This window comes from Melanostigma gelatinosum, assembly GCF_949748355.1.
Source record: "Melanostigma gelatinosum genome assembly, chromosome: 22".
Lineage (NCBI taxonomy): Eukaryota > Metazoa > Chordata > Actinopteri > Perciformes > Zoarcidae > Melanostigma > Melanostigma gelatinosum.
The window spans coordinates 3251556-3392241 of record NC_136655.1 but is presented as its reverse complement, the minus strand read 5'-3'; the positions used below and the strand labels follow the sequence as shown (position 1 = coordinate 3392241).

Sequence of the window (140686 nt, the reverse complement as noted above, 5' to 3'; positions counted from 1 at the left end):
TTGCTGTCTGAATGTTAAGTAGAGAGACGAGCTCGTATCAAACTCAGAATCTCTTTTAACAGAATCTGTGCAGAGACGACGCAGCAGGTGAATTCATATTTCTCTGCTCCACTTCAGACGCCACCATGACCTTCCTTCACAATTGTGCTTTTGAATGGAATATCTTAACAGCTGTTGGATTGGTTTGACATTTGGTCGACATTTCTGTCCCCCTCAGGATGGAATGTAATCACTATGGCTCTAGTTTTTGCGGTGTGTTCAAGTGCAACCTTTTGGCGAATACACAGGCGATGTGAAGGCAACGCAACAAGCAGCCTTTTTTTTTGCCGCTAGCTCTTCGATGTTGCAAATACCTGCAAAATGTAAGACTTTCCCGTCGGCCTCAGCTGTACTGAGCAAATGTTAGAATGCCAACACGCTGACCTAAGATGGTGAACATTGTAAACATTATGCAGTGTGTTGGTAGCGTGTTAGCATGGTGACATTAACATTTACAGCCTCACAGAGCTGCTGGTTGTAGACTATATACATACATATGTATGTGTGTATATATATATATATATATATATATAGTGTGATTCTTACCTTTGACGAAGGCCGAACACTGGACCGTCTGTCTGCCCAGCTGCAGCTGCAGACCCGTCACTGAGCTGCTCCCACCACATGGTGAACCGTCCTGAACGGGAACCAGTCTAAGAACACACAGACGTAATATTTCATTTCATTTTATACTCTAGCTGTCTCCCACAAACAGATTTTTTCATTATGTGGCACTATGAGCTTTCTATTAAAATGTCAATCAAAAGTTTGTGCTTTTGGGATTTTATTAACATTTTGGGGACGAACAGAACACCAATATTAGAAGCCTTTACTTTTCTTTGATTTAAGCTCATTTGACCTTAATATGAGAACAAAATGTCACAAGCCAGTGCACAGACTCTGATCTGAAGACTGAGCTTCATTTGGCATTTAAATATCTTTCCTCAAAGATGAAGGTGCTGTCTGGTCTTTTAAGTATCTGGATAAAAAGCTGCCTTAAGAGCTTATAATGATCATGACTAAATCCCTCCTAAAAGCTTATATCTTTAGCCAATTATTTAAATGTTCCTTCTATTCTGATTCCTGTTATCTACAGACCTTTTTTTTATTGATTTTACTTTTTTAAAAATTCAGCATAAAAACAGATTTTCCATCAATGTTCGGTGTTTGCTTTTGGTGGATATTACTGTCAAAGACGGCAGGTACGCTGTACGTGTGGTGAGTGTGTTTGCGGTTAAGAGCAGCGGTCTTCTCACCCCAGCCTCTGGCAGCAGGAGCTGGAGACGTGGTTATGTTGGCTGCCGGTGTTGATGGATGCCTTGACTTCACTCTCGCAGCACTGCGGGGAAGACGGAGGGAGGATTGTTAGTGTCACAGTGTGATTTTTCCACTTCCGTTTGGCACCGCAGCACGCGAGGAAACAACCAGTCAGTCACATGAACACAACTCTGGGGAGCCTCTGAAACCCACTCATCTCTTTTTCTTTTGAACTAATCCGTTCTGCTCCCACTACGCTTGTGAAGCTGCCAAACTGAAAAACAAACTCCAAGTCGACTGTGAATCCAACAAAACAAATCTCCCATTGGTGGCGTGTTTCCAAGCAAGCCCTTGTTTTTGTGGAAGGTTTGCTTCAAAGGTTTGGTTCAAATGTGATTTGGTGTTTGTAACTTGATATCTATTGATTCTGTGTTTGACTCTTAGATCACTATTTGTCCGTTAGATGCTGCAGGCGTTTGGTCCAACAGTTCATCATCAAGTTAAATATAAACCAACAAGGACATTCTGTGTCCACCAGTACGGATCAGAGATCAAGAGTTGTATTATTAGCTGATGTGTTAACTTCATGTTGCTGACTCTGTATCCCGAATAGATGCCGATTGTTCAGTTTGTTGAGTGCACTTTGATTTTTCAGACTTAATGATCTCAAAAGCATCACCAGAGCATGAAATATTAACCAAGTGAGTCATATGTGCATTTAACTCATTAGTCCAAGCAAACAGCTCCACGCTGACGCACGATTCATTTACAAACTATAAACACTGTAAAACATTAAAACATTGGCCATTGAAATATATGAATGAAAAACAATAAATACAATTCTCTTTAAGTCATAAACAGTTGCCTTATATTAAGAGATTTAATCACATCTTCTGTGGTTTTTACTGTTCAGCACCTGATTCCTGACAATGTGTCTGTAAATCTTTCTCTCTCCATCATCAATCAATAACTTCTGCACTTGACCTGAGGATAATCCCCCCCCCCCCCCCCCCCCCTTGGAAATAGACATGGTCAGTTGAGCCTTGTGTTGATCCCTCGCTCTCTGCACAGACTGAACTCAGCCTCCTTTATCCTCGCCGGCTTATCAGCAGGCCCACAAACCTGCTCTTTTGTCTCAGTCCCATCCTACAGTTTAAAAATAGCTGCCGAATGAGTAACGGAGGAACACTTTGCATTTAATAAGTTGATGATGAAACCGAGTGAAGCACAATGAGTAATAGGGGGGGGGGGGGGAAACGCTGAATCTACAAGAACAGTCTGAAGTGGACGACTAAAATAAAGCTGTATACTTTTAACATCAAAGAGAACAGCAGCTGTTTGATCAATGTCTTGATTTCTTTCGAAGGATACAATGGGCTCCGTCCTTGGTGTCATTCCTTGCTGCAATTATTGCTCATCAGAATCCAAAATGTTAAAATATTAGCTCTTTAGCCCCTGGATGTGGGCTAAGTGTTGCATATTGGCACCATATATATCCAGTGTCTTATGTGAGCAAGTGGGGAGATCATGCGTCAGCTTGGTCATGCATCGATTCCTTTGCTCACTAGTGTGCAATGTTCTCAACCACTGATGTGTACATATTGCTGTGCTGTCATCTTTACTGGAATTGCAAATTCTACATAAAACCAGGCCAACCCTGATTCCGTTGTTATTAAAAGGGATTTAGCAAGCAACACTAAGGTAAAAGCAGAGGTTTGTGGCCATAAATTAAGCTTTATGTGGGACTGCCACTGCATCAGTGCTAGTGGGCCTAAGCGAGAGGGCTGCACACATTTTAATGTCAATTTACACATTTTTTCCAGTTTTTTCTCCTGAGATCCACACAGTTGGACTCTCAGTCGCCATGACTTAGCACTCTATTGTTCTGCTCCATCCAGACAACCACTGGATCCTGCCAAGCTTTTCATGGTTTGTAACGGGAGATTAAACAAAGAGTGGGCTTTAAGGGATGAGTCACGGGAGCAGAATGGTGCCGTCTTTGTATCGCCTCTCGTTTACCTTGCATTGAACAACCAGAGCTGTGAGGAGGGTCGAGCTCTTCTCCGCCATCTGTCTGGCTCCGGCTTCGCTGCTGTCGTCCTCCTCGTCCGACCGTAGGCTCCTCTCGCTTTCCTCCAGAGACTCCCTCTCCTCCGTGGAGTCGTCGGCGGTGCTCTCGCTCCTCTCCTCGGCGTCGGCGGCTCCGTCCTTGTAGTCGGCCAGCGGGGAGCGATTCCTGCCGTTGGCGTCCCGGGCCTCCCCCCGCAGCCGCGTGATGTTTCCCTCCATTAGACGGCGCTGGACGATGCTGTGAGGTTGCTAGAGGGGGAGACACCAGAGAAAATGGCAGATGGAAGGATTTTTTATATACAAGCACAAAAAAATGACGCTTTCAACGAACTTAATAAAATCATGGAAAGGATTTCCACACGATTAAAATGCTTTCTTGAAGCAAAAAGCAATTATGTTGGTCCAATATAATTTACTTGGGCCGGAGCAACGTAATTTATTGGGGTTAGTCCAACCTATTTTACTTAATAGGTACTTAATAGGATTAAATTAATTAATTTGGGTTGGTCCAACTTAATTGACTATTGTATTTTTTACTAATGTAGAATAAGTCAAACCAACCCGATTAAATTGAGTTGGACACAACCCAAGTAAATGCGTTGAACCAACCCTAATAAATTAAGTTGATCCGACTCAAGTACTTTAAATTGGATCAACATAATTGTTTTATACTTAAAGAAAGCATTTTAATCATGTGGAAATCCTTTCCATGATTTTATTAAGTTCGTTGAAAGCGTCGTTTTTTTTAGTGTAGCAACAAGTGGAAATGGAATACGAGTCCAGTTTTACAACAAAACGGATCTGAACAATCCATGTTTTTATGATGGCTGGTACTGATGTTTTATAGAAATTCTTTGAGGATGCTTGTGCAAAAAATTCTAAAGAATTGAAGGTTACAGGTTCTCAAATGTGAGACTTTGCTGCACTTCTTCAGGTTACTGTAAATCGAATATCTTTGGGTATTGAACTGTTGGTCGGACAAAACAAGACATTTAAAGACGTCACCTTGGAGTCTGAGGAACTGGGATGGATAGTTCTCACTTTGTTCTGATGTTATAGACCGCAGGATTAACCGATTAACAAAATAATCAGCAGATGAATCAATAATACAGATAATTAGTAGCTGAGCCCTAGATATACGCTGAGTGAAAAGTCTAGACACTAAAAGTCACATCCAATCCAGGATAAAAGATTATCTGTAAATTCAGAAACATGAGAACGTGCTTCTCCAACAGCACTGATGAAGCTTATTTGTGCACATTTGTGCAGGCTCAGATCAAATCAGTTCCCATACAAACAGATGGTAGAATGAATCTAATCTGCATCATATAGGTGAACTACACTGACTGCTGTTGTTTTTATGTCAAGAGAAATACTGGCTTCATTTGTTCATGAGGTCTGGAGTAGCGCTTTAATTGGAGCATTAGAAGATTTCTCTCTAACTGAGTACCTTCCTGTTGCTCAACACTGCCAGTTTCTAAGAAATGCAGCTACACTTAATGAAGTTAGGAATTAAGGTGTCGGACAAATAAAGGACTGGTTCCTACTCTGCAGCTGCTGTGAGGTTGTGAGGTACAATGTGTGTTGTAGTTTCATTGCAAAGCTGCAACACAAGGGTTTAAGTTTTCTGCCTCCATTTCCAAAATCCTCTCACCATTAATGGTAAATACATTTCCCTTCCCACAGAAAGAGCTGTGAAAGAGATCCTTTGTGTGTATCAATTACTAATACATTGTAATGCAAATGACTGATCATGAATGATTCTTCCACGTGATTTTCACCGCCAATTACTGCATATGCATGCTATGCAGACTTCTGATTTATATATTATTCAAATTTGAGCTCTGGCATTGAGCGTAAATACAGCTTTCAGACTTGGGAACCTCCATAAACACACAAAAACATTGGTAACACTTAAGATTACGTCCCGCAACATGCAGCGTAATTCTTCCCAATTTACGAGAGTCCACCATCTTTGTTTGCTGGTGAAGTGAGTTAGTTCTTTCTGTCGGGGTCATACAGTAGCTGTTGTCTGTAGTTTTGGCGTTAGATCTGCTCGCTACCAGGAATTCTCTTTGGATGATTCATGCAGAAACACATTTTTAAGCCAAAAGGCATCACACTGTAGCAAGCGGAGACCATTTTCACTGTGGATGCGCAGGTGGGCTGAAGATTGAAGCCAGCGTAGCATCGGCTGTGTCATTTCAGATCCTCCTCCTCCTCCTCCTCCTCCTCCTCCTCCTCCTCCTCCTCCTCACAAAATAACACGCTGAGATTTAAATTGCTAACTTTAGCTTCAGCGGGGGAAAGAAATGGCCTTCCAAACTACCTGAAATACGGGTCACATTATCATGTCATGAAAGCCAATTACTACTACTTTCAGGTCATCAGTGTCAGCAGACAATACATAAATGACAGAAACAAAAATACAGACAAAACAAGACAGAAAAAACAAATTATAACACAGAAATACACACAAAATAATCCAAATGTGCATAGTAGTAATGGCAAATGGCAAATGTTTATTTAATATTTATAACATATATTACTACATAATAATATGGAAAATATATTGTCTATATTGTTATATTCCTATATTGTAACTTCTGCACAATGTTATGTCTTATGCATGGAAATAGAATATTTTATTTCTATGGTCTCATCTCTTTTCCTTTTATGCATTTTGCAGCATCATTGTTGCAGACAACGTGAGTTTACTTTTCATTTCTGAAGTGAAGAGGACGTTTTGAGAAGTCCGATTTCATGGAAACTCGTCCCCCGGACCAAAGCGTTGCAACGACTGGCTGAATAACCGCCTCACCAGCCAACATCGGCATCTGTAGAGCCATAAAGTCACCGTTGTGAGTATCTTGGTCGAATGCCAGTCTCAGAAAGGACTTCCCCATCTGTCGACCCGTTGTTCTCACTATGCTGTGTCTGTCACACAGCCTTGAATTTCTACGACCTCCCTCCATCTCTCTCCTCTTTCCGCGACACGTTTACAGAAATTGGTTCACTTCACAAACGTCCAATTGTCAAAGACAAAGACAAAGACAACCTTCTTTTGTCTGTGAGGGAACTCCAGCAGCAGCTGTGATTGTTTGGCTCTGACCCGTATGACGATATTATAAGTTGAGATAAAATAAGGATGGAAAAGATTCTCTCCCCTGGTTTTTTTTCCCACATTACTGGTCATTATTTAACATTTCTGCTCAACATGCGCATAGCAAGGCTCGATTCTGCCGGTAAAGTATTCCTGACTGGAATTTAAATCAAGGACGATTTCATGGGTGGGCAAGCAGCAAGGAGAAGGAGAAATATGGAACAAAAAAGAAGAAAAGGCATCGAGCCCCGAGAGACCGAGGCGATGCAACCTTAACATGGCTGTGATAATGATCTCTGAGGGATGCCTGGCTTTAATACAACACCTCTACAGATCGTGGAGAAGTCATTTTTGACTGTCTGCCAGGTCGAAGAGAACTGATTCATTTTGGGAAAAAAATCAAACGCTGTCAATCCACTCTCTTCCTGTCCAAGCTGGAAAACAACACTTCAAACTAGTGATCACCACCGTGTCCATTTCGTCCATTCCTTCCTCTCCGAGCTCCAGCTGTGGCCCAGCTCTTTTATCTCTCCTCATCACATCTCTCCTCTTTGCATCCCTCATCTTTAGATCTCTCCTCTTTAGCTCTCTCCTCTTTGTTCGTATTACCTTACCACACATCTCTCCTCTTCCCTCTCCCTCTCCTCGTATCACTTCTCATCTCCTCTTTTATCTTTTTCATTGTAATTATTGGAAATCAAAACAAACCCCGGGCGTAACATAAAAACAATTGTAAAAGCAATCTTCTCTGCAGGAGCTCTTCACATTGAGCTCGTTGACGCATGAACTAATCAAATTCAATCAGCAGCTCCTCTGTAGACTCGATTGTTGTTTTGTTGTTGTGTTCTCGCCATCGGCCTCTTCCTCGTCCTCTCTGGCAAAATCACACATTTATTAACAGCAATTATCCTCTTATGCAAATTAGGGAAGAAACAGCTTATTAAAGAGGGAACAATGACAGATTAAGGTTTATATATATTTGCTAGTGGGTGAGTCAGCAAACGCGTGGAAAATATTATTTTAAGGTAATTCATTGTTAAGTCCGGTGGCATAGAGAAGCATGAGAAGTAGGGAAATTATGTCAAGACCTGACGGTTTGGAGAAGAAGGGGGAGGGAGAGTTTGCTCTCATGAGACTTCAAAGATTGAATCTGATAGACACAATGAACACGATGTGATTTCATTTCAATGGTGGGCGTCTGTTTCGTTGCTGCCCAGACTGCTCTGGAGTCAGATCGAGAGCAAATCACAACATCGAGCTGCTTGCAGTGTTGCCTCATAGCGATCTTTCACCTCACAGGCTGCAGGTTTGTCTGTTTTTTGATGGAGTGCAGAGGTTTTTGAACTGTAGGGCAGGAGAGAGGAAGAGACGTGAGGCAAAAATACTGTGAGAGAGTAAAATGGAGGCAATTAAGGTACTTTAAAACCCGTAGCGTCTAATTGCCGCAATTTATGTCATAACTCAGTCAAATCTGAACACACGGACACAATACACATATTTTGATCTCCGATTCCCATCACAAAGAAACATCTAAAAGTCTCCTCACTCCAGAACTTCAAAGTATTCTTCCATATTAAAAGTGATTGTTGTCTTTAAATCCGTGGCTACAATGGAAAGAGTTTATCTACACGATGCAACCTGCTGTGTGCGCTTCATAGACAGTGAATTGTTTTATTGTTGAAGCATGCTGAGGTGAAATTGGCATCACGAGGTGTAATCTGTCTGTCCATTTTTCTCAGCACGCAGAGGGATTTTGGACGATATTTTGAATGTTTCACAGATATTGCGGCACCCATCGTTTATCACGTTTAACAGATAATTAATGGCATTGATTTGATAATGAGGCCACCAGAGAGCTCCCTTCTCTTTGCTGAAACATCTTCTGTTGAGTATGAGTTCAGGATTAATCCCTGTATGCATGTGAGAAGCGGATATTGATGAATGTTGCTGGCTTTTCGTTGGAAAACACATGAAAAATGCTTTTTGTAAGATATCGCACAAAGCGTTGTGTGAGGATACATTGAACCAGGATGCTAGTGTGCGTGTGAAAAGCTCTGAGAGACACTGTGTTCCTCTGTGCCTGTTGCTGATGCTGCTGATGTGCGCCCTGTGGTGACCCCTGAACACTAACCAGTCCAAACCAGTCCTCAAGATAACTGTTAATGTCTGACGCCAGCATCCTCCTCCTCCTCCTCCTCCTCTGGCTCTCTTTCCAAGTTTCTTTTTCTCTGCATTTATCCCTCTGTGAGTCAGATTAGAGGCTCATTGTCATGGACTAATTATCTGAGTGCAACAGGCAGCTGTCTCTCTCTCTCTCTCGCCCTCTCTCATTCTGATAGAGGTCCCCAGCGGCTGACTTCCTGTTGCACCGTCCAGGAGGCTCCAGCAGCTTCACATCTGCTGCCTCTCTGCCTCCCCCAGTTCTCTCTCTCTCTCTCTCTCTCTCTCTCTCTCTCTCTCTCTCTCTCTCTCTCTCTCTCTCTCTCTCTCTCTCTAAATCCTGCACGAAAAACAATTTTCATCTAAAAACCCCAGTAAATAAAAAGTAATTAATCAGTGAAATAAAACAGATGTGGTCACCAATTAGCGCTGCGATTTTTCAATTCGTTTTGGTCCCATTTGGGCATTTGCTGTAACGCTGAACGATTAGTTCATGAATCTATTTTTATTGTCAATAAATGGTTCATTCATTGCTCAGTGTCTATAACACGTGTATTCTGATGTTTTTATCTTACTACATTCAGTTGGTGAATTGATTGGTCCATCGTGAAGCATCCTTGTTTGTCACCTCTCTAATACATGTTCGTTAAAGCTACGGGCAGAAGTGGGTTAGCTTAGCTTAGCTTAGCACAACGACCGGCCTCTGTCTAAAGAAGAAGGAAATCCAGCGACTAGCTGCCGAGACGAGTTTAGCAAGGAAGCAAAAAGGCGTATTTCCTAAAATGTCAAACTGTTCCTTTTTTTATCGTAATATTAGTACGGTAACTATTTTGAGTCTTGATTTAACAAAATGGCGATTTTTGGAACAATAACTTCATAAATAATCCCAATGAAGTGGTTAATCGATTACTGATTCAACAGAAAGATCATTTATCAAGCTTCAGAATGTTTTTCCCTGATCTTTTTCTACATTGAACATCTTTCGTTTGTACCAAACAAGCTATTTGAAGACATCATTTTGGAGTCATTGTCATTCTTTTTTTCAATTTTATAGACTAAATGAATAGTTGATCATCAAAAATGTATCTATATCTAAAATAATCATCAGTTGCAGACTTAGTCAGCCATCTTTCTTCCACCACCACATCCAGATGTATTTTGTTAATGTGAATTATTATTTTCTGTGGATTTCTGGGAATTCTGGACTTTTCCCTTCAAATATATTCATTAAAAACACCAATATTACATTTGAATCCACTTTTGAGGGCGAGGTGTCGTTAACCAGCACCAACAAATGCACAGCACCTCTTCTTCCTCCTCTCTGTCTCGGTGTCGTGGGTCCTCTCCTCTGTTGTTGGGGTTGTTTTGTCGTTTTAGTTTTCTCGGGTATTTTTAGTCTTTCTACACAGCACTGAGGGAGCAGCTGAGGAAGTGTTGCCGCCCATCCACAGCTCCAGATGACACACAGGGAGACAGCTTTACCCTAACCTCTCTCCAGCCCACCTAATTGTCCCCGAGCTAATAATACAGCCTGCACCCGATTCTAGCATTGTGTGTTTTGGAGGGAGCAGGAAACTCCCCAGAGCCCGGCGCTCACACCGAGTGACATTGTCGTGTTTGCTTTTCACTTTCAAGTGCTACTTTGTCTTCTGGGGAAAATAAACAATCGAGTTTGTAAAGTGAATCTGGATGAAAATAAAAAGCTGGTTTATCTATATTTAAGAAATGGGTTTTTTGGAACATAATGGACAAAATGTTGAGTAAATCAGGACTTAAGTTGTATTTGATGCTCTTAAATGTGCCGACGTTTGACACGTGACCCAGTTCTGTAGCTTTTGATCATCCTCAGAAAGCACCTGGAGACTGCAATCTCTCAATTAGACAGGCTTTCACTCTCACACACACACACGCACGCACGCACGCACACACACACACACACACACACACACAGTCTTCCGACTCACTCATCTGTAAGAGAGCAACATGAGCAAACGGACAACTGAGCTGCAGGAGAAGAAGAAAGAGGCTTCAGTCGGTGTTTGCAGCACAATTCGACTTCAACTTCAGTGTACGAATTAGCTGATTTAATTTCATGAAAGAATAGTTTTAGTATTTTGGGAAAGACGCTTATTTGGTTTCTTGCAGACTGTGACATCTCAAAGGTAACCAGCAGCTGCTTAGCTTAGCTTAGCATAAAGACTGGAAACAGGGGGAAACAGCTAGCCTGGCTCTGTTCAAAGGAAGGGAAATCTGCCTGCCAGCACCTCTAAAGCGCACTAATTATCATGTTGTCTGTTTAATCTGTGGGTGTTAGAGGGATTAGTGGTAAATGAGAAAATGTTTGTGGGATTTTCGATTGTTTTCTTGTTGTTTGGAGTTCGTCATTTCGGTAACCTCAATGACCTTTCATCAAGAGCAGCCTGTCAAATAATTTAATTAGTTTGAGTTTCACTGAAGAAGGCTTTTATGACCTCAACAAGACAATGAATACTTAAAATGTTTGGTATTAAATCGGAAAAAATATATTTTTTTGATTTTTTTAAGTTGGAGGCTTCAACGTAGAAATGAAAGACATCCGATTGGGGTATTTTTTGACAGTGATCATTCCTCTTTTACGTTTATCGTCCTCATTTTGGCGCAGAGTAAATGTCGAGAGTGTACAGTAGCACACCGTGAGATTACGCAGTGGTTACACAACAACTCATGCTGAGCTCAGGTGTTGATGTAAGGCTCTGATGTTTCCGACCCAATAACCCAAACACACACGCAGATCTCATTCCCTCCAGTTCACTCTTCTTACATTTCACACCCGTGTACCAAAGCCCTACATTGTGTTACGTAACACGTCCCCAGTAAACCGTGCTTCCTCCATGACCCCCCATCTCCTGCCGTCTCTCTCCTTCCCCTCCATCGCTCTGCGTTAGAGCGCTGGATTTTGCCCTTTTCATGCTCACTGCTCCACTTGCTTTGCAGCACAACATGGCCGGAGTGATGCTGCTGCTGCTGCTGCCGCTGAGAGTGAGAGGACCTCGGGCTAAACGGCAGCAAAACAAATTCACTCTTACATAACAGGCTCTGCTGCTGAATTACACACTGGACAGGCCAGCGAGCAGAAATTAAGAGGAAGGAAGACGAGGTTACAGCCAGTGTTTGTGTCTGGCACAGGAACCGAAAACAATCCACCATCTTTGCTGATTCTGTTGCAGCGCACCATTCTTTTGAATTCAAAGAATAGCTTTATTTTGGGTTTCTTGCAGAGAGTAAGATGAGTAGATTGATGCCACGCTCACATTTCTGTCTTTAAACTTGTATTCTCTCTAATGGCCATCAGGGGGCGACTCTTCTGGCTCTTCAACAGTAATTAGACTTTAAAAAAATACTGTAATATAACTGGAAAATGGGAAAAATAACAGATTTGTAGTCAAACGTCCTCCAGACAAACAAACGTATCCGCTTCATCCCGATGATCTCATTTTTGTCGGTGAGGGTTCGGCCACCTCAGGAACACATCATGCTTTCTTTTCGTTTGGTGTCTATTCAGAGCCTGAAAGATGTCGCTGGCTGTCTGCAGCGGAGACACACAGACGCTCTGTGTGTCCCAAGTTCCCAAAGCTGGACTTCATCATCTCGTTAGATGACATGCACATCGCGCTGAGCTTCCCGTGGCCACAGCTGCCCCACAAATTGTGTTTTAGATAACGAGTGAGATGAGCTTCATTCCGTCTTCAAGGAGAAGATAATTGGTATTATGATAAGAGTGTTCGGGGCCTGCAGGTTGAGTCACAGGCTGCCAGTAGATGAGTTCAACATTACGCTCCTTCAATCTAATAGAGTTTTGGGGACTATTATCTTGTCTTGGATTATTCTTTTCCTTTTATCTTTAATAGTGTTTCGATGTGCAGTTTTGGTTTGAGATGAAGCCAAAACATTATAACTTTTGTAATGTCGTTTGTGTGCAGTTTCATTCTTCATCTAACTGCTTCTTTTAATGGACGGAATATAATTCAGGCTGCAACTAACCTGTTATTCTCTTGATCAAACAATTTATCCTTTTTCCACCAATATTTGCACGTATATGCAGGTTTGTTTTAACCCTTTCTGGTGTGGCACTGGAAACAGGGTTAGTTAACAGTAAAATGTTTCAGTGTTTACTTCTTCTTTCACATCTGTTACTTATTCAGTCTCTCTTTCAAACTCAACAAACCAGAGTTTGTGATTGTTGGAACAGTGGAAAGACTAAAAACCGACAGCTTTGAGTTTTATTTAGTTTCTGTCGTGTCCTTCGATGATCAGCAAAGTAACTTCACCGTTAAAGTGATTGCTGTCTGACTGGAGTCTGGTGGCTCTGAGGAGAGCGTATTAATTGTATGTTTTGTACGTTATTGAATTATAATATTTGTCCGATTCAACGCTGGTCACATGGCATCGCACCAGAAAAGATTAGCATGTCCACCCGGTTGTCATGTGACCATCAATGCAGATTACTGCAGAGTCGTTTGTCCTGGGAATAAATGCTGATTGTAACATTTCCCAATAAAGACAAAAGCCAGATTTCAGTGTCAGTGGGCTTTTTTGTCCGGTGGGAAAAGAGCTTTAGATTAATCCCCTCGGGACCATGAACATTTGTGCCAATTTTCAAGGCAATCCGTCCAAAAGTAAAGATATATTTTAGTCTGGATAAATGCCAATAATATAGCTGAAATAACATCAACTTCTTATTGGCACACTTGCCGTTTTAAATGATAGGCTACCTCTGGAACACGGGGTCAATAAAGGAAGGAAGGAAGAGGGTGAAAACATATCTGTCATGAGATTACAAAAACATGTGACTCAGTGAAAGAAGAGGAGGAAGACGGTAGAATATTTTTTTTCCAGCAGAAAATGTTGGTATTAAAAGCTGGCAGGCGCACATGCATGTGATATTCACAGAGCACTGCTGGTGCTGCTTCACGGTGCCAGCGTGATTGTGTCGAGGCTCTTGGAGAGCTCTGGGGGATCTGGGAAGCTGTGAAATCAGAACTGTGTCAGAGGAGAGCTGGAGTGATAAATTGTTGAGATTATCACAGGGAGTACCTCCAGAGTTTAGATGTATAACGACATCTTTCTATCTGAGAGGTCTGCACTGTGCACGTTGCACCGTGCACCGTTACATGCTTTGACTTGACGTTTCCTTCCTCTTTGCAAAGTGCAAGACCCTGAATCTTTCATGACCCTTTACAAGTCTGCACTTGATGACTTGCAGTCGATGAAGTAGTGAATTTGTGCAGGAAATGGTGGTCATACATAAGAGTCAAACAGCAGCCGTCTCCTCTAAAGCTAATTTTCGGCAGAGTAGTCAATAATGAAAATAAGGGTTAGTTCTCTCGGCTCTCCACCGATAAAAAGGTTGTTTGAAGCCTTTTGTGGCTCCAGGCGGAGGTGAGTGGAATCTGATGAATTGACTCAAGTGATGTCACTTGAGTCAGTGTTGGTTTGGTCTGAAGACTAGAAGTTTGAAAATGTAAAAAAAATAATAAATCTGTTGGTGTGGAGTTAGAAAGACTAATTTCTGCTCGAGGCTACATTAGCCGCTACTAGCATAACGCGCCTGACTGAACTGTTGGCAGTCAAGTTGCATTGTGGGTAATGTAGGTGCCAGGTTTTAACAGGGAAGAAGAATGTATGAAATACATTTTGTAACCATGGCTTTGTATCTGCGTCTTTCAGAAGTGGCAACCGAAGTCTATCGAGAACAAATAAAGCTTCAGAGCTTATTTTGCAGCTTTTTGTTCACATCTTTCTCGTTTTTTACTCACTTTTAACTTATGTACTGACAGTCCCTGTAAATCTGCAACACTTTACAATCACATAAACACCTCCACCGTTTTCTACATCCCAAATACAATGTAACCTTTAAGTTGTTAATGTCTGTAAGACAGTATTATCACCCAGACCGTTTGTCCGGAGCGTGATCCATGAACCCCAAATTGCATGTGGTCAGTAAGGTCAGCTGGTTCAGTCAGCATCAATGTAGACTTGCTATTCCAGTCCTTGCTGATTGGTTTGGGATGGACCCTCGACGTGGACGCCCAAATGGAGTAGAAGTGAGCAGGGAGAGGGTTTAGGGGCTGGATTGGAATTTGGCTGATATCTCTGATCTGACATCTATTTTTTAGACTCTCCACCATTGTCACAGGAGTGCAATGCTAAATGAGTAAAGGACTGTTCTTAAATATGACATGCACAGATACCATCAAATGTTGACATCTACTTCCACTCTCACTCTAAGCACACATGCTCTCAACATCACGTAAATCACGACCCGATCGCCTCAAGCGCTGGCTTAGATTCTCTAAAAGTCCACTCACCAAGTCCTTCGACGTGCCCAGTCTCTTGAGCCCGTCCAGGGGCAGGAGGTCAGCCGAGTCCTTGTGTGAGAACTGGGTGGCCTGCTTCAGACGCCTCTGCTGGTGCAGGATGGCTTTATCCCGGATGGCTAGATCGCCTTTCTTCGCCTCGCTCATGGTCTCGGCACTCGGGTCTTTTTTCTGGTGCTGAAGCACAGAAGCACTTGAGACTGTAACCTCTCTGCAGCAAGACAGCAAGAGACAGAGTGGTTGTCCGCGTGCAGAGGATGAGAAACCCCCAGACAGCTTCTTTTTCTTTCTTTTTTAAGCTGTTCTTTTTAAGGCACAGAACAAACCTGCAGTTGTTGCCTCTTCCACCCTGTCTCTGCCCTCTCTGAAATGTTCTTCCCTCTGGGCTCGCTGTGCTGCCTCTTCCTCTCTGTGTGCGGTCCTCGGCTTGTCTCAGCAGCTTTAGGAGCTATTATCCTGTCCTGGATGCTCCTCTGATGTAGACGTGCATCTTCCTCACAGTGTCAAGATCTGTTCTGTCTGTGACAGAGGCTGTGGTGTAGGTCTGACTGAGAGTGTGTTATTTCCCCTCCCCTCAGTGCCGTCTGTCCTTGGATCTCTCTCTCTCTCTCTCTCTCTCTCCTCTTCTCTCTCTCTCTGAGCCCTCCTCTTTCTGTCACAGATGCATGCTCACCTCCCAATACAGAGCATATTTTCTCACTTGGCTCTCAGCTACAGACTGTATGCAGTATATAGAACATATCTGCTATAGAGCCACTGGCATACTGTCATCTATGCAGCTACAATATAAGAGCAGATCCTGTGCACAGTTTGCATATAGTCCTCTGAGCAGTGGAGGTGTGAGAGACATCTCTGTGCTGTGACCCCGCTCAGAGGATCAATCACTGATGCCCACGATTGATTTCCTCTCTGCCTCCCGAGTGGCAGCCGCTGTGAATTAGAGAAACCCAATTTTCAACCATCCATCAGTCTTTTCACACCAACAAAAGCTAAAAATATCAAATCCATCTGCGTTCGTGACCTCTGGACGATGACACATATTTGAAACGGCGATGATTCCGCCTACAGGTGCAGGGTTTCATGTGATGCCATCAACTTTGATTTTACTGTTTCATAGCAAATGCACGTTGATGCTAAAATGTAAGACACTTTTTTTAAATACATGCTTGTTATTTGAAGGAGAGATTCCTTGTGAAGGAGAAGTGGGAAACACTGTGTGCCTGCTGACATATTTATTTAGAAAGCTTGTGCTGCCCTCTGCTGGTCGCCTCTTCTCTGGATTTCTTTTGAGTCAATAAATCAATAAAGTTTTATTCATATAGCACCTTTTAAACAAAATAAATGCAATTTAAAGTGTTTTAGAAATGATTGACAAGAAAACCAGACAGAAAAAGAGAAAAGGGGAAGAGACAAATGCAAAGACTTTATTATTATATTACTGTAGTTTCAGATCCTCTGGAATTCTGTAAAAGCAACGTCACCAAATGTCACCAGATGTTTTCTTTAGCCTGAGATGCATCAGTATTCAGACACACTGAAGTCATAGAGGGACTCATGAAGCCTTTTTTGGAGATGTGATGTTGGTATCAAGTGTTTTGATGCGAACCCTGTTATGAATATTCCAGAGGGAGAAATACATTCAGGCATGTTTGACTTTGCTCATGTGGGATGGTATTTTCCAGTGTTTATGAAGTTTTGAGGACTGAGGACAGTTTTATATTACTGTAAAATATTTGGGTTTTGGTTGGTCACACAAAACATACAATCTTAAAAAGTCATCATGGACTCTGGGACATTGTGATGGACGAACCGTTACAGACAAAAACAGAGAATGCAGTAATGACGCATTATAAAACAGGACAAATAGCAAAACAGACCCCTGAACATCATCTTTATTGTCATCATGACCTAAATTCCCAAACAGATAAAAGTAATGCAGAGAGAATCTGAAATCCACTGAATCAAACATTGAAAGTGCTGCATTTACATGAAACTTCAGGATTTCAGAAATAGATTTTTGCTTTGAGGCTCATTAGTCTGCACACCCCCGTTCTTTAATCAAGGAACTGATTAGGACCTCCGGGAACACAGAACCTGCTTCAGCAGAGAGAACACAAGGAATTCAAAAACAGCCGTTTTGGTCAGTTGCTGGCAATGTAACGAAGTCTTGCATTTTGTGCTTTTTTCTTTTTGTACCACGTTCCATTAACTGAGGTTGCAGAAGGCACATCGTTCATTTCATGGAATTGCGCTTTAAGCTTAGCGTATCTCTGGATAAATAAGACAAAGTGTACACGCAACACCTTGAGCTCCCTCTGAGCCACTTCTCCTCACAAACCACAACTCGCAAGGAATCTTTTGTACCCATAGAACCGGCAGTGTAAAACCAAAGCCATTGTTCGTGATTATCTGCTATGTTCAGTTCATAAAGACAGGAAATGTGTTTTGGTTTCAGAGATATTTTAAGGTTTGTAGTGAACTGTGGATAAACGGGTACGCCAATGCCATATGTGGAGTGTAAACATTGTGGCCCATAGATTTAAAGCTTGCTGTTATGTAGCCCCAGCTTGGTTGAGTGTCATTTTTAAACACTGACGGTCAAATTATATCCACTGTGACTTTAATGTTTAATACACGAGAGGCACAAACTGGGGCTGTTCTGATGCTGTTGACCTATGGGCCAATGGCGCTTCGTCACTCTTCATACTTGTCATTGTAGCTTTTGTATTTGCATCCACAGCAGTATGTACAATGTAGTGCGCTTTTCTTTTCTTTTTGTCGAGGCACAAAGGTCACAGGGCGGTCCACCTGGCAACCGGACGCTGCTCCCACTCACGCCACAAAGCCCCATTGTGTGCGAGAACAAGCGAGCCACACACTGGCCTGTAGTAACGCCGCATGGCTTCCACCAGCTTTGAGTCTTTCCCATCAGCACTCTGGATCACAGCACGTTGGGGAGGTAAAGCGAACAGAGCAGCATGTTCTGACCCAGAGCCGGGAAGCGCCTGAAGGCCTCCCAGGCGTCAGAGAAGATGTTGTACTTGAGGAAGACGCGGTGCTCCAGGCTGGTGGGCAAGCTGACGTCCCGGCTCATGATGTAGATGCCGTCGTTGTGCAGCGTGCACGTCAGGTTCAGGCCCGACTTGGACGTGTTCTCCTTCAGCTGGACCCACTCGCCCGTGGAGACGTTGTAGGACTGCACCGTCAGCACGTCCTCCGTCTGGCTGGGACGCCGCTGCCGCTGGCCAAACTCCAGCTCGTGGGTGTAGCCGCCCACCAGGTAGATGGTGTCCTCCACGGAGAGCATCTGCTGCTTGCGGATGTGCGCCGAACATGTCCGAAACACCGTCCAGCTGTCGGAGGTGGGGCAGTAACGGAGGACACTTGTGTTCCTGTCTGTCAGACACAAAAAAGAAACACGTAAAAAACTCAAAGACGTGAACCATTAACAGCAACAACACTCATCCCGACCAAATAAGCAACACCGTAGCATCAAAGCACTTTAACCTCATGCAGACTTTCCACAGTATGCAGGACACAAGTGGCCATCATTGGTTTGTATTGTTTGTAGCACTGTGTGTGATAGTGTGACTGTATACTGATTTGAGTTCACCCCTTGCAGTGTATCCACCCATGACGTAGATCATCCCCTTGCATTCGCAGGCAGAGAACTCAGCCAGTGGGTCGGGCATGGAGGACACACAGGTCCACCAGTCCTGCTCGGTGCTGTAACACTCCACTGTTCCCAGACTCTGGCCTCCCACAGCGTACATCTTCCCTTGCACTGCCAGCAGCTTGAAGTTGGACCTGAAGGAGAGGATGCAGTAAGTGAAAACGTGACAGCACATAACGAGATATTTGAGAGGAATCGTTATACCTCTTCTGGTTGAGAGGAGCCACCTGGTTCCACTCGTTCCTACAGGGGTTGTAGCAGTGCACCGCAGAGATCTCCTGGCTGGTCATCCTGTAGCCACCGACTATGAACAGGTAGTTATCGAGGACAGCTGAGCCGTATCCTCTGACGTTGATCATATCTGGAGGCAGGTTGTTCGCGAGCGGTTTCCAGCGCTGCTCCACCTCTCCGTACCTCAGCATGGACCAGGGTTCATCCCGATCGGGCATGTCCAGGGAGAGACACGTGAAGTCTCCGATGGCCACCAGGGTGGCGGTGCCTTTCATGCGCATCTCCCGGACTTGCTCCCTGACAGCGGAGGGGAGGCTGCTGAACTCCGGCCGCTTCAGCATGGGATGATAGTAGCAGCTCATGTACTTGAGACACGCGTGGCGCAGATCGTGAGTCCCGTAGACTTCAGAGAGGCTGTACAGCTCCACGCAGTTGTCCAGGCGGATCTCCGAGGTGAGGAGCTTGAGGATGGAGGTGACCTGCAAGAAGGAGGCGGTCTCAATCAGGTCCTCCAGAGTCTCGTTGACAACCTGGACCTTGGAGGTGTTGATGAACTCCAGGACCAGCTCCAGACCGGGCACGCTGAGCCCCTGCAGCTGCACCGAGTCCTCCGTGGACTCCCTCATCCCGGAGCTGTACAGTGCACGGAAGTAGTCGCTCTTCTCTATCAACTTATTTTTATTCACCTCGTAGATCTTGTCATCCATGACGATGGCAATAATCTGCTCAGATGACATGGCGAAGCGTGTTGTTGTTTTTTATTCCAGGTCTTTTTTGCTTGCCCTGGCCTTTGTCAGCCTCCTCAGCGAGTCACTGTTTACATTTCACCTTTCGAGGGAGCCCTGTGACCGGTCTATATATGGTAATGTTCAGCCCATAGATAGCCATGGAGCAACTTTCGTTAGCCGTGGAAGCTAACGAGCTACTTCTACAGAGATCGGCTGCCAGATAAAACTAGCCAGAAGTACATTTTCCTCGGATTAGCATTCTTCGACAGTCCGGTAAAAAGTCGCCCCATTATCTAAAGACGATAGTTAAATACTGTAGTTTATTTCTGACACTGGCAGTAACCTCTCTCATTGCATTTTATTAGACTTTTGCGGGGCAGTGTTGAGCTGTCAAATCTTAACTGTTTTGATTCTGCGCTGCATTTCACGTCACTTCCGCTTTTTACACTTCTTCGTGGGGATATTTTTTGGTAGAGCTGTTGTGTGCTGTTATGTGCTGCTGCCATCTGCTGGTGAATGGACGAATAGCTCCACATCGTAAAAAAACGTCATTAGACAACAAAATAAAAACACAGAGCATGGGACATCATCCTCTAAAAGAAAAATCCATCGTGTAAAAGAAAAATATAAATATAAAGAAATAAAATCAAACTCGCATAAAAAAATAAACGTTAGCATAACATATTTTCAAATTCAACAAACAGAAATTGAAGTTGTGACATGTAGATTTGGTTATTGCGTAATGTTTTACACCTTATATAAATACATATAATAAAAACATTGAATACACTCACTCATCTTGACTTTTTCCATTTCCTTAAATATTGAATATTGAACACTGAATGTGGATTTATACTTATTGCGATGCACAAATCATCATGAAACAACATGGTCTTGCAAAATGTTAGCGTTAATCTCAAGCTCGTTATAATAAGGTCAACAGCCAGCAGGCCTCTTGTCTACCTCCAGCTGTCAATCAAGATAACGTGCGTTGTCACATTCTGTCGTCACCGTCTGAAGGTTTATCTGAGAGAGAAGTGAAGAGACCAATAATCCACCAGGCTGAGACAGACGGCGGAGCCTTCAAAATAAAAGCATACAGCTTGATATTCTTTTTAAAATGATGCTCTAAGATTCGACAGCTTCACTAGTATCAATGGTTTAGATCTGTGATGAAACATAAAGGAGCTGTTAACCCGCAGATAGTTTTATTTTCCACTTTAGTGACGTCTAATAATGTAGTTTATGTGGAGAAATGCTGTAAACATTCTTAGCCTATGTACTAGAAATGTGTAAGTGTATGCAGACGCAGGTGAAAATGAGCGCGAAACATATTACAATACATCAAATGGTAACATTCATGTTTACTGTTAGACGGTCTCTTAGAAATTATATAAACAAGTTAAAAATGTTGTCACCTTTCTTCAACAATGATGAGGCTACAACTTGCAAAAGCCTGCAGAATAAAAAATAAAGTCAAAGATAATAAATTACAATAATAGGACATTACAAAACTAATAACAGTACTACATTAGCCTATTGTACTCCCACATCGTTTCGTTCTTCACATCTTTATTCCCACTCTTTATTCTAAGGATCACAGACACAGGCGTTTTAATTTGAAAGTCTGCACCAGAAGTACTATTTTGTTCACACTGTGTGTCTTGATGGTAGTGAGTGCGCATCAATGACAGGGACACCAACACACAAACACTCGCCGCTCGGCCTGTTTCATGTTTCTGGCTCCAGTCAGCGGACAGCCGGCTGTTTGTGATCTGAGCTGAGGATGCGGGAGCAGGCGTGGGCCTCCCGGTTCCCCCGCTGCCTGGTGCTCATCATCACCGCTCTCACATCGTGCGTGTCCTCCGACCTGCGGCCGTGCCGTGAGGTGAGCGCTTTAACCGTTATTACTGTTATCTCCTCATATTCTGATGCTACTTTAAAACACAAGTGTTTTTAGGAGGCCAAACCTTTCTTATGTTTAATCATTATTGTCATCTTTTAATTGCTATTGTTTGTCCCATTTTAATGCAGTCATCAAATCAGGAAAATGGCCATGAATGCAGAATTTAACAACCACATTACATCCAAAAGGCTTCCATCCTAATGCACAATTAAAATTAGCCTACAAGTCGTTTTCCATCTTTATATATTGACTCAATCGTAATTTGGATCTTTGCAAGAGCACACGGTCCTCTGCACGCAGCTGATCGGCTTAAACAATGCGGTTCATGTTGATAAACACTCCACACCGAGAGGACGCTTGTTCTGCTGGCTTTCCATCCCTCCTCAGTGCAGCCTCCTGCCGGCCAGCCCGGACCAGGATCACCCGCTGATGGGGAAAGAGAACCGGGGCTTTTGTTGTCCATCTTTTTCATTTAGCCCAGAGGCAAAATGAGGATGTTACAGGATGTGGATGTTAAAAAACACAATTTATGTAAAAAACTCATTTACATTTTTTAAAGAAACATCCACATCTTTACACTGTTTATGTTAAAAACTAATTTGTAGCTTAACATTTTTTAAATAAATTCGTCCACATGTTTACACAATTTATGTAAAAAGTAATTTATATCTTACATGTAACATGTTGTTAGCTTAGCTTAGCATAAAGCTCCCAGCTACCCGAACATGAAGTTTTCAACCTAAACTTTGTATGAATGTCACAAACAGCATTTTATGTGTTAGTTATTGAGCTTTAGGTGGATTTTGTTGATTTAGTTGGTTGTATTGGTTATTAATCTTCATATGCAAAATAACTAAATTCATCAAATAAATGTACAAGCTGCTAACACACCGTACAGATTCATACAGATATGTAAAGACAAATTAAAATGTACAATAGACCCGTAGTGTAAACAATAAACAAGTGTAAAGAGACTCTATTCAGTTGAATTCGGTCTCCTAGTGAGTTTGTACAGTGATGGTCTAATTTCCAGGTATTTCTTTGTTTTATAGATGTTTTTTTAATAGAGATGCTTTTGTCATCAAACATTCAATACAAAAATATCAGCAGACCAAAAAGATTAGATCTACAAATCCCAAAACCTCCAGTCCTACAATCTCCTGACTCAGAGGATGGCGCCTGTCATGGCGTCGAATTGTATCCCTCCGCTCTCGCTTCTTCTCATCAGTCTCTTTTTGAGAGGTGATTAGTCATTCGCAAGAGCTCAGGCTTATCTGTGCGTCTGCAAACCATCTCTGATGAATTCCCCCCGTTCCCACACAGCGTCGGTTCATTCCTGTGATTGCTCCAGTGTCATTAGCTGATACAGATGTCAGTGATCTGCTGCAGCCGGCATGCCCTGCTCCGCACAATCGGAGGATTCGTCTGCCTGGTTGAAAAGCAGGTTTCGGGGGGAGGAGGAGGTGGAGAACTGCCAGAGCGAGGCTTTGGACACGGGGGAAGTCGTATTAAAGGCGCAAAGCAAACCCTTCTTACGGGTTTTACGGCCTTAATTCTGCAAGAATTGCATAATTTAGAAACCTGATTTAAAGTCAGAAAAGTGCATGACATTGAATATCAATATTAAAGCTGTCCTGTGTTATACAGCCACAAAATAGTCCACATCTAAATACCACTATGGCTGTAAATATGATATCAAATAACAATAATAATTTCAGACCTGGTTTCAGTCTTTACGCTAAACTAAGCTAAGCTAACCAGCTGCTGGCTTTTTCCTCAAAATCATAATAAAATATGTGTGACAGGTGCGCCTGAGGGGTGCTGTACCTGAACTAAACTCCTGCACACTTTCTTTTTTACTCCTGTTTTTCATATTTATTTAATACAATGTTTTGATCTAGATTAAGATTGTTTCGACCAAAATATTGTATGAAATCATCAAATAAAGGAGGAATAAGTGAAACAGTGTGCAGGAGTTTTATTCTTTATTTTATTCTGAAATACTTTTCGAAAGGGAAGTGATTCAATAAGTTAAAAGACAATAAATTAGCCGAGATAATATGATATAGAATATAAAATAAATGTTCAAAGGTAATTTGAGGAAAGCATGTTTATAACCTGTAATGTATTAAGTTTACTAGATTTAAGAACAATAAAAACACACTCTGTTCTCATCTTTAGCTCTGGTTTATGTGGAGATTTAAAGCACCTCATTGAGCTGCTTTGGACAAAATGTTCCTCGAAGCGGATGTTCAATCAGTTTGAATAATGAGCATAATGTCACAACCAGCAGTCCTTGGAAAGAAGCGACTCTACAGATAACTGCTGTCCTGCTCCTAATGGACCATTAGTGTTCGAGCGGCTCGGTTTCCCTGGCGATCGGGGTCAGCCACCACTTTTACCCTTGAAACCAGCTTTTGTTTACGTATGAAATCAGCTTCATGCCTGCGTGACTGAATTCACTGCGCAGATTGAAGATGCTTTGAACTAACGCTAACATCTGCATGCTAGGATTCTCACAATGACAATGCCAACATACCGACGTTCAGCAAGTAGCCTTTTATAGGATGCGTAGAAACTTTGTCTTGACCGGTGTCACGTTTCTACCAAAATATCGTTTGTAAAAATAGAAGACATGAATATGTGCACCAAATGTAATTGTAATCCGTCCAACAGTTGTTAAGAGGTTTTACTCAAAATCACAAATGAGAACCTCACTGTGGTGCAAGAGGGAAATCAGAAGACTTCTATCTTCAGGGGACAATGAATGTCTGTGCAAAATGTAATGCGAACCTATTGAATTGCTGCTGAGATATTTCAGTGTGGAAGTGATCCAGTGGATGGCGTATTGATCCTTGTGTGTTCTGCAGACCGACTACTACTACCAGTACACAGAGTGTGACAGCACAGGCTCACGATGGAGGGTCGCCATCCCTCTCAGTCCAAGCTCCTGCTCAGACCTTCCACCTCCAACCAGAGGAACAGACTGCTGTAAGTACTGTGTGTGTGTGTGTGTGTATTCACATGTCAATATCATCCTCTTTCCTCTCACCGTCTCACAGCTTTCTCCTGTCCGGCCGGGAAGTTTCTCGAGATGAGCACGCAGCAGTGCACGCCGTGCGTGGCCGGCTCTTATTCGCTGGGCAGCGGCCTCCGTTTTGACCAATGGGACGCCGTCCCTGCAGGCTTCACCAGCCTGGCCAGCTTCTTGGACCCCGGGCCAAACGGAGAGGACCTTCAGACGTGCAACAGGTGACGCAGACTCCCACAAGCACGACCGTTCCCACTTGAGTGTACAGCCGTTGAGTGTTTGTTATCCGTGATGCAGCTCATCGTGGACACCACAGGGAGTGTATCTGGAGTCGAACCGCGACGAGTGTACAGTGGCGTTGGTTTACGCCGTCCATCTGGAGAAAAAGGGCTCCGTCGCCTTCACCTACCAGTACCCCGACAACAACATCTTCTTTGAGTTCTATGTAAGCACCTCTAACTGATTCCTACAGTATCATATATATTCTGATGTTCATTTGCCAACATATCGAGGTAATGGCTTCCTAAGTAGTGTTTTCACACTATTCTTAGATAGAGGACATTTTTAAATGATAGTGTCTTTAAGTTTTCATGCGTTCAAAGAGTTAAAGACGCTATTAGCCCAAATAGCTCAGCTGATTTGGCTAAAAGCAAACATGTCAACATGTGTTCAGGTCCAGAACGAGCAGTGTCAGGAAATGGCTCAGACCGATGACCAGAAGTGGATTAAAGTCACTAACAATGGAGAATGGGACACGCACACAGTGAGTATCTGACTCATGCATAGCAGGGAAAGTATTACGATGTGTGTGTGCCTTACCCTGTGCATGTTTTCTTTGTTTCTGTTTTTAGGTGAATCTGAAGTCCGGCACGAACATCCTTTATTGGAGAACCACCGGCATCTTGGTGGGAGGGAAGATGGTCAAACCTGTGCTGCTCAAGAACATCCAAATAGAAGGTAGAGCAAAAACTCAAACACACAGTAAGGCATTCAAGGACTTAACAATACGATCAATCAGATACAATCAGATATCAATTGCTCCCTGGAATTATTGCACACTAAACGAGACAAAACTGCTTTCAATTCAAAAGGTAAAAAAAGGACTATGTGTGTGCGTGTGTGTGTGTGTGTGTGTGTGTGTGTGTGTGTGTGTGTGTGTGTGTGTGTGTGTGTGTGTGTGTGTGTGTGTGTGTGTGTGTGTGTGTGTGTGTGTGTGTGTGTGTGTGTGTGTGCGTGCGTGCGTGCGCTGCTACTTTATGTCCACACACGCGTCCAGGTGTCGCCTACACATCGGAGTGTTTCCTGTGTCCGGCCGGCTGGTTCAGCTCGGCGCCCGGCTCCTCGTCCTGTCAGCCGTGTCCCAGCAACACTTTCTCCACAAAGGGGGCGTCGTCCTGTACGAGCTGCCCTGAACACTACTACTCACGTGTGTACACGTATTCCTCGTCCCTCTTACAGCAACTTACATGCAACTTGATAAGAGCCAGAGCTGGTGTGATACAGGATTTCTGAGGAGAATAACATGCTACTCATTGTAAATAACAACCAAGTAAAAACTAAAATATTTAAAATTGAAAAAGAATAATATGATGGATATACTAACCGACACACTGGTTGTTTTCTCTGTGAACTGGAGCATCATTGTCTCCTCTCTCAGGTGAGGGATGGGCAGACTGTAAAGTGAGGCCGCCGTGCTCAGAGAAGGATTATTTCCAGATCCACACGGCCTGCGACAGCGAAGGGAAGGTCAGCAGCATCCACACGTTTTACATTTCACACACACGCATACACACGCACACACACACACACACGCACAGCCTCACCTTTTTAATACACAAGGAGACACGCTTACAAACAAAACACCAGAGAGTTTTAAGGTAGTATCTGATAAACTCTCGACGGTAAATTGACAATTTGGTTGTTTTTACTTTCAATTTCTAGATTAACGTACCGAAACGAAGCAAAATATTCCAGTTTAAGCTCATTTAAAAATATGAACATTTACAATAAAGAGTACGTTAAAACAAGTATGTTGTTAAATCGTTGGTCTAATGTTTTCATTGAACACAAAGGACCTTATAATAAAACATGCTGTTTGCATTTATCCTTCTCACAAATTGCCCTAAAGCCCTTCTTATTCATACAGGAGGATAATGCTGCTTGTTTTTACTGCATCACATTTAAATTGCTTACAAACAGTGAAAGGATTTTGTCAGCTGTCTCGGGGCATTTCATCAGAAACAAGAGTCTCACAATGTGATGAGAAAGGAAATGATGAACAGCTCAGTGTACGTTTTTCATGTCATCTGATCCAAAGTCAACCTCCTTGGCACTCGTCCACAACCTTGGCCTGTTTTGATTCACATCTCTGAAAGCGCTGAGTCGGAGTGATGATTGTTCAAGAACAGAAAAGAACCGCATCCCTCCAGCATTGTTGTTATGGATCTCAGTCTGTGACACTCCAGAGACACGCCATGTAAATCCTCTGACCTCCGCGGCTTTGTCGGTTACAGACGCAGGTGTTGTATCGTTGGGTGGAGTCGAAGATCTGTGTGGAAAACATCACGGGGGCCGTGGAGCTGCCTACGACGGTACAGAGAGAGCCCTGCCCTCCCTGCAACCCCGGCTACTACAACAGCAACAGCAACGACTGTTTGCCCTGCCCACCTGGAACCTACTCGGATGGCACCTACGGTAAACCCGCTCACACCTGGCATGTACTGCCACAGAGCCACTGGAGCTGCATTCATATAATCAGAGCTCTTTAATCGGTGTTTATCTAAGGAAAACCAACAAAACATCCAAACGGAGGCGACGCAGCTGCATTATCCACTCCTGAAAGGATGGTTCTTGTGCAAACATAATGTTTTATCAAGCAGGAAAATACTATTGTTGTATCTTAATAAAGCTTTGGGGTGTGTGTGTGTGTGTGTGTGCGTGTGTGTGTGTGTGTGCGTACGTGCAACAGTGTGCACTGAGTGTCCTGCAGGTACAGAGCCAGTGTTGGGTTACGAGTATAAATGGTGGAACGTGCTACCCTCCAACATAAAGACTTCCTGTTTCAATGTGGGCAACTCCAAATGTGACGACATGAACGGTGAGCACTGTGACGCCCGAGCTGTTACCGAGGCACCAACTAACTATAACTACCTACTTACTAACAACCGAATATCTGTCCCTTTAGTTTAGCTGCTCTTGAGCTTTCAATCACATCACATGAGCTTCATCAGCAATTCATGTCAAGGAAATGTGGATGTTCAGATTTCCGTTTTTTCCGAGCAATTTAAGGAGCAATAAAACTTTCTTTTGTACTGATGAAGATCATGTGATAAGATCAAAAGCTCCAGACTTGAATTTTCTTTGTGGTGATATTATTTTCTAAACCTACATAATCTATGATTTATGTCCACCTGAGATCACACACTCGCATTTGTTTTCTCGTACATGCAAGCCAATGTTGGTTTATGCAATAAAATAGCATCGTATACGTGCACAGATCTGTCATCCAGAATCAGTGAGGTGTAATGTGTGTGCGTCCTGTCGGTGGTTCATCAGGGTGGGCGGTTGCAGGGGACCACATTCGCAGCGGAGCGGGCAGTTCAGATAACGACTACCTCATCCTCAGCCTGCATGTGTCTGGCTTCAAGTAAGTATGTGTGCTTTCTTTCTCCGGAGATCTGGTTGTTTTTGTGTCCGATTTTGATCTTTTTATCCAAATTCGGACCAGAAAGAGAAAATCAACAGAGCTGTTGTTTTAGGAAGTAATTGCCGTATAAAATCCACTGAACAATACCACATTTCTGTGTCTTTGTCATCTAAGTCTCTGCCTTTGTTTGTGTTTTTGGTGACAGGGTCCCAGCCTCACTTTCGGGGATGACGGGCAGTGAGTTTGGCTGGATAACCTTTGTGTTCGAGACCATCTGCTCTGGAGACTGTGAGCTCTACTTCATGATGGTGTGTGCTTTGATTGTGTGTTCGGAGCAGAACGGTAGTCATTTGGTGACTGATTTCACCAGTCACTGTTTAGTTTCTCCAGTTTATTGCACTGTTCTGCATATTTGTTGCCCCCTGCAGGATGTGAACAGGAAGAGCACCACAGTGGTGGAGTCCTGGGAAGGCAACAAGGGCAAACAGTCGTACTCGCACAGCATGTCCAGGAACTCATCTGTAACATTCACATGGGCCTTCCAGAGGACGAACCATGCTCTGGACGTAAGCAAGCTCCCACACATAAAGCACCTTCTTCCCTTCAATGTAATATCTGTGGGTTTCATTCTCTGCTTTGAAAGATCATTTTATTTACGAAGGTGTAAATATATTACGTGACGTGTTGTTTACAGGTGCGTCGTTATGTCAGTGACATGGTGAAGCTGTACTCCATCAGCGTGACGAACGTCCTGGATGGGGTCGCGTCAGCGTGTCGGGCCTGCGCTCTGGTACCCCAGAACTCCCAGCGGGCCGGCTCCTCCTGCGTCCCCTGCCCTGCCGGCTTTTATATCGACACAAGCACCAACCGGTGCCAGGAGTGTCCGCCCAACACGCACCTGGCAGGGCGCCACACATACGGCCGGGATGCATGTGTCGCCTGTGGGGCTGGAAGTATTAGCAACAAGGTAGCGTCCTCTGGGTTTTTTCTTACTAGTGCTGAGTTTTGGTGCTGATATTAAAATGTTGTCAACGCACAAGCAGCTGCAAATGCACTTTGACTCAAGAAAAGATACAAAAAACGACCGAAATTTAACAAGCTTTTGTCAAATAGGGGTCTAGAAAGACAAACAACGTGTTAACTGCTAAAACCTTCCTGTAAATTACAGCAAATACACGTGTTGCGTTTTCTGACTGGTGGTTGAGAGTTCATGTGTTTTGTCTTTTCTTTCAGGAACACTCTCGTTGTTACAGCGACTGCTCCTTCTCCCACACAGAGAACAACCGTACACTGACCTTTGACCTCAGCCCCCTGAGCGACGTGGCCTCGCTGACCATCGGGCCGAGTTTCACCTCTAAAGGCACAAAGTACCTTCACCTGTTCAACATTAGCCTGTGTGGCCACGAGGTAATTCACACAGATCATTCTTCACACGAGATCCTTTCGATCTTACCCTGTTTTTGAATGATGACCTTTTGTTTGTGTGTAGAGTTGGTGATCTTATAGGAGGCTCATTCTGTTGTTGCCCACGGTTAGCTGTCTTATATGAAAGCTAGACGCCAGATGTATTTTGATGATTTGATCATTTTTCATGCTGTCCTGTCTGCTGCAGGGGAAGAGAGCCGCTGCCTGCACAGATAACGTCACCGACGTGTCCAGCAAGGACGACCAGAGCGACTCGGCTCAGCTGGTCAACTCAGTGGACAGCTTCATCTGTCAATCAACCATCATCCCGGCGGATGGGCGGGGTTTCAGGATGGCCATTTCCTCCCAGTCCATCAGCCTCGCAGACGCGTTCATCGGTACGACGCTTGTTAAATGACAGCATGTGATCATCAGCTCGTGATGTTGCCTTTCATACCCTCATCCGTGTTTCTCTCCAGGAGCAACAGTTGACTCAGTCCTGGATGATGTGGACGCTAAACCAGATCTTTTTCCAGAAAAATCAAAGGATGTTCCAGACATCAACTTCTTCTACAGGTACAATAAATAAACAGAAGGCGGAGTGAGCGAGTGTTGTTGTTATTTCTTAACTGTGTCGCTATTTCCTTTCAGGTCAACGCCGGCGACGGCTTCATGTGATCAGGGTCGCAGTTCAGTCATTACTGTTCGCTGTAACCCCGAGAAGTCTGAACGAGGAGAGCTCTCTGTGCCCAGGTAGGTTATAATGTACTCCATGTGTGAGATGATGTTTCAATGAGCGTGAACACGATACAACCAACTGTATCATATTAATCAAATACACATATTTCGCAATGCAGGCTTTGGAAATACTAAAAGACGTGAAAATGTTCAATGTTAAAATGTATAATATGACGATAAGAAATTAGATCCTGTGAGAAAATGAAAGGAAACTTCTGTTTGCGCAGCTCCTGTCCTGCGGGAACGTGTGACGGATGTACGTTTCACTTCTTGTGGGAGAGCGCCAGCGGCTGTCCGCGCTGCGCCGAGGACGACTACCACCGGATAGAGGGAGCGTGCAAGGGAGGCGTCCAGGTAACGCGCCTGATGTTCCCTGCATTCATTCTGTAACATCACCCTGTAACCGAATCCAACCAGGGAGTGTGTCACAAACTCAGTTTGCAGGTATGAATTGGTGAAATACGAACGCGAAAGGATTCCACATGTGAATGATTCAGTTTGGCTGGATATTGCTGCGTCATTCAGTTTAAACTATTAGAATTCCCTCAGATGAAAAACAACAAAAACCCTCTTTGTGCTTTATGAAAGCACTCTAAAAGGTTTCATGTAATAGTACAAATAAAAACGTTATGATTGAAATAAACCACATAAAAATGCCATTTATTACAACTAAATTGTGTTTTTAGTTGAGAAAAAATGACTAAATTAGCAATTAACCCTGATGAAACGTGGTGGTGAAATAAAGAAGATTCCTGTGGTTGGTTTGTTCGTGTTTTGCGTTTAAAATTGATCTTAAGACGAAAACTAAATCGATTTTTGTTCCTTCACATTGTCAGATCTTCCTTCTCGTGCTACTAACCTCATGAATAAAACAAAATTCCGCTAATTTTTAGTGATGAATCCACCCTCCACTTTCTCCAGGAAACTCTGTACACGTGGAACGAGCCAAAGCTGTGCACCAAAGGCGCCTCGCTGCCTCCCAGGACCTCCTCTCCGTGTGAGGCCGTCGCTCTGTTGCTGAAGGTCGGTGTCGGTGGCGGAGCCTTCGTCGCCGTGCTCCTCATCTCTCTCACCTGCTATTTCTGGAAGAAAAACAAGAGGTTAGAGGCAACTGCCAATCTCAGTCAAGGCCAACACGCTCATTGAGATCACTTTGAATTGTTATTTAAAAGGCAGAGCTGTCACCGACGGTAAAGACAACTGTTGTCATGGATATCAGCTGTTCCGTTGTTTAAATAGTTTCAGTATCTGCCTTTAAACACCTGCACACTGCATGTTGTCTAATAACGTGTTGTCCCTCGATGACGGCGTCCCTGTGGTCTGTGTTCAGACTGGAGTACAAGTACTCTCGTCTGGTGATGTCTGCCAACAAGGAGTGTGAGCTTCCAGCTGCAGACAGCTGTGCTCTGGCTGAAGGGGAGGAACCCGACGACGACGTGGTCTACACCAAGAAGCCCTCCCTGCTGGGGAAACTCCGGGCCATCGCTAACAAGGTGTGACTCGGACGATTAGAAACGTTGTTTAGGCAGGTTGACCGAGCATGCACTGCCTGATTCTTTCAAGTCATGGCTTACTTTACTTCACATATTTTCACTTTCTCTCAAATTGAATTTCTACACCAGAGGATCACCAAAGTCTTTGAAATGTATTCCTGAGGGGGAACCAGCATTTATGTCAATCCTTCTGATGGTTGTTGAGACATTTCACTTCAAACATCGCAATTGTGGAACTCGTGGTGGCGCTAGAGATCCCCAAAGTCATTAGGATTCATCCTCTTGGAACCATGAATGTCTGTCTGAAATTATATTGAACGTCTTTGATATCTGTGTCTTTCAGCACGACGGTGGAGCGAGCTGCGAGTCCGTGCAGCTGAACTCCTCCCAGTGCGATCGATGGGTCCTGGGATAAACGGATTGCCAACCGAGAGGGAGGACCGAGCAGAATAATGGAGGAACAGTCAGTCAGTGACGATGTCAATCACTGCCCTCCTCCTGATGTGTCCTTCGCCCCGCCCCCTCCCCTTTATTGTGTGTGTGTGTGTGTGTGTGGGGGGGCAATACAGACCTTACTGGAAGATATTTTATGCTGGCAAAAAACTGGACAGTTTTACTCCTAGAATACACAGGAAACACACTCCTGCTTTAATGCCATGGAGGCTCGAGGGCGGCAACTGGAAGAGAGACTTGCTTTTGATGTTTTTTGTATGTTTTGTATTTTTATTTGAGATATTTTCTGTTCAGAGTTACGTATTTATATTAATGTTATAATGATGAACCTTTATTAAAAATAAAGTCCTCTTTGACTTTGGGATTTGTGTGTGGCTGATGTGCAGTACAAGTCGTGTGTGACATCGTTTGTTGTTTTTTATGAAAATATTTCATGGTTCCAGCTTTCTCAAATGTGAGGATTCACTTTTTATTTTTATAATTTAGATTTATTTTTAATAATTTTGAGGTTTGGACTGTTGGTTGGACAAAACAAATATTGTGAAAGTGTCAATTTGGGCTCGGAGTGACTTTGGCGGCATTTCTCACATTTTTCTGTTTTTATCAATCGAATAATGGAGAAACATAATCAGCGATTGATTCATAGAAATATTGAATAGCTTCAGTCCTATCTGTAAGTACTTCACTTTTAACACTTTGAGTACCTTTTCCTAGTTATACGTACATACTTTGCAGGACTTTTACTGGTAATGAAGTATTTCTATAGTAAAGTAGCTCAAGCTGCCAGATAAATGTAGTAAAGTATAAAGCAATATGAAAATATATGATCAAGTACAAGTACCTTAAACTAGTACATAGTCATTGGACTATATTGTATGCAAAATTATTATCTGTAATAATTGATAAATCTGTATGATTCAGCAAGAATTCCACAAATATTCGTCCTATTTTTAAAACAGCCAGGGTCTTTGCCCGGCTGGTCCCTCTCTTCACCCCCGACAGACACGCCTCCGATCCCGGGTCCGTCCCCCGCGTGCTCCTCCCCTCTCCGCAGACGTTACCCTCCTCCTCCTCCTCCTCCTCCTGTTCTCCTCCAGCCATCGACGCAAACTTCAAAGCCGACTTCAACAGCCGTTTACGACCGTCGGATTAATGTTTTAACACCGGGCGATGCTGTGAAGCTACGCCGGAATGTGAAGCCTTTTCAGCGGCTGAATCTCGAGACGTTCGCGTGGAGATGAGTTCATAAAGCAACGGTAGGAAAACTAGATTTTTCTTCTTTCCCCTCTCGTCGCATGGGACATGAAAACAATCACGGCCTCGGGCTTCAGCGGAACACTTTTAGTTGTGTAAAGCAAACAAAAGTCTTGTGTTGCAACATAAGTTAAAACCAGCTGATTAAAGGGCTTATTTTTGCGTGTTTTTAACGCAAACCTCTGGAGAAAAAAAAACGCAAACTGAACTTTCGGTCTTGTGACGTCACGTCGAGAACAAGGAGAAAGACTGATGTCTAACAATAAAAACTGTTTGTGGACATTTAAATATGTTATATCTGCATCTATACAAATGATTATATATATTCGTTGTTTTTTGAAATGTAAACAAACAATTTATTTTATTTTATTGTTATTTATTGGCCAACATCTCGATGCATTCTGTTATCATACGTCATTATCAGTGTCTCTCTGTAGAGGTTTATTGTTAAATGTAAGTTGTATTTGTATTACTGGTATAGATGAATGTTTATTAAAATAGACATGGCTTATAATCTCATGTGGGATGGGCCAGAGGTTTGGTGTGACACAGAAATCATAAAATAAGACCATCGTTGGTCCTAATCCAAAATAACAAGAAGAAGAACAACACAGGATTGAAACTTGTTCAGCATTTTAATTATTATGATGTATTATGTCAGTTTCCAGGCCTGTGTTTAGGATTTTGGTGGTGGAGTGACCGAGGAGCATTACCTCATATCCATCCAATCCAAACGTGTTACTCAAGAAATACTTAAAACACAAGAGGTGTGTCTGTCTGTGGTGTATCGTGTACACAATATACATTAAAGTGTAAATGTTTGTGTACACTTGTGTGTTGCAGGTAGACCACTAGAGCTCCTCCGTTCTCCTGCTAGTTGAAGTGGTGAGTTTATCTCCTGTGTGTGTGTGTGTGTGTGTGTGTGTGTGTGTGTGTGTGTGTGTGTGTGTGTGTGTGTGTGTGTGTGTGTGTGTGTGTGTGTGTGTGTGTGTGTGTGTGTGTGTGTGTGTGACAAAGAGGTTCGTGAACTACTATGATGTCTGGTTTGAGATCATGGTGACACAAACAGCCTCCAACAGATGAAATAAGTTGCCAAACAAAACATGATTAAATAAGCAGGGTGTCCACAGGGACTTAAAGTATTGAAAGGTATATTTTTATAACATACTATCCGATGACTTATTATGCCACAGTCTACTATAACATTTTTTATGACATTTTCTACGACATACTTTACCATGACTTCTTTATAACATTCTATATTATGACTTTTAATGATTTTTTTCACGACATTTTCACTATATTATGACATTTTCTGTCACATACTGTACAATGGCTTTACTATGACTTTACGACGTATTATACTTGGATTGTTTATGACATTTTATATAATTAACTATACTGTAAATTCGAGTTTTTGCTACTAACACGAAACACAGTGCTCGTATTACAAATCTACTGATACTGTGATGTCTAAATCGTATAAGCTAAACTACTATACTATGACTGTTATAGCATATGTCTTTTTGATGACCATGTTGGTGACGTACTATACGCATAAAATATTGTTTTATGACATTTTCAATGCCATTCTCTTGTGCTTTGTTCGCACCTTATCTATCGGAATTGTGTTGCATTGATGCAGTAGTCCAAGGTGTTATCACAAACTCAGACTGTTTAGTTGTGCTATCTTACAATCAATGTAAACATGTAGGTTAAAGCGTGTCGCCGTTGTAACGGGTTAGAACTCAAAGCGGCCATCGAGTCTTAAAAAAGGTTGTTAAAATGGTATTTCGTTTAACTTCAGGATTTTGTTTCATGTAGCATAATGTCATAAAATCTGAATCAGATTTATTGTAGGTTTCACATGGAAAAGGACAAACTTGTGTTGGTATTTTGGTGCATAACAATCTACGTAGAAAGAGAAAAGCTGATGAAAGAACAGGCAAAAGCCAAGAATCATAAGAGAAAATAGAAATAAAAACAGTTAATATTTGTCTTAAAATCTTGCTTTAAGTTAAAGCGTTATCCCTGTACAACGCTGAGGTTTGACTGACCTACAGACAATAACAATATATTTGAATGTACTGCCAGTGTAACAGACTTAATCATTCAGTTCGACTTTAATTTAATATTGAATATTGTCATTTTTGTGTTTTTAAAATAATTCCTTGCAGTGCCTGTTCGACTCCATCATGGCTCGCGGTTGCATCTGCTGTGTTAAATACATGCTCTTCCTCTTCAACCTGCTCTTCTGGGTAATTATTCCACACACACAGTGTCAGAAACTGTTACCATCAATCGGTAGTAAGATCAGCATACCAACGAAATAGTTTCACTGTCATCAAATCAACAGGAAGGTCTGAGTTTCCTGGCTGTTTGTTTTTCAGCTGGGTGGGTGTGGATTGTTGGGTGTGGGCGTGTGGTTGTCGGTGTCTCAGGGCAGCTTCGCCACCCTGTCGCCCTCCTTCCCGTCGCTCTCCGCCGCCAACCTCATCATCACCCTCGGCACTATCGTAATGGTGACGGGATTCCTGGGTTGCCTGGGCGCCATCAAGGAGAACAAGTGCCTGCTGCTGAGTGTGAGTATACTACAATACCCATCATGCATCTCTAGTGGCGTTGTCTGAGTATATTCTTTCGTGATGTTTGAATATTAAATGTTTGAGCACCTTAGAAGAAGTTATGTTGTCTGAATATTACAGCTGAAATGAGTATTTTTAAGTAGGACGGTTATTTTAATTTGTTTTCCATTGATATAAATGCAACATTAGTGTATCCTGCATGTCTCTTCTCATGTTGAAGCCTTTTAATCTGGCACTTTTCTTCATTTTCTCCAGTTTTTCATCGTTCTGTTGATCATCCTCTTGGCCGAACTCATCCTCCTCATCCTGTTCTTTGTCTACACCGACAGGGTAACACTGTGTAGAAGAACTTTCATATCTATTCATGATGCTCTCCTGCTGTAGTTGAGTCTGACCATATATTCCCATGATCCACCTCTTCATCTGTGTTTGCCCAGGTGAGCGAAAATGCCAGACGGGACCTGAAAGAAGGACTGGTGCTGTACAATACAGACAACAACGCCGGGCTGAGGAATGCATGGAACGCCATACAGGGAGAGGTATATTACCAATCAAGTTCAGAAAAATCCCTCTCAATCTCTGCTTTTTAAATTCATGTAGTTATGCAACTACCTTCTCACCTGCCTGTGCACTAGTGGCGATGCTGTGGCGTGATCGACCACAATGACTGGTACACAGCCCTGCATGACAACGTGGTTCCTGACCGCTGCTGCCAGCAGGTTTTCCCGGGATGTGGACGCAACGCCTCCAATACCTTCTGGACACGGGTCAGTGTGCTGCTCTGTGGTTACAAAGTTGGTGTTAAAGTTGGAGTCCTGTTGACTCTAAAGGGTTAGTTCAGCATCTTGGGAAATACGCTCATTTACTTTCTTGCAGAAGTTGATTGTTGCCACTCTGATGTTTGTATACTTTACATGAAGCTACAGCTAACAGGTGATTATCTTCGCTCGGCATAGAAACTGGAAACATGGGGAAGCAGCTAGCTTGACTGAGTCCAACTGTTTAGAATATATAGACGAGGAAAAAGGCAATATAACCTCATGCAGAGAACGTGCTTTTTCATTGAAAGTGGACGAGAACAACTGAGGGTTTTAAATATTTATGATGAATCATCAGAGTGAAGTCATCTCTCTCTCTATGTGTATATATATATATATATATATATATATATATATATATATATATATATATACATCGATATGGATCATCACTTTTAAATCAGTTTCAATGTATTATTTATTTTATTTGAATTTTTGACAAACAAGTCCTTAAAACTCATCAGTGAAGCTTTTTAAAAGTTTGTGAACAGAATTTAAATGTTTATTGTCTGTATAACTTTACATTAAAACACCTAAAGCAAGAGTCATGGAATCTAGGACTTAACCTGAAGACCTTCTGATGTGCAGTACTTGTTTTTCGTAATTACTGTCGGTGTGTGTTTTCAGGGTTGCTATGAGAAGGTAGAGGAGTGGCTGGATGAAAACAAACACCTTCTGGGAACCATTGCCATGTGTGTATTGGTAATACAGGTAAGCAGCTCTACACCAAACACTTTTCAAAGAGCACTAGTTTATTTATTTGTTAATTAACATATATTTAGCTGATGTTTTTGTTCAACTTAAGGTTAAAATAATGAAATAAGTTAGTACGTCAAATAATCCAATGTGCTGAATGGCTGAAAAAATTCAAATTTGTCATAGTATATGACAAAGTCATAGTATAGCATGTACAAAAAAGTCATAGTATAGCATATCAAAAAAGTCATAGTATAGCATGTCGAAATTTTTTTTTAAAAGGTCTTAGTATAGCATGTCTAAAAAACTCATAGCATAGCATGTCAAAAAAGGTTATACTATAGCATGTCATAAAACGTCTAAGTATAGCATGTCATAAAAAGTCATAGTATAGCATGTCGAAAAAAGTCATAGAATAGCATGTCGAAAAAAGTCATAGTATAGCATGTCGAAAAAAGTCATAGAATAGCATGTCGAAAAAAGTCATAGTATAGCGTGTCGAAAAAAGTCATAGAATAGCATGTCGAAAAAAGTCATAGTATAGCGTGTCGAAAAAAGTCATAGAATAGCATGTCGAAAAAAGTCACAGTACAGAATGTCGAAAAAGGTCATGAAAAAGTCATAGTATAACATGTCGAAAAAAGTCATGAAAAATGTCATAGTATAACATGTCGAAAAAAGTCATGAAAAAAGTCATAGTATAGCATGTCGAAAAAAGTCACAGTACAGAATGTCGAAAAAGGTCATGAAAAAGTCATAGTATAACATGTCGAAAAAAGTCATGAAAAATGTCATAGTATAACATGTCGAAAAAAGTCATAGTATAGCATGTCTAAAAAAGTCATAGTATAGCGTGTTGAAAAAAGTCATAGAATAGCATGTCGAAAAAAGTCATGAAAAAGTCATAGTATAGCATGTCGAAAAAAGTCATAGTATAGCATGTCGAAAAAAGTCATAGTATAGCATGTCGAAAAAAAGTCACAGTATAGAATGTCGAAAAAGGTCATGAAAAAGTCATAGTATAACATGTCGAAAAAAGTCATGAAAAATGTCATAGTATAGCATGTCGAAAAAAGTCATGAAAAAGTCATAGTATAGCATGTCGAAAAAAGTCATAGTGTAGCATGTCGAAAAATGTCATAGTATAACATGTCGAAAAATGTCATGAAAAATGTCATAGTATAGCATGTCGAAAAATGTCATAGTATAACATGTCGAAAAAAGTCATGAAAAAAGTCATAGTATAGCATGTCGAAAAAGTCATAGTATAGCATGTCGAAAAAAGTCATAGAATAGCATGTCGAAAAAGTCATGAAAAAGTCATAGTATAGCATGTCGAAAAAGTCATAGTATAGCATGTCGAAAAAAGTCATAGAATAGCATGTCGAAAAAGTCATGAAAAAGTCATAGTATAGCATGTAGAAAAAAGTCATAGTATAGCATGTCGAAAAAAGTCATAGAATAGCATGTCGAAAAAAGTCATAGAATAGCATGTCGAAAAAAGTCATAGAATAGCATGTCGAAAAAAGTCATAGAATAGCATGTCGAAAAAAGTCATAGAATAGCATGTCGAAAAAAGTCATAGAATAGCATGTCGAAAAAAGTCATAGTATAGCATGTCGAAAAAAGTCATAGAATAGCATGTCGAAAAATGTCATAGTATAGCATGTCGAAAAAAGCCATAGAATAGCATGACGAAAAAAGTCATAGTATAGCATGTCGAAAAAAGTCATAGAATAGCATGTCGAAAAAAGTCATGAAAAAGTCATAGTATAGCATGTCTAAAAAAGTCATAGTATAGCGTGTCGAAAAAAGTCATAGAATAGCATGTCGAAAAAAGTCATAGAATAGCATGTCGAAAAATGTCATAGTATAGCATGTCGAAAAAAGCCATAGTATAGCATGTCGAAAAAAGTCATAGTATAGCATGTCGAAAAAAGTCATGAAAAATGTCATAGTATAACATGTCGAAAAAAGTCATGAAAAATGTCATAGTATAGCATGTCGAAAAATGTCATAGTATAACATGTCGAAAAAAGTCATGAAAAAAGTCATAGTATAGCATGTCGAAAAAGTCATAGTATAGCTTGTCGAAAAACGTCATAGAATAGCATGTCGAAAAAGTCATGAAAAAGTCATAGTATAGCATGTCGAAAAAGTCATAGTATAGCATGTCGAAAAAAGTCATAGAATAGCATGTCGAAAAAGTCATGAAAAAGTCATAGTATAGCATGTAGAAAAAAGTCATAGTATAGCATGTCGAAAAAAGTCATAGAATAGCATGTCGAAAAAAGTCATAGAATAGCATGTCGAAAAAAGTCATAGAATAGCATGTCGAAAAAAGTCATAGAATAGCATGTCGAAAAAAGTCATAGAATAGCATGTCGAAAAAAGTCATAGAATAGCATGTCGAAAAAAGTCATAGTATAGCATGTCGAAAAAAGTCATAGAATAGCATGTCGAAAAAAGTCATAGAATAGCATGTCGAAAAAAGCCATAGAATAGCATGACGAAAAAAGTCATAGTATAGCATGTCGAAAAAAGTCATAGAATAGCATGTCGAAAAAAGTCATGAAAAAGTCATAGTATAGCATGTCTAAAAAAGTCATAGTATAGCGTGTCGAAAAAAGTCATAGAATAGCATGTCGAAAAAAGTCATAGAATAGCATGTCGAAAAAAGTCATAGTATAGCATGTCGAAAAAAGTCATGAAAAATGTCATAGTATAACATGTCGAAAAAAGTCATGAAAAATGTCATAGTATAACATGTCGAAAAAGTCATAGTATAGCATGTCGAAAAAGGTCATGAAAAAGTCATAGTATAGCAAGTCGAAAAACGTCATAGAATAGAATGTCGAAAAAAGTCATGAAAAAGTCATAGTATAGCATGTCGAAAAAAGTCATAGTATAGCATGTCGAAAAAAGTCATAGAATAGCATGTCGAAAAAAGTCACAGTATAGAATGTCGAAAAAGGTCATGAAAAAGTCATAGTATAGCATGTCGAAAAAAGTCATGAAAAAGTCATAGTATAGCATGTCGAAAAAGGTCATGAAAAAGTCATAGTATAGCAAGTCGAAAAACGTCATAGAATAGAATGTCGAAAAAAGTCATGAAAAAGTCATAGTATAGCATGTCGAAAAAAGTCATAGTATAGCATGTCGAAAAAGTCATAGAATAGCATGTCGAAAAAAGTCACAGTATAGAATGTCGAAAAAGGTCATGAAAAAGTCATAGTATAGCATGTCGAAAAAAGTCATGAAAAAGTCATAGTATAGCATGTCGAAAAAAGTCATAGAATAGCATGTCGAAAAAAGTCACAGTATAGAATGTCGAAAAAAGTCATGAAAAAGTCATAGTATAGCATGTCGAAAAAAGTCATAGTATAGCATGTCGAAAAAAGTCATAGAATAGCATGTCGAAAAAAGTCATAGTATAGCATGTCGAAAAAAGTCATAGAATAGCATGTCGAAAAAAGTCATAGTATAGCATGTCGAAAAAAGTCATAGAATAGCATGTCGAAAAATGTCATAGTATAGCATGTCGAAAAAAGCCATAGAATAGCATGACGAAAAAAGTCATAGTATATATAGCATGTCGAAAAAAGTCATAGAATAGCATGTCGAAAAAAGTCATGAAAAGTCATAGTATAGCATGTCTAAAAAAGTCATAGTATAGCGTGTCGAAAAAAGTCATAGAATAGCATGTCGAAAAAAGTCATAGAATAGCATGTCGAAAAATGTCATAGTATAGCATGTCATAAAAAGTCATCGTATAGCATGTCATAAAAAGTCATCGTATAGCATGTCATAAAAAGTCATAGTATAGCATGTCGAAATAAGTTAGAAAAAAGTCATCGTCTAGCATGTCATAAAAAGTTATAAAAAAGTCATAGTATAGCATGTCATAAAAAGTCATAGTATAGCATGTCGAAAAAAAGTTATAAAAAAGTCATAGTATAGCATGTCGAAAAAAGTCATGAAAAAGTCATAGTATAGCATGTCGAAAAAAGTCATAGAATAGCATGTCGAAAAAAGTCACAGTATAGAATGTCGAAAAAAGTCATGAAAAAGTCATAGTAATGCATGTCGAAAAAAGTCATAGTCATGCTATACTATGACTTTTTTCGACATGCATGTCGAAAAAAGTCATGAAAAAGTCATAGTATAGCATGTCTAAAAAGTCATAGTATAGCATGTCGAAAAAAGTCATGAAAAAGTCATAGTATAGCATGTCTAAAAAGTCATAGTATAGCGTGTCGAAAAAAGTCATAGAATAGCATGTCGAAAAAAGTCATAGAATAGCATGTCGAAAAATGTCATAGTATAGCATGTCGAAAAAAGCCATAGTATAGCATGTCGAAAAAAGTCATAGTATAGCATGTCGAAAAAAGTCATGAAAAATGTCATAGTATAACATGTCGAAAAAAGTCATGAAAAATGTCATAGTATAACATGTCGAAAAAAGTCATGAAAAATGTCATAGTATAGCATGTCGAAAAAAGTCATAGTATAGCATGTCATAAAAAGTCATCGTATAGCATGTCATAAAAAGTCATAGTATAGCATGTCGAAATAAGTTAGAAAAAAGTCATCGTCTAGCATGTCATAAAAAGTCATAGTATAGCATGTCGAAAAAAAGTTATAAAAAAGTCATAGTATAGCATGTCGAAAAAAGTCATAGAATAGCATGTCGAAAAAAGTCACAGTATAGAATGTCGAAAAAAGTCATGAAAAAGTCATAGTAATGCATGTCGAAAAAAGTCATAGTCATGCTATACTATGACTTTTTTCGACATGCATGTCGAAAAAAGTCATAGTATAGCATGTCGAAAAAAGTCATAGTATAGCATGTCGAAAAAAGTCATAGAATAGCATGTCGAAAAAAGTCATAGTATAGCATGTCGAAAAAAGTCATAGAATAGCATGTCGAAAAAAGTCATGAAAAAGTCATAGTATAGCATGTCTAAAAAGTCATAGTATAGCGTGTCGAAAAAAGTCATAGAATAGCATGTCGAAAAAAGTCATAGAATAGCATGTCGAAAAATGTCATAGTATAGCATGTCGAAAAAAGCCATAGTATAGCATGTCGAAAAAAGTCATAGTATAGCATGTCGAAAAAAGTCATAGTATAGCATGTCGAAAAAAGTCATAGAATAGCATGTCGAAAAAAGTCACAGTATAGAATGTCGAAAAAGGTCATGAAAAAGTCATAGTATAGCATGTCGAAAAAAGTCATAGAATAGCATGTCGAAAAAAGTCACAGTATAGAATGTCGAAAAAAGTCATGAAAAAGTCATAGTATAGCATGTCGAAAAAAGTCATAGTATAGCATGTCGAAAAAAGTCATAGAATAGCATGTCGAAAAAAGTCATAGTATAGCATGTCGAAAAAAGTCATAGAATAGCATGTCGAAAAAAGTCATAGTATAGCATGTCGAAAAAAGTCATAGAATAGCATGTCGAAAAATGTCATAGTATAGCATGTCGAAAAAATCCATAGAATAGCATGACGAAAAAAGTCATAGTATATATAGCATGTCGAAAAAAGTCATAGAATAGCATGTCGAAAAAAGTCATGAAAAGTCATAGTATAGCATGTCTAAAAAAGTCATAGTATAGCGTGTCGAAAAAAGTCATAGAATAGCATGTCGAAAAAAGTCATAGAATAGCATGTCGAAAAATGTCATAGTATAGCATGTCATAAAAAGTCATCGTATAGCATGTCATAAAAAGTCATCGTATAGCATGTCATAAAAAGTCATAGTATAGCATGTCGAAATAAGTTATAAAAAAGTCATCGTCTAGCATGTCATAAAAAGTTATAAAAAAGTCATAGTATAGCATGTCATAAAAAGTCATAGTATAGCATGTCGAAAAAAAGTTATAAAAAAGTCATAGTATAGCATGTCGAAAAAAGTCATGAAAAAGTCATAGTATAGCATGTCGAAAAAAGTCATAGAATAGCATGTCGAAAAAAGTCACAGTATAGAATGTCGAAAAAAGTCATGAAAAAGTCATAGTAATGCATGTCGAAAAAAGTCATAGTCATGCTATACTATGACTTTTTTCGACATGCATGTCGAAAAAAGTCATAGTATAGCATGTCGAAAAATGTCATAGAATAGCATGTCGAAAAAAGTCATAGTATAGCATGTCGAAAAAAGTCATAGAATAGCATGTCGAAAAAAGTCATGAAAAAGTCATAGTATAGCATGTCTAAAAAGTCATAGTATAGCGTGTCGAAAAAAGTCATAGAATAGCATGTCGAAAAAAGTCATAGAATAGCATGTCGAAAAATGTCATAGTATAGCATGTCGAAAAAAGCCATAGTATAGCATGTCGAAAAAAGTCATAGTATAGCATGTCGAAAAAAGTCATGAAAAATGTCATAGTATAACATGTCGAAAAAAGTCATGAAAAATGTCATAGTATAACATGTCGAAAAAAGTCATGAAAAAGTCATAGTATAGCATGTCGAAAAAAGTCATAGTATAGCATGTCATAAAAAGTCATCGTATAGCATGTCATAAAAAGTCATAGTATAGCATGTCGAAATAAGTTAGAAAAAAGTCATCGTCTAGCATGTCATAAAAAGTTATAAAAAAGTCATAGTATAGCATGTCATAAAAAGTCATAGTATAGCATGTCGAAAAAAAGTTATAAAAAAGTCATAGTATAGCATGTCGAAAAAAGTCATGAAAAAGTCATAGTATAGCATGTCGAAAAAAGTCATAGAATAGCATGTCGAAAAAAGTCACAGTATAGAATGTCGAAAAAAGTCATGAAAAAGTCATAGTAATGCATGTCGAAAAAAGTCATAGTCATGCTATACTATGACTTTTTTCGACATGCATGTCGAAAAAAGTCATAGTATAGCATGTCGAAAAAAGTCATAGTATAGCATGTCGAAAAAAGTCATAGAATAGCATGTCGAAAAAAGTCATAGTATAGCATGTCGAAAAAAGTCATAGAATAGCATGTCGAAAAAAGTCATGAAAAAGTCATAGTATAGCATGTCTAAAAAGTCATAGTATAGCGTGTCGAAAAAAGTCATAGAATAGCATGTCGAAAAATGTCATAGTATAGCATGTCGAAAAAAGCCATAGTATAGCATGTCGAAAAAAGTCATAGTATAGCATGTCGAAAAAAGTCATGAAAAATGTCATAGTATAACATGTCGAAAAAAGTCATGAAAAATGTCATAGTATAACATGTCGAAAAAAGTCATGAAAAATGTCATAGTATAGCATGTCGAAAAAAGTCATAGTATAGCATGTCGAAAAAAGTCATAGAATAGCATGTCGAAAAAAGTCACAGTATAGAATGTCAAAAACAGTCATAGTATAGCATGTCAAAAACAGTCATAGTATAGCATGTCAAAAAAAGTCATAGTATAGCTTGTCAAAAACAGTCATAGTATAGCTTGTCAAAAACAGTCATAGTATAGCATGTCAAAAACAGTCATAGTATAGCATGTCAAAAACAGTCATAGTATAGCATGTCAAAAACAGTCATAGTATAGCATGTCAAAAACAGTCATAGTATAGCATGTCAAAAACAGTCATAGTATAGCATGTCAAAAACAGTCATAGTATAGCATGTCAAAAACAGTCATAGTATAGCTTGTCAAAAACAGTCATAGTATAGCATGTCAAAAACAGTCATAGTATAGCATGTCAAAAACAGTCATAGTATAGCATGTCAAAAACAGTCATAGTATAGCATGTCAAAAACAGTCATAGTATAGCATGTCAAAAACAGTCATAGTATACCATGTCAAAAAAAGTCATAGTATAGCATGTCATAAAAAGTTATAAAAAAGTCATAGTATAGCATGTCAAAAAAAGTCATAGTATAGCATGTCGAAAAAAAGTTATAAAAAAGTCTTACTATAGCATGTCGAAAAACGTTATAGCATAGCATGTCGAAAAAAGTCAAAGTATAGCATGTCGAAAAAAGTCATCGTATAGCATGTCATAAAAAGTCATAGTATAGCATGTCATAAAAAGTTATAAAAAAGTTATACTATAGCATGTCATGAAAAAGTCATAGTATAGCATGGCTAAAAAGTCATAGTATAGCGTGTCGAAAAAAGTCATAGAATAGCATGTCGAAAAAAGTCATAGAATAGCATGTCGAAAAATGTCATAGTATAGCATGTCGAAAAAAGCCATAGTATAGCATGTCGAAAAAAGTCATAGTATAGCATGTCGAAAAAAGTCATGAAAAATGTCATAGTATAACATGTCGAAAAAAGTCATGAAAAATGTCATAGTATAACATGTCGAAAAAAGTCATGAAAAATGTCATAGTATAGCATGTCGAAAAAAGTCATAGTATAGCATGTCGAAAAAAGTCATAGAATAGCATGTCGAAAAAAGTCACAGTATAGAATGTCAAAAACAGTCATAGTATAGCATGTCAAAAAAAGTCATAGTATAGCTTGTCAAAAACAGTCATAGTATAGCTTGTCAAAAACAGTCATAGTATAGCATGTCAAAAACAGTCATAGTATAGCATGTCAAAAACAGTCATAGTATAGCATGTCAAAAACAGTCATAGTATAGCATGTCAAAAACAGTCATAGTATAGCATGTCAAAAACAGTCATAGTATAGCATGTCAAAAACAGTCATAGTATAGCATGTCAAAAACAGTCATAGTATAGCTTGTCAAAAACAGTCATAGTATAGCATGTCAAAAACAGTCATAGTATAGCATGTCAAAAACAGTCATAGTATAGCTTGTCAAAAACAGTCATAGTATAGCATGTCAAAAACAGTCATAGTATAGCATGTCAAAAACAGTCATAGTATAGCATGTCAAAAACAGTCATAGTATAGCATGTCAAAAACAGTCATAGTATAGCATGTCAAAAACAGTCATAGTATACCATGTCAAAAAAAGTCATAGTATAGCATGTCGAAATAAGTTAGAAAAAAGTCATAGTATAGCATGTCGAAAAAAAGTTATAAAAAAGTCTTACTATAGCATGTCGAAAAACGTTATAGCATAGCATGTCGAAAAAAGTCAAAGTATAGCATGTCGAAAAAAGTCATCGTATAGCATGTCATAAAAAGTCAAAGTATAGCATGTCGAAAAAAGTCATCGTATAGCATGTCATAAAAAGTCATAGTATAGCATGTCATAAAAAGTTATAAAAAAGTTATACTATAGCATGTCATAAAAAGTCATAGTATAGCATGTCGAAAAACGTCATAGAATAGAATGTCGAAAAAAGTCATGAAAAAGTCATAGTATAACATGTCGAAAAAAGTCATGAAAAAGTCATAGTATAGCATGTCAAAAACAGTCATAGTATAGCATGTCAAAAAAAGTCATAGTATAGCTTGTCAAAAACAGTCATAGTATAGCTTGTCAAAAACAGTCATAGTATAGCATGTCAAAAACAGTCATAGTATAGCATGTCAAAAACAGTCATAGTATAGCATGTCAAAAACAGTCATAGTATAGCATGTCAAAAACAGTCATAGTATAGCTTGTCAAAAACAGTCATAGTATAGCATGTCAAAAACAGTCATAGTATAGCATGTCAAAAACAGTCATAGTATAGCATGTCAAAAACAGTCATAGTATAGCATGTCAAAAAAAGTCATAGTATAGCATGTCATAAAAAGTTATAAAAAAGTCACTGTATAGCATGTCAAAAACAGTCATAGTATAGCATGTCAAAAAAAGTCATAGTATAGCATGTCGAAATAAGTTAGAAAAAAGTCATAGTATAGCATGTCATAAAAAGTCATAGTATAGCATGTCGAAAAAAAGTTATAAAAAAGTCTTACTATAGCATGTCGAAAAACGTTATAGCATAGCATGTCGAAAAAAGTTATACGATAGCATGTCATAAAAAGTCAAAGTATAGCATGTCGAAAAAGTCATCGTATAGCATGTCATAAAAAGTCATAGTATAGCATGTCATAAAAAGTTATAAAAAAGTTATACTATAGCATGTCATAAAAAGTCATAGTATAGCATGTCATAAAAAGTTATAAAAAAGTTATACTATAGCATGTCAAAAAAAGTCATAGTATAGCATGTCGAAATAAGTTAGAAAAAAGTCATAGTATAGCATGTCATAAAAAGTCATAGTATAGCATGTCGAAAAAAAGTTATAAAAAAGTCTTACTATAGCATGTCGAAAAACGTTATAGCATAGCATGTCGAAAAAAGTTATACGATAGCATGTCATAAAAAGTCAAAGTATAGCATGTCGAAAAAGTCATAGTATAGCATGTCATAAAAAGTCATCGTATAGCATGTCAAAAAAAGTCATCGTATAGCATGTCAAAAAAAGTCATAGTATAGCATGTCATAAAAAGTCATAGTATAGCGTGTCATAAAAAGTTATAAAACATGTCATAGAAAGTCAAAGTATAGCATGTCAAACAAAAGTCATAGTATAGCATGTCATGAAAAGTTATAAAAAAGTCATAGTATAGCATGTCAAAAAAAGTTAGAAAAAAGTCATAGTATAGCATGTCATAAAAAGTTATAAAAAAGTCATAGTATAGCGTGTCATAAAAGTCATAGTATAGCATGTCCAAAAATGTCATAGTATAGCATGTCATGAAAAGTTATAAAAAAGTCATAGTATAGCATGTCGAAATAAGTTAGAAAAAAGTCATAGTATAGCATGTCATAAAAAGTTATAAAAAAGTCATAGTATAGCGTGTCATAAAAAGTCTAAGTATAGCATGTCAAAAAAGTCATAGCATAGCATGTCATAAAAATGTCATAGAAAGTCAAAGTATAGCATGTCGAAAAAGGTTCTTCACGGATCATTTATTGTCATTATGCAACACAGGGATGCCCAATGAAATTGAGATTTAACCCATTTTCAACACAACAAACATTACAAACAAAACAGAAACAGTCGTACATTCCTGTAGTGCAGTTTTCTCAATTTTCATCATACACAATGTAAACAGTGGCAACAAAAACAATTTTCTGGGCAGATGATATGGCCGACAAATTCACAGTAAAAACAATCAACATGAGGAAAACATTGTCTATCAACTTTGACTATGTTTGAGCATCATGATGTAAAACGCCGAGTCAACCTCCTCTCACCGGAGTCCTGCTGTCTGCCCGTCAAGTGCAGGTTGATCCAGCTGATGTAATGATTGCAACAGGCCTTTCTTCTGTTGCTCTTCTCCAAACAGCTGTTTTTAACATGATTTGTTTCCTTTTTCCAGCTCCTTGGGATGGCTTTCTCAATGACGCTGTACCAACAGATCCACCGAGCGGGGAAGAAGTACGAAGCCTGACGGGGTTAACTCAGTCATTTATCATTTCAAACTGGTTACATGAAATACATCACTTAGTTTATTGTAAATGAAATAAGCCAGATATCATGTGTGCCACTACAGCCTTTTATCTCACTTTTTCATCTATTGAACTAGTTTTTATTGGTCAGCTTTTGAAAAACATCAATGTAATGCAAAATATTTGTGATTTGTGCTTGACAAGCGGAACATATTTTTGGGGTTGTTAAGTCATGTCTGTGTACTAATGTATAATGTATGGATCCATTTAGAAAACAACATTGTGTACTAACATGTTCAATAAAAGCACTCTTCACAAATGTGATGCTTTTTTTTCAGGCGTTTAAACTCATTGACCATCATTACCTTTGTTTTCTTTAGGTCCTACAATCTTTGCTCTTTGATTATACAGATAGAAGGCGGGTGAGCGTCAGGTCATTTCACACATGATCATGTCAATCAATTGAGCTACCAAATATTTTACCCGTTTCTGAGGCGATAATGAAATTCCTCCCTTTGCTGTAGTCACTGATAAACTAACTTATTTAAGCCATGATTTGCTGTAAATTACAGAAACAGATGAATAGAGGCAGGTTTTAATCAAAAGTTAACAGGACATTTATCTAAAACATTGGTTTCTAGAAGAGTTGTTCACACTGTTAAGACAGGAATTGATTAATTGTCTTCAGTCACATTCTTTAACAGACAACAGAATTTAAAGGAACTGTTTTTTGGGAATTATGGTATGTCCTCCTAAAATGATCCCAGTGGATCTCAAACCAGGAAACCAGTGGAGACTCTAGGAAGTGGACACCTAGTCTACCGGTGTCCACAAATATTAAAGTATTGCCTTAAAATCTTGAAGCTGTCTATCAGAATTATTGATAACACCTTCACTAACTCCTCTGGTTACAGGCCCATAGTTTTGTTATTATCAACGACGACGTTTCCTTTGATGACGACGTAGCGAATCAGCTCCTGATGTCCTCCCAGCTGGTAGATCAGATGCTCCCATCTGCAAGAAAACAAACAGGAGAGGATCTGTTACACTCACAAATATTTAATAAAAACACAAAGAATACAGCAAAGTATATGTCGAAAAAAGTCATGAAAAAGTCATAGTGTAGCGTGTCGAAAAATGTCATGGTATAGCGTGTCGAAAAAAGTCATAGAATAGCATGTTGAAAAAAGTCATAGCATAGAATGTCGAAAAAAGTCACAGTATAGAATGTCGAAAAAGTCATAGTATAGCATGTCGAAAAAAGTCATGAAAAAGTCATAGTATAGCATGTCGAAAAATGTCACAGTATAGCATGTCGAAAAAGGTCATGAAAAAGTCATAGTATAACATGTCGAAAAAAGTCATAGTATAACATGTCGAAAAAAGTCATGAAAAAGTCATAGTATAGCATGTCGAAAAAAGTCATGAAAAAGTCATAGTATAGCATGTCGAAAAAAGTCATAGTATAACATGTCGAAAAAAGTCATGAAAAATGTCATAGTATAGCATGTCGAAAAAAGTCATGAAAAAGTCATAGTATAGCATGTCGAAAAAAGTCATGAAAAAGTCATAGTATAGCATGTCGAAAAAAGTCAGTATAGCATGTCGAAAAAAGTCATTTAATAGCATGTCGAAAAAAGTCATGAAAAAGTCATAGTATAACATGTCGGAAAAAATCATAGTATAACATGTCGGAAAAAGTCATGAAAAAGTCACAGTATACAATGTCGAAAAAAGTCACAGTATAGAATGTCGAAAAAGGTCATGAAAAAGTCATAGTATAGCATGTCGAAAAAAGTCATGAAAAAGTCATAGTATAGCATGTCGAAAAAAGTCATAGTATAGCATGTCGAAAAAGTCATAGAATAGCATGTCGAAAAAAGTCATGAAAAAGTCATAGTATAGCATGTCGAAAAAAGTCATAGTATAGCATGTCGAAAAAAGTCATATAATAGCATGTCGAAAAAAGTCATATAATAGCATGTCGAAAAAAGTCATAGTATAGCATGTCGAAAAAAGTCATAGTATAGCATGTCGAAAAAAGTCATAGAATAGCATGTCGAAAAAAGTCACAGTATAGAATGTCAAAAAAGGTCATGAAAAAGTCATAGTATAGCATGTCGAAAAAAGTCATGAAAAAGTCATAGTATAGCATGTCGAAAAAAGTCATGAAAAAGTCATAGTATAGCATGTCGAAAAAAGTCATAGTATAGCATGTCGAAAAAAGTCATAGTATAGCATGTCAAAAAAGGTCATGAAAAAGTCATAGTATAGCATGTCGAAAAAAGTCATGAAAAAGTCATAGTATAGCATGTCGAAAAAAGTCATGAAAAAGTCATAGCATAGAATGTCGAAAAAAGTCATGAAAAAGTCATAGTATAGCATGTCGAAAAAAGTCATAGTATAGCATGTCGAAAAAAGTCATAGTATAGCATGTCGAAAAAAGTCATAGAATAGCATGTCGAAAAAGTCATAGTATAGCATGTCAAAAAAAAGTTATAGCATAGCATGTCGAAAAAAGTTATACGATAGCATGTCATAAAAAGTCAAAGTATAGCATGTCGAAAAAAGTCATTGTATAGCATGTCATAAAAAGTCATAGTATAGCATGTCATAAAAAGTTATAAAAAAGTTATACTATAGCATGTCATAAAAAGTCATCGTATAGCATGTCAAAAAAAGTCATAGTATAGCATGTCAAAAAAAGTCATAGTATAGCATGTCATAAAAAGTTATAAAACATGTCATAGAAAGTCAAAGTATAGCATGTCAAACAAAAGTCATCGTATAGCATGTCATAAAAAGTTAGAAAAAAGTCATAGTATAGCATGTCCAAAAATGTCATAGTATAGCATGTCATAAAAAGTTAGAAAAAAGTCATAGTATAGCATGTCCAAAAATGTCATAGTATAGCATGTCATAAAAGTCATAGTATAGCATGTCGAAATAAGTTAGAAAAAAGTCATAGTATAGCATGTCATAAAAAGTTATAAAACATGTCATAGAAAGTCAAAGTATAGCATGTCAAACAAAAGTCATCGTATAGCATGTTATGAAAAGTTAGAAAAAAGTCATAGTATAGCATGTCATAAAAAGTCATAGTATAGCATGTCAAAAAAAGTCATCGTATAGCATGTCATAAAAAGTTAGAAAAAAGTCATAGTATAGCATGTCAAAAAAAGTCATCGTATAGCATGTCATAAAAAGTTAGAAAAATGTCATAGTATAGCATGTCATAAAAAGTCATAGTATAGCATGTCCAAAAATGTCATAGTATAGCATGTCATAAAAAGTCATAGTATAGCATGTCGAAATAAGTTAGAAAAAAGTCATCGTATAGCATGTCAAAAAAAGTCACAGTATAGCATGTCAAAAAAAGTCATAGTATAGCATGTCATAAAAAGTTATAAAACATGTCATAGAAAGTCAAAGTATAGCATGTCAAACAAAAGTCATAGTATAGCATGTCATGAAAAGTTATAAAAGTCATAGTATAGCATGTCAAAAAAAGTCATCGTATAGCATGTCATAAAAAGTTAGAAAAAAGTCATAGTATAGCATGTCCAAAAATGTCATAGTATAGCATGTCATAAAAAGTTAGAAAAAAGTCATAGTATAGCATGTCCAAAAATGTCATAGTATAGCATGTCATAAAAGTCATAGTATAGCATGTCGAAATAAGTTAGAAAAAAGTCATAGTATAGCATGTCGAAATAAGTTAGAAAAAAGTCATAGTATAGCATGTCGAAATAAGTTAGAAAAAAGTCATAGTATAGCATGTCATAAAAAGTTATAAAACATGTCATAGAAAGTCAAAGTATAGCATGTCAAACAAAAGTCATCGTATAGCATGTCATGAAAAGTTATAAAAAAGTCATAGTATAGCATGTCAAAAAAAGTCATCGTATAGCATGTCATAAAAAGTTAGAAAAAAGTCATAGTATAGCATGTCCAAAACTGTCATAGTATAGCATGTCATAAAAAGTCATAGTATAGCATGTCGAAATAAGTTAGAAAAAAGTCATCGTATAGCATGTCATAAAAAGTCATAGTATAGCATGTCATAAAAAAGTCATAGTATAGCATGTCGAAAAAAAGTTATAAAAAAGTCTTAGTATAGCATGTCGAAAAAAGTTATACGATAGCATGTCATAAAAAGTCAAAGTATAGCATGTCGAAAAAAGTCATAGTATAGCATGTCAAAAAAAGTCATAGTATAGCATGTCATAAAAAGTCATAGTATAGCATGTCAAAAAAAGTCATAGTATAGCATGTCAAAAAAATCATAGTATAGCATGTCATAAAAAGTCATAGTATAGCATGTCAAAAAAAGTCATAGTATAGCATGTCATAAAAAGTCATAGTATAGCATGTCATAAAAAGTTATAAAACATGTCATAGAAAGTCAAAGTATAGCATGTCAAACAAAAGTCATAGTATAGCATGTCATGAAAAGTTAGAAAAAAGTTATAGTATAGCATGTCCAAAAATGTCATAGTATAGCATGTCATAAAAGTCATAGTATAGCATGTCGAAATAAGTTAGAAAAAAGTCATAGTATAGCATGTCATAAAAAGTTATAAAACATGTCATAGAAAGTCAAAGTATAGCATGTCAAACAAAAGTCATAGTATAGCGTGTCATGAAAAGTTATAAAAAAGTCATAGTATAGCATGTCATGAAAAGTTATAGTATAGCATGTCATAAAAAGTTATAAAAAAGTCATAGTATAGCGTGTCATAAAAAGTCTAAGTATAGCATGTCAAAAAAAGTCATAGTATAGCATGTCATAAAAATGTCATAGAAAGTCAAAGTATAGCATGTCGAAAAAAGTTCTTCACGGATCATTTATTGTCATTATGCAACACAGGGATGCCCAATGAAATTGAGATTTAACCCATTTTCAACACAACAAACATTACAAACAAAACAGAAACAGTCGTACATTCCTGTAGTGCAGTTTTCTCAATTTTCATCATACACAATGTAAACAGTGGCAACAAAAACAATTTTCTGGGCAGATGATATGGCCGACAAATTCACAGTAAAAACAATCAACATGAGGAAAACATTGTCTATCAACTTTGACTATGTTTGAGCATCATGATGTAAAACGCCGAGTCAACCTCCTCTCACCGGAGTCCTGCTGTCTGCCCGTCAAGTGCAGGTTGATCCAGCTGATGTAATGATTGCAACAGGCCTTTCTTCTGTTGCTCTTCTCCAAACAGCTGTTTTTAACATGATTTGTTTCCTTTTTCCAGCTCCTTGGGATGGCTTTCTCAATGACGCTGTACCAACAGATCCACCGAGCGGGGAAGAAGTACGAAGCCTGACGGGGTTAACTCAGTCATTTATCATTTCAAACTGGTTACATGAAATACATCACTTAGTTTATTGTAAATGAAATAAGCCAGATATCATGTGTGCCACTACAGCCTTTTATCTCACTTTTTCATCTATTGAACTAGTTTTTATTGGTCAGCTTTTGAAAAACATCAATGTAATGCAAAATATTTGTGATTTGTGCTTGACAAGCGGAACATATTTTTGGGGTTGTTAAGTCATGTCTGTGTACTAATGTATAATGTATGGATCCATTTAGAAAACAACATTGTGTACTAACATGTTCAATAAAAGCACTCTTCACAAATGTGATGCTTTTTTTTCAGGCGTTTAAACTCATTGACCATCATTACCTTTGTTTTCTTTAGGTCCTACAATCTTTGCTCTTTGATTATACAGATAGAAGGCGGGTGAGCGTCAGGTCATTTCAAACATGATCATGTCAATCAATTGAGCTACCAAATATTTTACCCGTTTCTGAGGCGATAATGAAATTCCTCCCTTTGCTGTAGTCACTGATAAACTAACTTATTTAAGCCATGATTTGCTGTAAATTACAGAAACAGATGAATAGAGGCAGGTTTTAATCAAAAGTTAACAGGACATTTATCTAAAACATTGGTTTCTAGAAGAGTTGTTCACACTGTTAAGACAGGAATTGATTAATTGTCTTCAGTCACATTCTTTAACAGACAACAGAATTTAAAGGAACTGTTTTTTGGGAATTATGGTATGTCCTCCTAAAATGATCCCAGTGGATCTCAAACCAGGAAACCAGTGGAGACTCTAGGAAGTGGACACCTAGTCTACCGGTGTCCACAAATATTAAAGTATTGCCTTAAAATCTTGAAGCTGTCTATCAGAATTATTGATAACACCTTCACTAACTCCTCTGGTTACAGGCCCATAGTTTTGTTATTATCAACGACGACGTTTCCTTTGATGACGACGTAGCGAATCAGCTCCTGATGTCCTCCCAGCTGGTAGATCAGATGCTCCCATCTGCAAGAAAACAAACAGGAGAGGATCTGTTACACTCACAAATATTTAATAAAAACACAAAGAATACAGCAAAGTATATGTCGAAAAAAGTCATGAAAAAGTCATAGTGTAGCGTGTCGAAAAATGTCATGGTATAGCGTGTCGAAAAAAGTCATAGAATAGCATGTTGAAAAAAGTCATAGCATAGAATGTCGAAAAAAGTCACAGTATAGAATGTCGAAAAAGTCATAGTATAGCATGTCGAAAAAAGTCATGAAAAAGTCATAGTATAGCATGTCGAAAAAAGTCACAGTATAGCATGTCGAAAAAAGTCATAGTATAACATGTCGAAAAAAGTCATGAAAAAGTCATAGTATAGCATGTCGAAAAAAGTCATGAAAAAGTCATAGTATAGCATGTCGAAAAAAGTCATGAAAAAGTCATAGTATAGCATGTCGAAAAAAGTCATAGTATAACATGTCGAAAAAAGTCATAGTATAACATGTCGAAAAAAGTCATGAAAAAGTCATAGTATAGCATGTCGAAAAAAGTCATGAAAAAGTCATAGTATAGCATGTCGAAAAAAGTCATGAAAAAGTCATAGTATAGCATGTCGAAAAAAGTCATAGTATAACATGTCGAAAAAAGTCATGAAAAATGTCATAGTATAGCATGTCGAAAAAAGTCATGAAAAAGTCATAGTATAGCATGTCGAAAAAAGTCATGAAAAAGTCATAGTATAGCATGTCGAAAAAAGTCAGTATAGCATGTCGAAAAAAGTCATTTAATAGCATGTCGAAAAAAGTCATGAAAAAGTCATAGTATAACATGTCGGAAAAAATCATAGTATAACATGTCGGAAAAAGTCATGAAAAAGTCACAGTATACAATGTCGAAAAAAGTCACAGTATAGAATGTCGAAAAAGGTCATGAAAAAGTCATAGTATAGCATGTCGAAAAAAGTCATAGTATAGCATGTCGAAAAAGTCATAGAATAGCATGTCGAAAAAAGTCATGAAAAAGTCATAGTATAGCATGTCGAAAAAAGTCATAGTATAGCATGTCGAAAAAAGTCATATAATAGCATGTCGAAAAAAGTCATATAATAGCATGTCGAAAAAAGTCATAGTATAGCATGTCGAAAAAAGTCATAGTATAGCATGTCGAAAAAAGTCATAGAATAGCATGTCGAAAAAAGTCACAGTATAGAATGTCAAAAAAGGTCATGAAAAAGTCATAGTATAGCATGTCGAAAAAAGTCATGAAAAAGTCATAGTATAGCATGTCGAAAAAAGTCATGAAAAAGTCATAGTATAGCATGTCGAAAAAAGTCATAGTATAGCATGTCGAAAAAAGTCATGAAAAAGTCATAGCATAGAATGTCGAAAAAAGTCATGAAAAAGTCATAGTATAGCATGTCGAAAAAAGTCATAGTATAGCATGTCGAAAAAAGTCATAGTATAGCATGTCGAAAAAAGTCATAGAATAGCATGTCGAAAAAAGTCACAGTATAGAATGTCGAAAAAGGTCATGAAAAAGTCATAGTATAGCATGTCGAAAAAAGTCACAGTATAGAATGTCGAAAAAAGTCACAGTATAGAGTGTCGAAAAAGGTCATGAAAAAGTCATAGTATAGCATGTCGAAAAAAGTCATGAAAAAGCCATAGTATAACATGTCGAAAAAAGTCATGAAAAATGTCATAGCATAGAATGTCGAAAAAAGTCATGAAAAAGTCATAGTATAGCATGTCTAAAAAAGTCATAGTATAGCGTGTCGAAAAAGGTCATAGTATAGCATGTCGAAAAAAGTCATAGAATAGCATGTCGAAAAAAGTCATAGTATAGCATGTCGAAAAAAGTCATAGTATAGCATGTCGAAAAAGTCATAGTATAGCATGTCGAAAAAAGTCATAGTATAGCATGTCGAAAAAAGTCATAGAATAGCATGTCGAAAAAAGTCATAGTATAGCATGTCGAAAAAAGTCATAGTATAGCATGTCGAAAAAAGTCATAGAATAGCATGTCGAAAAAAGTCATAGTATAGCATGTCGAAAAAAGTCATGAAAAAGTCATAGCATAGAATGTCGAAAAAAGTCATGAAAAAGTCATAGTATAGCATGTCGAAAAAAGTCATAGTATAGCATGTCGAAAAAAGTCATAGTATAGCATGTCGAAAAAAGTCATAGAATAGCATGTCGAAAAAAGTCATAGTATAGCATGTCGAAAAAAGTCATAGTATAGCATGTCGAAAAAAGTCATAGAATAGCATGTCGAAAAAAGTCATAGTATAGCATGTCGAAAAAAGTCATGAAAAAGTCATAGCATAGAATGTCGAAAAAAGTCATGAAAAAGTCATAGTATAGCATGTCGAAAAAAGTCATAGTATAGCATGTCGAAAAAAGTCATAGTATAGCATGTCGAAAAATGTCATAGTATAGCATGTCGAAAAAAGTCATGAAAAAGTCATAGTATAGCATGTCTAAAAAAGTCATAGAATAGCATGTCGAAAAAAGTCATAGTATAGCATGTCGAAAAAGTCATAGAATAGCATGTCGAAAAAAGTCATAGTATAGCATGTCGAAAAAGGTCATAGTATAGCATGTCGAAAAAAGTCATAGTATAGCATGTCGAAAAAAGTCATAGAATAGCATGTCGAAAAAAGTCACAGTATAGAATGTCAAAAAAGGTCATGAAAAAGTCATAGTATAGCATGTCGAAAAAAGTCATGAAAAAGTCATAGTATAGCATGTCGAAAAAAGTCATGAAAAAGTCATAGTATAGCATGTCGAAAAAAGTCATAGTATAGCATGTCGAAAAAAGTCATAGTATAGCATGTCAAAAAAAGTCATGAAAAAGTCATAGTATAGCATGTCGAAAAAAGTCATGAAAAAGTCATAGCATAGAATGTCGAAAAAAGTCATGAAAAAGTCATAGTATAGCATGTCGAAAAAAGTCATAGTATAGCATGTCGAAAAAAGTCATAGTATAGCATGTCGAAAAAAGTCATAGAATAGCATGTCGAAAAAAGTCACAGTATAGAATGTCGAAAAAGGTCATGAAAAAGTCATAGTATAGCATGTCGAAAAAAGTCACAGTATAGAATGTCGAAAAAAGTCACAGTATAGAGTGTCGAAAAAGGTCATGAAAAAGTCATAGTATAGCATGTCGAAAAAAGTCATGAAAAAGCCATAGTATAACATGTCGAAAAAAGTCATGAAAAATGTCATAGCATAGAATGTCGAAAAAAGTCATGAAAAAGTCATAGTATAGCATGTCGAAAAAAGTCATAGTATAGCATGTCGAAAAATGTCATAGTATAGCATGTCGAAAAAAGTCATGAAAAAGTCATAGTATAGCATGTCTAAAAAAGTCATAGTATAGCGTGTCGAAAAAGGTCATAGTATAGCATGTCGAAAAAAGTCATAGAATAGCATGTCGAAAAAAGTCATAGTATAGCATGTCGAAAAAAGTCATGAAAAGGTCATAGTATAGCATGTCGAAAAAACGTCATAGTATAGCATGTCGAAAAAAGTCATAGTATAGCATGTCGAAAAAAGTCATAGTATAGCATGTCGAAAAAAGTCATTGTATAGCATGTCGAAAAAAGTCATGAAAAATGTCATAGTATAGCATGTCGAAAAAAGTCATAGTATAGCATGTCGAAAAAGTCATGAAAAAGAATGCAGTGATTAATTCTGAAGGTGTCATACTCATTTGTAAGAATAAAACATCTCGACAACAATAATACTGCTACTTACAGTTCAATTTTAATTTAGTTAGACCTGGTGCTCAGGTCAAATCAACAGATTTATCATGATATATATATTCCCAAATGGGAGCAACTGCAACGCAACACAAATTTCCCCCCGCAGATCAATAAAGTATTTCTGATTCTGAAATGTATTCATATTTTCCTTGCCGGAGACACGGAGGTTCATTCGGAAGCTTGCTACTGTATTTATAAAACAAACCTTACATCGTCATCATAACTTGATCCATACCTTTCCTTCATAATAGTAGCTGATTTAAATATAAAATGTATCTATCATGCATCATCATAAAAATAAAATGCTGAAACGCATGATGGGACAAAAGCTTCACCGTGTGGTGTTGAGGACCAGCAGGTCTCCGTGTTTGTTGACCTCCAGGGAGCCGTGTGTGTCGGAGCGCCGCAGGGCGTAGGCGGCGTTGATGGTGGCCGCAGCCAGCGCCTCAGGCATGGACATCTTCATGTTCACACAGGCCAGGTGCATGACGATCGGCTGAGGAAGGGCAGGAACACAGAGGAGGTAGAGAGCCGGCATGAGCTGGATCCATCGTGCAACACTCCTGTGGTACTCACCATGGAGCAGCAGTAGGCGTTGGGGTTGAAGTCGCTGCCGAGGGCGACAATAACTCCAGCTTCCAACATGTCTCTGGCCCGAGGCTGAGGCAGCCTGAACACACACACACACACACAGATTATCAGATAACTCTATGAGACACAGTGATGGAGGAAGTATTCAGATCCTTTTACTGAGGTAAAAGTAATAATAGTTAAGTTCATTTTCTGTCAATTGACTTGTTGATAAATAGTTTAAAAGTTTCAGCTCTTCCTGTATAAACTGTTGGGTAGCAATGAATTTGTACTTGAGTACAGCAAAAGTACTTGGTTGTATTCCAACACTTGTGTTATGATACCGTAGGATATACGCTGTGGTTGGTAGAAGGACGGCGGCGGTTCTTGCTGCGGCCATGGCAGCGATGCCCTCATCGGTGACCTCCTCCAGGTGACTGATGGCTGAGGCTCCGAGCTCTGCACCCAACTGAGTCACACACACACACACACACACACAGATGTATCTGATGCTAAACTGTTCCAGAGGTGTTGATTTAACTTAAAGGTTCATCTTTATATAAGCTGCACAAGCTGTAGCTGCTGGTGTTGTTGTTGAACAGTATTGCTTTACACTAACACAGGTAAACACAGCTTCAGCAGTAAGTGATACCTGAGCAGAGTTCATGGGATGAAGCTCATCTCCGTGGAAGTTGATGTTGAGGCCCATGTCTTTGCCGGCCTGCAGGATGGCGCGAGTAGAGCTGAGGTCAAACACTCCTCGCTCACAGAACACGTCGATGTTGTCGACTCTCAGAGTCCCGGCAGACATCTGCTCTTTCAGCTTCGGCAGCTGAACCTGCAGGATGTCCTCCGTGGCTTCTGCAACTGTTTTCCCTCTGAATGAAGGAGATTAGTTAGAGATTAATATCAGGGTGTGAGTGAAAAAGGGTCGAGGAGGGTCCATACTTGGGCACTGCGTGGGCTCCGCAGTAGGTTGAGGAGATGTTGATGGGCAGCGTGCGTCCGGCCTCCTCGATCACCTCCAGCATCTTGAGCTCGGTCTGCAGCTCCAGGCCGTATCCGCTCTTACACTCCACCAGGGTCGTACCAGCTCGCTGCATCCGGACCAGCCTGCCGCTGAGGGAGGCCAGCAGCTCAGAGGACCCGGCAGCTCGAGTGTGCTCCACGGTGAAGTGGATCCCTCCACCGGCCCGGTGCACGTCCATGTAGGAGGCACCGGCCAGCTGCAGGAGTAACATGCATTTCATCAATCAGTGTTGTGGAAGTAGATTTTTTAAAAAGTCAAAATACACTAAACATGAATTACCTTCATTGCAAATTCATGCACCCTGTCACCTGCCCAGACTGGATGGGTGTGGGCGTCAACCAACCCTGAAACAAGACGCTTCTTTAAAAGCCAATCACTGAGATATTGAACAGACAGTACAAACATCTGAGCGATACTCACCAGGCAGGACACACATTCCTGCAGCATCGATCACTTTATCAAAGGACGATTCTGAATACTGTGCGCTGATGATTTCTGCCGGCCCCACAGCTTTAATCAGCCCATCACTGGATGAAGAAGTCAGTTGCTTTAATGTCACGTTGAAAGCACAGCTCGGATCTGAACATACTGCTGAGGTTGACAATAGTACAGCTTCAACTAAAGCCGAGCCCGAGATGATTTAAATGGGCGTCATAGAGGTTACACATTTTTACAAACACCCTTCGGCCAAACTATACTTTGTGAAATTAATAGCAATGAATAGAATAGTAGTAAAAGTAGCAAGGTGTGATATATACATTTCTGTAGATGCAAACAATTTAAAAGTGAAAATGATAAATAGTTATGGAAAAGTTCTCAAGTTTCCGACAATCCTGCATTTGTTTTCTCATATAAAATGAGCAACTACAGCTAGTAGGCGGCACCAATGTGCATCGTGTTACATTTTTAAATTACCTTTCTTTAAGTTTTACAAAAAAAAACTGCAGATAAACAATAGCTGTGCTGCGATTCAGTATGCAGGTAAGAGCAGCTGCACAGATAAACTAAAGCTGTTTTTGTCACATTCTGCACCATCTCATACATTTAACAGAGTCCCCTCATGCTCGTCACATGGTACGAAGTAATCTCAAATGCCTGTTAGTGAGGAAACTTACCTCCCTATCACTACGCTGCCGTTTTCAATCACACACAGATTTTGCATCCCATGTTTGGTGATGAACCTCTCTCCGTTGTTGCAGATTAGAACCACCTGTTGGGCGTTCTTCACCAGTAGCCTGTAACTTCTGGACATTTTGATTCATCCAAAGCAGAGACCACTAACTTCAGAGTCACTGGCTTTAAAGCAGTTTGGAATCAGGCAAATATTTGCCCAGGAGAAGAGTTTAAAGTGCAGAGAGAGAGGGAGAGAGAGGCGGTGCTTCTGCCACAGACAACCTGTAATAATTACAGATACTACTCCTGTTATATCACATGCAAAAAAAACACAACAATCCGGTTTAGGAAAGGGTACAATAATCGTTTTATTGAGTCTGTATAACAAAGTCACAACATTAAATTGGCCTCACATACAGTAAAGTAAAAAAAAAAAGAAATGCTTGAAAAATAACCTAAACCCCAAACATTCATTTGTTTCACATGGTGAAAACACAAACACACATCAACTCAACTACTCAATCACACAACAGGGCAGAGTCCTCTTCATCATCACTCCCTCATTTCTCCGTCTTCCTCCTCTTCTTCTACGCCTCTGATGTACAAAACATTATTGCACCTGTGGGAATGAAACACACCTGTTAGCACAGACAGAAGCATAATGTATTGATGTGTCGCCCTCCTTTTGCTTTGACAAGTTAAATATTAACACAAGTTAGTTGAGGCAGTTAGAAATCTTTAGGATTGAGCAAAAAACTAACTTTCTGTATTGTTTAGCTGAAACGTGATTATTTTGTTGCTTATTTCCCCTTAAAAAACATCCGTATCTTATTGAACATAACTTTGTTGAATATCAGTAAATGTAGAATTAAGAAATGAACAAGCTTTAACTGAACTAGTTATGGAATAAAGATGTTTTAGGTTTACAACATACCTGACCAGCACTTCACCAAGATGACCTGCCAACGCTCCGTCAACATACTCTTCTGTGTTTGCCAGCTGTCAGGGAAATGCGTAAATACAAAAAGGTCACAACGCCATATTTAAGGGACTATCAATCAGCAATCATGACGTCGGCAAAAACACGAAGGAAGACGCTTGTTTGGGAAATGCATTTCAAATTATCGTGAATAAATTAAACATAAATCACGAGGCCATGTCCATAAATTATAGAAGTCAATAACATAGCTACGGTGACAGGTCTACATATCGGTTATGATTAACGACATTTATATCAGAACAAGACACACAGTACAGTTAATTATGCTCACCTGCATATTCATGTACCCGTCCACAGAGACCAGGTAACCCTTGTACTCCATCCCCCACTTCAGCTTCACCATCACTGGTTTGCCTGTCAGGCCGTTGAGGAAAGGCTTTGGGTTCAGAGGTAAACTCTACAGAGAAGAGACGAGGCGGGTTATTATACATGGTTTAATAAATTACCCTTCGGCTATGTAAGATAACTACACAATTATTATTGTGATGATTCGCAAGCATTATCCAGGGTTTTACCTGTTGTTGGAAATACTCGTCAAATCGTGTCTTTACATATCACCAACACTTCAAATGAAAACAAGGCATTTGGTGCCTTTTTCTGGTATGTGGTGATATAATAGTAAATTCGGCACAAAATATTTTCTAAGTTAGTACTTTAAAATACGTTTTGAACATAAAACAACTCTCTGATGTTTGCTGCTGTGTTGTGATTTGATGTGTGTCTAACTTAAAAGCAATGTTTGCACTGTTTTGTTCATAGTGTTTACAGGAAATAACCTATGCAAGCAAGTGTCTTTACGGGTAAATAGTAAATAAATAAAACCAATAGTAGTCTACGTGGAGCATGTTCTATTAAGTATAAAACGTAAAGTTTGCCATTAAGCAAGTGGATGACATCGTTAACTTATATTATGAGTTTTTGGAATGGAGTTTGGTGCGACTTTGTCTCCACAGACATCAGGCCAAACTCAAACAAAACGCCGCATATGTCCACTTGTAAACGGACCTGTGCCATTGAGCAGACGATTTAAACCTACCTAACTTCTGGTTAAGTACTTATATATTGCGTTACTACACTGCCTGTGTGCGTAAAAGTGAGGGATTCATTCATCCCAAAGCATGAATGAGAAGCTAACACAGCTAATGCTAACTAGCTAACAGGCTACTATCTTTACACGGCGACGAAATATCGCACAACACATCTATTGAGTTGATGGTAAACATTCGTAATATGTACTCACCATTTCTGTTGTACTAAATGCTTTCTGAGAAGGAATAAACTTGATATGTTTTCGTCACAGAAACGTTTGTACTTCGCTAAGCAGCACACACGCTTTACCGCCGAACCGGAAGTAAAACCTTTGACCTCAGAGTAGTCTTCCGGTTTCTACATACTGTCCCCTGGTGGTGATGAGTGTACACTGCAACGTGAGTCACCGGGAAAAACTTAGTTTTGATTAAAAATGCTCCATTTAAAGGAAAAGTCCAGCTTCTAAATTCTTAAATGATCAGACAAATATAAAATATATTTTTTTATTTTCATTGTGGATTAATCTGCTATTTTTCTTCTTCATTAATCGATTGATTCTTTGGTTTGTAAGTTTTGAATATAGTGAGAATTATTGTCACAATTACACAGAGCGACACCAACCAACAGTTCAAACATCAAATTTATAAAAATATAATCCAACAAAAAGAAAGTTTAATTTCTAAATGTAACAACTGAGAATGAATCTGTAATCCTCAAAAGCTAGTTTAAAGTGATTACACAGTATATTTATACTTTATGAGGTGTGTTATTCCCTTTTGCATCATGGTTGGCATCAAAGTGTTGTTAAAAGTGACATTCTTTTAAAATACATTAAGTCTAAGGTTGAGGTTAAGTCGAAAGCAAATAAAGTCATATTACCTTTGTCTGAACTATGTCCAGCATCATTGTTAATCTCTCTATCTGACCTGAGTTGAACTGTACTGTATGTGCAGCACCTGCTCTATTGAATTTCACACCTCGCCAAAGGATTATTCAATAATTATAAACTCTAACCAGTTTAGGAGAAATGAGTGTCATTACTGGATCGTGCTGGCTTTCTGTCAGGGAAGCTATTTCTCTTCAGGCACAAACAGTCTGAAGATTTCATTCTTTTTTCTGTGTTGAAGCCTCCAACAAGTTCAAACCTGATACTTTGAATAAAACTAACATCTGACTTCCTACAGTGAAGGGCTGGGTTCTGTCAGAAAATTCCTCTGAAATTGCTCTAGAGTTTTCTTTGCATGTTTGAAATACTCATGTCCTTACATCATTGAGCCTATTTTTCTTCGAGTCGGTCTCCGTGTAATTAACCAATCCATCAGTCAGTCACCGTGTCAGGTATGGCATGATAACAACGTGTGTGTGTGTGTGTGTGTGTGTGTGTGTGTGTGTGTGTGTGTGTGTGTGTGTGTGTGTGTGTGTGCGTGCGTGCGTGCGTGCGTGCGTGCGTGCGTGCGTGCGTGCGTGCGTGCGTGCGTGCGTGCGTGTGCGTGCGTGCGTGCGTGTGTGAATGTTGAGAGCAGGGGCACGGCTAGAGCATGGGCCAAGAGTAGCCCTGGTCACAAAACAACCACAAATATAAGAAAATATAAGAAGAATACAAATTACCGCAACGAGATGCAAAATGACCACAGACTCGCAAAATAAGCTAAAAGAAATTAAAAACGATCAGTTAGAGCCAAAAAACAACCGCAAACAGACACAAAACAATCACAAACAGACAAAAAGCACCGATAAGGAGATGAAGAACATCCATAAAGAGCTGGAAATCGACAACAAAGGCACAAAACTACTTTAAATAAATGAAAAATGAACACAAGATGCAAAACAACCTCAGACACACAAAACAACCTCAAAGAGATGAAACGTGACCACACAAGAGACAACAAACGTCCACAGAGAAACACAAAGTCATCACAGACGGCATACGACCACAATGAGGAGGAAGACGGCTTTGTTGGAGAGGCCAGTCGGATCATTCCAGTCTGATGCCAACAAGCTCTTTGAAGTCTGCAGAGGAGAGCTGAGAGACTGAAGTTAACCGATTGGAGTGGATGAACCGCAGGAAGTGCAAAGCATGAGACTCACAAATCCAGTGTTTTTAACAGACGCTTTAGTAAAGACCTGGTTCATCCCCCTTCTTGCCAAGAGTTAGATAAGATGACTATGTGGAGCTACAGCCAGAAGGCTGTCAGCTTAGCTTAGCATAAAGACTGGAAACAGGAAGTGTAAGACGCTAGTTTTCTTCTTCACAGAGCGAACAGGTGAGATGGTTTCATTTGGCTCACTGCTTGTTGGACACAGGTCAGACGCACAGAAAGCAGGTCACGGTCCGATTACACAGCAGACAGAGGAGCCACAGCCATGCTGTGTTCAGTGGAGCTCGACCCGAACGGGCCGGAGTGGAGGCAACACTTTCCCAACATCCATGTTTTCTTTCTGTACCGTTACAGAGCACAGGGGGGCACACTGCAGCCTGCACAGTGTCCTCTGCTGTTGGTCATGCAGGCTGGTGTTGTGCTCGTTTAAAGCTTTTATTTTTCATATGTGAATGTCTTCATCCCCCTCTATTCTATTGACAGGATGTCAAGCAGCCATTGTTGGTAGCAGACGGCCATGTGGAACGCGGAACCGGAATCAAAAAGCTTGCAATTTATTGGTGCATATTTCACTGGTTTTGTGTGGACACCAACAATGTTGTCAACAAAGGCTGCAGCCGAGCAACCAATCGGTGTAATCTGAAGTACGTCAGCAACATTACTGTGTGTGTGTGTGTGTGTCTGTGTGCTCCCTCCATCCAAAGCCAATCAGTCAGAAATGTGAGCACTCATTAACGGCCCACATCAGCTCTTCATCAGAGTCCACGTGGTCTGTACCTGTCATGGACACCTATAGCGTTAATATGATAGAGGTGGAGAGTACTTGAATATTTGTGAAGAAAGATATAGTTTCTTTTGTGTCCGCAAGATATACAGTTTATAAAATGAGTAAACTAAAGTGTTAAGATTCTCTAAACATTGAGCATCGATGCATCACTAATAATAAAGTAACGTGTAATAATATTTAACTCATCGGGGCCATTTTTCTGCAGAAACAGGACTTTTACTTTGAAACTTTAAATACATGCTGCTGATAATATTTCTGCACTTTTACTTTAGTAAGACTCTGAATGAAGAACTTTATCTTTAGAGGACGTTTGCATTGTTGTAAACAATCTGAACACTTCTTCCACAACTTTATGTGACAGGAAGTTTTGTCTCAGATCAGTAAGTATTGCACTACAATTTCTAGGTACTTTATCATGTGATTAAGAACCATATCTTGTATCTTGTACTTTTTTACTCCACGACATTTAATATATTCGAGATTGGACCATTTAGTGTAATGAGTACTTTTGCTTTGGGTACTTTATGTATATTTTGATGCCAGTACTTTTACAGTGATTTAAAGTTAGTACATTTACTTAAGTGGCATCAGTACAATTTTAAGTGTATTCATACTTTAGGATACTTAAATATTTACATTTGATGCTACTTTAGACTTCTATTGTACAAATATTGTACTTTTTACGTCACTACATTTAGGCTAAGAGTACATAGTACATTTAAAATTCATATTTTTCATATAAAACATATTAATAAAATGTACCAAAAGCACAAGTACTCATTATGCAGAACGTAATTGAGTATTTTATACTGTAGTATTGCTACTTTTACTGAAGTACTTCTTCCTGCTCCAGCAGATACTTCAACAAGTCTCTGCTGTTGGGTTAGTAAAACCTTCTCATGAGACACCTTTCATCTTGTTGTCCCTGAAGTCTTCACAAAGGGTCCCCTGGAGGTTCCTCGTGGACCCTCGTGGACCCTCGTGCCCCCCCCCCCCCCCCCCGGAGCAGGTTGTGGACTCTCTCCAAGTCAGAAGCGCCGCGAACAAACTGGAATGTTCCTTTAAATGCGAGAAGAAAACGGCGGAGGAGAGGCGGAGCTGCTGCTCTCACTGCACAACCTCTCCGTCTCTCTCTCTCTGCAGCTCCTTAGAAATAGATCTGCGGGGCAGAGCGGGTGCAGAACGGGCGCACGCTGCGGGGAAATGAAACACGCTGCGCGTCCCGAAGCAGCAGACGAGCTGAGCAGACCCGTTCACTTCACCACCGGTCCTCTTCTCTCTCAGCGGGACATCGCACACCGCCCGGGACCGCGTCGCTTCTTCACGAGTTGTTATCGGCTTCTTGGATCGCAGCTGAGTGAAAGAGAAAGTCCACACTGGATTGGAAACCTACGCACTTGCCACCGCGGATGAAATCTTCGCGTACTTGACGTCCGAATAGCTCCGCGGATTTTCTCCCTCTTCTTCTTCGCATATCTCGGATTATTCCTGTAAACACGGAGATATGATGATTGTATTCGCTATCAGCCTGGCCGTGTTGTCCAATGCAGGTTAGTATGTTTTTTATTTTTTACATCAAACATCCTCATGAGTTATTGTCACTAATTCAACAATGTGAAGGGAGAAGTGCAGCAATGCAGAACTCGCCTGGATTTTTAGGCAATTGAATCTCTTGACTGGAAGAGTTTCATCTGCGGTGTATTAACACACCTGAGCCCTCATCTATAAAACGGTAATATGCGATATCAAAAACTAAACTATGAAACTCAAGTCTCCATGTGGACCTGGAGGAGACAGAGCAGTGGAGGACATGTCTGAGCCTTATTGTTGCACAGATTTGGATGGAAGTTTGATTTTAGAAACAGAGTTTGTGATTTATCTTTATAGATTAATAGCGTCCAGATTAGGTATATCTAAGTTTAATACAACATAATTAACTCTTGTTCATTAGTTTATGTCCAATTAATTAGCACCAAATTAAAGGTTATTCAGTAAAAGGTTTCAGTCTTCCCCTCATGACCTCGCCACATACAGACAGTTATGTAATTCAGCATGAACTCCACTCTAACAAAAGAACATCACTCCGAAAAAGATCCCTCAGTGCAAAAGTTCACCGATCCAGGCCCTGAGGTTTAATACCAGTCTCTCTGTGAAGTCACTGACGTGGGAAAAACAAAGTGAGCTCCAGGTTCTGGCCAATAAATCCGCGTTGGAAGATGACACTGTGGCCCTCGGGGGGGTTGGAGAGCGTCTGGAAGGCGTCTGCATGCTGCTCATCCTACACGAGCTGCCAAACACAAAGTCTGTGTTAGAGTCCACGCTGGCTGCAGGCAGGTGCACAATGCCTCTATTATGCCTTTTGCATAAGATTTCCCATCGAGGTAAATCACTTGGCTTGTGTACACACACACACACACACATTGAGTCACTATTATTCTCAGCTCGCCCACAGACTCTCTCACATACTCTGATTTGTCTGTTCACTAAACTCTCTAAAACCTCCAAACCTGCTTATTAAAGAAGTTAAAATCTGGACTTTTGGAGTTTAAAAAGTAAATTAACAATAAATTACAACAAAAAACGTTCCTACTTATCTACAGTCAATCTTTCTCTGCCTCCTTCCTGCATCCTATCGAAGAAATAGTGCCGGTGACTTATCCAGTATGGGATTTTGGTGCTATTTTAATTAATGCCCCAATGTTGTGTATTTCATTTCCCTTCATTGTACTGGGGTGAAGGCAGACACCTCAAGAGACAGAAATCTCAAAATAGCATGGATAAATAGTACTGGAGGTGTGTGATTTGGGTGAACTGACCCTTTAAGCTCAGGTATAATGAGTGTCACACCCAGCGGACATCTTCTTTTCTCTAGAAAGCAGTTTAGTCACCTTATGATACACATGTAAACTCATTTGTTCCTCTCTCTCTTCCATGCAGGTCTGTCGGCGGAGGTGTTTCGTGCCGGTGTGGCTCGTCGCTGCGAGAGCCGGGCCTGCAACCCCCGCATGGGTAACTTAGCCCTGGGTCGCCGGGTCCTGACGCAGACCGTCTGTGGCAACAACGGCACCGAGCTCTACTGCTCGTACTCCGACCCCAACGCCAACCTGGCCTGCGACGCCGGCAAGTGCGCCAAATGCAACGCCGGCCTGCCCCTCCTGTCCCACCTGGCCGGGGCCATGTCGGACTCCTCCTTCCGCCACCCCAACACCTGGTGGCAGTCTGCTGAAGGGGCGGAGTCCGAGACGGTGCAGCTGGACCTGGAGGCAGAGTTCTACTTCACGCATCTCATCGTGGTGTTTCGCTCGCCGAGGCCGGCCGCCATGACCCTGGAGCGGTCGCAGGACTTTGGGAGATCGTGGAAGATGCTGCAGTACTACGCCGGCAACTGCAGCGCCGCCTTCGGGATGGAGGAGGGAAAGGCAGCAGGCGTGGGCCGGGACGGGGCCGCCTGCACCGCCAAATACTCCGGGGCTTATCCCTGCAACCGTGGAGAGGTGAGGAGGGAGGAGGTCTGTTACTGTTCTAAATTACTGCATGTGACAGATGTGGCTCACAGCAACAAACCACAGCCCTACGGAGCATTTGAGCTTCTTTACGCTCATTGTTTCGGTTCATTCTCATCAGCATCATTTCCAGCAACATGAGCAGCTGCTTTTAAGCAGTTTGCACATGCACCACATCCCACCCAGCATCGATAGAAACAGACAGAAGAAGTTAGCAACTCGCTGGTGGACGTAGTGGAGCATTTAGCAGCAACAAAGCCAGATGTTTTCCTCAGATATTTACCCCCCAAATGACCAAAAGATCCGCTGATGCAGGTTTCAGGGTTGTGACACAAACAGAGGAGGAAACAAACAACACTTTGTTGTGAATAAAAGTGATGAGTGACATATGGACATGGACATACAGTCGTACCGGCTGAGCAGAATGAAAGCAGAGCTCAGCCAGGTGGGGGAAGCTTTGTGTGTGAGTGTGTGTTTAATAGGCATACTTTGACTGTAGCACGAGAGAGCTTCCTGAAGCCCATTGATGTTTAATTGAAGCAGTGTGTGTGGGGAGCTGCTCTGCAGATGTGTGTGGGGGCGCATGCCGAGCGTGGCGCTGCTCCGGACTCCCTGCAGAGCTCTATGTGATGTGTGTCTACGCCCTCTTTTTGACGGGCCTTCTCTTCTACGACTCCTTCCAAGTATTCGGCTGTCAGCGGCCTCATTCTGCTGCTGCATCATAAATATTTTCTTTATGTACTTCTGCTTTTGTGCATTTTCTTTTTACATGATTTTCTCTCCACCGTTTTAGCTCGATGGTGTGAAAAAATGACTTCTTTTCTCTTCCGTCTCTCTCTCTCTCTGACTCTGTGCTTCACATTTTGGTTTGTGCACGTCTCAGCCACCTGTGCTGGGAACGTGACCGCTGACCTCTAACCCCTTAACCGATGACCCAGAGATTAAAAGAGGCCAAGTAGCGGTCTGACCGACCTGCAGCTGCTGCTGCTCAGCTGTTCGCACTCTCTCTGCTCCTGTGTGTGTTTGTTGTGATTGCACAGCAGCTATAATGACAGTTTAACAGTCTGTGGTCTGTGCAAAGTGATGACAACAAAGCCTTTCACTCTGCACTTTGTACGAGTCTCGGGGATGTAGTTCCCTTTTCCTCTGTGTTTCATGTGCAAATATGCTGAGCGTTTATAATGACGGAGCTTTCGGCTGCGTCTTGTGGCATTCATCAGCGGATGGAGTTCGCTCCGTTGACATGGCGAAAGTATATGAACATGGAAACAAAGAAAGTGTTAATTGAAATCTAAATCTTTGAGAAAACCAATAATACATGTAAACAAACTAATTGACATCAAACTTACTATAACTTAGCACTGAACAGACTCAACAGAAGCCTGTCTGCTTCTCAGTTATGAGGATTTTCTGCTTTTTATTGCTATGTCCCTTAAACATAAGAATCCATCTGGAAGACATACTTGTAATATTAGACATATGTCAACATATTATACACCAAACAACTTATTGATTAATTGTAGTCATCGACATATTAAATCTATAATGAAAATAATCCAGCCTCGTGATCATTTTCAGAAAAATGACCCTCCACTCCTTCAGAGTAAGACAAATGGTACGATGAAAGCTTTAATGTGTGGAAAAAGTGGTGTGTGTGTGTGTGTGTGTGTGTGTCTGTGTGTGTGTGTCTGTGTGTGTGTGTGCATGTGTTCGTGCTGGGTTTGTTGTCTTATTTATGAGGTCAGCTGAGCTGGAAGAATGTGAGAGTTTGTTGTCGAGACTGACCTCCTTAGGGAAGAGAGTGAGGCAGACCAGCCAACACACATATTCTCTCTTTTTCACAGTTCCTCGAACACACACACACACACACACACACACACACACACACACACACTCCGTGCCCTTTCAGATAAACACATACAGTCGGCTTTCCGTCTGTCTGCTGGGAAGGAAGTGCCGTTGCTCTGATGGATGTTGGTACTGTTGGCTAGACACCCATCCCCCCCCCCCCCCCCCTCTTTCTCCTTCCATCAATGCCCATTGTGCCTGTTTACCAGATTACAGTCCACAGTGCTTTGATGGAATTACTCCTGTTTAAGCCAGACTTACTTTATTTTTCAGCCTGAAGTGGACACATGGCCCACAGTGAACCCATTGCCTCAGGACGCAGGTGGACAGATTCCACAACAGACACAGCAGCTTCAGCTTAAAATAGCGTTTCAATCTGCACATGTAAATTCAATTACAGTTAACGGTTCCCTGTGGGGTTCCCTCCTAAACAGTAAAAATGTTTATCCTCAGTGATTCTCACCAGAACACATGGTGTGTCCTTGGAGCCCAAAAAACCCAATGAAAGTATTTTGCCATTCATCGTGTTCTGCTAGCTAGCCGTCTTATTCTTTCCTGTTTTTGTTGGGTCACTTGTACATTTGCAACCTTGTAGAGTTTGAGATCAAAAAGTTATGTTTTCTGCTGCAAGAGGACTCTTATTTGCTGTCATTTGAAAGAAAGAAAAGTCTTTTAACTCAGAGCACGCTTTGCGTAGTAAAAAGAGAAGCAAAAATAAGGGAAGACGACACAAATAAACAGCTGAACGTGCACCGTATTAATTCATCTTTTCAGCAAAACGATAGATTTTCATTGTGATTTTGTTCTGATATTCTTACTTTTAACCCTTAAAATAAACACTGAGAAATTCCTAGATTGGCTAAACTTGTTTTCATGTTGCTTGGCTACATAAAACCCATGAAGGACTCGTGGGGAGTTTTACATTTACTCGCTGTTCAAATGAACGTAAATGTGGTTGTCATCAGCGTATTTGCGAACACCAATATTCTGTCTCCAGATTTACAGGAAAACTACGACGCATTATCATGTAGTGAGATCTCCAAGCAGGCCTGGTGAGGAATTTGTGTTGCGTAAAGGAAAGCAAAAGCCGATGTCTATGTGCATGTGTGTGTGCTGGTGTTGCTGTGGTGTCACCGGGCTGTCGCGGGCCTTTTGTCCGGCTCTGAGTTATGTGAAGCTGGATCTCCGTCCCCGTCTTTGTTTGGCCCTGCTCTCCGTGCTCTCCCGCCTCTCTCGTCCTATTTGTCGTGTTCTCTTAATTGTGGACCACAATGCGGTGACCCCGCGACCTTTTCCAACAACAGGGAAATTAATAGCGTTCCTCCCATCACACTCTCGGCCAGTCATCCAGCCAATGAGGGAGCCACATGGGGGCTTTTTTTGCTCTCATCTTGCGTCAACCAATGAAAACACACACGCATAAAAACACACGCACACACACACTACTCGTCCAATGATATCAATGATGGCCGGTGACAACAACACACACTTTGTAAAGAGACACACTACAAACACACACATTTCTTTCACAGCGAGAGTTGTGGCAGACACCACGCTTTCACCCCGACAACAGCAGTACTGTTGGTTGCTAGTGGCAGCGATAGCCTCGGCGATGGCAGGCCGCCCATAAAGGGATCTTCGATTTGAAGGATGTCCAGGGACCAGACATGGAGAGGGAGAACGGTTGGGTTCACTCATTTAAGGACACCCACACGTGAGGACGTAGTCAAAGGCCGCGGGGTGTAAAGGTCATTGGTGCACAAATGATACCAAAGCAAACCCTCGCTAACGTGACGTAGTGATACAAGAAGCATCAATGAACCTGATTGTGCCACTGAATACGCTAATCATGGGGCTGCAAGAGAGAACAGCTTTTTTCTGCCGTTAAGAATTTGATTATTGTTTTCCGTATTTAAAGGAATAAAGTAAATCAAGGATGATGGAAACCATAAAGCCAACGAAACAACTCCACCTTCTGAAGGGAGAACTAACCCTGTATGAGTTTATATTGTATGTTCAAGAGCCTCAACAGGAAGAAAGCCAAAAGCGCAAAGAAAAGGTTTTGACCTGTTCAAAAACTCGAGGGACAGCATTGTGCTCATTCACACAAGACTTCATTATCTGCCATGTGTATTTGGCAAAATGAAATATTGGGTTACAACATTTTTGTTGTTGCTAATCGCGAGGGGGGGGGGGGGGGGCGACGCCTGTATAGTATAAAGTTTGATGCATCTGGCCATTAAAATATAGCTTTCCAGGGCCAGTCAATGCTGCAAACTCAGTTTTTGTTAAACATTCCATTGTCTGGAAACATCTCTCGAGAATCCATCAAGCCTGGCAGCTTGAATGTGGACCAGTCACAAACTTAAAAGGTCCAGGCTGCAGCATTTAGGGGGATCTACTGGAATATAACATTAATACGTATGTTTTCTTTGGTGTAGAATTAGCCAAATCCTGCACACGAGACCTCTAATGAATTGCACTCTTCTGCAACTACATCGTCAGATGAACAGACTGCTGACAGTCCAAGCAGCGAGTGGCAAATTCCTCCAATCAGGAAAAATAAATTATAAATCTCTCTCTCTCTCTCTCTCTCTCTCTCTCTCTCTCTCTCTCTCTCTCTCTCTCTCTCTCTCTCTCTCTCTCTCTCTCTCTCTCTCTCTCTCTCTCTCTCTCTCTCTCTCTCTCTCTCTCTCTCTCTCTCTCTCTCTCTCTCTCTCTCTCTCTCTCTCTCTAAACAGGTGATCTACCGCACCCTCCCAAAGTGGGAGTCCCTGGATCCGTTCGGGGTGGAGGGCCAGCAGCAGCTGAGGGTGACCAACATCCGGATCAGGCTGCTGAAGAGGCAGTCGTGTCCCTGCCGGGCCAAAGACCTCGCCTCCACACACGAAGCTCCACCCACCCGCCACTTTGCCATCTACGACCTGATCGTGAAGGGAAGCTGCTTCTGTAACGGACACGCCGAGCAGTGCGTTCCTGCACACGGGCTACCAGCCCATCAGAGACCGCACCAACCATGTGGTAAGACAGGAGCACTGCAAATATTTTGGATCAAAGCTATTCATAAAGGCAGCGATGTCTTTTGTATTTTTAGAACTCCCCCTGTGTGTAAAGGTCTTCAGAGTTTACGATCAAACAAAACATTTACTATCAGGTCTACAGGTACTTTCAAGAAAACATCAATGCTTTTATTTCCAATAATGTGTCTGAAGCTTGTTTTAAGCCTTGATGCTGTGATACTAAAGCGCCACACTTCCTTTGACATTCTGACATTTCTCTCACTTGTTCTGATATTTATCACGGAGCAATCACACCCCAATGGGCGGCCTTCCCACTTGTTCTGAGGAAGACTAGAAGGCTCGGTACTCACGGACGAAACAGCTTGTTCACTTTGTCTTAATAACAGACTAAAGGAAGGGTGCTGAGGGAGGGATCGCCTTTCTCTCTCCTGCTTCCTCTGTTCTTCTGTCAGCTCAGATCAACGGCTTGTTTTCCTGCTCATAACAAACACAAGAGATGTCGATATTGATTCAAGGGTTGATGTGTTGATGAAGGTGTGAACGGACACGGCTGATTCGCTGTTTCAGAGTTTATGCTATTATCACAACCATCTCCGCAAACAGAAACGTCTGTTCTGAAACAATCAGTGAGGCTCGACAGGGAAAGTCGACAGATGAACAGATGACTGCTGACAGTCCAAGCAGCACAGACCAAGCAACAGTACGACATCAATAAAGTAGTGAAGGATTTTTAAGACCGATAGCAATAAACACTTTTCGTGTTTTAAAGAATTGAGACCACTCTAATGGACAAACTGTTACAAACGTCACTTCTTTTCAACTTCTTTAAACATGTCTTTGATATTTCTGTACTGAAATGTCTTTCTATTCAATTTCAAAGTCATTTAGTGCATAAAATGATAAATGGACAAACATATTGTAACTTATCAGACCTTAAAAAATTGCATTCTGACATATTTAATCCTGATAAGAAGCAGATGAAATGTTTGGTGTTACACGTGGCAAATGAACGAGAGAGTTCATGTGTTTTCTTTGCTGATACCAGCGTTTTTTTTGTATTTAAGCCGATTCATTGGATCTATTTATTAAATCTGGCTATTCTGATGCCAAGAAATTCCAAGCGGCTCTACCGAGTGTTTTCATCAGGATTTCCTTCTTTTGAGGGTAGAAAGTCCTCTGAAAGAGTCTTTAGACCTCAGGGCTGTAAAACTCTGCTCTGCACACCAGGATAACAACAACACTACTAAAAATAATAGATCATTTTAATGCTAACATGTGTGGCAGATATTCTTCTTTCATCACAAATATTCGTCCAACTGCTCCCAAGACGTGAAGTTTGAACAGTAAATCCTTCTGAACCACCCTCACAACATTACCTCGGGTCATCGTTCTGCAGTGCCCCATGCGGGTCGCATTCGGTCAACACACAGACGTTATATAAGAGACAGCAGTTTGTTTTGAGTCTCTGTTTCGACCCAGAGCCGCCGTTTCTGGCAAAACCCAAACAAGCAGAGCAGCACGAGATGAGAGATGAGGGAAGAGATTAGTGATGACTCGGGGATGGAAGTATTCCTTTCCTCAGAGAGAACTACAGTGGCCCTCAGGTAACCTAAAAACTCTGAGGACTCTCTCTAGAGCCAGTGTTTGGTTTGTCCGTTCTGGGCTACCGTAGACTCCGTGAAGAGGATCCTCTCCCGATGGAGATACGAAGGACTAATTCCAAGCAAACTTAAACACAACAAATCAACAAAAAATAGTTGTGAATATTATATTCCATTTATGCCAATAAATCTCTCCTAAATCCCACGTACTGTTCCTTTAAGGAAAAGTACTCCACTACAAGTAAACAGCCTGCATTCAAATCACATGTACTCGAGTAAATCGCAGTTATTTTTGGTTTCCACTAAACATACAGTGTGATATTATATTCCCTTCTGTTCATATATGTACAGTCTGTTTGTTTGGTCTGCTGTGTGTGTGCTTAAGCATGCAGTGTTTTGTCTGCGTGTGTGTGTGTGTGTGTGTGTGTGTGTGTGCAGCAATCAGCGGTGAAAGTGACCCTTTGATTGGTCGAGTCGTTACTGCTCAGACACTGTGAACGTAGACCAAAAGGCCACTTTGTTTGTTGTTGTTGGATTCCTTTGCGCTCCTGTTTCCCCACATGGGTTTTTCTTGCGGTTCAGGGTGATTACACTGTCTGTTAGTTTACCACAAAGCCAACAGTCACACACATTTACAAACCTAATGACATCCAGGGACAACTACTGGAGCGTTAGCAGCAATCAGTCCAATTAGAAGTGCGTTCCTTGTTTTTCACAAACTAACTGCCTCTCTTCACATCTTTCTGCGCCTCTTTACTCTTTCTTTTCATTTCTTTCACTTGCACCCCCCTTGCATATTTGTCTGCTCTTCTTTAAGACACAGAGTGAACGTCTGTTTGTTAGAAGTACTACTCGGCCTGTAAGAGACATTTGTGTGTTAGCTCTTCACATTATTTCAGTCACAGAAGTAGAGACAACTTAAAACATATGGTACACGTAAGAGGATCGGTGGTTCGTAGATACTTTCATCCTTCAAGATCAATCGAGATGTTTTAAGGGTTATTATCGGAAATGAAAGGAAACAGTTTTTGCAGATTATCGAAAATGATGAGTTACGTACATTTAGTCCAAAAGTCCAAAAGTAATAAAACTTTTAAAAAGTTGTCAAACCCTTGAATAATTGAGTACTATAAAATGGCAGGAGCTGCAGGTTTTAATGCGTTTAGCAGTCCATTGTCACGCATTGTTTAATAATGGAAAAACTCAAATCATTATCCGACCCTCCAAAAGTATGTTTCTGGCTGTACATTTAATTATTCGTTTCTGATTCTACAGCTGCATGATTTTTCCTTTTTGGCACCTGTGGAAGTTTAAAGTAACCGATATCATTGGCGTCACACATCAGTCCGTCTCTGCCGTGTCCCGTGGACGGTGGCGGTTACATAATTGCGTGTGTGTAGCGCTCAGTGTGTACATGGTAAACATGTGAAATAGGTTTAAATACCAGCTGTCTGGACCCGAGCCAGCTGCTGCCCTTTTCCTTCCCCTCTTGTCCATTTCTTCTTTTTCTACTCATTTCTCTCCACTGTTTTCCATTAATTACTTATTTTTTTATATTATTTTTGCGATATGTGTCGTTAGCTCTCCTGCCTGGACCTCTCAATTGCTTCCCCCTATTACTGTGATTGAAACGGTGTAAAAGCAGTCATGTGTGTGCGTGTGTTCGCCTCTACATTGCAGGACTGATCTGGGGTTAGAGGACATTTGGCTCTCGTCTATAGCATGTGGGTGTGTTTAAGTCTCTGCTATACTCGTACAGTGTGTTACTGTGCGACTCAGAGCCATCACACGCACCGTGGGAAACAAATGCACCAATCTGTGTGTTTTTCTGCGTTTGCAGTTGTTTTCCATGTTGATCAGTGTGTGTCTGCCTCTACAATCGTTGTATAACAGTGTGTGTCCTAGATTACAGTTGCACGGTGTAACGCAAACAAACAAATAAAGAGCTTCCTCAAATGCCATCCCCCCCCCCCCCTTCAATCATTATCCAGCATGCATGGCATTCCAGCTCACAGGAATGACAAGGAGATTGTTATTGTGCTCTCTCTCGCTGCATACTTGCACTCTTCTCACACACACACACACATACTCGTAAACAGACAGACACACACACACACACACAAGCTTTTCAGACCAGAGGCCCGTTCTGGTTTCCAGTGATGAAGCCAAACAATCAATGTCCATTCACTCATTTTCAGGAGTAAGAGAGAGACTGAGAGAGATGGAGTGAGAGGAAGCGGGGAAGAGGAAGAGAAAAGCAGAGACGCAGGAAAGGAAAGAGAGAAGAAGAAATGGAGAGTGTAAAATCTGAGAGGAAACCCCAGCATGCTTGTCCTCACGTGGGAAACTTTCCTCTCCATCACACTGACCTCTTTGTTCCTCCCATCCGTCCATCTCTACCTCTGGCCGTCATCTCGCTTGTTGCTAATGAGCTCTCGCTCTCTTTCTCTCTCAGGTTCATGGGAAGTGTGTGTGCAGACACAACACTGCAGGTGATCACTGCAAGCGCTGCACTCCGCTCTACAACGACCGGCCCTGGCAGCCCGCTGACGGACTGACGGGCGCTCCGCACGAATGTCGGAGTAAGTCGAACAAACACTGACCCACCTTTCCCCACCGAACGAACTCCTCACTGCATCGCCACAAGACCTAGAACAAACTCAACAGTAACCACCATTTATCGTGCATCTGCATAGACAGCAACAGCCTGTAGAACGGGCATGTTGAACAAAGCATGATATACAAAGTCAAGACAAAATACAGAGTCAAATCGACCATAAAGCAGGGGATGCTCTACGTCACTCCACAGTCCAAATATGGTCACTTCCTGTTCACTGTCTTCTTGGAAGTTCAACTTCTAGAGAGTCATGGGTTATCAACGTAGTTCCTGCAACAAATATACATAAATCTCAAGTATGTTTTCAGTAAGTCAGAGCTGCAATGTCAGCTGTTTTTCTAGTAAAGGAATACGCCACCTAAAAAAACCTGGCTCCTCCATGGAGGGCAGCAGCTGCAGTTAGCTTGGATACCCAACAGTTACCAGTGGATTCCACTGGAGACCCACAGACACAATAAAGCCTCAAACTGTCCAGAACAACTTCTCAAACCAGCAGCATAATCTACTTCTCTGATACAGACAATTACTGTTTGATACTCTAAAAGCTCTATATCTATATATAAAGCGACAGCGACTCAAAGTTGGTGTTGATTTGCTCCCTCTCACACCAGAGTGCAAGTGTAACGGACACGCTCAGAGCTGCCGCTTTGACTGGACGGCGTGGCGTGAGTCCGGCCAGCGCAGCGGAGGCCTCTGTGACTGTCTGCACAACACTGAGGGACGTCAGTGTCAGAAATGCAAAGCCGGCTTCTACAGAGACCCCCAGAGACCACAGACAGCCCCCGACTCCTGCAAACGTAAGACACACAACACATACATCATCACAGTGAACATTGTGGCTTTTCAGATTTCAGTCTATGTGCATGAGATGAGTTCAGGAATTTCACTAGTAAATACTAGACGCAGGGATGTTGCCATGCCTTACATTTCTTTGCAAACCGCAACGTGTAGAACACACTGTAAAATGTCATATCGCAGAATTAATCAAACCGGTGTTGACAAAATGTTGCTGGTGTGAATCATAACATCAACCTCATACGTACACCACGCTGGCACGGCGATCTCATTCTCACAAGGAATGCGGAGAACTGAGATCGCAAGCCGAGACGTGCTGGATAGAGCTGAGACCTCATGGGCACCTGGCCCTGTGTGTGTGTGTGTGTGTGCGTGTGCGTGAGAGAGTGTGTGTGAGAGAGACAGCAGACGGCCCACGCTCCAGCGCAGTTTACACCGGAGTTAATCATCAGATGGTGGCATTCCTTTTTCTGACTCAAAGCTCGACACACAAACCCCTGCGCGGCCATCTCGGGCTTGTTTTGCCATTTTTCATGCGTGACTCAGAGCTGGAGTAGCTTCGGGGTAATCATTGGTAGTCGGGCGTGAGGGTCCTCTGTGTGTACGTGTGTGTCTGGGCGGCGTGCTGCCCTCCGGTGATGAGACGAGTCTTAAGTAAACACGCGATAGTCATCCATAAACACGCAGCAGTGGCTACATTCCCCGCCTGATTGTGAGTCAGATTTGACCCAGTGAGCTCAGTCCTGCAGGTATGCTGGACTCACACAGCAGTTCTGGTGCATGTGTGTGTGTGTGTGTACACTTGTACAGCTATCTTTGTGAGGACCAATTCGAGTTTTAGACCTTTAGAGTGAGGACGGAGGAGGGACAATATGTTGGCTATCAGCCCAATTGTATCAATCAGAGTTTGGGTGTCGTGCACATTTTATTTAATTTCTTTACATCAAGAGATCCACGCAACAGAAATACAAATATTTCTCAAAAACGTTAAAACTTTTTGGACCCTTTTACCCACCGACTGCTCCAGCGTTTCAGCCCTTGGTTGCATATTGTGGCGTCTCTGTTAGCATAGATTCAAAATCTTCCATTGGAGCCATGTTTACCAACATGATCCATGGTTGTTCTTCAGTTTATTATCTATTGGATCTTTTCCCCATGCCAATTTAAGACCATCGAGTTTAGATTTAAGGTTTCGATTTCAGGGATTGGGTGTCGTGCATGAAAACTCGCCTGTGGATGTAACTGTAGAGGGGTAATGATCCTCACTCTGGCGGCTGATTGATGGACAAAAAAGGAGCGACGGCATGCTTTGGAGAACCCCTGAGACGAAGGTACAGCTTGTGAAATCCCGCTGACAATGGAGGAATTTCCCTCCGTCGTGAGGAACATTTTTTTCATACCAGACTCCGAGGGGCCCTGGAAAGAAAACACTCCTGTCAAGCTTGTACACACCAAAACTCTTCAGCAGGGGAAAGTTACAGTGTGTGTCTGTATGTGTGTGTGTGTGTGGTGGGGGGGTTTGTTGTCTACACTGGCTGCTCAGGCAGGTGTCTTGTCATGTCTCATGAAGTTGTCATAGTCAGAGCTCCTGCAGCTCTCTGATACACACATATTTACACAAAGCAGTCCTTGTGTCGTGACCCTCTTCAAATGCTCATAAATTCTCACGCAGATATGTAAACACACGCGCGTACCGAACACATCGTAACGCGTGTTTATCGGCTTTACATGGACCTCAGATGGTGCTCGGTTGATTATTAACGTCTGGAGGCTGTTCACCAAACAACAGTGTCGATAAGGTCCTGACACACACACACACACACACACACACACACACACACACACACACACACACACACACACACACACACACACACACACACACACACACACACACACACACACACACACACACACACACACACACACACACACACACACACAGCTCTTGTCTAGTGTTTGTGTATCTTCTGTGCACGTCTATGAAGTCGATAAATGCGATATCTTTATGATTTTATTGATATTACACAGTTGGTTCTTATGATAAGGTTTATCTTATCTGTGTTGTCCCGGACCATTTGTCTGATTAACCGCCTGGTTTGGAGCTGAAGAAGGTTTATGTGACATCGTTCCGACAGACAGTGCTTCATCCCCAACTTAGACGTGTCATTCCTGCTCCCTTTTAATGAGGAATTCAGGAAATATAACATAAAACTAACAAGTATTTGCGTCATGAATTCATCTGTTTATTATTCTTTTGTCTATAAGATAATATTAAAAATCAGCCATATTTTTTTTGCAGTTGCAGATAGATGTAATGATAACCAGGACTATGACTGTTTGTTCTATTACCACAGTCAAACATTAATAATTTAAAAACAGAAGAGGTGAGAGTGCAGGGATGCCTCTGGGTGTACAGTAAGTAGTTGGAATCATTTACTGCCAGTCGGGCTTCAAGCATCATTAAACAGGAGAGAAATGGCTCCTAACAACACCCCCTCTTTGTCTCTCCCTCCTCGTCTTCTGCCTCTCTCCTTAACCATGTCTCCCTCCCTCGTCCTCCCCCGGGATGGGGACAGATTTATGGGGGAGGCCCGACACCTCCCCCTGCAAAGGCCCCGGGTCTCAGTGTTGATAACAGTAGAAAGACGGCAGACAGTAGTTTTCTCAGACTGCCAGTGGAAACATGGGTGTGTGTGCAAGTATATTGTTTTTGGAGGTTGTTTAAAGAACACCCTATCAGCACACAATTAGAGGGGGGGGGGGGGGGAGCTGGAGAGGTTTGTGTGTGTGTGAGATAAGAGAGAGAGAGAGGCCATTGTATTACAAGCTCCTGCAACAACACCACACAGACAAATAGAACAACTGATGAAATACTTAAGTCCTGGTAATAAATTTGTAATTTACAGGTGAGTAAACGGTCAGACCTTTAGACTCAATGTTCCCAAACATGACACGTTTTTGTTCTTAGCAGTAGATCTCTTCAAGTTGGCCATGCTCTATTTTAAATAACTCACCCCAGACAAATATTAGGAGTGATGGGAAGTAACAGTTTACGGACTGCTTTTTTCAAATGTAGAAATGCTATTTATACCCTTTCAGTTGCCAAAAGAATAACACAAATTATGCCTATTAGGCCCGGAGACAGAGTCCTTATCCTCAGCAGAACAAAAACAGTGAAAGTCAAACTCGCAGCTCCGGGTCAGTCCTGAAGAAACAGGAAGTCCAGAAAGCAGCGGATGTGAAATCCTCGTCAGAACGCACACCGGTCGTCGGTCCGACCCTCGGCTTCTGAACGGCCCAACGAGTGTCTTCATCAGAGGACCCACACAGCTTTTTGAACCAACCCCTTTTATTGACTTACTTTCATGTTAGGCTATGTTAACGATTTGTCCAAGTCAAAATGCAACATGCGACACCTTCACGTCTTAAACTACGTTTTTCTCTTCCCAGCATGCAGCTGTCACCCCTTGGGCTCCATGCCCTTCCACCTGGCTGACGGCTCGCTCTGCGACCCCTCCAACGGAAATTGCATCTGCAAACCTGGAGTAGGTGGAAAGCACTGCGACAGGTGCATGGTGGGATACTGGGGCTTCCACGAGTACGGCTGCCGTCCGTGTGACTGTGCAGGAGACTGTGATCCGTTTACTGGAGACTGCATGTTTGGGTGAGTCGTAAAGAAAACAATAGCAAGTGCCTTTTTGATACCAGTGATTCTCCTTTTCCCAAATCTTTGTACCTCATAGCAAAGAACTTTTCATTTTTATGTAAGGTAACATGATTATCCACAGCAAACGGAGGCCTGTGTATTTATTTGCAAAAACATTTCCATGCCCAGGCGTGTGTGCTGATGTTGTAATGCGTTTGTGCAGCTCTGACCTGGACCTGTACAACTTAGAGGGAAACTCCAGCGAGCCGGTGAGGATCTTCAGAGTAGACGAACTCTTCTCTGCCCTACACTACTCAGGTGAGTTGAGACTGTGTGTGTGTGTGTGTGTGTGTGTGTGATGCATCCTCTTCCACAGCCCAGTGACCAAGCATTAATGGTTAAGTAATGAAAGTCATCATCGGGCCTTAGAAGGCGATGGAACAAAGACGGATGTGTGTGTGCGTGTGTGTGTGTGTGTGTGTGTGCATGCATGGACAGTTTCCATGTGTCCCTTCTCTTAGACCCCCCACCATCGGCCTGTAACTGCAGCTTTCACAGGCACATTCCTCACTGGACACACACTGTGCTTGCATTCTTCGGACGCCATGCACAGTATCTGAGACCACACACACACACACACACACACACACCAGTTATGTGACAGATATTAATCTGTACCTGTGTATCCGTCTCCTGCAGAGAAGTGTGAGTGCAAAGAGCAAGCCCTGACCAACAGCAAACTGTTCTGCACCATGAATTATGCATACGGTAAGAATTTCTCACGGGTCTTTCACTGGTAAAGGATTTTAATACCGCAGCATTCAGAGTATTAATACTTTACTCTCATTAATACTTGTCTTCTCCACTTGACTCTCAGTCCTGAAGGTGAAAGTGCTGTCGGCCCACGATAAGGGCTCCCACGCCGAGGTGGAAGTCAAAGTTCAGAAGGTGCTGAGTCAGACCACTAAGGTGAAGATACAGCGAGGTCGGGTCACTCTTTACCCAGAGTCCTGGACCGCACGGGGCTGCACCTGCCCGATCCTCAACCCAGGTCAGACTAACACTCCGTGTCTCACACTGCGATTGTCTGCGTCAGTACTATTTTAACAAACACATTCCAGCCAATCAGAGAAAGTACTTTCTGAAGCTTTGGTAACGTCGCAATACACCTAAGCTGTTTAGCCGCTTTGAAGTTGATTTCGGTGGATTAAGTGCCCCTGACCCTTTGCCGTCGTTCCTCAGGGCTGGAGTACCTTGTGGCGGGCCACTCGGACCGTAAGCAGGGCCGCCTCCTGGTCAACATGAAGAGCTTCGTCAAGCCGTGGAAGGCCAGCTTGGGGCGCAAAGTCCTCACGCTTCTCAAGAAAGACTGCAACTGGTAGGCGGACGGTCAAAGCACTGGAGGACGGACGGACACATGGGACAGCAATGCCTTGGATTTTCTTGTCCTCCAGATGTGGAGTATTGAATCGCACAGGTCTGGGAGCAGGTTTTTTGAAGGCTGAACTGAGATGATCGAAACGCCCTTTTTATTCCTCTGCTGTCGTCCGGTGGGAGCTGGTGGCGGACTGCACCAGCTAAAAGCACCTGGGACATCATTTTATTAAGACGTTTCATGTCTCGCACAGGAGCATTTCTTCTTCTTCTGCGGCTCAAGAAATTGAGGAATTCAGCGCTTTGGCCAAGAGTGCTTTCTATTCCCTCTGGACCCATTGACATCAAACTGAATCTCTTCCTCTCTGCAGCACTTTAGCCTAAGATGGACTGAGAAAATACGGACACACAAGGAGAGGAAGAGTCAACACATGCACACTACTCCCCTGACATGGACTGTGGATGCAGAACGTCCATTCCATATCACAGTGGACACTCTTCCATGCATGTGTGTGTGTGTGCTGCTGACATAATGTGCAAAGCACCCAGAGTGACGCTGAACAAGCCATAGAAGCCACTGCAGGTGGTTCACTTTTAGCCAGTCCAGGTGTGCCTGTGTTGAAATCGGAGTGAATGGATTTGACCGTTTTGAAAATGTGTGTGTGTGTGAGACGGAGTTTGAATGCAGAGGTATATTTACGAGCACAGTCCAGATTCAGTCCAGCTCTTTTCTGTAGGTTTGTGTACACTTTCAAAAACTGCCGTTCCAATGTTCATGATACAGCGTTGATTCATCTCGTATTACACTCAATTCAGAAAATCATTGTTATTCCTACCTTTGTGCTCTTGTACAGTATTATTTGTATATATCTACATAAATATTATGTTCATCTTTCGCCCCTTTTGTTTAATTGTTTTTGTACATGGTAATATTAAAGGATGATTACAACTCTGTTCTCATTTTGACAGTTTTGGCCATCATTTCTATCAGCTGTTAGGTTAGACGATCAGACAGGTTGTAAACCATCCAACAGGTTTCCATAATAAGCAATTAAAAACCTGAAACAAACGATGGACAACCACTGAAATTAGACCCACGTTGTAATAACTTTTCCTTTAAAGTCTCAGCTTCTGTACTGTGACAGAATAGTCAAAGGAAACCTAAATTAAATGAATGAATTCAACTTTAGACAAATTGTTTTGGAAATGAAAACAAGTTTTAGTCTCCGGATATCCAAACGCAATCACTTCCTGTCTCTCTCCATATTTTGCTTTTAGCTACCAAGTACCACAAACATTGAAGTGCGATTTTATAAGACCGGCGTGGCTCGCGATTGTCGCCCAAAGGCTCCCTTTTTTCATAAATTTGGCATACAACAAGAAATAAATTAAAACCGGGAACATTTATTTTTCATTTCACCAGGACTTAAATATTTTTGCAGCTCTGTCTTTGAAACTTATGTTCCTAGAAACACTCTCAGCAACAGTTGATATAACTGTCCAGGCCTTAAAATGGACAAAAATATCCTTATCACCCGGCTCTCACACACTCTCTCACACACACACACACACACACACACACACACACACACACACACACACACACACACACACACACACACACACACACACACACACACACACACACACACACACACACACACACACACACACACACACACACACACACACTTCAGATTAAGTCATCCATCAATCTCGCTCCCAAAACACTCTCCCCTACATTCACACAGTGCCACAGAATGTAGACCATAACAGAGAGGCCGGGGCGTGCACACACACACACACACACTCTCTCTCTGTGTTTGGGTTTAGGCGGCCTGCGTGTTTCCACCGCCTCCTCGCCCACTCACCGTGACGCGGTTGGCCGAGAGGTGTGGAGACATTCCTGGCGCGTCGAGCAGCGCTCCGCGGCAGGCCGGGTCAGAGGTCACTCACCTGTCTGCCGGCCCAGCCTCCTCAACCAGAGGTGAGCCGGAGTGGATGGTTTTGTTTTCTCCCCAGATAGCCTCTTGTACCCGTGTTTCCTCATTCACAGATTGGTGGCAGAGGGGTCACGGCTCCTCCTCGTTCCCGCCAGCCTGCTTCCAGACAGCAGGGGAAGGGGTGAGCGAGTGCACACACAGGAAGAGGAATGTGACTGGAAGGAATGCCTCCGTGCCAGAGGTGGGAAGTAACTAAGTACATATTAATCAAGTACTGTACTTTACGTACTTGTGCTTCCATTTTATGCCACTTTAAACTGTTTTGAGAGGGAAAACTTTACTTTTTACGACATGTATCTCACAGGTGCATTTGACATTTTAGAAGCACAGTATAAGCGTATGAAGTACAATGAATAGTCCCACTGGATTTTTAAGTGACATGCTTAAAATTTCCGGTGTTTCAAATTGGAAATGTGCATAAAAAGAGATCTGAGTTGTTAGCAGTGCCTCCAAAGAGACATTTCAATGCTGTTTGAGGCCCAAATAGGTGAAATTATTCACCGCAAAGATTAACGAAATATTTGAAAACATACTTGTGTCACAGACCTTTGTTTTTCCTTCTTCTTCCTTCTCATACCTCTCTGGTGACCTTTCAGAGGGGGCCCGACCCGTAGGTTGGGAGCCACTGGCCTGGACCAGCTCAAACTGTGGAAATAGATGGTTTTCTTGTGCAAAAATCTGTTAAAAAATGCTGACAACATATTAAGCACACATTTTTTCCTGCTAATACTTCTGCACATCATGCAGGAGGTTGACTGCGGGACTTCCGTTCATTTTTCCTCGTCGGGTACTTTTACTGAAGTGAAGTACTCGAGTACTTCTTCAACGAACATGCAGACCTTCAGGTCGGTCGGAGGAAGGAGGTGGTTTATGTGGGAACTGGCCTTGAAGCGTAGACTCAACAGGGAGCCACAAACACATGAACCACGGATCTCTCCCCCCCCCCCCCACCTCCCTCTCTCTCTCTCTCACTGTCTCTCTTGCTTACTCGCACCCCCCCCCCCCCCCCACTCATTGTCCCCAGATTGACTGGCCATTCTCAGCCTGTGATGGAGATGTCCTGGGGGGGGGGGGGGGGGGGGTGTTCCATGGTGTGGGAAACTAGTTGATGAATGAGTGTTTGGCACGCTTGCACAGATGCAGTTTGCTCCAGTATAGAGTATATGTGTGTTATTGCAGTAATGACAAATACATGCATGTGTGTGTGTGTGTGTGTGTGTGTGTGTGTGTGTGTGTGTGTGTGTGTGTGTGCGCCTGTGTGAGCACAATGCCCCGCTTGTGTTGCTATAGAATGGAGTTATGGCCTTTGTCCCATCAGCATTCTTGTGTTGCTATTGGCCGCGGAGTGCATGGCAGCTCCCGCAGGCTCGGGGACAATAACCCCCCCCCCCCCCCCCCCCATCATATACACACACACACACACACACACCTTCCACTCCTCTCCCTGGGAGTCACAATGCTCCTCTTCGGCAGCACCCCAGCACCCTGAGACAGACAGACTGGCCCGCTATGGGTGTCACACAGCTACAAGCACCCAGAGGTCCCGAGGGAAGCCGGAGGAGGGAGGGAAACAAGTATGGCGAGAGGGGACTTCTTCTCAGGGAGAGGAAGTGTGTGCTGGATAAGTGAGTCATGTGGTCAGTATTATCCCATCAGCTGTGATTCACTTACAGAGGAAATGAGAAGATTATGGCATGAAACCAGACTGAAACTGACGTCCTTCAGCTGAAAATACCCAGCCCTGTCTTCAGAAACGTTTGTTTTCTTAATTTCACACAAAACACACACACACACACCAGGAATGTTTCTCTGTACCTGCAGATCACCTGAGCAAGCCAGAACAGGGAGGGCGGTGTTGACATAGAGTGATTGAGACGCTGTACCGCTGATTATTACACCAGCCACGAAAACAAGGAAGCTGATGTCATCGCGTTATTATGAACGAACCCACGCGAGCAACAGGCCCTCGTGACAAGTCAGGACACAAAACAAAAGAAACAGATTAAAACATCAGAGCAAAGCTGCGTGGATTTCTATTCTTGTGAGGTCCCGGTGACGAACCCCTTTATTGCAAAATGCCTCGATTTTATGGTTAGACGAGTACGAACGAGGATTTATTTTAATTAGATGATCGATGCATTTGTTCTGTCGTAATTTATTTAATAATAAAATGTTATTGCTGCCCCGTGACATCAACAAATGTTAAAGGAACAGTTTGGTATTTTGGGGAATATGCTTATTTGTTTTCTTGCAGAGTTGAAAGAAGATCACTTTTGAACGGTAAATACTGTTTAGCTTAGCTTAGCTTAGCACGACGACTTGAAACAGGGGGAAACAGCTAGCCTGACTGACAAAGTCCAACAACTACCAGCACCTCTGAAGCTCACTAATTGATATATCTCATTTGGTTTTAATCCTTTTAATAATAAGTGTAAAAATGAGTGAAATTGGGATTTTTATGAGCCGGACTATTTCTTTACAGCGACGTCAAGAATACAGAAAAAAACAAGCTTTCCATAATGAATCCCTTGAAGCTTTAGGTTTAGGAGAAAAAGCAGTAAAATAGTTTAAACTTTTCCAGTAGACAAACAAAAGTTATGTTTGTTCGGGATTAAAGGTCGAACAAACTCAAGTGGTTAATTTCCTCCCAATAAAACATTTGCAAAAGCAGAAGATTGCTTCCAGCCGACTTTATGTGTTTATTGTTTGGGGCTGGGCGGGTAGCGTACTCCGGGTTTTATCAGCTTGTTTGCTGAAAACAAGGAGTCATGAGAAAAGTGACATTGAAATGTGCTGTAAAACCAAAACAATGAGCTAAAAGAAGCACCAACGCAAGGTTGAGCTGTGATAAATGTGTATTTTGGTTTCATTCAATGTCAAACAAAAAATTGCTGAACGCAGCTTTAAAGAAAGAAGTTATTGAAGCAACAGAGGTCCTCAGAAGTATTGCAACGGAAGAAAAAAAGTGTTTTTATGAGAGTGCGCAGATGAAAAGAGGAGAGAGAGGGAGGGAGGGAGAGGGAGAGTTAGCGTGTGTGGACATGACCACGGTGTAGGCCCGAGGACATGGAGGGAGAAAAACATTAGAGGTTATTCACAGGCATCGCATAGCACATCATCACATACCTCTTTCTGTAAGTCACTCAAAAACGCCCCTTAATCTCTCTCACACACACACACACACATTACCACACTGTGCAGGGGGGTTGAACAAGGCTTGTATGGATCAGTTCCCCACTAATCAGTACATGAGAGGGATTCTTCACATGCGGTCAGGTTGCGTGTGTTGAGATTAAAAGTCCTCCTTCAGGCACTATTTCCTGGACGAGAGGCAACTCCTCCCTTTAGTCTCTCATAGAGACGTTTAATGTGAAATCGCTGTGATATTTACACATTGTGTAATAATAACACTCCATCATCTATTTCACAAGATTCCTTCTCCTGTATACTCACACAGCAGACTTTAACGTGTTGTCTTATAGAAACTTTCACTGATAGGATCTACACAGTGAGTACCACCAGCCCCCATTAACCAGCATGCAGCGCTACACCTGCATCGCACAAGAGTTGAAAATACCTCCTAAAGGTACAGCCTCAGGGCGCGCGCGCACACACACACACACACACACACACACACACACACACACACACACACACACACACACACACACACACACACACACACACACACACACACACACACACACACACACACACACACACACACACACACACACACACACACACACACACACACACACACACAGGTTGAAGCTTTTCAGGGTTAAATGCCGTGGTATTCTGACTTTGTATTCAGTAAAAGTAGCAGTACAAACCTCTAAAAAAATACTCTGTTAAGAGTAAAAGTCCTGCAGAAAAAGTATAATCAACAAACTATTGCTAAGTGTTATGCAGACTGTCTCCTTTCCCACTGTTTTAATCATTATGGAGGAATTACCATGTAAGGAAGGGTAGAGCTAATTGTAATGTTTTATATACAGTTGTATATTTACTCTATAACAATATATTATTTTATATTATGATCATGATCCGTTTTATCGTTGTGTGTTTATAGGCTTCATAGTACTTTTACTACTTCAGGTCTTGGATAGTAAACAAGTATTTACATTTACTGCTACTTGAAATGTCTACTCAACTACACTTTAAAGGGAACTATTGTTATTTTCTCATCCTAATACATTTATTTGGCAGCTGGAATTATATAAACAAAACTTATGATCAACATATAAGATATGATTAATTTCTATATATTAAACAACCAAAAACCACCTCCATCAGCAACAACATTAAAATGCTGCTTACATATTGATACATCAGTAACAATAATATAATATATAACTTTTTAAAAGCTTAATCACGGCATTTCTTTACAGTGGATTGTTTTAATGATAAGTGCTTTTATGAAAGAAACTTTGACTCGTAATTGAGTATTTTTATACTGTAGCTTTTGATTTTACTTTTGAATAAAATTGACTTAAACCAAAGCTATAAACACTGGTTTGGTTGTAGTGATTGTGGTAACAAGGTCATTGGGACTCGATGCGATTGTAAACAGTACAACAGCACCATCTAGTGACATACAATGACATTACGTCCATATTATCATCAGTGTAGAGCAGTGATTTTGTCCAGTCCCTCTTTAGCTTGTTAATTACTTTAATTAAAAAAGTGACACTATGACATAACACACAATTAACTGTACTAAATTACACGTAGGCCCACTAAAGTACCACAATGCAATTACCATAAGGAATACTCTGAAAAATAAATCACTTAAAAACTACAATACTAACATCTAACAGTCTGACATTAAACTGATAAACAGTACAATGATAGTATAATATAACTATATACACATTGTTAAATAGAAGACAGGTGAACATTGTACACCCTCATCATGTCATAAAACAACAACAACAACAACAACAACGTCACGTATCGAGGACGCGTTCGAGCAAACACCACGCGACAGGGACTTGACAAGATGGCGACCAGTTTAGAAACAGAGGAGTTGCGGCCGTGAAGGAGAGGCTCGGTAATGCTGCTTTTATTTCCCACACACTCATTTGTAATAGACGTGTAACAGCGGAGCCGATGGGGCGTTTGTTGTCGATTGAACATAATCCAGCCGGGTTGTTTAAAGAGCCGAGCCGATGCCAGCGGACCTCTGGGACAACCCGTGAACTTGTTAGGATTATCGTAGCTAGCCCGGCAGGCTAATGCTAGTTAGCATGCTAGGCTACCGTTAGCTAGGGCTCACTAATCTCTTTAATAAATACAAGACAAACAGCAGAGCTGACACACGTGACGCGTGTTGTGTACTGTTGTATTTCAACCTGTGTTATACATGAATACTGTTAGTATTGTTACAGTGGTGTATGTGCTAGTTTGTGTATGATTTCAGTGTTTTGTAATGACTTCATCATAGCTGTATCAATTACACGCTATAGCGGTGGCTAGCTAACCTTAGCTTGGGAGAGGCAACGCTACTTTAAAAGTTGGGTTGTTTCGACACGTGTTGTTTTTGCGGTTATGTCGCACGGTTTGTCGAAAGGTCAGAGAGGCTGGTTGTATTTCGTTCTGGCTCGTTTAATTCGAGTTAATCTGCAGGCTAAATCCATGCAGTCCACAAGGACGAACCAGGCACAACGCGCGGTAAACTTAATGATAACTTCAGAAACTCTGGAACAAACCCTCTCAATAGTCTTCCACAATATTCACCCTCTACGAGTCAAACCTCGTGGGTGATTACTGTAACTCACAGGGTAGATAATCCTCCGCGCGGTACTCATGTGGACGTTGAAGTTTGCCGATTACAGTGACATCGAAGGGCCACGTTTATTCTGCACTTTTATAGCTCCTTGTGATGCCACCTGCAGAATCAACCGACATGATTGCATGCTCTGTGCGCAACAGGGTCTGCTAATTAATTATATCACAACAGCTGCAGACACTTACAGCAGCACAATCCGATCAACATGTACTGGATAATTACGCCCCCTCCCACAAAACCACTGGTAACCAAACGCTCTGAGTCACACTTGTGTTAAATGTCATGCATTAGACGCTTGAGCAGAAAGAAACAAGACATCTCTGAAGTTAGAAACCTAGTGTTTCCTGACACTCCCATCGTTCATTCTCTCTCTTCCCCCCCCCAGCAGTCACTTTTTCGTTCTCTGGTTTCCACACTTTCATTTCCCCCAGCAAAGGTAGTCCTGTACCCAGACAAAGGCTGCACCACTTTGCAAGCTCAGTCCCCCCCTTTTGTTGAGTAATCTTACTTCTTTGACCTCAGTGGGGGGGTGGCTGATAGGGCTCAGCCCACTCAAGGATCCCCACTTTCACTGCTGAGGTGCACCAACCCCCCAGGGATGTGAAAAGAAGCAGAGGAGGCTGAGTGGAGACTGATTGTTGGGTTTTAGATTGAGTTTAGTTGTCGAGTTATTTCTTCTGGAGCTTCTAGCTGTCCATCACATTAGAAAGTGTTGTGCCATCTGTTTTTTATTTCTTGGTTACTATCTCAGGTTACTAAGCTCAAAGGTTTGTCATGTTGTTGGTGTCACATCCGGGTTCAACAGGTCATGTTAACTTGCGCACCTCTCTGAGTTTCAGTGGAAGTGCCTGGCAACACTCAGTGCAGTCATGTTTATCAACCGGTTATTTATCTATGTTTCTGTTAGGAAACCCTAAAGCCTGCTCACCACCTGGCAGTTAACTGTGTGTAGCTATTGCCTCATAAAACAGAGTCATTGGGGGTTAGACTCTGAGATTTATTGTGTTTCCATGGAAAGAGCAGGATGTCATTATGATAGGAAACACACCAAATGTGTTTAGCTTTTAGCGGTAGATGTAGAACTTCTAGATCTAACTCACTCTATTCGTCCTGACTGATCACATCTGTTCTCGCCCCTCTAGAAGCCACCATGCCCGGGGAGGGTCCCATTTCTCAGCACCAGTCATGGTGATATGAAGCCGGTGTGAAACGTTGACACACACACACACACACAGTCTCACACACAGACGGTCAGTTATTGACTGACACGGCCGGCCAGCTCGGTAGGCGGGCGTGTGTAATGGACAGGTGTCAGCATGTGGGGCGGCTGCGGCTGGCCCCAGACCACTCCATCCTCAACCCCCAGAAGTGGCACTGCGTGGACTGCAACACCAGCGAGTCTATATGGGCCTGCCTGGGCTGCGCTCACGTGGCGTGTGGTCGCTACATCGAGGAGCATGCCCTGCAGCACTTCCAGCAGCAGCACCACCCGCTGGCTATGGAGGTTAATGAACTTTACGTGTTTTGCTACCTGTGTGACGACTACGTCCTGAACGACAACGCCACCGGAGACCTGAAGCTGCTGCGTAGCACGCTCAGCGCCATCCAGAGCCAGCGCTATGAGGTCACCACCCGCAGTGGACGCACCCTCCGCTCGGCGAGCGCCGCCCCCGATGCCCTCATGCCATCCGGTGCCCGTGAGCTGCAGCTGAGGGACGAGGACAGGATGTTCACGGCGCTCTGGCACCGCCGCAGGGCGCTCATGGGACGTGTCTTCCGCCTCTGGTTTGCGATGACGGAATGCGGAAAGAAGAGGGAGGAAGAAGAGATGAACAGGGAGGAGGAGCAGAAAAGGGAGTCGCGGGAGAGGAGGCGGGCTGTAAAGAGGCAGCTACAGGAGGAGTTGGAGAATGCCCCTCTCAGGAAGAGCCGCCGTTTACGCTGGAAGAGCAAGAGAGTGGCTGAAGCGGCGGTCACAACGCCGTCTCAGAGGACGTGCAACAAGACAAAACCCCCTGTGACCCCGCCTCTCACCCGGAGACCAAGGACTCAGAGCCCTGCCACCGTTACCCCCAGGAGAAGTGGAAGAACGAAAAAGGTCCAACCAACTCTCAAACCCTGCACCCGTTCGTCCACCTCCAGATCTAGGCCCAAACCCCCCTCAGAGACCCCCTGTTCTGCCCAAATGCCTGTTCTCCGCAAGCAGAGTACCAAACAGGGCGGCTCACCCTTCAAACGGCGTCCCACGGTCACTCCTGGAGTGACGGGCCTGAGGAATTTAGGCAACACCTGTTATATGAACTCCATCCTGCAGGTGCTGAGCCACCTTCATGTCTTCAGGGAGTGCTTCCTGCGCCTGGATCTGACCCAGGCACTGGAGCTACTGGCGTCCGCCGTCCACGGCCAACTGGCAGGGAAGGCCCCGTCCATGTCGCCCCTGATCCAAAGGAGGGGGTTCCAGGCCAGTTCGGGTTCTGGGGCCGGGCTGAGCGGCGGGGCGTCCCGGACCCGCAGCATGGAGCTGATACAACCCAAAGAGCCCAGCTCGAAGCACATCTCCCTCTGCCACGAGCTGCACACCTTGTTCCAGGTGATGTGGTCGGGCAAGTGGGCACTGGTGTCGCCTTTCGCCATGCTCCACTCGGTGTGGCAGCTGATCCCGGCGTTCAGGGGCTACGCCCAGCAGGACGCTCAGGAGTTCCTGTGTGAGCTGCTGGACAAAGTGCAGCACGAGCTGGAGAGCACCGGCAAGCACACGACTACAGCGGGAGTCCCACAGAAACGGCTCATCAAGCAGGTGCTCAGTGTGGTCAACACCATCTTTCATGGGCAGCTCCTCAGCCAGGTACCACACACACACACACACACACACACACACACACACACACACACACACACACACACACACACACACACACACACACACACACACACACACACACACACATCCTATCACTTTACATCTTTAAATGGAGGTTAAGCTTCCAGCGCTGACAATCAGAGGAGCAAAACATCGGAGGAATAGTTGCTTGTTTTCTAAATAAAAGCACTCACTTCTTGACGAAAACAATCCCTTTTTTTATGTGCTTACAGTGTGACTGTTAGACCTGGTTTAGCACTTTTAGAAATGGACAATATTTGGATGTATTTGATTTAAAGTTCAGCATCACTTTCAAGTGACTGATGGAGGAGAAACATGTAGAGAGTTAGTGTGAGGACAAGAGATGAGTGTCTACTTGTGGAGGCTGTGACACCTGCTCCTGCTGAATAGAAGGCTGTGTAGTGTTCAGGGGGCCTCGGCCCACTTTTATTTATTTAATATAGTAGATAAAGTATCAAGAGACAACAGCGCACAGGGTGGCCAGGACAGAAGGAACCATAATTAAAATAATATTATGTTATGTCTTTGATTCCCTCCCTCTCGTCTGCAGGTGACGTGTCTGGCCTGCGACCATCGCTCCAACACCGTGGAGCCTTTCTGGGATCTGTCTCTGGAGTTCCCCGAGCGGTACCACAGTAACAGCCGGGAGTCGGCCGCTCACGCCTCGTGCCATTTGACGGAAATGCTGGCCAAGTTCACGGAGACGGAGGCGCTGGAGGGAAACATCTACGCCTGCGAGCAGTGTAACTGTGAGTTTAGATCACGTAAACATAAACATCCATTTTATCTGTTAACTCTCTGTCTATCTGAAAAACGTATCAAATAGTCATAAGAACTATTTACACATTTAGTAAAATAATAAATAAGTCCTACCGAGCCGATCCTTGCACACAAAGCTGAGGCGACGCTCGGTGGAGTAACGTCAGTACTGCGCTCTGTCAACTCTCTTCTTTGTTTTTGTTTGCAGCAGCTCGACGGCGGTCGTCCTCCAAACCGGTCCTCCTGACTGAAGCACAAAAACAGCTGATGGTCCACAAACTGCCTCAGGTCCTGCGGCTTCACCTCAAACGCTTCAGGTAGGATCCTGTCGCACCAGAGTCTCTGTAGCAACCTGTCAATCACTGTGTAGTCCCGCCCTAAAGCATCCCCTGCTTTATGGTCTGTTTGACTCTAAATGGACCATAATGTACTAAATGAACATCATGCTGTATTGAAGAAGACTTGAAACTAGAGATTGAGACATAAACTCATGTTTACAATGTTTACTGAGGTAATAAATCAAGAGAGAAGTAGAGTCACTTTCTCATGCTCTTCTATACAACCAGAGGAGTCGCCCCCTGGTGAACAGTAGAGAGAATGCAGGTTTAACACATGACGCATTGGCTTCACTTCTGTCCCTTAAACTACATTGCTTGCTGTCTTGGTGATCGGTCCTCAGGTGGTCCGGGCGGAACCACCGGGAGAAGATCGGAGTCCACGTGAGCTTCGACCAGCTCCTCGACGTGGAGCCCTACTGCTGCCGAGAGCCCAAAGTAGTGCCCTGCTCCGGCCCCAGCAGCCCCGGCAGCGCCACGGGCTCGCCGCGCCCCAAGCACTTCCTGTACGACCTCTCTGCTGTGGTGATGCATCATGGGAAAGGCTTTGGCTCCGGCCACTACACCTCCTACTGCTACAACACAGAAGGAGGTGAGCGAAGAAGCAGGATTTGATTGGTGCGTCTCTTTTAAACTGTATATTTGTCTGATCACTGATTGGTTGTTGTTGTCCTGCAGGCTTCTGGGTTCACTGTAATGACTCTAAACTGAATGTGTGTTCGGTGGAGGAGGTCTGTCGTGCTCAGGCCTACATCCTCTTCTACACACAGCGAGTAACTCAGGACAAAGACCGGCCGCTATAGGACCACAATCCCCTTCATCCCCCTCCTCCTCAGCACAGCCCCCCCCCCCAATCGCTCTCTCTCTCTCTGGGCATTTTTATATCCTGGGAGGAAAAAGGTGTTTTTAAAAACCCGGTTCTGCTTTGTGAACTTTTAGTACCGGTATACTTCTTGTACATGCTGTTTATATGTAGGTATTTTTTTAAAGAGAAAATGGTGAGATTTGTGTACAGTATAAAAAAAGAAGAAGAGTATCAGCCAAGACGTGTCTCAGTAGCAGCCAGCAGGTCCTACAGGTGCATTCACACACCTGCCTACCTGCGTCTGCTGGCTTGTTGATTGTAAATGTTTTGTTTTTGTTGAAAGCAACTGAAAATGTCTCTGTCACTTTAGACTGGATGTTGGGTCGTCAAGTCATTCACTCACTAGAGACGGCCCCCCGGCACTAATTTCTATAGAAACGGTTGTTAGCTTTTTGCTTTAAAAAACAAATGGGGTTTACAGTTAAAGATTTGTACACAAGCAGAGCAGGACGTGTATTCTTCTCTCTGAAGTTCTCCTGGGTCTGTCGGACCTCAAGCCAAAGCCTCGGAGGAAGTATATGGAAAAACCTCTCAGCATTTCCAAAACGGTTCAACATTTGTTCGTTTTTAGAGAACCGTCGCCGAGCCAGACGCATACTAGTGTTCTAGTAAAGTGCCCTTTTGTCGAGAGTATATTTTTATAGCTTGCATCAATTCAGCAGGAGTGGAATCTGCACCCAGACCAGCATTTAGATCATGAATGTATTTTTATCCGATCCTCCTCGACTGTTTTTTGAAAGTTTTATACAACCGCTGATTGTTCGACACCACCAGCAGTTATGACTGTTCCATCACCGTTGAGTAGTGTTTGTGTACATGCTGTATTTTATCTCCTGTCCACATGTCTGCCGTGTACACACTGATATTTATCTCCATACTGGAGAGAAACTGTACAACATAAAAGGTATTCGCCACCTCAACCATGTTCCCTTCAAAGCACACTTCATATCCTGACACATTGATGGCATTTTGTTTTGGTTACTACTCTATGAATGTGTGTGTGTGTGTAAATGTATGGAAGTTATACTATGCAAATTGTTACCTCAATTTCATCTAGAGAAAATTACCTCAATAAATGAGAATATTTTTTCATTTTTCTACAAAAGATGCCGTGTCTTTGCTTGTCCGCTGTTTGTACAGTAAGTTACTCACGTCTGCTTCATTTACGCAAATATTATATTATTATATTATGTAAATATTATAAGTAGAGCGCAGAATATACTAGTCGGACACTATTGTGTGATTTAGTAGGATACATGAAATCCCAGCTCAGTAACAGACGCTGACATCTGTTCTGTATATTTGTCCAAACTCCCAACTAGGTCCCTAGTATTCTATACGTTGAGGGAATGTGAAAGAAACTCTTAAAAGATGCGTAATCGAGAAACTAAAAAGCTTAAATTACAATGAACATATTAGTTGCACCCTCTGAACCGTTAAAGTAACTTATGAAGTTAAACTACTTCCTTTAGCGATGATAGTTTAAGTCTAAATCGGCAATGACACAAAAAGTTAGGACGTGGTTCAGAGAGAGCTTTGTTTCTGACTTTAAACAGGTAACTACGGTAATGGTTAAAGCGCTAGATTAATCGCACACGACAGACCCAGAATGCGCAAAATCATTTTAATCAACTTATTTTTTCTCTTCTTCTCCTTACAAAAACATTTTCAGGGAGTTCAAAATGAAGCCTTTTTGTTAAACTGGGGAATAAACAGTGGCTGCCACGATTTCAAAGATATTTTACAAATATCAAAGAAAAGATGAATGGAGGAGGAGCCAGAGAGCAGAGGCTTTGAGCTTTAAATGTTAGTTGTCTGAGATTTGGCCATGCAGAGGCTGAACCACCTCTTAGACCAGTCAGTAGTTGTGCTGAATTTAACTGGAGCACTAAAGTACTGGAGGGTCAGAGTGGAGCCAGAGAAAAATCAAAAAAGGGAGGTATGAGGGCGTGTCCCTCGCTCACCACCACCTTTCTGTAAAATGACTTCCTCCGGCAGAAACCTTTTGGCTTGTTGATAATTTCTGTAGCTGTCGAGGATGACAAAGAACTCGGAGAGCCGGTCCCTTCTTCCGGGCACGCCGTGAGTGGTGCATTGCGGGTAGAGTACAGCAGTATTTGGCATCCCTCAAAAAGCCGCTCTGAGGCATCCCGTTTAAGGAGCTCTTTTTTGGGGGGGGGAGTCTGGAGGTGCTGTGTGGTGGAGGTGACGGTGGGTGTGCAGTTGTTTTTAAGGGGTTGGTTTGGAGCATCAGTAGTCGTCTCCTCGGCTCACCACCTCCTTGCAGGTGGGCCTGAGCAGGATGGTGTGCTCGAACTGAGCGGTGTAGCAGCCCTTGGTGTCGCAGAGCGGAGGGTAGGGGTCCACGATGCCCAGGTCGCACAGGTTCTTCAGGGCCATCAGGTACTTGCTTTCACCCAGGCGGTCCAGCCAGCGGCGGCAGAACGCCAGCGTGCCGAAGTTCTCGTTGATAACGTTCAGCAGGTGCTTCGCTCGGGGAAGCCTGGAGGGGAAAAGAAGGGAAGCAAACACCAGATATTGTAGCACGGATAGTGTTGTTTTTTTTCTCTTCTTTGCATTCAAATCTAAATGGGTTTCAGTACAGGAATGAATCATGCAGACAAACTTACCTGATGGGGACGTGGCCGACGTCAAAGTTCTTCATGTAGTGAGAGCACTCCATGTCGTCGTGGACCATTCCTTTACCTGTGCTGCCAAAGGTCTCGATGGCGTAAACTTCTCCCTCCTGCAGGTGAAAACAATCAGTCAGTGCCGGGACGACTGCTCAATCGGAAAAAGCCATTTCGCTACATTTCTAACATTCCAGGCTTTACTTGCAGATACAGAAATCATAAAAAATCCGAGGCATAATATTCCTAGGAAGAATGGAGAACAGGTTCCAAATAGTCCGATCCATCGGGATTATTTGCCTCCGAGTTAATCGATTCCTTTTATTGATGCCGCCATGTTTTTCAGAGAGAAAAAAAAAAAATTTCGTCACAGTTTCATAAATAACCTAAATTATTTTTAGACTTCTCAACAGGTGTGGACGGTCACTCGGTGTGGGAGGATCTCCTCGTGGGACCTCCCCTCTGGTCCACAGCGGGGCGCATTTCCTCCGTGGCTGGTTCTAGGTCCGCTTGGAAAGGCCCGGGGTGAAGGTGCATCGCGGCTTTACCTCCCCCCTCACCTGGACCTCCACGTATACGTGTTTATACCGGCGCCAGACACAGATGGCGAGCTACAAGCACGCACAAAGGTGTTGGTGCTCTACGCCATAAACCAAACAGTGAGTGCTTGAGGCCCCTGCTCCCTATATATAAACATGCTTCATTGTTAACTGATGAGCAGAATGGATAACGGTATCAGCAGAATCTTTTAATTCCTACCGCTGTATGTACCGAGAGAGATACAGTGAGAATGATGACGGTCATAATACACTCACCTCCATTCTCGTTGCTTCTCCCCCTTTAACGATGGGCACAGTCTTGCCGGCGTGTATTCTGTACTGACCGATTGAATGACCGTTCAGGTTTCGGATCGGCTTCACTGGAACGGAAGAAAAAAGGTTCATAAATAAACAGGCAACAAGGTATTTTGATGCATTACTACGTCAATGAATTAACATCGAGGAGTGAAACTGTTGTGCTGCTGCGATTGACTGACAAACAGTTTGTGATGTGGAGGTCTCTCCGTTGCAGTAGGAAGAACCTACCTTGGTATGTTTTGCCATCAAGTTCGACCTCGTAGGACTCCATCACTTCTTGAATCGCCTCTCCGACGTCACACAGACGCACGTCAATGCCGGCATTCTGCAACAAACAAACAGGAAGTGATGAGCTTCAGGCGGCGCACAGATACAAACACATCAGAGTGGAGCGTGTCCGTGTGAGTCAGACCTTGATGCCAGTATTGGTGGCGTCTCTCACGGCCTCCAGCAGCTTGTCATACTTTGGATTAAATGTGACTGTGAAGGCACAGTCAATGATTCTGCCTGCAAACAGACACCGAGCAGAAAGAAGAGCATCTTTCAGTCCACGGGAGAACAAGCCCAGTTTGTTTCTCCTCAATCGTACTCCACAACAGACATGTTTGATGTTTGGTTATTCCTTTCCATAAAGGTGCAGGACTTAAATATTGAAAAACAAGACGACTGAAGCTGCTTCAGATGTCTCGACTCAATCATTCTGCTCTTACAACGGTCGAACCTGTTTGGAACATTATTGCCGACTCAAAGCGTTCAGTGTAATGAATTAACTATCAGAGTCAAGTTCCACGAGCCTGACGGTGTAATGAAAGTAAACCGTTAGCTGCATCGCGGCACTTAATTCCTGCGGTACCGTTAATGTGCGTGCCGAAGTCGATCTTGCAGACGTCGTCGTACTGCAGGACGGTGGTGTCTCCGGCGTTGGGAGTGTAGTGGGCAGCGCAGTGGTTGAGGGAGCAGCCGGTGGGGAAGGCCAGACCGGCGTTCAGACGGTCCTCCTTTATCAGCTTACGAGAGCAGTCCTCCAACCGCTCACTGAGAGGAGGGGCCAGAGATGAAGGGAGAATAAAACAGTATTCTTAACGAGACGTTAGCTAACTCCTTTCATTCTTTTTCTTACTTAAATTTGGGGACTTTCACTAATAATAACAATAACAACACAGATGAAGTGGATCGCAGATATTAATGCAGCCTCACCAGATCTCAATCATGGTCATGCCGGGTTTCATGAAGCCGCGGATGTGCTGGCGGACTTGTCTGTGCGCCTCGGCCGCTTGTCTGAAGTCATTCCAGACCTCCTCGTTGGCTTTATCCAGCACCCGCTTCTCTTCGTGGGTCGTACGCCACACCGCACTGCGACTGGAGGAAACAACACGACAACAACACGTTTCGATTTTTGGGCCTCGAGGCAAACGGCGTCACTGGAGGTGGAGCAATTCTGGACCGTCTGAAGTGAAAATAAACGTGTTTAAGTCCCAGTGAAGTATGGAATACAAGGATTTTTAAGAAGCAATGATTATATTTTGATATAAAAATGAGAAAGAATTGTCTTTGTGTAATCTCCTGTACTTAAATTGTTAAATAGGTGCACTATATGACTGGGGATGTGTTCTCAAAAGGGTTAAAAAGGCAATTTTGATTTCATCTCAACTTTAACTCTGAAGGCAGTAACTGGTTTTACACGATAACAAGCTGCACCACCCTCGTCTGGTCAGCTGACCGGGCTCAATAGGTTCATCTGCACAGAAGCTCATAGTGTAGAGCTGAAGACGGCTCCAGGACCATCACAATCATTTTATAAACACGACTTTTGAGAACAGTTCAGTGCCAATATTAAAAACACATACTGAGTAGTAACATTTAAGTGCTCGAGCACTTAATGTTTAATTTAAAATTGAATCAATGACATTTGAAGAACTGCAGGCAGGATATTAACAACCAACAGTTTCTTTTTTACTATGACCTAAAGATACTAGCCTAAGTACGAGTATGGTGTAGTTGTGTGCGTGTGCTCCTCTTACCCGTCCTGTAAGGTTGGGTATTCACACTCCTGTCCGATGGGGAATACTCCACTTGGGTATAAGTCACAGATGGGCACAGACGGGATCTCAGTCTGAGATTTGGCTGGATGGAAAAAAGAAAGCACTCCATCAACGACAAAGACGATGCAGTTAAACTTCAACCAGTTATTGCTCTTTATGACTGATGATATAAAACATTCAGGGATACTCCACAGCATTCACAAAATAATATGAGATCAACTCACGTCCTTTCTTCTTCTTTTTCTTCTTCTTCTTTTTCCCTGACGAGTTTTCTCCATCGTCTCCATCTGTGCGAGTGAAAACACTGAAGTTACATCAGCCATCAAGAAGACAGAAGAGTTATTTATGGTGTTAGACAATCACCTTCCTCGCCGTCCTCCTCTTTCTCTTTGTCTTCTATCGCCTGCTTTTCCAGCTGTTTGGCCACTTCGGCCACTCCGTCGGCCTCCGCCTCAGCGCCTGCAGCAACATAATCAACGACAAGCACACAATAACAGTCCGATATGCAACCAACTAGCAGAGGTTAAATAAGCTCTAACCATATAATTACATTACACTATTCTGCACAAACACCTCTGATCTCTAAGGATGTAGCACTCACTTCCTAAAAGTCTAACATTTTTTACTCTTTATTCACAAATAGATATTCAAAAGTTGTAATAACACAACAAAAATAAGGAGAGCGTGTGTATGTGTACAGGGATCATGGATTGATAATGTTAACACGTGGTTGATGTATTAAAATCAATTATGGGTTTTCCTTTACTTGCATAACAATTCTGGCAATTACGAAACAGGAAAACTTGGCTGAGGGTCAAGGAGGACAGTTATATCAGCACACTCCTTGTGTTTTCTCCCAAAATAAACAGTGTGTTACTTTAAGCGTGGGCCGTGTTAAATGCCACTGTTCCTACATGAGGCTGCGACAGAAGCCTGGCGTGTTTTATAAGGCATGACAGGCGCCACAGAAACACCACCCACACCGCACTCTCAACCCGCATGGCTAACGAGGAGCGAGGTCAAGTTAGACACGTTTCAGCACAACCTTTCCGGTGGGATTTTCAAAATAAACACCAGCGAGCGTAGATGTGTATGAAGTGATAAAACATAATACATGCAAACGGGAGACATTTACAATCGCACCAACATGATTGCTAGTTCATACAACTATTTTTAACAAGTGTCACTTGCAGTTAAAAGGCGGAAGTTGTAACAATTACTGTTAAAAAATACACAAACATAAATATTGTGAATAAAATGTTACCTTCCAAAATTGTATATTTCATCTGAAGGGTAAATGACAATGTAAAGGTCTTTACAAAATATATTCTGGTTAATAAATTGTTTAATAACCCAGTAAAAAAAAAAAAAAAAAAAACTATTCCCACAAACGAAGACTTTGCTACCTTTATTTTGAAGGCCATCTCCCATTATTTCCGGGTTCGTCACAGCTAAGTGCGGCTAACTAGCTATAAAACGAAACATTAGCTCTGCTAGCCTGTTAGCAAGAAACTGGTCGAACTAGCCTCACCTGTCGTTGCTGACTTGTTCTTCTTCTTCTTTTTCTTCTTCTTCTTCGCTGTCTCCACCACGGGGTCGGCCTCTTCTCTGTCCTCCGCCTCCCCGTTCTGCTCCCGGTCCGGGACTGGTATCTGGTCCGGTATCTGGTCCGCTACCTGCTCCGAAACCACGTCCGTAACCATGTCCGCCATGATCGCGGGCGCTGCTGGAAAAGGAAGCGCGAGGGACTGTGGGAGTGCTCTGTGTGTTGCTGCCTTCAGGGACCCTCGTTAATTCTATAATTAGTCAATAATATTCTTCATCGTCTATTAATTTTATATAACGATGTTTATTGGTAGTATTATTACTAGTGTATTAAAACGTTACGTAAAGAACGCGCCTCATGAAAGCAAGATACTTCATATTTCGTTCATTTTTGGTATAGGTATGTTACATTTTTAAATCCTACCAAAACACTTGATAGCATTCCTAACTGGGCTTCTGAACGTATATCGTATATGTTAAGAACATTTTCCGGGACCTTTGTAAGAAGTGGGGCAGTGTAGAAATGGTGCTGATCTCCATGCAATTAGAGGAACCAGAACTTGGGAACTGCATTGCCTCCTCTGTCAAAGATCACCTGATGACACTACCCAAAAAGTGCAGCACCATCTGCAAGTTTTCTCGTCTGTGGTCAAAGCCATCTACAACATCTGCAGGCGTAGAAATAGTGTTGGTGTTGCACACTTGGTGTGTGCAATATCCGATAACTGATTATATATGTTGTATAAAAGTATAATTTGCTATAAGAGCTGTACATATTCATTTCAGACTAAAGTTCTGCTTATCAAGTGATTTCACATTTAGTTATTTGTGCAGCACTGGATACCAGTGGTGGACCGTCAGGGCCAGCTTGGCCTTGTTTTAAGTAGAGCTTTTAGCCAATCAGATTTCACCTCTGTGTCTATAGGTAAGAAGAGAGGCCCGAGGCCTGCAGACTCACAAGTGAATCCCTTTGCAGTTTAAGTGAATGGGGACGATATTGTTGATTGTCATAGTCATCAACCGTTCAGATCTTTAGTTTGACATGTTGGGCGTATTCTTTGACGTGTCAGCGCCTGCTAGCTGGCCTACAAGTACGTGATTGGTCAGTGGGCTAGCGTGACATGTTGGGCAGTGACAATGCCAATATCTGCTGCCTCTGTGGAGCGGAAATTTTCAGCCCTCAAACGCATTCAAACGTATTCAAGAAATACAACTAGGGAGGCTCGACTGTCTTCACTAGCGTCCATGAATCGAGAAGGATTTCTTACTGGAACTAAAACACACGGATGTACTGAACAACCGTGAGATTAAGTGTTGCCAACTTGGCGACTTTCTCGCTAAATCTGGCGACTTTTTTTGTCAAAAGCTACTAGTGACAAATCTAGCGACTTTTCCTGGTGTTTTGACTCTGACGTGAAAGCACGTACCGTTCTGCAGTTACTGTCGTGAACGAGCAGCGGGTGCCCTTGGGCAAAGTTTTAGCCAATGCAGCCAACGCTGCAGAAATGCAGATTCATGGAAAGGGTTCACAGTGTCTGCGAGAGACTCAAACACTCTTTGATTTGACAGTGGGACGGACTGGAGATTGGGCCTAAGTCTCCAAAGGCTGGGGTGGCTTTAAAGTGGAGGCATTGTGGGTGAGACAAATGCAAAAAAAACACAAAACATATCAAGTAACTCACCAAACCGGTTCCTCTACCCCGACCGTGAGAGCCTCTGAAACACAAGCGGCAGAAAAGACTGCAGGATACATCGAAACTCTTCCAGAAGGGTATTTTATTTCACGTTGGAGAATGCAGGAGGGGGTAGACCTCGGGACAAGGCAGACATGGTGTCAAGTCAGACCGAGAAGGAGGGAGGGAATACACCAGGGCTGTCAGACTCGTACAGTAACATCGTATGAAACATAAAGTTATAGATTGCCCTCACAGCAGCACACAGATCGGTCCGCACAGTATCCCCCTGTAAACAAAGACGCCGTTTCAGTCTACATGAATTAGTTCTTAGATACAATAGTGTTGCATTCCAAATAGGGTTGTGTATGTTTATGTAATATTGTGTACGGTGCGCTATGCGTCCGGCCCCCATTGTGTCCAGTCAGACAGTAAGTAGAGGGATGGAAGGATGGAGAGGATGGAAGGATGAAGGGATGGAATCGCAGAAAGGGCCGGACAAAAATAAAGACGCCGATAGTCAAAATAGCATTTTACGTCCTCTTTTTGCAGAGCTCCCTCTCATACCGTGTGTGTGAGACAGCACATGTACTCAAGTACTGCTGTTAAGTACAAATTTGAGCTCCTGAAATCCTGTTGTTTTACAAATACTCACTGAAATTATGATTTACGAGTAATTATATTTTCAATACTTCAACTACATTTTGTTGGCAATATTTAGGTTAAGTTGAATTCTGAATGCAGAACTTTTACATTGTGGTGTGGCCTCTCATCTCTGTACGTTACAGAAAGCCCCGAAACTTCCATTTACGTTTTTAAATGCTCTCTTACCGCTGTATCTCAGCATTATTGCTCCAGACTTCTCAAGTCCTCCAGCCCAAAACTTCCAGACAGTAACTCAGATTGGAGTGTTTTGAAAACTGCAAATGAAACCATTTTATTCTCAAAGAAACCTATTACACTTGTCGCCTGTTTCCACAGCTGCTGAACGACTGAGAACAACACTCACTGTGTGGATGTCAGCGAGTGAACTGTAGACATTCTGGTCTTCTTTGCTTTCGTGGTTCTGGTACCTGAGTTTTAACAGCGAGCGAGCAGTAAGAACTGTGGGTAGTAATGTACAGTAGAATGGACGGACGGGGGAATCGAGAGTGCTGTAAATTTGAAAATGCCTCCACACCAGAAACAGTTAAGATGGAACACAGACCCATCGATAAAAGACACCCAGACATAAGACATAAATGCAGTCTCTGCTCAGCGGTCGGTTAAAGCAGCGGGGTTTAACATCAGTCCTTCTCTGCGGTTCGTCTGTCGCTCTCCTCTCCATCCTCCTCGTCATCACCGAACGTCTGCTCCTTCATGGTGATGAGCGAGTGCGAGCGCGCCGCCACCTGAGCGGCGAGGGCGGAGCTGAAGCTGAGAGCCTCCGAGCCGTGGATCTCCGTCAGCCTGTCCATCACAGAGACGGCGGGGGCTTTGGGCTTGAGGCAGCAGTCCAGACCGTTCTGGCCCTCCCCTTCCTCCTGCAGGACGCCGTCGTATAGGTGCAGCTCGGACGCTCCTCCTCCTCCTCTTGCACACACCGAAGTTCCACCCAAATCCTCCAAACCACAGCTGAACTCCGTCATCGGCTCTGCTGAGGGGTCAAGCCCCACCCTGCCGTCTCCTCCTTCCCCTTCCTCCCCTTCGTTTCCTGCAGAGCACTCCGAAAAGTGGGTTCCTTCTTCATCGGCACTTCCTGCTGATCCCAGAGAAGTCGGAGCATCTAACTGCTCCGTGACGGTATCTGGACTCTCACCGTGAGCCGAGGGAGCAGCTGCAAGAACGAAGGAATATATTATTCAATACTTTGCATTTAGAGTATATTATATATTGTGTGTATAGTTTGACTACACATGAAAAAGAATGTCAGCAAAGTCGCCAGTCAAACTGGGACGTGCTCCTCTTTGAATGATCACAGCAGAGAGTTGACCCGGGTCAGTGCAGACCTTGGTCGTTGAAGAGCAGCTGCTTCCTCTTCATCCTCTCCCCCTCTGACGCACGGAAGCCCAGCACAGCTTTGAGCTCAAACAGGACGCGACGGGACTCCTCCCTCTCCCGCCGCTGCCGCTCCCGTTCCTCCGGTGACAAGATGTCGGCCCAAGACCCTCTGTCCTCGCCGTCCGAGTCCGAGTCGGACACGTAGGCCTCCCACTCCTGGTCAAAGGACACATTTTTGAAGGCCATACTAGGGACAGAAATCTTGACTGTGGTGAGAGAGTCTTGGTGTGAAGGAGCACAGGGCAAGCTGTCAGGTGGACGGTTCGTCTTACCAGCTCTTCTGGCACAGGGTCTCTGTCCAGGATCAACGGGTAGGACGGAGGAGGAGCAGGAATCTCGGGCGGAGGAGGACCACGCCGCTCCAGACCCTCGGCATTACCTGCAGAGACGGTGTGGACTGACGTTATTGCGAGGTCACTGTGTTGACTGCCCACAATGTGAAGGAGCTCCTTCCTCCACGGCTGTCAATAGTGTGCTAAAACAGGCCCTGTGTAAATATGGAAACTAATACAACTAAAGGGGGTGTCGCCGTTCGTTTGCGTTCAGCTCACCTGGACAGGCGTTGACCCGTCTCAGCATGCGCTGCACCTGGCCGACGGTGTCCTCCCAGCAGCCCGAGCTGGCCTGCATGTGTGGCTGCAGCTGGTGCAGCCGGTCCCTGAGGTCCTGGTAGCCCTCGAGCGTCAACTCCGTGGGTTCCTTGGACACCATCAGTTTCTCCAGGTCGTCCTCCAGGATGATCATCCTGGCGATATCAGAGACGGAAGAGGAGGATGAATACATTATCTTCTGTTGCCGCGCTGAATCGGAGAGGGCAAAAGAAACTGAAGCTACAGTCGGCTTTGAAAATGTTAATCAGTTTCCTAAACATGAAATCTGACAGAAACAGGGGTCAAATGTAAGAATTGTGAGTCCCTGCTGGTCTTTAAACCTCTACTACCCTTTCTTGTTGTGGCTTTAATGTGTGCTCATAACAATAAACTTTGACGCCGAGGCATAAAGTAAATGACACTTTTATATTCAGGACACATGGAATGCTGGGTAATCTTACTAATATCGTTGTGTGCCGTTTCCACAGTTGGTGAATTTACAAATCCTTCTCCAACTAATCCGTTTCTTTTAATCTCCATCAGCTTCTTTGTGAGTGCTCTGACATTAATAAAAGGAAGTCAGTGAGGAATAATGGCTTCACTGACAATTATTAAAAGCACAAATGTACCTCATTTTGACATTATATATGATATTTTCATGTTTGACCTCATGATCTAATGTCCACCGATACGTTTCTTTTCCATATTCCCAGGTTTATTGCTGGTGGAGTGACCCAGTTTCCCCTCACTGGTCATTAAAGTCTCATCTCCTATTGTGGGAAAGGTAGAATGAGGGCAGTCTGGATTGTGTGTGTGTGTGTGTGTGTGTGTGTGTGTGTGTGTGTGTGTGTGTGTGTGTGTGTGTGTGTGTGTGTGTGTGTGTGTGTGTGTGTGTCTCACTCGCTGAGCAGGGCCTTGAGGTGCAGCTGCAGGCTTCGGATGGACGAGTGCAGGGTGTTGAGCTCTCGGCATTTCTCCCCGACTCTCCCCGTCCCGTCGGAGCCCGGCGTCCTCAGCTGGGTCTCAAAGTGTCGGTGGAAGTCGAAGCTGCGCTGCACTTCGCAGAGGCAGCTGGCCAGAGCGTGATGGAGGGGCTCCGTCACGGCGGCGATGGAGCGGTGCAGCAGGGCGGCAGGAGGGGAGGTGTCCCCGCCCTCTTCTGGCTCCTCTATTCTTCGCGGCGACAGGAGAAGAGCAAGTCGTCGGAAGCATTCGGAGCTTTGCCCCACCCACAGCTGGACCAGCATCTTTAAGAGCACAAAACAACAAACATTTACGCATTAAAGCCTTTCGTCATGAAACCTGTTCTTGTTTTGGGGCTTTTTTTTTTTAGCTGTCAGCTGTTTCAGCGGAGAAGTGGATGAAGGTCTTCGTCCCTTTTCGAGGCAACCGCCAGCAGCTGGTTAACTTATCTAGCGGCCTTACCTTCAGGGCAGGCAGGCTGTAGTCGTCCGTCAGCTCCTGAGCCTGCTCGTCACCCAGGTGCTCGATACCCAGGCCGAGCCCCAGCTCCTTCAGAGGCACCGCGGACACATAGTTGGTCACATTATCGATCTCAGAGTTCAGAGGGAACGTTGAGAGGGGTTAAGGACACATCACTCTTCCATTATAACAATGCTCACGTACATCTTAACTTATAGTGAGTTGTTTCCTATTTCAAATCAAAAGAGGTCCGGGACACTCCTATGTGAAGTCTTGCTCTCAAGGTAAAGGATATGCCTTGAGCATGTGACAGGTGGCTCTCCGCGAGGCTCTGAAGGCCGTGCGGAGCGCCCGGTACAGGGCCTTCCTCAGTCCGATCAGCTGCTGGCCGCGTGGCACCGCCCCCGGCCCTGCCCTGCTAAAGGAGCCGGCCGCACTCACCCTGTCGAGCAAACTTGACAAGTGAAATGTGATACAACTGTGGAGACGTCCCAAAGAGGCGAGGCGGGGGGGGGGGGGCACACAAAACACTGAACGCAACATCACTAAAGACGACACAAACGAGACGAAAACAAACAAACTGAGAAAATGGAAACAAGACAATACGACATGCTATTAAAGGAATAGTTCATGCTTCATCGCTTTCTTACCAGGAGTTACAGGACAAAATCAACAGCTCTCATGTCTGTGTGGGTATCGTGTATGAAGCTACAGCTGGTTAGCGTAGCTTAGCACAAAGACTGGAATCAGTCAACATCTATCTAGCAGCACCTCTAAAGCTCAATAGTTAAAAACTGAGGTGTAAGAAGGCCGTGCTGGTAGGACTTTGGACAGAGCGAGGATTGCCGTTTATCCGTTTACTGGCTTGATGCTAAGCTAAACGAATCAGCTGCAGGCTTTATATTTAGTGTACAAACACGAGTGGTATCGATCTGCTCATCTAACTCCTGGCAAGAGAGCGAAACTACCCCCTTAACTTACTAAGTGATTGAAGTGTAATGCTAGTGTGGTTTATAGACAACGCTAAAGCTAAACTCACACACGGACAAAGAGAGGTTTAAAACAAGTGCTACCATGAATCATAAAACACCTACAGGAGGTTAGTTCACTGACAACGGTGCTAGGAACAGAAATGAACTGAGCAGGATGGAGACATGACCATGATGCGATTGGGTGACATGCAGATGTAAAGACGAGCACACTTACAGGGTGAACCCTCTGGAGATGACCTCCGTCTCCTGCACCAGGCGCAGGGCTTTACGAGACAGCCCGGTCAGAGTCTTGCTGTTGTGGACCAGAGTCTGTAGCTGCGTGGCCCGCGAGTGGACGGCTCTCTGCATGCGGCCCCGCCTCCACAGCAGGACCCCCCTCATTCCCAGCCAGCCCAGCAGCACCAGGCCCCAGGGGGCCGCGGCCAGCGACCACAGGCCCTCAGACACGGAGCACAAACCCAGCAGCACTGCAGCCAGGCCCACCAGCCCCGCCAGGTCCCTGAGTGATGGACAACAGGGAGGAATTCTGATTTAGTGCGGCCGTTAACTGGTTAGATCCATACAGGGACGAGAACCATACACGTCAAAGTCAATTTACAAGTCACAGGAAGTACTGTTACAGTTTCTTTGTAGTGTCACTAGAATACCAAGAATGTAATGAATACACATTCCTTACTTTATACGTTTACTTTTACGACTGTTTTAGAGGCTATGGCTTCAGTTTGTGCTGCCGTTGTATTGGAATGCTTTATATTCTTTGGCAAACCAAGTATTTTGCCCGTCCCCTGTACGTCTGTGTGCTTGTTTCCTAACAACGTACCATAGGGAGGGCCTGGCTATGAAGCCGGGTCTGGGCAGGACGCTCGCTCGAGTGGATGAGCCAGAAGCAGAAGAGCCGAGGGTGAGCAGACTCGGGTCTAACAGCTCAATCAGCTCCACGTCCTCCTGCAACAGCACGTCTTGGTCCAGAATGCACTTCACCGAGTACTGGCCGAACACACAGTCCTGGAAGAAAAGAGAAACACATGGAAGAGCATGGATGCCTTTAAATATAAAACAATGTGAAGTTGCTGGTGCCAGCATTCCTTTCTGTTTCCCACTCTGCCTACCAGCTGCTGGCCCATCTTACGAGACGCAGCCGCCTGGTGAATCGGACTCCATCTCCACAAAGCTTCAGCCAGTCTCCATAAGCATCCTCCCTGCAGGTCACACACAGGGGCAAGGTTATAAATCACTAAGTAACAGCTCTGTTCCAGTTATATGCAGGGCTCTTTATTATGCTATGCCCTGGTACAACCCCAGAGGATCAGTGAAACACATTCCAGATGACAATACATAAACGATTCACCTGGAAGTCTTTCAGTCACTTTAGTGTGCTTCTTCTAGCACAACCAGTAAACAACAAGTGTGTGCACTTAAACACACGCACGCACTCCGACGGTCAAAGGGAGTATCCCAGGAGACAAACTCTTTCAGGCGACAAGAATAAGTGCAATGTATGTTTGTAAAAACACCCACTCCCGGGTCTCTGTTGTGGCACAGAAACCACAACCACTTCAGTTTGTTGAGTTTTCATTTTGGAGTTATGACTGAATGTTTACATTTTTGGCATCAATAAAACGTAAGCTTTCATCCTTTTCAAATATACGGTTGACAGACGGAAAGGAAGGATTCTTTAATTAAGCTCCAGAAAAAGAGACAAGTTTGTACGTCTTTCATTGGAGACACCACACACACACACACACACACACACACACACACACACACCTGTTTTATTCTAGGAGTCTCTGCCCCGTGGACTAAACAGTGTGAGACGTCCGCTCACAACCAGAGTTACATGGCGCCTCACAATTTAAAGTGTGTTGACATTTTGGATGCAAAACAAACCTCAGGATGTTCAAAATGTTGCACGTTTTTTCCTGCAAGTGCTTAAGAGCCGAAGTAAAATCCCAAACTGTGTAATGCCTAATCATGACTAGGATCTTTTATTCACTAATCAGCTTAGAGTGTTTCGTGGCGACCGTGAAATACTTTGCTTTAATAATGTGATTGTACGTTTTTCTGTTAATGATGTAAACCAGCATCATAACATCCCGTGACGTGCGTGGTGCTCCAGGGGTTAATGATTCAGACCGGACAGCCCGCGAGCTGACCCCTTCTCTGGGGGGTAAAGCACAAGCGTCACGCGTCTGCAGTGGTATTGATTACTGATTTGGGATTGAGTTTCATGTCTGGTTGTCAGCCTGAAGTAGGCCACAGCCCCTGTTCCGTCTTCTCCGTAGCATCAAAGCGGCTAATCTCCCCCGGTGGTTCCGCAGAGATGATGTAAACCACGTTGGGATTAACTCACAGATGCCCGTCCTCTCACTACCGTAGCACATCTTGCCACCGGCTGTTCCTGCTCATCAGTATTCTCCCGGTGTCACGCAGATGACACTCCAGCCTCCAGACACACTGGACTGATCGCTACCGAGTGACAGAACGGACACACTCAGCCCAGACGGCTGTATATGACAGCAGGTCTAAGAGTAAAAACAGCAAGTTGTGGTTTTACCTACACCACGACAAACAATGTTTTTAGTTCCAGCTTCTCAAATGTGAGAATTTGCTGATTTTATCTTTTATATCATCGTGAACGCAATATATTTTCTATTCATACCTGCAAACTCATGAAAAAGGTGACAAGCCCGAAACCCTGTCCGGGGAGAGGGGGGAGGGGGTGTGGGGGGGGGGGGGGGTGCATGCTCGGATCATTTTATTTTAAATATGTGCTATAAAATGTAGCATTCTGGTGTACTCTGAGAATAAAATTAAGTGATAAGACAATATTTATTAAGCTAAAAACGAATTTATTATTCAGTGATTAATCAGTATTTCAGCTCTAGTTGAACAGCTGGCTAGTCAGCGTTTTCTTTTTAAATCAATATTATTATTATTATTAACCATTATTTAGACAAAATCCAATACAGTATTGGTCTCTTGCCAGTTTTGTCATATTTTACAGACTATACAAGTAACTGATGAATCAACAATTAAAATAATAATTAGCTGCAGCCCTTAAAGCTACACTGTACATAGATTAGGAGGCCATTTACTGCCATTGTAAAGAAAGACAAGCTGTGGTCTGTCAACGTCGATACGGTGTTTTGCATCGGCTCCGACTTTATCTGAGCTCCAGGAAGCCGGTCACACAGGGACGACCCAAACGCTTTCCTGTCTCATCACGAATCCCTCATCCTCCTTAACTCCCAAGAACAACAGCGTACTAGAGAGGAAGCATGACACGTACGGAAAGTTCCTGCACGAAACAAACAAAACTGCTTCCCGTCATGTGATCCCGAGCGTCCCCGGACACACTACTCGTCTGTGAATCACAGGTCGACTCAACTCCAAACTGTATTGCTGTTTGGAGTCAATAGTTAAATTAATTACTTTCTGTCTGACTGCGCAAATAAAACACACACACACTGCCCTGCGTCAGGGGAGTTGTTTGAATTGTGGTTTATAAAAAGTCACTCACTGAAGTCTTCCCTGGATCTTTGTCGGGAGAGGTGAGGTCTCCCTCTTGTCCGCCATATTCGTCCTCCTGCGATGCCGTTGGACATGCCTCAAAGTCTGTGTGCCCTAGATCGTGCAGGTACTGGAAAAGAGGAGAGTTCTGCAGAGAGAAAGAAAGACAGGTGAATGCAGTAGTTGAGGAATGACTGATGAGAAGCGAGACTGCCAGATGGAAGGACCTGTGGAGAGAATTTGGTGATTAGGTCATCAGTCTAGAGGAGCACTTTCTTGGCTGTCTCCTTCTGTCCTTCCCGACCACCTGCCAGCATTTTGTATCGATTTAGCTAAAGCCTTCGACACTGTCGACCGGTCTATCGTAGGCCCTCACTGGTGTGGTTCTCCAACTACCTCTTTCTCTAATTTCTTTCCTCCATGCAAACTACTTTTCTGCTCTGGGAAGAATGATATTAAGTGCCTTCACATGTGAATCTGTAAATCACTCGTACAGATGCCAGGAATGTCTTTTTCAGCCTCTCCGTGCACCATGGAGACTGGACTACATGCATGCACAAGACATCGTGTAATAACCTACTCATAGAGGGATAAACACTGTTTCTTATGCTGAACAAAGACAGCTCAGACTCAGCCATGAAATAAATAAAATGCATGCCTTTGGTGCATCTCAGTTTAATGTAATTAACCCATCATAATAACACGATATGCCAAGATGGCAGTCAAACAATTAAATGCTACTCACATGCATGTTGTCACACGAAGTGGCATCTGATGTTGTCACCAGTCAGACGTAGTGTGTGGGTGTGTGCGTGTGTATGTGTGTGTGTGTGTGTGTGTGTGTGTGTGTGTATGTGTGTCGCATTGGACCTGGTCCTCCACACCCCACCTCTGAAACTACCAGTCTAATAATAATAATGAAACACACAACAATGCGCGCGCACAGTTCAGCTCCCTCTCGTGACCAACAAAGCTCATTTTGGCACAAACACAGTTAGCAGCATAAATATGTGGATTTGTTTTGGGCTGCCACTGCATGGCTGCTAGCACGGTACGCAATCTGTGTATAAGCTAGCTGCCCTTAATGACACGGGAACGTCTAGGTATGACAAAGCATCCATAAGTTTCCATTAAAAATAAAAAACAGCGGCTGTAATACAAACCTCAAATACCACATCTTCGTCAAACTCCTCAGTCATTGCTCACCGCCATTTATACACACAGCCGCGTTTGCATTCTGAAGTTGTAGGCGACAGTAGTCAGGAACAGCCGTTGGAGAAGTTGGTTGTTAGCCGGTTTGCGAAAACTTCGCTTAAAACCACAATACCCATGATGCTCGTCGTTTGCTCGCGAGCAACTCACACGAACGAATGTTAGAGCGCCCCAAGTGGGCGCGAGGGGCAGTGGCGCAACCGTTCGGAAAAATCGAGTGTAAAGTTATCAAGAATCAGCCAGTGTGAAACCGGAAGTTCCCTTCAGAATAAATAATTCCAATTTATTTTAAACAGTTTGTTGTAAATGTGAATCACGGAATCGATCTGAATTACATTTATATTTACTTAAAACATACAACTGAACCTATATGTATGCTTAACTCCGTGCTTTACATCAGATTACAACAACCGCACCAGAAATTCTTCAACAATTATTTTTGTTTTGAAATGCATAAACGGAAGTGGATTGTTTTGTTGCGGCCTTCTTGATACTGTTGGGAAAAGCACCGTGGCTGAAAACCTTTTGGGGGAAAATGGGAAAAGTAACACGCGTAAATACTTTATCCGAGCATCCGCTGGCAAGATAAGGAGCGACAGCGATGGATTTGCATGTTTTCTCCCTGGAGCGGGTTTCAAACTGACTATGGTGTCGAAGAAGGAGAAAACGCAGATTTTCTCGCAATTCCATTGAAAGTAAATTTACTCATGGAGAAAGGAGCCAGTCGGGAGTCATGAGCACAGGTTTGTTTCCTTGTTCAACTTAAAGTTAGCTGTGCAAAATCTAAATACTTAAAGTGTAATTGTAGTCAAAAAACTATGCAACGTGAACGTTATAACGGACGATAAGCGTCAACCCTCTTTTTACGCAGCCACGCGTAATTACGCGTAGTTTTTTCTTAATAACACCTTTCAAAAAGATATAAAAGAAGGAGACATGCTCGATTGCAATTTAGAGTGCTTTCTAAAAAAAACTTCCATCATAACTCACAATGTAAAATGTCCCTTTCACGTTTGATATTAAAGCTACTGTCCCAGCTGGAGGGGGTTAAATCCTTTGTCTTAAAACATCTGTCCTGCTGTTGATGCAACAAGACTCGATAATAAGCTGCAGTGTTAGCTTCTGATATAAAACAGGTGACGTTTACCTGGATAAAGAGGTGTATCCTTAGAGAAATGGGATATGTGCAAAATAGTTATTGTTTGTGTTTCCGCGTCCAGATATCTGGCGTTACTTTTTACAGCGAGGCCAGACTCCGCTCTAAAATGTTCTAGTTGGTTGTTAAGTCGGTTTAAGTTGCATTATATCACCGAATATATAGTTAATGAACTTGCATGGCATCGTTAGCATACACTGGCAAATTCGGCCAACATATAAAGAGATATATGACTCAAATATTTGAGGCACGTTTTAGGTTTGATTCCCCTTGCTCGTCTCCGCCATCCGTGGTGAAGTTTAAAATCATTTTCTTTGGTGAACCAAAACAGAAGGTGTATGCCGAATTGAAAAGTGTCTATCAGTGATTGGTAAACCTGTTAATTACTGTTCAATAGCGTGGGTGTTTTTGGTTTTATAAGCCCAATGACTTGATACAGTTTGAGCAGAGTTTGGAGCTCTCTGCAGAGGCAGAGCAGCATGTCTGGGAGTCACAGCGGTTTCTGGTCGTTGGCCTTTTCGGAAACATCCGCTCGATGACTCCACTTCTCGTGTTGTCGGCCAGCCAAACGTTTCAGCCAGCAGAGCGGAAAATATCGCCTACAGTGTCAATTCACAGCTTGTTATTAATTTTTCAATTTCAACTTTATTTAACCAAATTAATCGGTAATTGTCTGTGTATCATCTACTTTCAACTAATTAAACATTAGTAAAGTACCAGAATGTACTTACAGTAAATATTGTACTAGTTGTAATACATACAATACAACATACTTATGTTTAACTACAATCTGACAACAATACATTGTGCATCTGCATGAAATAATCCAGATTTACTTTGTGTTTGTGTTCGTTCATCAGATTATTACTTTACAAAACGGTTGAGCAGATGTGGTAAAAGTTTCATAACTTATATAAATCCTCATTTCACACATTATTCCAACCTTCCGTCCTCCTGAACCTTCTGGAGACCTTTTGACCCGAGCTTTGAGCTTGCAGCTGTCTATGCGTTTACTGGAGGAGGTGTGGATGGAGCATGCTTTCATGTGATGTGACGATGCTGCATGATTCATTTAAAAGGAGTGTGAGTACATTGTTGTTTGACTTCTGTGTAAATATCCTCCCTCTTCTTTACATGCAGGTGTGAAGAAGCCTCCATTAGCTCCCAAACCTAAACTCCCTGCCACCACCAAACCCTCTCCCCCACCCATCGCCCCCAAACCAGGTCTTCTCTCCCAGTCTGCAGTCATCTCCCAACCCTCCCCTGCTACTCTCAAGAGGACTAAACCGGCTGTTGCCCCCAAACCCTGCATTCCCAAATCCACGGCCTCGTCTCCCCCCGTTTCACCCCCGCCACCCAAACCCAGTGAACCCTTTATCCTAACTCAGGAACGACAGGAAGCGTTAGGCGATAGCCTCTTACTTCTTAACTCCAAAAATGGGATTTTATCAGAGACAAACAAGCGTAACTCGGATTACATAATTCCCACCTGCTCCTGTGGGCTCCAGGATTGCTCCCAGTGCCAGCGTCTGGAAAACGGAAATACAACTGAGATTGGGAGCGATTTGCACAAGGAACCGTTGCAGAATGGGATTTCTACAGAAGGATTCACAGGGACGAGGCCACACGAGAGAGCAGAAAACCAAGAGGAGGGAGTTGCTGTAGAGAAGGGGGAAGGTGGAGGGATTAGCAAGAAGCCCAGGGACAAACCTCAAAGACAGAGACACCTGGATCGCGGATTGGTCAACAAAGAGGCACAGAGGACCGAGGAGCAGAACGCTCCAGAGACTGTCAAACATCAGGAAAGTGCTGTCGCTGAGCCTGATGTTTCAAAAGCGAATGGACAGACTGAGGCCCAAAACACAGATTTCACAGACTCTACCTGTGATGTTGCAGGCAGCATCATTGTCTCCCCATGTGTCACTCCTCATGAATCGTCTGCACAGTCCTTTCAGGTAGAATGCAGCGAAGCATCTCCTACCAGGTTACACCCTGATCTGCAGGTCCCCGCTGCCCCCAGCAAACCTCTCCCAGTCCCTCACCCACGCAAACCTAAAAAGCCAGCCCTGGTGAGGCAGGATGGCGTGGAGGGCAGTGCCCAGGATCAGGTGGCGGAGGAACAGAGACATGAGCTTGAGATGGGAGAGGATGAGGGGAAACTAGCTGGTCTGTCTCTCGGTTCGGACGCCGAGGAGCTCAAACGGGACACATGTGAAGACCCTTTACCCCAAAAAGACTCGGGTTTGGGAGATGACGAGACCAGCGCACCAGTCCCCCCTCCTCGGCAGACCTCCCTCTCCCCTCGCCTTCAAAGACCAGCCCGCATGCCCCCCTCTCTAAACAAAAACACCTCCCACTCCTTAGTCTTGCTCTCGCACGCGGACTCCAACAGCCACAAAAAAGGGGGCGCTGAGCACCGCGTGGACGAGGATGAAGAGGATGGGTACGGCGACTTTGAGCGCTACCCGATAACTCACAGCCTCCCCAAACAGATCAAACTCGGCTGTCATCCTCTTCTGGCGAACGCGAGGAAGGCCTTCTCTGCCGAGGATCAGCGGTCACCGAGGGCGCCACCTAGAAAACCTCAGAGACACAGCCTGCCGACGCCCCCTCCGCCCTCCATCTGCCCTCCTGCACCTCCACATGCGAACACCCCGATGAGGGAGCTGCCCCCGCCCCCTCAGGAGAAAACAGCCTGGCGGTTCGCGCGGCCCTGCGTGACCTTCTTCAGCCGGCAGATGCCCACCAGGAGCAGCGTGCCTCCAAAGAGCCGAGCTCCGGCGCTGGGGGGCAAGCAGAGGGCGCAGTCCTTCTCTGCAGCCGACCTGGCCACCCGGGCCGACTCCCAAAAGAGGAGCCTCTCTTTCAGGAAGCTGCTGGAGCTCCGGCTGTCTGTCAAGATGCTGCCAAAGCTGCTGGCCAAAGGAGGGCAGACCCTGGACTGTACCAGCGTGCACTCAAGCCCGGGGGGGAAAAGCCTGGAGCGGCCCAGTAGCTGCATAGTGGAGGCTGATGTTCGTGGAGAATACGTAGAGGAAGCGGTGGAGTATGAGAACGTTCCCCTGTACGAGGAGATCCCAGAGTACATGAACCTGCCGTTTCACAGTGCAAGGCCGGGCTGGTCACATGACCCCGACGGAGCAGACTCGGACATCTATGAAGTGCAGGATCCCTATCACAGGTGCCACGAGCATGAGTACGAGAGGTACAGTAGTAGTTTGTAAAGGGTCCAACGAATGATTCTTATTTTAAAATATATTACAGAAGAGAGATGAGTTTGGGAAGAGATAGGTGGTCGATACCTGGAACGTTGTGTGTGTGTGTGTGTGTGTGTGTCAGTGTGTGAGGTTCAGAGCCGCTCTACAACACTTGCAGCCACTCTGTAGTTTTGACCCGTAGCGTCAGTGTGGGAGCCGCCATGTGCAACTAGTTGCACAGGTGACATTAGTGGTTTGTGTTTACAAGTGTGTGAAAGTTGACCTTTGAAACAGGGGCATTGGGTTTGAATGGAGCATTGATGTGCAACAGGTCGGCCTGTTTTCCTGTGGGTTATTTTCGGTGGCCAGGGCAGGAAATGTCTGAGAATCGCAGAAATGCCACACAGCTCTCTGGAACAGGGAAAATAAACCTCCAGCAACCACCGGCCTCCTCCTCCTCCTCGGCCTGCACGCCCTCGCACTGCGTTTAGCCTCTTCCTAACCTCATCACTCCATTCTTCTCCTCCTGTGTCTCTGAAGTGAGCTCTGTTCTCATCCCAGTAAATTAACAAATAAGATATCTTTTTGTAGTCACGTCTCTGGCCATCTGGTGAATTTGAGTCCCATATTCACGCGACTCTTAGCTCTGTTTGTGGTCTCCACCATCTCCTTCAGGAAATATCTCTTTATATGTTAAATGCTCCACTTTGTTCATTTGCTCGTTGCTAACTTTCTCTGTTCACCGCTTAGTGCTGGGCAGGTAGCAGGTAGTGGAGAGTGGCTTCTTTAAAACCAAAACAAAGCTGAAAGATGCTAAAACGCTCTGTAGAGCGATGTAAGTTTGAGTGATACGTCTCTGGAAGGTTGTCGCTCCAACTAACCCGCTCACATAACAATTACAAAAATACAATCAGTTCAATAGAAAACATTGATTGGTGCTGCTTTAAGAAGCTAAAACTTTAGAATTTTGGCCTTTTGCTCTGCCAATGACAAACAAATATTCGATCGTCCGAATAAGTGAAAAGGGACACGGCCAACAAAGTGTAATGAGAAGCCGTTCCCATGATAAGTGCTGTGCTTCCTGTTCCCTCTGTCAGACGGTGGCGCTACAAGTGATGAAGTCGAGGCATCAAGCTGAGATGAACCTTGTTTCTTTATTCTGTGTGGTTTGCAGCCGAGTGGTTATCGGGGTGTTTCTGTTCGCCAGGGGAGAAGTGAGTGAATGTGTCGTGTTTCCCAGGCATCTGAGCCTGTTGACTTTATGTAAGTAGCCTCAGGCTGTAAACAAGTGGCGCTCTGTGCCGGATCCAGTGTGTTGGAATGCTCCACGATAGAGGAAGCATAAGAGAGGAAGAGTGAGTGTGTATTACTATTTAGGTAAAAGAAACTGTCCGGAGGCACGTAAGAAAAACAAGGAAGTGGAGAGAGCTACTGCTGATGAGCGTGAAAGGAAATGTGAGAATGTTTGGAGTCCCACCGTCTTTCCTTTTCTGATTTTTATTCCGAGCCATCACCCTTTTTTTGCCGAGCCTCTTTGCAGAGAGTTGTGTCGGGAAGAGAGACGGCAGGACGGGGCTGATGGAGGCGAAATCACAACACATTAACTCACCCTTCTTTCAAATCTGACGGCTTAATTGTACAGCAAAAGAGCCAAACATTTAGTGACACACAAACACATGTTGGTGCTTGTTCGCCTTGTGGGTAGAGCGGAGCCAGCAGCAGGGTTCATAAATGTCTCTTTGAAGAAAGACATGATGGATATAGACCCACCTAAAAACACAACAATATTAACACGGACCGGGCAGTATGGCTGACATCAATAAGACTATTAGATCACAATATCACATGATTATCTGAGCCAAAGAATTCGAAATAACAGGCTTTTTCTGCTGCATTAAAGCCCTACTTTTCTGTGTTTTATCTCACACAAGCGTTTTTATTCTAATTGTTATAGATTTCTATTGTACCAGACCTCTTAATGAGTTTCACACTCTTGTAATGACTCATGTGCTTCTTGTGAGTAATGATTAAGTCCAATTCATCATCAGGTCCCCCTCTTGCACAAAACTTTAATCTTTATTTATCCAGGGCGGGTTTTTTCTCAACTCACTCTTGTCCGCAGACCTTCCCTTAATCCCGAACACTTAATTCTGCTTCGTGTGTCATTTAATCTCCGTTTGTTGTGTTGAATGTCTGCTGTGTGCAGTGGCTGGCTGGGGCAGGACGTCCACTCTGAGGCGGAGGAGATCCACAGTTCAGATGAAGAGGACAACAGTTCCACCTCCAGCAAGGAGCACCTGGATGTGGCAGACCGACAGGTAGTCGTTCAGCCATTACACAGCAGCGACTATAAATTCATTCAGAAATGATAAAAAAACAAAAGAGAAACTTGGACGGAAAAATGACATCATGTAAAACTGGCAGAGCGTCTCATGTCACAGCTGAACTGTCGCTGCAGCCACTGGAGATTGTGTGCACGTTTGCTGCCAAGTGTGTTCGTCACAGCTCTCCAAAGGTCTGTGTGTGTGTGTGTGTGTGTGTGTGTGTGTGTGTGTGTGTGTGTGTGTGTGTGTGTGTGTGTGTGTGTGTGTGTGTGTGTGTGTGTGTGTGTGTGTGTGTGTGTGTGTGTGTGTGTGTGTTGAAAGGGGGGATGGTGAGCAAACACAGAAGGGCTACAGGTTCAGGAATAGCTCTCTCAATGAGCTGTTTCTTCCTCCTGTGTAACGCTCTCCGTGATACTGTCGGGGTGTCACAAACACAGGCTCCGATAGGACCAGTGGGACTTTTCAGTCAAGCTGGGGGGGGGGGGGGGGCCAAGGCCGCAGTCCAAGGCCGCAGTCCAAATGAAGTCATTGAAAGACCGCCCCATTACCATTCAACAACACACACCATCAGAAAGACACGGGGAGAGAGGGAGAAGGGTCGGCGCTCTACTTTCGGGTTGTTTTGAAGGCTGTAAACTCAACCCTGATGGTTTTGCAGAGCGAACCGGGATCCCAGTGATCATGGTGGTTCACAGCGGTGTGCTTGTCTCGAGGTCGGTCACCGTGTCTGTGGCGTGTCTGTGGCGTTGCTGAACTGTTTGTGTTTGTGCTCTTTCAGCAGGAGGATGAGATGAAGAGGAAGAAGGTGGTGCACATCGCCCAGGAGATTATGAGCTCCGAGAAAGTGTGAGTGCTTTTGGGGTGAACACTTAAAAACGTCCATATGTGTGTCGTCTAACGGATGTATTTCTGCTCATGTTTCAGATTTGTGGATGTCCTGAAGCTGCTTCACATAGTAAGTGTCTTATTTATCCAAGAGTTGCATCAAAGGAACAGGGAAGAAGAGTGCCCAACATAATAAATCTCAGTGTATGTTTTTGTTACCCTCGCCGACGCTGTGATTGTTTTGAATGGTGTTCAAAGCTTCTTCCCTGGGATGAATATCAATTAATGAGGTCTTGGCCGGTGTTGTGTTTGCTCAAGATCTTGAGTATTGCAAACAAGTTAAGTATATAAGTAAAGTATTTAAAAGGACACTTTAGTCCTGTGTCATGGGGTTATTTGTGAGTTTCCCCGTGTATAATGTAACAAAATGACAACTTCTATTTGGAATGTTATCATTATCTCTACAGCACAGTATTTCAGAAGGGACTTTTACTGCACTGAAAAGAGATATTTTGTCGATGTAGTTGGCAGTGATGGATTATATATTTAAAAACAGACTTGTCAGGGTTCCTTGAGTCTGCAGTGTTTGCTTTGCTGAAAGATAAATGAAGCTAAATGCTGCATGTTCCTGTGTTTTGAATGACGGCTAACAGGAACCATGTGACTGGATGAGGTCAGCTTTTTAGGGGAAGTGAATGGAGAATGTTTTGCTGTACACACGGACATCTAATGTCAGTACTATTCATGTATTCGAGCACATTTTAATGTCTTTTGTTGGTAACGTTTGACGGGGAAGCGTGTGTTTATGTATATCTCAAAGACGGACTCTGTAGTCGGTCTGAATCCCGGTTGAGAGGGGTCGAGGGTCCACCTGTTTGGCCGCCTCAGACGTGGCTTTGGAGAAACCCACAGCGGGATTAGTAGAAAACGTCGCCCCGTGGCTGGCTGGGGGGGGGGGGGATGCGTCCAAGAAAAGAGGTCAGATCGCATTCTCCTCTCTCTGCGGACGGCACAGCAGCTGCTTCCTCAGGCCACAGAGACGACCTCCAGACACACACAGACCTTAGATTATCGTGTGTGTGTGTGTGTGTTGTGTTGAGTGTGAGTGTCGTGTGTGTGTGAGAGAGAGAGAGAAATAAAATGGGGATTCTGCGTGGCCTCCTTGCTTCCTTCCAGGTGGATGTGTGTGTTGGCACGCTGGACAAAGTCAAGAATGCTGAGTCAGCTGTGTGCGTGCGTGTGCGTGTGCGTGTGCATGTGCGTGTGTGTGATAATGATGCAGAATCCACCCTCTGTGTCTCTGCAGGACTTTCGAGATGCTGTTGCAAAGGCCACCCGTCAGAATGGGAAGCCGGTGGTGGAGGAGCGGATCCTCAGTCAGATCCTGTACTACCTTCCACAACTCTACCAGCTCAACAGAGACCTGCTGAGGGAGCTGGAGGAGCGAGTGGCACACTGGTAAACACACATAGAGAAGAACAACAGCTCCCATAATGCACTGGGGGATGTTGCTACTGATTTAGTGACTTATGATGTATTAGGAAATAAATGAACACAACAGCTGGATTTCCTTTTCATCGACTACCTTTATCCTGGATGACTCGGTCCACTGACTGAAGGGAACTCTTTGTGTGTGTCTGGTTACAGGAGCGATCACCAGAGACTGTCGGACATCTTCGTCCAGAAGGGTCCTTACCTGAAGATGTACTCCACCTACATCCGCCAGTTTGACAACAACGTTGCTCTGTTGGACGAGCAGTGCAGGAAGAACGCAGCGTTCGCCGCTGTTGTCAGAGAGTTTGAGGTAAAGCTGCAAATACAGTTTTGTATTTGCTTTTATTGGGAATTATTACAGAGAACGTTGTAATGTTTTTCTTATTGATATAACACTTCACTGTAACTAACATTTAAAGATGAAGTGATACAGCTCAGCTTCAGTCCAGAAGTGCTGCTGTCAGAAGCAGCCATGGAAACACACTACGCGTGTCTCTCACAGTAAACTGGACAGCTGCGTGTTTGTTTTGTCCCAGATGAGTCCCAGATGTGCCAGTCTGGCTCTGAAACACTACCTGCTGAAACCAGTGCAGAGGATCCCTCAGTACCAGCTGCTGCTCACAGGTACAAACACACACTCGCTGTTGACTGACGGTCAAAGGGTTTCCTGAGTGACGGCGCTCCTTTATTGACAGCACCTGAATGAACCTTCTTTGTTTTGGTACCGTACTGGCACCCAGTGGACAGTAACAGCAATAAACACCTGAGGAGCTTCAACATAAGGGATCAATTCTGCAGAACAGATTTTAAATATTCAAAATAACTGAACTGCACACTGAAAATAAGGAATTTCACATTTTATATCGTCAGAGAAGGAGAAAAGGAAAGTTTGTAATATCTGTTTTCATCTAGATCTAGAGCAGATATTGATGTTTCTTCTCCAGCATATTCTGCACAATGTATACATTTAAAAAATGTATTACAAAACATGTATTGCATGTACTTTATGTGCTTTTTTTTAGGACATGAGGTGTTTTCTCAAACATATACTTATCAAAGTGATCCGGGTGTTATTTTAAACGTAATAAAATAACTTGTTGGATCTTGCAAATTGCCGCGGGCAGACAGCCTCTCCTTTTGCCTTTGCTGCTAGTTTCAAAACAAATGGAAACTTCTTTTCCAGATTATCTGAAGAACCTTCCAGAAGACTCAGAGGACTATAAAGACACACAAGGTGAGATGAAGAACTGAACTCCCCCTCAGTGTCCATCATTTGCTAAAAACTGATGTTTTATCTTTGCTCTCCATGCAGCGGCCCTCAGCATAGTGAAAGAAGTGGCCAACCACGCCAACGATATCATGAAACAAGGGGTGAGATCTTATTCCACACACGGCTGCACGTCACGTCTACTTCAGCCTCGTGCTTCTCCTCACACCTCTGATGCTGTTTCACAGGATAACTTTCAGAAGCTGATGCAGATTCAGTACAGCCTCAACGGTCACCATGAGATCGTGCAGCCAGGCCGGGTAAGTCTCAAAGCGGTTGCTAACTTCTTTCACAAACCAAAGTTCAGATTCCAGTACAAATACGACTGCTCCACAGCAGTGCTCCACACATCGGAAGACGTTAAATTTCCTCCTCGTTTTAATCGTCTTTCAGTTTCTTGCTGATCATTTTTTGCAGCGTCATTATTCATGCTGCAGGTTCTCTGTGAATCAGAACTCATGTGTGGTTTAAGTCTGTATGACTGATGATATCACATCACGCTGCTCTGTGCTTCTGTTTCGCGTATCGATTGAGTCTTAAAAAGTCGTCGTTCAGCCACTGGATTCCACCGACTGCAGGTGTTTTCTAAATGCGGCCCGTTTATTTTCAGGTGTTTCTGAAGGAGGGCACTCTAATGAAGCTGTCCAGGAAAGTCATGCAGCCTCGCATGTTCTTTCTGGTGAGCGATAATTAAATCCAGTTTACGTTATGCTGTTATTCTGCCTTCAAAATATATATATATATTTTTTTTAAATATATTATCTGTGTGTTTTTCTGAAGTTTTCTTGTGTTCGTGCTTCCCTCAGTTCAATGATGCTCTCATGTACACCACTCCGGTCCAGTCTGGCCAGTATAAACTCAACAGTGTCCTCTCTCTGGCTGGGATGAAGGTTAGAGACACACTGTGATGGTCCTCTTTACTTTTAGAGCTTCACCTCTTCCTGTTTTCTTCACGTACACTGAAACACATGAGGCTGAGTTTGCAGCAGCAGTTTGAACGTTGCTCATCTGAAATGGTGCACAATCCCTGGTGGTTATCTGTTATTTCTGGTGTGTCTTTCAGGTGAGTAAACCGAGTCAGGAGGCCTATCAGAACGAGCTGAACATTGAGAGCGTTGAACGCTCTTTCATCCTGTCTGCCAGGTCAGTCTTAACATCCGACAGTCACATGAAATATATCGTACAATGAGCTGTAAACATCTACACGTTGAATTGATTGTTCTGTTGCTGAGAGTTCTGGTGTATCTTGCAGCTCAGCTACAGAGAGAGACGAGTGGCTGGAGGCCATCGCCAAGGCCATAGACGACTACACGAAGAAGAAAATAACCTTCATATCAAGTCGAAGTCAGGAGGAGGTGAAACTAAACATCTGTGCGTGTGTTCATGTTATAAATTCACCCTGAATGTGTCCACGTTAACCCCCAATCTCTCTCGACCCAGGCGGAGGGCGTTGTCGACACCGGGGCCCCGTTGGGTTCAAAGGCTCCCATCTGGATCCCGGACCTGAGGGCCACCATGTGCATGATCTGCACCTGTGAGTTCACCCTCACCTGGAGGAGGCATCACTGTCGCGCCTGTGGAAGGGTCTGTACCACTACGACTACCGCTGCTCTTACAAAACATCGTTGAATGAACCCCCTTCTCATCGCAGTTACACGTGTGTCTGACAGGTGGTGTGTCAGGCGTGCTCTGCCAATAAGTACTACCTGGAGTACTTGAAGAACCAGCCGGCGCGAGTGTGTGATCACTGCTTTGCCAAACTGCAGGAGAATAGTAAGTAAACGTGGACACATACACCGTCCTGCTGCCACAAATACTCACCAGAGCAATAAATGTGGATTGATCCGCCGCTGAAAATAGTCCCTAAAAAATGCAATATTTGCTCCTGTTTGAGTAACGTTAGATAAAAGCTACAGTGGCCATCTGTTTTAGGAAATGATTTAGCCTTTTTAAAGATGAATATGTATCTGTGAGCTGTTTTTAACGATTTAAAAACACATTGTTGGTTTTGGTCTTTCATGGGATTTGTTGACAGATTGACAATAACAAAAATACAGAATATAATCAGACTGGTCCTTTAAGATAATGTAGATTATTTACTTGTGGTAAAAATATGTGGTTTTGATCTATTATATTGACTTTATTCCCCCCATTTTTTAGGTGACCGCTGTGCTTCAACATCAGTTTCTCCGATCAAATCTGGAGCTTTCTCCTTCTCTAGGAAACAGAAGAAGATTCCTGCTGCACTAAAAGAGGCAAGGAACATAAGTTAACACGATATACGTGTCATTTATTTTGCATTATTTACGTATCAAGTTTGCGAAGTGTTTTATTTTGTTCATGCTGTTTTTCCAGGTGTCCGCCAACACTGAGAACTCCTCCATGAGCGGCTACTTAAACAGGTCAAAAGGCTACAAGAAGCAGTGGAAGAGGCTGTGGTTTGTCATTAAGAACAAAGTCCTGTACACATACGCTGCCAGCGAGGTACGCACACTGTGTGCTTTTGTTGCTCTCCTGAACTATGTGTTGCTTTTTGTTTTTTTTACCTTTTTGCTTGAGTAATTATTTCTCCCTTTTTAGGACGTTGCAGCGCTGGAGAGTCAGCCTTTGCTCGGTTTTTTCCTGAGGGAGGAGAAGAACGGTCCGGCCCAGAAGCTGCAGTTTAAGCTGTATCACAAAAATACGCTGTTTCACATCTTTAAAGCCGACGACATCCCCACCGCTCAGAGGTAATTGAATTAAAATGGCAGACAGTGCCTTACAGTTGGTGTCCCGTAAGGCTTCAGTCTGCGCTGATTTGGCGACACACCCGTATTGATTGAGCAGCTATTTTGTCCGAAATACAGCAGAAAGCTAGCTGTTGATATTGTGTAAAGAAAAAGAAACAGTGAAGCTGAATTACATGCTGCCCTGTTTACTGTCAATCCACAGTGCATTTAAATGTATATCCTAAACGGGAATGGCGGACTCCGCCACTGACAATGAGAACTACCACATAGAGATCATTACTATGTATTCCGTATGCTATACAGTGGTAGCTAAGTTCCCTGTTTTGTGTTTTTGTCTTTAGATGGATCGAAGCCTTCCAAGAGGCGATGATTCTTGAGCAGTAATATCAGCTTTACAGCAGTGAAGTCACATGGCAGCCCCGGAGCCAGTTGATCGACAACTCACGACCCCTGATCGATCTCAGGTCAGCGGTCACCAGCTCAGGAAGGACTCCGGATGGACTGTTTACTTCAAACAGAAACCCACTGCAAAAGAAACACACACTGCTTATCCCTCACAGAACTCTAAAACAGGAAATGAAGTCTGTGGAAGTGAGACAGAACAGTTGTCGGGAATATTTAAAGTTCTTGGATATCCGAGGAAGTCTTGGAATTACTTTTAACTGCAAACGGATGAAGGAATTACTTTTTGTGTGAAACAAAATATACAAAACTGTCCGCCTTCTTTTGATCAGGTTGATATTTGCTTGTTTAAAACCTACTGTGTCATATCTGTGTCAAAAAATACACACACATTGTTAAATTTTCAAACTCACCTGAATTATAAATGCGAAGTATCGCCGATGTCTGTTCAAGAGTTTAACCGTGTAACTAGGTGGGATTTTACTGTGAAAATCCGGCTTCCGCAGAGAAACAGGAAGTTGATGTTCTGCTCTTTTAGTTGATCTCTCTGGTTAAGAGATTTTACTCCTGGGTTTTTCAATTTAACATACAAAACATTTAAATGATGGGTTGAAGAAACAACGTCCTGGAGAAAACTGGAAATGTCATGAATAATGTAGATATTTTTCAATTCGTTTTTAAAATGTGTTTTGCCTGTTAAGCCACATTAGAAATGGTTAATGGGTAAAACTGCGTATAAGGACATGAAAGAGCAGCATTGACCTTTTTTTGTATCAAAGCCAACAGCTAATATTTATAAAATAGGAAGATTTATTGTTTTAAAAGCACAGGCTGCCGCTTATTTTGGGAGTCAGGGTTTGTTAGGAAATACGTTTCCATGAGTTATTCTTTTAAATTTAAAAGAAAACTTCTTACAGAAGAAGGGGATTTTTTTTAAGAACGTGGAAAGTATGCACAAACTATATTTCTAAGGAAATGCTCAAAAGAAAGAAAACATTTTGGATTTTGATGCTTGTTTATGCAGACGTTGTGCCTTATATCTCCTGTTTTGAGATGAATTGCAATAATATAGGTGCTGTCTGACATTCTTCACTAAATAAGGACAATTTAAGCATCCAGTTTGCATGACTACTCACTTTCTAGCCAGGGTACTGGAGGTTTGTAGTTTTTAAAAACAGTCATTTATCAGGTCTGTTTCCTCTTGGTTAGGTTGCTGTATGTTGCACTTCCCAGTTATGGCAACTTTTACAGTGGGAGAACCCCAAATCCTGCTTTTTATAGTGAAGGAATACAACGGTTAATTCTGTCAGCAGACCTCTTCGGCTGCTGTCATACGATTTCATGTGTGCCTCTCGTTCAGATGTGTGTTGGTGAGGTATAAATCTGCTAGTCGGGAGCTACCCAGCATGCATTTCTTCATGATTGTACATTAACCGTGACCATGTGTAAACATCTACTCTGTCAGAGAGTCTTCTATAAACAATGATTCTAAACTGTCAGGCAACAGTTTTTAATTAAATAAATATGAAATATATATATATATATCGTGTTCATTTCCTGTTTCTTTACTTCAAAGGATGAAAAGCAGTGAGCTGTGTTCAAACCACTGTCACTATAGAGAGATAGATAGATAGATAGATAGATAGCTGTAGGTATATATATATATATATATATATGTAGGTGGGTACATAGGTCGGTAGGTAGATCTTATCTCTGGAACTGTCAGTGAATCCATCTTCAACTGGACTTTGATCCATTTATGTTATACAAGTACTGTTACGGTTCACATACTTGTGTATCTACATGTGGAACTAATGTCCACAAGCGTGTTGGTGCTACTCGGACTTTTATTTGTTCCGCACAACAGTCCGTCTCGATAACTCTTCCGTCGCAAGATGGCGGAGTATGCGAACATCGTCCGAAGGGCTTTGGGACAAATAGGAGGTCATGGTGGAGTTCGGGGTTTTTTCCTTCAATTATTCCGGTCAGTTTAATTTAATGTATTGTATTGTCTTCATTAAACCGCTGTTGATGTGTTATTAGATGTGTATTGTCTTGGGACTGTCTACCTGACTGTCATTATTCCGTTGGCAGGGTGAACGATGTGAAGACAGGAGCCCTGGTTGGTTTGGATAAATATGGAAATAAATACTTTGAGGACAAAAAGAACTACTTCTTTGGTGAGTCGAGTATCCCCAAATGTGCATGATTTCAACCAGTCACTAGCAGGACGTTTACACTAAACATAATGTTGTTGTCGGGAGTATTTAGCACAGGATGTTCAGATAACACTTGTTAGATTGGATTAATAAACTCTTGTTTGTTTCCTAAATGTGTTCAGGACGTCACCGCTGGGTGATCTACACCACAGAGATGAACGGAAAGAACACCTTGTGGCAGGTGGACGCCAGCATGGTTCCAGCTGAATGGTACGACCTGCAGTTTGGTATAGAATCAGTACAACAATGACCATTTGGGCTAAAACTCTAAATTATTTCTTTGGCAATATTTGGCACGTCTGCTATCTACCTTAAACATGTAAAAAAATATGCAGTTTGTAGTCTACTGTACTGTTTTGGCAAGTTAAACATTATTTACATGTTTTCACCTCCTGCAGAAATGTAACCGTCAACAAAAACCACCACAAAATGAATAAAAATAAGGAATTAGTTTGTTATTTAAGACAGCTATACCTTTGTGTTCACTCTTCAGGCATCGCTGGCTGCACTGCATGACAGACGACCCCCCCACCACACATCCACCAGAGCCCAAGAAGTTCCTGGCTGAGGTCCACCAGTTCAACGTGAGTGGCAGCTCACAGCAGTACGTGCCCTTCCCCACCACCAGCAAGAAGATCCACGAGTGGGTTCCACCCACAGCCGGAGCTCAGTGAACTCTGACTGCATATTTGTAAATTATGGTATCCTGCAACTGCATCCAACATGTCCTGAATAAAATCTCTATACAGACAGTTATGATGGGAGTGGCAGTTCTTACAATAAACCTCAGAGGTTCGTCGTGTAAATATCGAACCGTACTTTTGGTAAAAGCGTGAGCAAGTACGCCTATTGCATCTGTCCCAATGATAGGTACTTTAGGGGTGTTATTGTCCGACACGTATATTTATCATAAGGTGTGTGTGTGGAAATGTAACGTTAGCTCCGGGAAATCTGAAACGGACCCTGATCATGCCGATAAACCTAATTACTTCTCCATTAATTAGCCTGATTTTCTTCCTCTGATGGCTGGGCTTTTACACTTAGCAAATGTTGTCTCCACCAAGCTTTACTTATATATGACAAGTGTAGAGCCAGAGTCCCACTCTACTGATGTATGTACACCCCAGAAAAAACATTTCAGTTTATACTTTGGTGCCTCTGGTGGAATATCATCTGTGAGCCGGGTCACAGCAGGCTTCGCACTGAAAAACATGTCTTTGGTTTTCCACATTAACGACAGAATGTCGTCGATATCCTTGATGTTTCTGGTCTAACCATAGGGACAGTCAAGACTGTATTTTGTATATAATATATGATCTATTCAATTCAGTCTAAAGTTTTGCATTCAGTGAGTTTCACATTCTTTTTAAGTACAAAAAGTACCGAAAGAAAACCGTGTTTCATATGTGAAGTATGTGTCAAGTGTGAAATCTGAGTTTCGGTGCATAAATCATTCGTCAGTTGAGACATGAATCGTCTTTCTAGTTTCAGAGATCTGGAGCTGTTAAATGAGGAGACTCACTGTTTCATCACTTTACCATCAAGGGGATGGTTTGGAGGAAGAAGACGAAGAAAGAGAAGAAGAAAGTCCCCTAATGCAAGATTCAGCACACACCACGTCTGTGATACTGTTTATTATCCAGGAGGGGGCAATGCTCCTTTTGATTTCGGAATGAAAAACGCGTTTGGCATCCTCTGGAGTCAGCATAACAATCCTCTCTCGTCTTTAATTAGAAACCATGAGACTCGGAGAATGGAGGCAGCGTCTCATCCACTGACATAAATTAAGAAAAATGAGCCAGAAGTGCTCTGACGAATGACAAGCTAGAGTGCCATTTAAATGTGTGTTCAGTGGACGGCCCATGTGTTGCCTTTCTGTTTTCCTCTGCAAAATGGAGCAGATAATCTCTCTCAGTCTTTAAGTGCTGACGCAGCAGTATACTGAAGCTATAGATGCCAGCTGGGTACCAGAAAGATCCTAAAGAGGTCGTTTTGATGTCCAGACACGCTCCATGTCTGACCCTCTTTCCTCTTCCATCATCCCTCCTGCCAACTGTCATACCGCTCATCTGCACTCATAGACATTGTGCTTGAGTTCACCTGTGCGTTCGTGTGGCACGTTCCTTCTTGTGTCTGTAGATGGTGCACTATACCTGCAGAACAGTTATATTTTTACGAGGAAATAATCCCTTTTCATGGCAGACATTTTCACATCTCCCAGAATGAAAAGCACAGGTGTGACTAATTATGTTAATGAAGGCCGGAGTGCATGTGGGCGTTGCAAGGCAAGGCGAGGTAATTCAAAGTGCTTCAAGTTGCAGTACAAATGTTTGTGTGGCAAGTGACATACTTAAAGCAAATCTAAATCTAAACATTATCCCACTTAGAAATAGTATCATATCGTTTTTCAGTGTGTCAATCTGTGACTATACACATAAAACACTTTTCAGCAGGAGGAACGGTTTGTTAGTTTTGGACTTTTTAGTGTAATTGTTGATGAATAACATTACGCTTTCGGTTGGTTGGATGACAAGAAACAACATTGAGCCCTCTCCCACTTGTAAAGTATGCCTTTGAGCATGAGTGGGAGTGTGTGCAAAGTCCAGCCTCGGACACACACACGCGCGCGCGCGCACACACACACACACACACAGTGTTATCTGGCTCTGCAGATTAGAAGTGCTGTCTCCGTCCTGTAGAGAGCGTTCACCCCGCCGGGAGCGAGTCCGACAGGAGATTCCTGCACTAACTCAACGTTCCCACATTCATTCATTCCCTTAAATCGCCTTCCTCCCCCCCCCAGCTCTCCATCCTCTTGTCTGCTCCCTCCTGATCGGCGAAGTGTGCCCGGACCAGGTGGCTGATAGGAATAAAAAAGGTCCGTCTCCGGCTGCTTCGTGCCTTTTAAGGTGGTCTTTTCCCCAAGTGTGTGAAGACAGTACAGAACAGGACAGATTGTGAGATTGTTGAGGTTTTGAGCCTGCTAACACAGGAAGCAAAAGATTTCACAATAAGAGGGTTGCACACCCACGGCCAGATAGACGCACATATACTCCTCCCCTCGCGCAGGGTAGTCCTACAACTTCAAAAGAGGCAGACTGAGCTCTCTGTTGTGGGTCTTCTGAAGCCGCTGTGGCGTGCGCTTTGACCTCAGGCCGTGAGGAAGAGGAGGCATGAGGAAGAACTACACCGCTATCCCGCTCATCTATGTGTCAGAGGTAGCGTTTTTGAGTTTTTCTGTCTGTTCGATGTGGTGGATGAAGGGAATAACTTCTCTTTATGCAGCTCAAATGAAGTCAGTGGCAGAGTCACATGTAATCAGCAGCGTATTATTGCCCTCATGAACTCTGCATGAGTCACATGAGAAGCTGCACAGTATGTGTGAGATAGACTTCATCACTTGTTTACCACTGAAATGTCCTCTGTTCGTTACCAAGATTGTACATGTTGATGTCTTTTTTGGGCTCGGCGTTCTTGGTACAGCTCACTATGATTATGAACTATAAAGACAGGTTGATTTCACATGGTTGGGTTCATTACAGCCGTGTTGATACGTTTGTTGTTTTACATTTGAGGTGAGCTAGAAGTTGTTTTTTGACAGTTGGAGGTTGAGTCGGGCAAGTTTCACCACGCTTGTGTCAGTGTGAAGCACGTGATTGGCCTTTGCTGCTCGAGTAACATCTAAGGAATGTGTACAGCAAGCCATCGATCGCGCAGAGCTCTCTTTCTTCTTCTCTGCCTTTCTCGCTTGTCCCTGAAGTTCCTCCAGCAGGAGTTCATGTGTGTGCTCCTCCTGTCTTTATCTGTCTATCTCAATCTCTTGTTATTGCACTCTGTCGCTAAATTTAGAGCCAATTCCAAGATGTTCGCTGTTCCAGAAATTCCAGAGAACGCCGGTTTCACCAGAAATCACTTGTTGTGTTGAACCACAAGTGGCTGCAAATAGTTCAGTGGAAGTTCCCAAATTAAATGAATTACCTAAATAGATTGTTAGTGAGGGTTCATGTAAAGATAGTGTGTGCTTCCCTTCGCTGTCTGTTTTTCCATCACAGTAATGATCTGTGAAGAGTATAAGGCTCCAAACGATTACTTTCATGAATTAGTGTTTTGATTGTTGTCAGCCATGCTGGCAGAGTGGCTCCCGGGACGGTGATGCTTTGGTTCAGACTGAAATATCTCCACAACTGTTGGATGGGTTGCCTTTACATTTTGTAGAGACGGTCATGGTTTTTAGAGCTTTTTCAGGGAAAACAGCTGCCAGATTTGACCGAAAATGACTGTGTGAGAGCTGTGAGAGGGAACCACACCAGTGAAGTTAAAGACCGGACGGCAATGAGCTGAAACTCACTATACGGCTCTCTGTAAAGACAAAGGGAGCTGAAGATTCAGGTAAAAGTGACTGAATGTTGTTCTAGCTATCGAGATTCAGTTTATGATACTGTGTGTGTGTGTGTGTGTGCGTGTGTGTGTGTGTGTGTGTGTGTGTGTGTGTGTGTGTGTGTGTGTGTGTGTGCTGTCATTAGAGTCTGGAAGAGAAGTCCAGAAAAGTAATCTCTTTCCTTGTATGTGAATAACATTATACCAGAAAAGATTTATTCATAGTTGACTTGTTTGGTTAAATGAAAGTCAAACAGAGCAGTGTGTGTGTGTGTGTGTGTGTGTGTGTGTGTGTGTGTGTGTGTGTGTGTGTGTGTGTGTGTGTGTGTGCGCGCGTGCTCAGCCTCATTAACATATAACCATGTCTGTGTCAGAAGCCTCTAGCTACCTGCTCTGAAGAGGAAAAACAGGCTCTGTACTGTAAATAAAGGTTTCGTCTTTTCTCTATCGTCATCTGTTTTCTCTGTGAAGTCAGCAGCAGAAATAAGAAACGTGATATTCTCGCTCTGTTCTTACTTTCATGCTGCCTTCTCGGCTTTAAGGTCACTCCGGTTGCAAGTTCATTAGCTCTAATTCCACAACATTACAATAAACCTGCTATCATTATGCTACGCTAAGCTAATGGCTATAGCTTCATGTTTAACAGACAGTTATGAGATTGGTATCGGTCCACTCCTCAACCGATTATTCTGTCGGTCAACTAATAATCGAGTTATTGTTTCAGCATTAGAAGACAGATTTCGCCATCAGCCATCCGACAGTATATGAACGTTGATGTTTAATCTGCGGATTTATTTGATGACACATGTTGTCATATCCTTTTATCTCTCTGACCTCTTGCTTTAATGTCACACCTCCGTATCGTACAGCTACTTTAACTCTCTCTCTCTCTCTCCACCTACATGTCACAGCAGCTGTCATTTACTGTATAAAAATACATTCATCCTCCAACAAGGTCTCGAACCACTCCGAGGAAGACAACGGGACATTAAATGTCATGAGCTGGTGGTGCAGTGTGGCCAGCGATGTGGGCGCAGGGATGACACATGAAAGCGTGGCCCCACATGAAAGTGTGACCCTTTAGATATTTATTTCAAACGGCGTCTGGCGCCGGTCAGAGAGGTTGCACTGTCCTTTATGAAAGTATTCACACATTCTGGTGGTCAGATCAGCTCACGTTACAGTGTTTAGATCACTGGAATACATCAAAGTTTAGTTACAACATGCTGCAGGCGACAATCCATGATTACCAGGTACAAGTAAGTTACCTTGAGTAAAAGTATTAGCTGAAAAATGGCATATATTAAGAGTGTGCTTACTCTAAACTTCAGCTTTGCTGCTCTGGTTGCAGGTATAAACAATGCCTTTGTGCTTTAATGTTATACAGACAGTAGGGAGACAGAGGTGTCTGGGAGCAAATGCAATCCAAAGCTGCTCATGCATCAAGAACAAAGTGACAAGGAAAGAGCCAGAAGCTGCTTGTGGGTGAAAGCAGCAAAAAAAAACGTTTAAAAAAGGCCGTGCCACAAACTGTGTGAAAGTAATGAGTGTCACCATGAATTCCATCACTGTGTACAACGAAAAACCCATGAGAAGCCGGTTGTTTGAGACCAAAGGTGGGGATTTTTCCCATTTGAATTATTCAGTATTGGCACCAATTTAACATGTAGCTGTAGCCTTTTATTCATATTTTCATGAATGTTGGCCTAAAAGTAGACAAATTAAAGTTTATTGAGGTTAAAAAAAACTACAATCAGCCAGTAAAATGCTCTTTATTTTACAGTTTTATTGTAGTTTGGGCCTCCAAAACCCCCCCGTCTCACTTCTGCCTGTTCAGAAGACCACCTGTTTCATGTCCAGACATATGCCTCACTGTATTTCTGTTTTTAATATTATCATAAGTGCCATTTACTGTCCACAACTATTGCATGCAATAAAACTGCATCAGGGTTTGTAAAAAGAGTGTCCGTGTGATTAACCTCGACGGTACAGCATCCATCTGCTGCAGAGCTTCTATTCCAGGCAGCTTAAATTTACCATCAGAGTCCCCTAAAAACCCCGCCAGCCCCTTTTCATTCCCTGCGTGCCCATTCAAGTGCCCCGTTGATTTAGTTCCCCTGCTATGCTGGGACAAAAGATACGGCTGGAAAGCAGGGAACCTTAGCCCTCCCTGAAGAAATGCTTTTGTAGAGGCTGAAAAGACTGTGAGGAGGAGGAGCGACGCTTCGTCTCTTCATTTGTTGGAAAGAGAGAGTTGCTTTTAACGCAGAGGTTACAAAGAGAGGAGAGCTAGTGGAAAACTCTGGAGCCGGTTGCTCTTTATCGATTCAAACTCAGTCTCAGAAAAGTACTTCACGTTTAGTGGATTAAAGTAATTCGCAATGTACCATACAAACTATTTCCACTAATTATTTACTCAGGTGTAACTACCGAGCTACCTGAGCTAAATGAGACAGCTTATAGTCAGGAGTAAATTAAGTAAATACAGTAATGTGTTTGACAAGTGACACTATACCCCCAATTGAAAAAACAGAGCAAAAAGAGGGTGCTTACATTCATCCAGTGGGCAGAAACATGACTCCAAATGAATGTTGCTCCGTATGCGAGTGAGGATCATTACTCGTCCACTCGTGAGCCTAATGGGCCTCATCAGCATCAATAGCACACGGTGAACAGAACATTTAGGCTCGTTGAAACGAGCCTTGCTGACAAATCCATCTTCTTTGGCAGAGATAGATCCAGAGGGATTACATGATATGTAATCCAGGGTCACATAGATGATGTGCTCTGTTTGATTGAAGCAAGGCTGCAGAGTTATAACGCTATAAAGGTCCAAGCAATCAGTGAAAGAACTGTGGGAGATGTCGCCATGAGGTGAGAGAGACAGGCAGGGGAGGAGACGCGTTGTGAAAGAAAATGTAATTGCTGGCACTAAAGCGTTGACATAATAAAAGGATGACAGCTTTAATAAAAAGAGAGATATTTGAGGACAGGTTACTCACAGCCATAATGAAAGAAGGGATGTTATTTAGTGGCATAAGCTCACTGCTCCTGTTACTGAGGCCAAAGGATGTGCATGTGCGTGTGCACGCGTCTCGCTGTTCAATTGATTCTGCCTTCGCCCTGCACGGCGCTGGGGATGGAAGACGAGTTGTCCATACAGATGCACGCAGCAGTGGGTCGCAGCTTTTTTTTGTGGTCATCTGGATTTAGACACATTCCCAAATGACAATTTTAAAAACACATTAGAGCGTCTATGCGACAGTGATCTCAGCCAGACATGAGGCAGGAGGCGTAACTGTGAAATGTGAAAGATCTTAATGTAATTCTCGGCGCGCAATTTCCTTTTTTTTCCCCACGGCGCTCCGATATCTTATCATTTACTTGTAGTACACATTAATTCCCTGTCTGTGTAATGGATAAAGATGAATGCAAGATGAATGAAACATGATCTGCTCGAGGTGTAATCTCATCCCCATAACATCAGTTGATTTGGTCCGTATCTGTTCAGTATGATGTACCGATTGTGTGTTGCAAGGAACAAAAGAAATGAGGAAGCAAAGAGACGTTTCTTTTTACCGACACGTCTGAACACAGTCTGCTGTGGAGAGTTTCCCTTCCTGTCTGACTCAGAGACGCAGCGTTAACCGGGCCGGATTAAGACAGCTGTTTGTCAATTAGCTCTCACTTTCTTTTCTCACACATATTACATGAAGTCAGGTTTACTGTCAGTGAGAAATAGGAACTGTTATCGGGATTGACATCAGTTTTACTGGCATACATCCTCCTAATATATAAATTGGGGGGACTGAATGTTGGAAACATTAATGTGTGCAGTCCAATACAACAAGAGAACAAGTATACATGTATGAAATGTACCGGAGAACAACTAAGGAAGAAGACTCAACAAAAAAGAGAACATCTTAAGTAATTCATGGTTGTTGCGTTACATTTCATCATGCATGTGTTTCTATTTCTCTGCTGCTGCAGTTGCACTGAAGTCGGTTATGCTGGTAGAGAAGTAATAATAAGACGTGAGTCATGCAGCATCATTTTAAAGCTGCCCCAAGAACCCCAACAGAATTATCTGAGGCCCCCTTCCCACCAGAAAGTTCTGACCCGGGTAACCTAAGCCTTGTAGAAACCCACCAGAACATCCTGCACCACCCCTAATTTAAACATTCCAGAACCCTGACAGAATGTCCCCCCCAACAGCGTTCCCAAATCCCACCGGAACGTTCCAATTCCATTCACCTAAACATCCCAGCGTCTCAGAATCCCTTCAGAATGTTCCCAACTCCGTCAAACATTCCTGAGCCTCCTCTTCCTCCCAAAACAACCCAGAGCGCCACCTACACTCTCCTGACCAGTGTCAGAAGTCAGGCTGATGTCACTGCTGAGATGGAGACAGGAAGCGCTGCAGGAAGTCCATAAAGAACAAACAATGGCATCTTGTGATCAACAGAGTGGATTTTTATGTGCACACGCAAAAGCTT

The 140686-nt window shown here is 42.5% G+C and overlaps 12 protein-coding genes across 15 annotated transcripts in view; 6 read left to right on the top strand and 6 right to left on the bottom strand.

The window, feature by feature from the left end:
- nrip2 (nuclear receptor interacting protein 2) overlaps positions 1-15486 on the bottom strand; it is an 18466-nt gene extending 2980 nt beyond the window's left edge. The window contains exons 1-4 of the mRNA XM_079294552.1: positions 14977-15486; positions 3316-3615; positions 1296-1378; positions 586-692 (exon numbers count right to left, since the gene is read on the bottom strand). Of these exons, the coding sequence (XP_079150678.1) occupies positions 586-692; positions 1296-1378; positions 3316-3615; positions 14977-15132 (646 nt within the window). The 5' untranslated portion in view covers positions 15133-15486. The remainder of the gene's footprint in view (positions 1-585; positions 693-1295; positions 1379-3315; positions 3616-14976) is intronic.
- Positions 15487-16423: 937 nt separating this feature from the next.
- Positions 16424-20004, bottom strand: klhl42 (kelch-like family, member 42). Its single transcript, XM_079294158.1, has 3 exons — positions 18863-20004; positions 18599-18792; positions 16424-18381 (listed from the first exon to the last, which is right to left on the bottom strand). The coding sequence occupies exons 1-3, from the start codon at positions 19624-19626 to the stop codon at positions 17927-17929; spliced, it is 1413 nt and encodes a 470-aa protein (XP_079150284.1). The 5' UTR covers positions 19627-20004; the 3' UTR covers positions 16424-17926.
- A 1370-nt stretch (positions 20005-21374) lies between these two features.
- On the top strand, positions 21375-32456 carry LOC306795697 (endosome/lysosome-associated apoptosis and autophagy regulator family member 2-like). Its single transcript, XM_079294286.1, has 22 exons — positions 21375-21505; positions 24394-24514; positions 24586-24775; positions 24852-24999; positions 25228-25317; positions 25406-25511; positions 25831-25980; positions 26212-26300; positions 27068-27248; positions 27523-27651; positions 28110-28200; positions 28406-28508; positions 28629-28766; positions 28895-29167; positions 29434-29607; positions 29813-30002; positions 30084-30180; positions 30256-30357; positions 30570-30696; positions 31264-31442; positions 31673-31835; positions 32179-32456. Exons 1-22 carry the CDS (start codon positions 21404-21406, stop codon positions 32248-32250), a joined length of 3015 nt encoding a protein of 1004 aa, XP_079150412.1. The 5' UTR covers positions 21375-21403; the 3' UTR covers positions 32251-32456.
- Positions 32457-33382: 926 nt separating this feature from the next.
- On the top strand, positions 33383-49228 carry LOC306796016 (tetraspanin-9). The gene is made up of 9 exons (XM_079294780.1): positions 33383-33544; positions 34386-34427; positions 35720-35800; positions 35933-36124; positions 36383-36457; positions 36565-36666; positions 36763-36894; positions 37573-37656; positions 48856-49228. The coding sequence occupies exons 3-9, from the start codon at positions 35738-35740 to the stop codon at positions 48925-48927; spliced, it is 720 nt and encodes a 239-aa protein (XP_079150906.1). The 5' UTR covers positions 33383-33544; positions 34386-34427; positions 35720-35737; the 3' UTR covers positions 48928-49228.
- Positions 49229-55164: 5936 nt separating this feature from the next.
- On the bottom strand, positions 55165-61867 carry amdhd1 (amidohydrolase domain containing 1; the record flags this gene model as incomplete). The annotated part of the gene is made up of 9 exons (XM_079294930.1): positions 55165-55270; positions 59351-59511; positions 59592-59685; positions 59930-60054; positions 60238-60463; positions 60534-60811; positions 60895-60959; positions 61036-61142; positions 61731-61867. The coding sequence occupies 9 exons, from the start codon at positions 61865-61867 to the stop codon at positions 55165-55167; spliced, it is 1299 nt and encodes a 432-aa protein (XP_079151056.1).
- A 211-nt stretch (positions 61868-62078) lies between these two features.
- Positions 62079-64086, bottom strand: snrpf (small nuclear ribonucleoprotein polypeptide F). The gene is made up of 4 exons (XM_079294746.1): positions 63969-64086; positions 63000-63125; positions 62663-62727; positions 62079-62347 (listed from the first exon to the last, which is right to left on the bottom strand). The coding sequence occupies exons 1-4, from the start codon at positions 63969-63971 to the stop codon at positions 62281-62283; spliced, it is 261 nt and encodes an 86-aa protein (XP_079150872.1). The 5' UTR covers positions 63972-64086; the 3' UTR covers positions 62079-62280.
- Positions 64087-67832: 3746 nt separating this feature from the next.
- Positions 67833-86006, top strand: ntn4 (netrin 4). Its single transcript, XM_079294152.1, is given in 11 exon segments — positions 67833-68193; positions 69581-70137; positions 74736-74978; positions 74980-75015; positions 79071-79197; positions 79844-80029; positions 83481-83694; positions 83900-83994; positions 84376-84444; positions 84554-84727; positions 84919-86006. Coding segments are annotated over 11 exon segments (1887 nt in total). The 5' UTR covers positions 67833-68147; the 3' UTR covers positions 85059-86006.
- A 6053-nt stretch (positions 86007-92059) lies between these two features.
- On the top strand, positions 92060-98724 carry usp44 (ubiquitin specific peptidase 44). Its single transcript, XM_079294054.1, has 6 exons — positions 92060-92109; positions 93990-95692; positions 96279-96477; positions 96696-96804; positions 97167-97414; positions 97501-98724. Exons 2-6 carry the CDS (start codon positions 94148-94150, stop codon positions 97623-97625), a joined length of 2226 nt encoding a protein of 741 aa, XP_079150180.1. The 5' UTR covers positions 92060-92109; positions 93990-94147; the 3' UTR covers positions 97626-98724.
- Positions 98725-99294: 570 nt separating this feature from the next.
- metap2a (methionyl aminopeptidase 2a) lies at positions 99295-104937 on the bottom strand. Its single transcript, XM_079294249.1, has 11 exons — positions 104748-104937; positions 103580-103675; positions 103441-103503; positions 103196-103298; positions 102372-102533; positions 102028-102209; positions 101587-101681; positions 101403-101499; positions 101133-101236; positions 100318-100433; positions 99295-100190 (listed from the first exon to the last, which is right to left on the bottom strand). Exons 1-11 carry the CDS (start codon positions 104926-104928, stop codon positions 99938-99940), a joined length of 1452 nt encoding a protein of 483 aa, XP_079150375.1. The 5' UTR covers positions 104929-104937; the 3' UTR covers positions 99295-99937.
- A 1583-nt stretch (positions 104938-106520) lies between these two features.
- On the bottom strand, positions 106521-116282 carry vezt (vezatin, adherens junctions transmembrane protein). The gene is made up of 12 exons (XM_079294764.1): positions 116152-116282; positions 114999-115136; positions 112588-112677; positions 112299-112483; positions 111693-111977; positions 110782-110928; positions 110490-110637; positions 109965-110311; positions 109026-109219; positions 108747-108853; positions 108423-108630; positions 106521-108250 (listed from the first exon to the last, which is right to left on the bottom strand). The coding sequence occupies exons 1-12, from the start codon at positions 116185-116187 to the stop codon at positions 107721-107723; spliced, it is 2415 nt and encodes an 804-aa protein (XP_079150890.1). The 5' UTR covers positions 116188-116282; the 3' UTR covers positions 106521-107720.
- Positions 116283-116736: 454 nt separating this feature from the next.
- Positions 116737-131136, top strand: fgd6 (FYVE, RhoGEF and PH domain containing 6). 4 transcript variants are annotated; one of them, XM_079294668.1, is made up of 21 exons: positions 116737-116943; positions 118497-120537; positions 122760-122871; positions 123659-123723; positions 123802-123832; positions 125009-125160; positions 125350-125506; positions 125733-125820; positions 126380-126430; positions 126509-126567; positions 126652-126723; positions 127074-127142; positions 127270-127353; positions 127527-127606; positions 127716-127818; positions 127904-128047; positions 128134-128236; positions 128624-128718; positions 128819-128947; positions 129044-129192; positions 129534-131136. In XM_079294668.1, exons 1-21 carry the CDS (start codon positions 116934-116936, stop codon positions 129574-129576), a joined length of 3837 nt encoding a protein of 1278 aa, XP_079150794.1. In that variant the 5' UTR covers positions 116737-116933; the 3' UTR covers positions 129577-131136. The 4 variants fall into 4 exon arrangements, with proteins under 4 accessions (XP_079150794.1, XP_079150793.1, XP_079150792.1 ...); XM_079294667.1 differs by having other exon boundaries at positions 123656-123723; XM_079294666.1 differs by having other exon boundaries at positions 118497-120561.
- Positions 131137-131454: 318 nt separating this feature from the next.
- Positions 131455-132565, top strand: ndufa12 (NADH:ubiquinone oxidoreductase subunit A12). The gene is made up of 4 exons (XM_079294070.1): positions 131455-131578; positions 131689-131774; positions 131936-132023; positions 132307-132565. Exons 1-4 carry the CDS (start codon positions 131490-131492, stop codon positions 132485-132487), a joined length of 444 nt encoding a protein of 147 aa, XP_079150196.1. The 5' UTR covers positions 131455-131489; the 3' UTR covers positions 132488-132565.
- The last annotated feature ends 8121 nt before the right edge of the window (positions 132566-140686 follow it).

Coding starts and splice junctions, on each gene's coding strand:
- snrpf (XM_079294746.1), bottom strand. Junction 62,728..62,999: donor ACGGGTACATGAATATGCAG/GTGAGCATAATT, acceptor TTTCCCTGACAG/CTGGCAAACACAGAAGAGTA. Junction 62,348..62,662: donor CTTGGTGAAGTGCTGGTCAG/GTATGTTGTAAA, acceptor TCATTCCCACAG/GTGCAATAATGTTTTGTACA.
- ndufa12 (XM_079294070.1), top strand. CDS start 131,490: ATGGCGGAGTATGCGAACATCGTCCGAAGGGCTTTGGGACAAATAGGA. Junction 131,775..131,935: donor CAAAAAGAACTACTTCTTTG/GTGAGTCGAGTA, acceptor AAATGTGTTCAG/GACGTCACCGCTGGGTGATC. Junction 132,024..132,306: donor AGCATGGTTCCAGCTGAATG/GTACGACCTGCA, acceptor TTCACTCTTCAG/GCATCGCTGGCTGCACTGCA.
- LOC306796016 (XM_079294780.1), top strand. CDS start 35,738: ATGGCTCGCGGTTGCATCTGCTGTGTTAAATACATGCTCTTCCTCTTC. Junction 35,801..35,932: donor TCTTCAACCTGCTCTTCTGG/GTAATTATTCCA, acceptor TTTGTTTTTCAG/CTGGGTGGGTGTGGATTGTT. Junction 36,125..36,382: donor ACAAGTGCCTGCTGCTGAGT/GTGAGTATACTA, acceptor CATTTTCTCCAG/TTTTTCATCGTTCTGTTGAT.
- vezt (XM_079294764.1), bottom strand. CDS start 116,187: ATGACTGAGGAGTTTGACGAAGATGTGGTATTTGAG. Junction 112,678..114,998: donor AAGATCCAGGGAAGACTTCA/GTGAGTGACTTT, acceptor TGTGACCTGCAG/GGAGGATGCTTATGGAGACT. Junction 110,929..111,692: donor ATCTCCAGAGGGTTCACCCT/GTAAGTGTGCTC, acceptor TTTGCTCGACAG/GGTGAGTGCGGCCGGCTCCT.
- usp44 (XM_079294054.1), top strand. CDS start 94,148: ATGGACAGGTGTCAGCATGTGGGGCGGCTGCGGCTGGCCCCAGACCAC. Junction 95,693..96,278: donor ATGGGCAGCTCCTCAGCCAG/GTACCACACACA, acceptor TCTCGTCTGCAG/GTGACGTGTCTGGCCTGCGA. Junction 97,415..97,500: donor CTGCTACAACACAGAAGGAG/GTGAGCGAAGAA, acceptor GTTGTCCTGCAG/GCTTCTGGGTTCACTGTAAT.
- fgd6 (XM_079294665.1), top strand. Junction 127,607..127,715: donor TCTTTCATCCTGTCTGCCAG/GTCAGTCTTAAC, acceptor TGTATCTTGCAG/CTCAGCTACAGAGAGAGACG. Junction 127,819..127,903: donor CAAGTCGAAGTCAGGAGGAG/GTGAAACTAAAC, acceptor CTCTCGACCCAG/GCGGAGGGCGTTGTCGACAC.
- metap2a (XM_079294249.1), bottom strand. CDS start 104,928: ATGGCGGACATGGTTACGGACGTGGTTTCGGAGCAGGTAGCGGACCAG. Junction 102,534..103,195: donor TACCCAACCTTACAGGACGG/GTAAGAGGAGCA, acceptor TGTTTCCTCCAG/TCGCAGTGCGGTGTGGCGTA. Junction 101,237..101,402: donor TGATGGCAAAACATACCAAG/GTAGGTTCTTCC, acceptor CTTCCGTTCCAG/TGAAGCCGATCCGAAACCTG.
- klhl42 (XM_079294158.1), bottom strand. CDS start 19,626: ATGTCATCTGAGCAGATTATTGCCATCGTCATGGATGACAAGATCTAC. Junction 18,793..18,862: donor GCTCCTCTCAACCAGAAGAG/GTATAACGATTC, acceptor CCTCTCCTTCAG/GTCCAACTTCAAGCTGCTGG. Junction 18,382..18,598: donor GGGTGGATACACTGCAAGGG/GTGAACTCAAAT, acceptor TGTGTCTGACAG/ACAGGAACACAAGTGTCCTC.
- LOC306795697 (XM_079294286.1), top strand. CDS start 21,404: ATGCGGGAGCAGGCGTGGGCCTCCCGGTTCCCCCGCTGCCTGGTGCTC. Junction 21,506..24,393: donor ACCTGCGGCCGTGCCGTGAG/GTGAGCGCTTTA, acceptor TGTGTTCTGCAG/ACCGACTACTACTACCAGTA. Junction 24,776..24,851: donor GACCTTCAGACGTGCAACAG/GTGACGCAGACT, acceptor TCCGTGATGCAG/CTCATCGTGGACACCACAGG.